This window comes from Carex rostrata, chromosome 13 (assembly GCF_964058835.1).
Source record: "Carex rostrata chromosome 13, lpCarRost1.2, whole genome shotgun sequence".
NCBI classification, from domain to species: domain Eukaryota; kingdom Viridiplantae; phylum Streptophyta; class Magnoliopsida; order Poales; family Cyperaceae; genus Carex; species Carex rostrata.
Window position 1 is genome coordinate 5,232,568 of NC_135930.1, and position 109,246 is coordinate 5,341,813.

At 33.9% G+C, this 109,246-nt stretch overlaps 7 protein-coding genes and 4 long non-coding RNA genes across 15 annotated transcripts; 3 read left to right on the forward strand and 8 right to left on the reverse strand.

Annotated features, from left to right (window-relative positions):
* Positions 1-7,057: 7,057 nt before the first annotated feature.
* On the forward strand, positions 7,058-9,386 carry MEE40 (Pentatricopeptide repeat (PPR) superfamily protein). Its single transcript, XM_078313912.1, has one exon. The coding sequence runs from the start codon at positions 7,125-7,127 to the stop codon at positions 9,381-9,383; it is 2,259 nt and encodes a 752-aa protein (XP_078170038.1). The 5' UTR covers positions 7,058-7,124; the 3' UTR covers positions 9,384-9,386.
* Positions 9,387-12,200: 2,814 nt separating this feature from the next.
* Positions 12,201-53,895, forward strand: AAE16 (AMP-dependent synthetase and ligase family protein). 4 transcript variants are annotated; one of them, XM_078313512.1, is made up of 18 exons: positions 12,201-12,498; positions 12,893-13,093; positions 13,653-13,767; positions 13,851-13,938; positions 14,187-14,401; positions 14,492-14,610; positions 14,846-14,995; positions 15,096-15,163; positions 15,252-15,357; positions 15,467-15,625; positions 15,783-15,836; positions 15,941-16,021; positions 16,151-16,288; positions 16,959-17,118; positions 18,103-18,182; positions 18,360-18,487; positions 18,589-18,646; positions 18,763-18,932. In XM_078313512.1, the coding sequence occupies exons 1-18, from the start codon at positions 12,337-12,339 to the stop codon at positions 18,853-18,855; spliced, it is 2,175 nt and encodes a 724-aa protein (XP_078169638.1). In that variant the 5' UTR covers positions 12,201-12,336; the 3' UTR covers positions 18,856-18,932. The 4 variants fall into 4 exon arrangements, with proteins under 4 accessions (XP_078169638.1, XP_078169640.1, XP_078169639.1 ...); XM_078313513.1 differs by lacking the exons at positions 12,893-13,093; positions 13,653-13,767; positions 13,851-13,938; ... (12 more) ...; positions 18,589-18,646; positions 18,763-18,932 and adding exons at positions 46,689-46,889; positions 47,949-48,063; positions 48,145-48,232; ... (12 more) ...; positions 53,583-53,640; positions 53,782-53,895 and having other exon boundaries at positions 12,245-12,498; XM_078313515.1 differs by lacking the exons at positions 12,201-12,498; positions 12,893-13,093 and having other exon boundaries at positions 13,647-13,767; positions 13,843-13,938.
* On the reverse strand, positions 19,057-21,768 carry TIC22-III (Tic22-like family protein). Its single transcript, XM_078313516.1, has 8 exons — positions 21,446-21,768; positions 20,928-21,168; positions 20,367-20,441; positions 20,207-20,266; positions 19,994-20,053; positions 19,812-19,892; positions 19,446-19,481; positions 19,057-19,331 (listed from the first exon to the last, which is right to left on the reverse strand). Exons 1-8 carry the CDS (start codon positions 21,706-21,708, stop codon positions 19,257-19,259), a joined length of 891 nt encoding a protein of 296 aa, XP_078169642.1. The 5' UTR covers positions 21,709-21,768; the 3' UTR covers positions 19,057-19,256.
* On the reverse strand, positions 23,413-25,775 carry LOC144564637 (UPF0481 protein At3g47200-like). 2 transcript variants are annotated; one of them, XM_078314239.1, is made up of 3 exons: positions 25,447-25,775; positions 24,180-25,056; positions 23,413-24,149 (listed from the first exon to the last, which is right to left on the reverse strand). In XM_078314239.1, exons 2-3 carry the CDS (start codon positions 24,966-24,968, stop codon positions 23,553-23,555), a joined length of 1,386 nt encoding a protein of 461 aa, XP_078170365.1. In that variant the 5' UTR covers positions 24,969-25,056; positions 25,447-25,775; the 3' UTR covers positions 23,413-23,552. The 2 variants fall into 2 exon arrangements, with proteins under 2 accessions (XP_078170365.1, XP_078170364.1); XM_078314238.1 differs by having other exon boundaries at positions 23,413-25,056; positions 25,447-25,771.
* LOC144563797 (uncharacterized) lies at positions 32,825-33,902 on the reverse strand. Its single transcript, XR_013514438.1, has 4 exons — positions 33,780-33,902; positions 33,470-33,610; positions 33,238-33,302; positions 32,825-32,874 (listed from the first exon to the last, which is right to left on the reverse strand). It is a non-coding gene; the product is annotated as an uncharacterized LOC144563797 (long non-coding RNA).
* Positions 34,188-35,020, reverse strand: LOC144564863 (uncharacterized). The gene is made up of 3 exons (XR_013514763.1): positions 34,743-35,020; positions 34,508-34,597; positions 34,188-34,410 (listed from the first exon to the last, which is right to left on the reverse strand). It is a non-coding gene; the product is annotated as an uncharacterized LOC144564863 (long non-coding RNA).
* On the reverse strand, positions 40,072-44,003 carry LOC144564837 (putative F-box/LRR-repeat protein 23). Its single transcript, XM_078314451.1, has 3 exons — positions 43,608-44,003; positions 41,855-42,166; positions 40,072-40,382 (listed from the first exon to the last, which is right to left on the reverse strand). Exons 1-3 carry the CDS (start codon positions 43,928-43,930, stop codon positions 40,172-40,174), a joined length of 846 nt encoding a protein of 281 aa, XP_078170577.1. The 5' UTR covers positions 43,931-44,003; the 3' UTR covers positions 40,072-40,171.
* Positions 53,896-61,513: 7,618 nt separating the features above from the next.
* On the reverse strand, positions 61,514-62,259 carry LOC144564646 (uncharacterized). Its single transcript, XR_013514686.1, has 2 exons — positions 62,167-62,259; positions 61,514-61,848 (listed from the first exon to the last, which is right to left on the reverse strand). It is a non-coding gene; the product is annotated as an uncharacterized LOC144564646 (long non-coding RNA).
* Positions 62,260-62,271: 12 nt separating this feature from the next.
* LOC144563864 (uncharacterized) lies at positions 62,272-63,219 on the reverse strand. The gene has a single exon (XM_078313331.1). It carries the CDS (start codon positions 63,217-63,219, stop codon positions 62,272-62,274), a length of 948 nt encoding a protein of 315 aa, XP_078169457.1.
* Positions 63,220-66,418: 3,199 nt separating this feature from the next.
* LOC144564844 (uncharacterized) lies at positions 66,419-67,222 on the reverse strand. The gene is made up of 2 exons (XR_013514757.1): positions 66,895-67,222; positions 66,419-66,538 (listed from the first exon to the last, which is right to left on the reverse strand). It is a non-coding gene; the product is annotated as an uncharacterized LOC144564844 (long non-coding RNA).
* Positions 67,223-73,478: 6,256 nt separating this feature from the next.
* LOC144563865 (protein neprosin-like) lies at positions 73,479-74,198 on the forward strand. Its single transcript, XM_078313332.1, has 2 exons — positions 73,479-73,511; positions 73,824-74,198. Exons 1-2 carry the CDS (start codon positions 73,479-73,481, stop codon positions 74,196-74,198), a joined length of 408 nt encoding a protein of 135 aa, XP_078169458.1.
* The last annotated feature ends 35,048 nt before the right edge of the window (positions 74,199-109,246 follow it).

The following is a 109,246-nucleotide window of genomic DNA, read 5'->3' on the forward strand; positions in this document are numbered from 1 at the left end:
TTTACAAGTACATACCTATTATGGAAACTATGTTGAACGGTTCAAATCGACCATTAGAATTTTGAAAATAAAATTATAGATCCATAATACAGACGAATCCGCACTATGCATAATTCATAGCCTCACTCAATATTAAAATTTAAAAGATTAAGACTCTTATCTTTCTCTCAAAAAAAATATCTTTTAGAATTGTTATATTTTATTCAATTACAATATTTTTGTTGGCATGGTATTCTGTCTTTACAATATTTTTGACAAAACAACTCAGAAATACTTTTAGAGTGGTTTTTTCTTTGATGAAAAAAAAGTGCTCGAAATTTAAGCACAATAATTTACTAAATATAAAAAATATATATATATTTTTTCACAATTTGAACAATATAAATTTGGAGGTCATCTGAATACTATAAATTTGGAGGTCATCTGAATCTATTAATAACCAAAATATCAAACTAAGAATCATAATATTAAACTCAATCAATATAAATTTAATCTAAAAATCAGTTATGGTAAGTGATAAGTGATATTGAAAAACTAAAATTCAAACCATAAAAAGGAGAGAAATATTATTCTTCTCTCCAGTTACATACAATAGAAGTCTGGTGTCTGGTTCATCAAAGTTTTAGGATTTGAAATTCTAAATTTTCTTTACTTCATAGCTTGAGGATTTTCACTCTTTAATTTCCAAAAGTAAATTAGTTTAAAACATAACTTAAAATAAACTTTTGAAAATTTCATCTAACAATTTCCAAACTATTTTTTTATTTAAAAAAAACTCCATATCTTAAATTCCATGTTCATAAAAACTAAACTTTTCTCATTCTCTTGTCATGAACCGGAATTGAATCTCGAAGAACTATCTTGTATTATAAACTTTGAACTTAGTGATAACCTACTGGTTTTACACTATTAAAGGAAATAGGATATTTTTTTTAGAAAGGCTATGGTACTATGCATATTGTAAATTGGTATGTACTATGAATCAATATCTTTTATCTTTTAAAGTACAAATAGATTATCTGAATCGTTCAACATAATCTTCATATATAGATTAGGAAAAAAAAATAGTGATTTTCTACATTTAAAAATATAAAAAAAAAATTTACAAATGTCAAATTTGATCTTTCATATGGAGATCAATGAAATAGTTCAGATTATGTTTTGAACTTTAAAATTGAAAATATCAAATGTGATCTGTACAAATTTGCTAAGATATCCCTATTATATTTCATATAAATAAATAATCCTTGCGCGTGGCTAATTTAAATCAAAATATCCAAAACAGATCAATCAAATCTTGCGCAAATTCTTCTTGCACTTGATGTCCAATACATGATTAATCTTCTCCATTTCCTCTTAATTTGGCTTTTCATTTATGATCTTCCGTGCATATGTTCTTGCAATGTCGTATAAACAGGATGCATAGTATCTCGTTTTCTTACCAATATTAAGTAAAAATAAGTATAAAGTAAATAATAATGTAATGAAACACGATAGGAGTCGATGATTAAAAAACATGTTTGAAATTAAAGAATATGGGGATCAATTAAAAAGAAATTTGAAGATCAATTTTAAAATATCTATATCATGTATGCTTACATAATAAATACATGCAATAATATATAGTATATAACTATATAATTGGAGAAAAATAATGAAGGTAAATATGAAGGATCCGCCAATGTCAAGGTCCAATTTTTCACCCCCTCCAGTTCTTGCCTAAACTTCAGTACCGATTTTTTTATTAATAGAAAATAAATTAAAAATATATCGAAATAGGGGATCGTTTCTCAATTTTATCGAGATATAGGTAGATCGGGATCTTTTATTCTGTCCAAGGGACGGGACCAATTATCCCGTCCGATTTATCCAGCTGCTAATCTTACACTAACGTTAATTAAACGGGACGGTAGGAATTATCCTGTCCGCAGCTTAGAAAAAAGAAAAGAAAAGGAAAACGCAGGAAGGTAAGGAAAATCTCGTCCGCGACTCAATGAGTCAAATAGAGGATCTTATATATATTGGCATTATGCATGTTGATCCCTATTTATATGCCAATATATATGCTTATATGCTCACAGATGTTAAAAAAAATAAAGAAGTGGTAACGACAAAACATACGTTGATCCAAGTGCAGGTGTTAGTTCCAAATTTGTTGTCTTTGCATTTTTATAAGAAGCGGTGGAAATAGAATATGGGCACCGGACGGTATAACAAACCTGTCCTCAAATTTTTTTTTTTTTTTAACTCCGAATGGGAATAATTGTACCGTTCCCCCTTTTTTTTTTCTCTTTGCTAGACTTAGCAGGTGGTTAAGATGTATTAAGCCAGATGTGATAATTAGTCCTGTTCCTTGAACGAGATAATTGAACCTGATCTACCTATATCTCCAAAAAAAATCTAAAAACAATCCTCTATTCCGATAACTTTTAAATTTATTTTCCATTAATAAAAAAATCGGAACTTCAGTAGGACCGGACAGGCAGTACAAAGTACAAACATCAATTGAAGTTTTAACTGGATTCGTCAAGTATTTAAAAATGGACGATATGTTTTCTCGAAGAACCGCAGTCCGCCGTTTTGGATAAGATCGTGAAACGGAAGGGGTATTGTTGTAAAACCACACTTTTAGCGGCGTCGATTCGCCTCAAATAGTATCTTTAACGGCGTCGGTTCGCTTAGATCTGACAAATGAATCTCGCACCACGGTAGCAAAATTGATATCGGGCTTCAACAAATGAAGCCCAAAAGCCCACTTATGTTAAGAAAGCATATTATGCGATTGAATTTCAATTTTGAATGCTTTATTACTGTTAAGAGATCATAGCCTACTTTCATAGATCCTCTGTTTAGTATTCCCAATATTAAGATATGAGAAATTTTTTTCCTATATCTCCATTTTTATATTATGCACGTAATTATCCTAATCCGTCAACGACTGAGATTGAAATATGAATTTCCGAATTGAATATCAGCCCTCCAATCACATAATTTGTATTCTTTTGATTAAATACATCTATTTTATATGTAGAAGTTTAAATTTAGTTAAAAACATATTCGCCACACAGACTGCTACATGGTTTGTCACAATTAAAATTAAATGAATCCCGAGTGATATGTTTCCTTACACTTATCTCTGATTTTTGCAGTTAAATTATTTCCTTATTTATTTGTTTTCTTCCATTTCATATCTTCTCTTCCTCTATAGCTTCCACAATAAAAATGAAAATAATCATATCTTTTCAAATTTTGTTTAGGACTACTATATCTTTGTGAATTGATGAATAACAGATCTTGTGCTGATAGAAACATTTATATACTTCCGATCTGGAGAGAAAATGAAGAATATCTAGAACATTTGTGTAGAGAAATTTCAATTGTTAAAATAATTTTCATTAAGAATATATATGTAGAAAAATTTATTATTTTAATCATTTAATCATATCTTTCTCAATGTTATTTCTTTACATATCATTTCTCCTCTAAATCATTTAATGACCTTTCTTGCTTATGAAGAATATTAGATATTAAATAGTAATGATACTTTGATCCTTTTTTTCATGTTATATTTGATCATTTTTTTTGTTGTTATTGTTTCTTTTATTATTTTTTATTATTTGGATTTCCTATTTTTTTTCATTTGTCTTTTATTTTTATTTAAATATATTTGTCTCTTCATACTCTATTCAATCATATAATATATTCCCGTTGTAACGCACGATACTAGTATTAATTATACCGTCTATATATATAAAGTGAATCTTTGTCTGATTATATCTTCTAATTTAATTTAAAAAATAAAAAATAAAGCTCACTATTTGATCATATTAATCGTCTCAAGACCAAAGTTATAATTTTACGTCACCTCTCCAATAATTAAACTAACAAAAAAAAACGGTTAGGATTTCTAAGGAAAGGCCAAAAAAAAAAATAATAAGAGACATAATTTTATGAGAAAACTTAAATGTATTTCTTAACTTTATAATTACATGAAATACAAATGATTTATTTATAATAATATAATCTCTAAAACAAGAAACGTATATATAATTATTCATAAAATACTTTACATACGAAATACTTAAGCCCACCAATAATAACATAAATTTGACTTCACCATCGTTATTTCGTTAGACAACGATCGAATGACGTATGTTTTAACAATGCTAACTGTCCAAATGGTAGAAACACAATTGTACTTATTATCTCTTTAATTCTATATTGTACAGGGAATGATGATGAAGGGATTCTGAATGAACTGTAAACTTGGATGCCAGAAGACTTGGAGAGCATTCCTTTGCAAATCTATGAACATGCTGAAGATGAACTGGTACCAGCAGCTCTGGAGAGGGGTGAAACACTTCTAAATGAAGATTACCGTATGTTTACCTTTAGTTAACTATAGCTTAGATGCTAACTTTTGGCTGGTTACGAATAGTAAAACTATGATGTTTTTTTGGTTTTGTTTTACTGCTTTTTGGCTGCTTTTCATTACAGTTATATATACTTGTATTATGCTCTAGGTGCTTAGGGAGAATGCTGAGGTGTCGTAACGATATTGATTAGGAAAATCTAGATTTCTTCATGTTTTTAGCAATTATTGTTTTTTTTTCACAATAATATAAATATATATTTATTTATTATATTTTTTCTGAAGATTGTTTTTGCAAGCAGTCATTTTAACTGACTTGTGTAAAGGGAGAATGTTTTTATTTTATTTTATTTTTTTGGGTGGAGGGGACTCTTATTTCTGAGTGATTGCAAAGACAGTTTTGAACTAATTATAGCGAAAGAGTTTAATTAGATCTGTTCTGCCATTTGTTTCATTTGATTGATAAGTATGGTAATGTGTTTATGCAAATATTTGTTAGCCTTTAAAGCTTTGTTTGAAATAAATTAAGATCAAGTTGCACAAAACTGAATTGATTCCAATCAACATTGAAACTAAATGTGCATATTGGAGATATTAGTATAAAAAATTATAAAATTGAATAAAATGAAACAAGAATAGTATCTTATTTCCTGATTGTTGGCTCCCCTTTTCCTTTTGTTTTATTTTTTTTATTTGACATACTGCTACTCTCTTTTTCCTCTCGATCGTTTTTCTGAATTTCATAGATTACTAAGTTTGATTGATCAAATATTTTTTTGAAAAACCGACAGAAGCTATCAAGGTATATACAACTGACAACTGGTACCGGTACCATACCAGTTCGCCTTTACCAGTACCTATACAGCATCAAAATTAGAAGTGCAACAATTACAAAAACACCCCCAAGAACTCCAAAATTACAAGAAAATAACATCAACAATATTTCATCCAAAGTTCTGCTTCTCTTCTGGCCTGGTGTGCCATCCAATCCGGGTCAACTACGCAATCTTCAAAAATTTTCTGATTTCTACCCCTCCACAGGTACCAGCAAATTTAGAAGTACGAACCCCATTTATTCCTTGAGTATCTGTTCTTACATCGGCTCCATGAGTTATCTACTGTTGCTTGAACTGAATCTCCAAAGTGGATGATGCTAATGCCAATCAAACAATTCAACCTTGTCCAGACTCTCCTGGAAAATATGCACCTAAAAAAAAGGTGTAAAGATGTTTCCATGGAGCAATTCTGACAAACCTCACACCTTGATTCGCAATGAATTCCTCTATGAAGCATGACATCATGAGTTAGTAATCTTCCTTGGAGCAACAAGAAGGCAAAAACTCTAACAGTTGGCGGGATCTTAAGCTGCCAAATGAACCGGTAAGGCCACTTTGTTTTACCGGCTGATATAACTATTTATAAAAGGAATTAGCTGAATATTCCTTGTCTTTGGTCCATAACCACAGAATTTGATCTTCTAAATGGCCTTGTGTTAGACTATTCTGACAAACGCCACTGTTTATTGCCCTTTGTAAAGAAAATTTTCTAGTGGATCGATCTGGTATCATTTGAGAGGCCTTCGGAGGGTATGTCCACGAATCAAACCAATAAGATATCAAAGATCCATTAGCAATATTCCATGTAACACTCCAATCAAAATTGGGTCTGAGTTTCAACAGTTGTAACCAAAAGAAAGACCCTTTTCTCATCCAAATTGTGTGTTTGTGTAGCAGTTGTCAAATTATACAACTGACTCACAGTTTGGGTCCATAGAGAATTTGAAACCCGATACAAACGCCACCACCATCTAAGTAATAATGATTGGTTTCGAACAACCAGATTAGCCCCTCCTATACCTCCATATTCTCTAGGTAAACAAACCATTTCCCAATTAATTAGAGAAATACCCTTTCTTTTTTCAGATTTACCCCATAGAAAATCTCTTCGAATTTTGTCAATTCTTTTGATTACCCAAACCGGTAATAGAAAAGAAGACATAAAATATATGGGCACTGAGCTTAATACCGAATTCATAAGTTGCAAACGGCCTCCTCTAGAAATGAGTCGCCCTTTCCATCCTTCCAACTTAGATTCTATTTTCTCAATCAAAGGCATGAACAAGTTTGATCGATCAAATAAGGAGAGATCAAGATAGTAAGTAAAGAGTTATTAATGAACAGTTGCCTTTCATATTTTACACTTTAATTTTTAAAAATTCTCAACAAATTTACGTGTCTTTTTTTTTTATTCTCATGTCTTATTTTGGTTCAACCGAACAAATCAAAATTTAATTTGGTTTGTTCGATTCGATTTTGTTTTATTTTTGAAAATCGAAATAAAGTTTGATTTGACATTTAAACTTCGGTTCCAAGTTCCAACCGAACCAACCATTGAAACACCCCTATTCGTACAAACATTTTACTTCACAAATACATCCAAGTGAATCAGCCACAAAAAATCTCTCTCAGTTTTCTTCGCTCCCTCTCTCCCATAAGGTAACAGAATATTTACCTTTTGATCGAGCCCGTCCGATCAAATACCGCACGCATATTAAAGGAACCCTTGCAGTCCAATCAGGTCAGGATTCTGATCGGACTGTTCGGATCTATACAGAAATACTCTGTTACTTTATAGTATATGGACTCTTATCTAGAACTAGAAGGAAAGAAAAAATCATCACTTGGGGAGACTCCACTCTCCAAACCTTAAACCTCTTGTCTAGTGCACTGTAGGTGTTCGTGGAATTGCTTCAATGGCTGTCTCCACAGCTTTAACAATCCATCCTTTGTTTTTCTTCTCTCTCAAATCCAAAAACCCACCAAGCCGTGTGGTCTCTTTTGCATCCCTAAATGGCGCATCAGTTTCAAATCCAACCGAAATGTCTCTGCAACGCAAATCAAGTTCGAACAGCCTCTTAACCCTAATCCGTAAACAAAACGACCCCATATTGTCATTCCGACTATTCAATTCAGCATTGGAAAAGAACGAGTCGGATGTATCTTATCCGGTTTATGAAGAAATGGTCTCACAATTGGGGAAGACGGGGTCTTTTGGTGAATTAAATTTCGTTCTTAAACAGATGAGTCTGAAAGGAATCCGAATCAACAGTAATACCTTCTTATTTGTCATAGAATGCTATGCTAAATTCTCTTTATTTGATGAGGCTGTTGATTTTGTACTAAATCAAATGGAACAAGAATTTGGGGTGAGACCAGACATAGTGTTGTACAATCACCTCCTTAATTTTCTATTAGATGGAAGCAAAATGAAGCTTATGGAATTGGTTTTTACTGAAATGGTAACAAGAGGATGTGAACCCAGCATAGAGACCTTTACTGCATTAATCACGGCCTTTTGCAAAATCCATCAGACTCAAGCTGCACTGTTAGTGCTCGATGATATGTCTAAGAGAAATTTATCTCCCAATGAGAAAATACTTACAGCATTAATGAAGGGGTTTATTGAAGAAGAGAACATTGATGCTGCTTTGAGAATAAAAGATATAATGGTACAAGAAGGGATTAAATTGACAGATGTAACAGTAAGTCTACTGGTACAGGGGTTTTGTCAGAAAGGCCTCATTCAAGAAGCCATGAGTCTCATCCAAGAGGAGTCGGGTAACAGGTTGATAACCGACAAGTTCATGTTCACTTCATTGTTGAATGGCATGTGCCAGGCTGGATATGTCAGACAAGCAGTTGGTGTCCTAGATGACATGATTAGTGCCGGTTTAGATCCAGATGAGACCGCGTACAATACCCTAATCAGCCATTTATGTAAAACAAATTGTACTGAAGAGGCCATGACAGTACTTGATAAAATGGTTGAGAAAGGCTATTCACCTAATTTGGCCACTTATAATATCCTAATAAATTCCTTATGCATGTCCGATCGTGTCGATGAGGCCATAGACATTGCACACGACCTCACTCGTAACGATCTTGCACCAGATGCCTATACCTTTAATTCATTGATAAATGGTCTTCTCAAATCAGGTGAATTTAAGCTTGCTTATCAGATGTTTGAGGAAATGAGAGATAGCGGGTGTACACCCGATGATGTCACATATAACACCTTCCTTAAGCAACTATGCTCCGAGGGGCGGTTAGATAAGGCTTTAAAGTTGTTTAAAGAAATGAAACTCAATGGGTACTCAATACCTTCTGTGACTTACAATATATTAATAGACGGGCTTTGCAAAGAGAAAAGGATAGAGGATGCACTAGACTTGTTCGATGAAATGGAGATAAATGGGATCCCTAAAGACCTAGTCACGTACAACTCCCTTATTGACGGGCTTTGTAAAAGTAACCGAATAAATGAGGCAAAGGATCTACTGGATCAAATGGTTGTTAACGGGCTCAAACCCGATAAGTACACATACAACTCCATCTTGACACACTATTGCCAGGAAGGTAACGTAAAGGAGGCAGGTGAGTTAGTGGAAAGCATGACCCAAAACGGGTTTGAACCCGACAAATTTGTTTATGGAAACCTAATTAACTGCTTTTGCAAGGCACGGCGGACCCGATATGCATGCAAACTGCTTAGGGGTATGCGCATAAAGGGTTTGAAACCGGGTCCAAGAGAGTACAACCCGGTGGTATCTGCTCTTTTTAAGGCACGTCGGAATAAAGAAGCAATGGGGCTATTTAGAGAAATGCAAGAAACTGGAGAGGATCCAGATGCTATTAGTTACAAAATAGTCATGCGGGGCCTCTGCCATGGTGGGGGACCGATAATGGAAGCCGCTGATTTCTTGGTGGAGATGGTAGAGAAGGGATTTGTGCCCGAGTTTTCGTCGTTTTTGAACTTGGCGGAGGGTTTGTTGGCATTGAGAATGGAGAAAAAACTTGTAGATTTGATTGAGTTGGTCATGGACAGAGTTCGTTTTGCTTCAAATGAGGTATCTGCTGTTAATGGGTTTCTGAAAGCAAGAATGTATGAGGAGGGGATACGTACATTTGGTCGGTTTCTAGATGGAAGAAGATCGAGAAGAGGCCGTTACTAGCAACATATAGACTTAATTTGCTTTATTTTATCTAGGTATCTTCATATCACACATGTTTGTGTTGGAATTTGTGGGCGGGATAGAGCACTCGTAATTTTTAATTTAGCAAAAGCAAAGAATAGGAATGTAAGTTGATCATTTTTAGGTTGTTGTAACAACAAATGAGTTTGTAAACTAGTTTGTGCCTTTTTAACTCGATGTATAATCTTTATTATCGTTAAATCATATTACATTAAAATGCAGCATAAGTTGATTAAAAAGTTGGTTAAAGGCCTTCTGATACTGGTATAAGTAACAGTTTTTGGGAAGCTTATCCTCTGAGATAACTAAACTTTTGAGTTGATGGAAATGTGCTGCTTTAAGATTTGTGTTGAACGGTTCAGATTTTACTCTTATCAACTCAAAAGTTGAGTATCTCAGGGGATGCGGATTCCAGTTTTTGTAGTGCCTTCTGATGCAGACTGGTGTACATGAGGAACAGTTTTTTTTGTTGTTTTGTACTGACTAAATTTTAGAGGTTTATTTTACTGAGGATTGAAATTAATTTAATCATAATTTTTTTGCTGCTGTTTGTCTTCTTTCTCTTGTACATGATTCAATGCAGCACAGTATATAATTTCGGTAATATTATTGTTTGGAAGTTGGAACTATAAAGCTTCCGAACTTTTGAGGCATATTTAGTGAAATTAAAATTAGTTGTTTTTATGATATAGACATACTGGTACAAGGAACTTGTACTGGTGAAGGAACAGTTTTTGTAGTACTGGTATATATAAGGAACAGACATTTTTGTTGTTTTGTCCTGACTAAAATGTAGAAGTTTATTTACTGAGGATTGAAATAAATTTAATCATAAATTTTCTACTGGTATATATAAGGAACAGTCTTTCTTTCTCTTGTACATAATTCAATGCAGGACAGTATATTTTTGGTAACATTGTTGCGTGGAAGTTGGACTTGGAACTACTACTCAGTAATTTAAGGCTTCCTAACTTCTGAGGTGTATTTAGTGGTGTTAGAATTAATTGTTTTTGTGATGTATGGCATTTTGCCTAATGCACAGCATAGTGATAAGATATTCGAATTATATCCGAATTATACCTGTTTAATTTTTTTTTGGGGTGATGTCGAACCGAACATTGACCGAATTAAACCCGAATAATTACCGAATTTTACAAACTTTTTCCGAATTTTACGAATTATTCACGAATTATTCACGAATTTTTCCTGAATTTTTCCAAGAACAATTATTTTTTTGGTTTTTTATTTTTTGCTCCCTTGCAGGACTGAGATTTCTAATCTGGATAATTCCGAATCATTCTCGAATCATACCCGAATTATACCCGAATCACGAATTTTTGATCTCGCCGAACCGAATCCGAATAATTCATTTGTCACTATGATGCACGGTAGTAGATGAAATTCAATTGGTACATTGGCACATGATTGGAATGATGGTTTGTGCCGCAATAGATCATGACCACGAATGTGGGCCCTGAAATGGATTAATTATTCATTTCCTTGGCATGAATGTGGGCTCGTGAATACCGAATCAATTAAATATTCAGATATCATTAATTGTACGGCATCCACGTATGATGAAAGTATTCAAATTTGCTCATTGATTGGATGGCGGGCATGAAAATACCATACTGCAAGATACAATATTTGCATCTTGCACATTGATAACATTTTTTATTTCTACCATGATTCATGAGCATAGTAATTAATGAAGCACGTTTAATTTTAATAAATTTTATTGCACTACTTGCGAAGTGCTAGACATGCGGATTTTCTAATGTAAATTTAAATTATTTTGGAAAAAAAAAATTCTTCAACTTATCTGCCCACAAAAAAAACTCAGTCAACAAATTGATATAATTTAGTATTGAAAATATTTTTATATATTTCGGCATTTTGTTTAATAAATAGCAATTGATACATGCCTATTATCTATTTTGTAGTCTGATTTGTTTTAAATTTTGAAATGCTTATTTTTTGTTGTTGAATATTTGTTGACATCCTCCAATAATTATCCATTACAAATTGGTATATGAATCCATCATCCTTCATTATCTCTCTTCATCCATATCTATTTAAGTGCATATTTGATTTTGAAATTTGACATTCATTTATGTTATTCAAACATGAAATTGTAGGATCAGATGGCTCGGATTCTAGTTGGATGGTCAGGCCCATTTTTTAAATAAAAAAAAATAACCTACTCGCTGAATTATTCAACGGTTGATATTCAGTGTGAAACTCCGAAATGCCGGAACGTCTGATCAACGGTTCTGATATAAATAGTAAAATATGTTACCTTAGGTGATAACTGGGAATATGCTATCATGCTATGAATAGCATAGAGTCCTTTCATGCAACGTCTTGGATTTCGACTTTTCAAAATCCTAACGGTCGATCCGAACCGTTCATCTTGTTCTCCATATTAATTTGTGTTTGGGGACCAAATTTTACATTTTTTGAAATTTTTTTATTATTTCTTTAGATTTATTGAAAATCATTTTTTTCAACAAATCTGAACCATAAAAAAACAGCGATTTTCAATAAATCTAAAATAATAATAAACAAATTCCAAAAAATATAAAATTTGGTCTTCAAATACATATTAATATGAAAAACAAAATAAACGATTCAGATCAACCGTTAAGATTTTAAAAAGTTAAAATTCAAGACGTTACATGGAGGAGCTCTGTGCTATGCATAAGATGCTAACCTATTCCGTGATAACTGATATGAGATCAATAAAGAGCCCGTAAATAGAAGTCAAGAGTCTCCAGAGACCTCGTGATTTGTCTGATATGTACATTAATTTTTTTCTCAATGACAGACTTTCATTTCATTTCTAAACGACATTTTTTCTCTCTCATCTGCGTACAGACTTTTATGCTAAAACGACAAAAATCTCTCTCCCACACACTTGATCAGCAAAAAAATGGCGATGCGAATCAGCTCCAGCTCAGGCGGGCACCTCATGCGCCGACGTGGACCGGCCGGTCTCCTGCTCAGCTCCCGCCATGGACCGCCGTGGACCGCATCCAAGCCATGCTTCTCGATCAGGCGCCGTCGATCTGGTGTAGCTCTTTGTTGCTCGGAGGTTGGAATGTGTCCTCTTTATGAACCTTTATTGCTTAATTTTTTTTTGTAAAAATGCAATCACACTGAGTACTGCAGTGGCGTTTAGCTATATCAGTTGGTCTATTTCCATGTTCGATTTTCCACCTTTTTAATGTAATTATGCACTTGTCAATTTGATTGGAAAGGGAAAAAGTAAGGATAATCAAAGCACCTTTCCTCACAATTCTTTTTATTAAAAACTGTACAATCATGGACAGAAATGGGGCGCCTCAGTTACACTTTTGAGACGAATCATTAGCGATCTTTTTTTAAAAATTATAAAATTTTCGCAATAGACCCTTGTATATTAAAATATCTTTTTAATAACATTTGACTTTGTAAATTACAATACATTCATTTATTCATATATGTAGGTTGGATTTAAAATTAAAAGGAAAGGCTCTAAATTTCTAGAAGAGGGAGAAATTGCAGGCCCGACCACTGACAGTCACTCTGGCTCCCATGATTGGAAAGCAGTTCCGGAAATTTGGAGGACTAATGCACAAAAATTTGGCGACCTGGTTGCCTTGGTGGATCCATATCACGATCCTCCTTCAAATTTGACCTACAAACAAGTAATAGAAATTTCTCATTGTTTCAATACCATAGAGAAATAAGAGTGTTCAAACGGTCGGTTCGGTTCAACCGAATTAAAATAACCAAACCAAAATTTTATTCTGTTTTCAAAAATCTAACCGAACCAAACGAATTAAACTTGTCAACCAAATAACAACTGAACCAAAAAAACCGAAGTACATTTTGGTTTGATTGGTTGAACTGAAATAAGAGAGATTAAATTTCAAAAGGTCAAAACTCAATTATACAAATACATTTAATAATGATAGAAATAAATATCAAGATATATACCAGCCGAACCGAAATAAGAGAGATTAAACCGAACCAAATATAAAAAACCAAAGTAATTAAAAAATTCAACTGAACCGAACCATTTAATCCAAAATTTGTCGGTTCAGTTGAAAACCAAATAAACCAGATCGATGAACACTCCTAATGAGAAACATTTCACAAAACAAATTCAAATGGGACCAGCACAAAATTTCCTGCTGCCTAAACTTTGCAAACCTATATGTTTTGTTTTTTCAATATTTTTTAAGAGATTCCAGTTAATTTCAGCTTGAGCAAGAAATTTTGAATTTTGCCGAAGGATTGAGGCAGATAGGATCACTCCCAGAGGAAAAGATATCTCTCTTTGCTGACAACTCATCTAGGTGGCTAATTGCTGATCAAGGTGTGTGTTATTTTCCTGAATTAAGTATTACCTTTTTCTTTTAGGGTTGAAGTTGTAAAATTACATGGGTGATAGTATTGCAGGTATCATGGCCACAGGCGCTATAAATGTTGTACGAGGCACGAGATCGACTGATGAAGAGTTATTTCAAATCTATACCCATTCAGAAAGGTACACATTTTTTTATTGTAAGATATTGCTACATAGAAACTAGGTCAATTATGTATCCATTCATTTTGTTTATGTTTAGTTGTTTTTGTCAAGAGAGGGGATTTGATGTGGTCAAGGTACTTTTTCCTGACTATTTTTTCATTTGCTTTTAAGATTTAATTATTGAAAGTATTTTTTTTTTATTTAGACAAAAAAAACTTTTTTTTTGTATTATGTTGCCTATTTATTGTTTTTGTCTATAATTACAGTGTAGGTCTTGTAGTGGACGACCCAAAATTTCTTAAAAGGCTAGTCGATTCACTTGTTCCAAGAGTAAAGGTTAGATTTGTAATTTTGCTTTGGGGCGACAAACTGGACCCAAACAAAAATGTTCCCATGGCGAATATACCTTTGTATATGTACAATGAAATCACTGAACTAGGAAAAAAGAAACGCCATTTGTTGGTAGAATCTTTAAAAGAAGGTACTACATCTTTAGCATTGCTTGTTTTTCTTTTCTTATTAACTATTGGACCATTTTTAATTTAATATGTATAATGTCCTTTTTTACCAGGTGAAAAGATAGAATTTGAGGCCATAAAACCTGATGATGTAGCAACTCTGATGTACACCAGTGGTACGAGTGGTACGCCAAAGGGTGTTATGCTGACTCATCAGAACATCTTGCACCAGGTTGGTTACTCTTTTCAAAGAGTAATTACGTTTTGATTTCTTGAAACTTAAATACAACAATATTCAGTGTTGTGGTAATTGCAAATAAGACAAAACTCTTAAGGTTTGGTCAAATGTAATGATTTATGAACACTGAGAATTTTACTACTAACTAAAAAATATATTCAGATAATGTGTTATTTGCAGAATACAGAAAATTTCCCATTTTTTAGTGGCATTGTGTTAATAATTTCAGATAAATAATTTGTGGGACATAGTACCATGCCAAGTAGGAGATAGATTTCTTAGTATGCTTCCATCATGGCATGCATATGAGCGTGCTGCTGAGTATTTCATCTTCACACATGGAACAGAACAAGTCTACACCAATGTCAATTTTCTGAAGGTATAAAAATGATTTCACAATTTTAATATCTATAAATTAATTTTGGTATGCATTTTTAAAAACAATGACACATCTTTTTTGTGTGGTTGTTAATTGCTAGCAAGATTTGAAGCAGTACCAACCCCAGTATGTTGTTTCAGTGCCACTAGTATATGAAACACTTTACAAGTAGGTATTAAAGTCCATCAAATGTTACTTCTATTTTATTTATTTCTCTTGAATGAAGCTATGAGTTGTGTATTGTCATTATGTGCAGTTCAATCCAAAAGCAGATCTCAGCTAGTTCAACTGCTAGGAAGTTAGTTGCACTTATGCTAATTAACATTAGCATGCTTTATACAGAGGCTAGGAGAATTTATGAGGTTTGAATTTTTTTTTTTCTCGAGTTCTTTATATCATGCATGATCTTATAAATTCTGACCTTTTCTTCTCTCTCTCATTTTCTTTTCTTTATGGAAATAATTACAAAAGGGAAAAGCACTTTCTAAGAATCCAAGGCAACCGTCGTTATTTATTTGTATCCTTGATTGGTTGTGGGCACGATTTGTGGCTGCCATTCTATTTCCTTTGCATATTCTCGCAAAAATGCTGCTCTACTCTAAAATTCACTCTTCAATCGGTATATCAAAGGTGTGCTCCTTCATCATAATTCTTGGATATCACAGAGCTACGTTTTTAAAAGAGACAGTATTCATATATCTTTTAAAAAAGCTAGATACCTAAAATACTAGAAATGTAGCATTTGCTAAATGATAATATATGTGCAACTTCTCTATCAAACATGCAGGCTGGTATTAGTGGAGGTGGAAGTCTACCAATGCATATTGATAAATTTTTTGAGGTTAAAACTCTAGATTAGCTTTTCATTCATTATCTCTTTTTTTTCTTTGATTTTGTTTATTTCTAGAATCAAATTTGATGTTGAACTTGCATTTGTTGATTTAGGCAATTGGGGTTAAAGTACAAAATGGGTATGGTTTGACAGAGACCTCCCCTGTTGTCGCTGCCAGAAGGCCTGATTGTAATGTAAAATATCTAAAACTTCCTTTGTTACTCTTCAAGATTATTAAAAATGAATTTTTTTATTTTTTTTTTCCGAAAGTAGCTCCAGTTGAACTTGACCAAATTAGTATGATACTTTGTTAATCTGTGAAGGTTCTAGGCACAGTGGGACATCCGATAAAGCACACAGAAATCAAGATCGTTGATATGGAAACAGGTCAATTGGTACCAAATGGGTCGAAAGGTATTGTCAAGATTAGAGGGCCTCAAGTCATGAAAGGCTATTACAAGGTACAGAAATCTAATGGTCATCTTACATTGAATTTTGCATTATGGTCAGATCTGATAACATAACTGTTGATTGCGGAGTTCCTTCTGATGAGGCAAATACTATGCATCTAATAGCCTTCCATTATGCTTAAAAATGGGCTATATTTACATTATTCTCTGCACAAGAAACGAAAATCGATGTAAGCCAAGGGCTCCACAAAATGTGGTGAAACTATAATTTTGCTTAAATTTGATTGATGGATAATTAATTGGATAATATTTTTGAACTGTGTAACACTTTTGGGAATTGACAAATATATCCCTACCTGAGTTGGGTGCTGGTTTTCTTTAGTCTTTTAACTAAACTGTTATGTTTTGAAGTTTTTATTGTAAATGGTTTGCTAGCAGTAAGCAAACAATGTGTGCTTAGGGTGTTTTGTTGTGATGTAGTTATTTTTGTGGTAGTCTGTGATGATGGATGTAATAGAACTACTAGGGTCAGTATGTACTCTAGGGATTGGTTAATAGTTACCCTTATGGTTTTTGTGGTTTCAGTAGTAATGAAATCAGTGGGTTGTACCCACTTTTATAAAAAAAGATAAAAATATCCCTGCCTGAGTTTAATATCTGTTGATGTATATGTTGTTTCTCTAATTGCGTTTTTTTATTATTTAATTCTTTTCTTAAACAGAATAAATCTTCCACAGAAGCAGCACTAGACAGGGATGGTTGGATCGACACTGGAGATATAGGATGGATTGCTCCAAAGCATGACATTGGTCGGAGCCGCCTTTGCAGAGGCATGCTTGTTCTAGAAGGCCGTGCCAAGGATACCATTGTTCTCACCACAGGTATCTCAAAATCAAATGATAGATTAACTAAGTTATATCCTTAATGCATGCACATGTCTTGCACCATAGGAATAGCATGCCGTGGTACAATAATGTACATCGCATTGAGTGAGTCTATGTACTATGCATAGTGCGGATTGATCCATGCTATGGATCAATATCTTTGTTTTCAAAGTTTAAATAGTCAACATAAACAGTTCAACATGATCTCCATACGAAAATGTATTTGCAAACTAAAATTTACATTTTTTAGAATTCTTTTACTATATTTTTTTATTTTTAGATAGGTAGAAAATAACAAATTTGAAATGGTCTAGAATCTATAGATCAAGTGATTTTCTACCTATCTAAAAAAATAGTAAAAAAATTTGACAAAAATGTAAAATTTATCTGCAAGTGCATTTTCACATGGAGATTATGTTGAATGGTTAAGATCAACTGTTTGAAATTTGAAAACGGTGATATTGATCCATAGTACAGACCAATATGTGCTATGGATAGTACTGTAGCCTCTCTCCATTGCATTTATGTACTGAATTCTGGGAAGAATTCATCTATCTTTGAAAGGTTGTAAAGTATACCTATGCAAAGTGAAAAGAATATCATGAGCACCTTAAAGTATCCAATTATTGTTGAAAAATTACATATACTCGTGCAAAGCAAAAATTATAATGAAATACCTTAACAAACATGGGTATAAAGTATGACGTCGCAAAAGCATACCCCATGACCCATGTACACGTTACTCTCCTCACGTACAAGATATGAAAGCAACATCTTCATCTTAGCTTCTATCTCTACATAAATAGGGAAGAAATTTGGGGTAGATTTAGGAATTTCTGAAGTAACAAGATGGGGAGGATTTATATTTTGTACTATCCATGTTAGAGGGGTATGTGAGGAATTCTTCTTTTGCAGGGGTATAGGTAGCATTCTGATGTACTATCGCTATGGAAATAACTTTTGAGTAATATGATTTTCTAGGTGAAAATGTGGAGCCGACAGAGATAGAGGAAGCAGCCATGCGTAGTAGTCTGATCCATCAAATAGTTGTCATTGGCCAGGTAAAATTTAAAGAAAAGAAGCAATAAACAATCAGAAATGATCCTTGCTCTGCATACATGTCACTAGAAAAGCAAAATCTTACAATTGTGTCATGCTAACAATCCATGTGGGAAAGAAAAAGAGACTGATTATTCTGCTTGACAAACTCAAAATATCATTATTAAATACTTTTGTAGGATCAACGGCGTCTGGGTGCAATCATTGTTCCAAATAATGATGAAGTCAGATCAGTTTTGCTTGAGAAAAAAGAGGAACCAACCAAAGAAAATGTGCGAAATCTTTTATATGGTGAAGTCAGAACTTGGTGAGTATCATTCTGCAAATTCCATTATATGATGAATTATCTAATATTTTGACTTTGAGAAATGAATCATTCTATAAATACTTTTTACTGTACAATTGTAGGACTGCTGGTTGTGCTTTTCAAATCGGCCCAATATTAATTATAGATGAATCTTTCACGGTAAGTCTTACGAACTTTTTTTTTTTTTTTTCAATTTTCATTGGTAAATTAGAAGATTGTGTGTTTATCAGATTCATATTAACTATTTTATTACTAAATTGTTTCGTCAATTTCAGGTGGATAATGGTTTGATGACACCAACTATGAAAGTTAGGAGAGACAAAGTGACTGCCAAATATAGCAATGAAATCACTAACTTGTATAAATAAAGGAAATTTGATCTAATCTAGAAGCTGTTGTAGATAAAATTTGCTCAAACATGCATAGTAGTCTTACAAGTCTTTTCATATTATTTCTCGTCTCGAGAATTTTATCTTAATTTAATCTTTCACAAGCGCCTGAGATGCTGGACATAGAATTTCTTTTGCTAGGAACTTTGTTTACAGTAATTGAGTAATTATGAAAAATAGTAAAAGAAGAAACTACACAGAGACTGCATTACATTGAATTGAGCAAAATGAACCCCACTAAAAGTTCAGTTATATATGAAGTTATTTTTGTATAATAACAAGAAGCTACAGCATTAAAATAGACAAAGCTATCTTTCTTATCCTAAAAATTTGGGAAAATAAAAACCAACGTCTAAAGAAACTACTATTAGGTCATGGCATTAGTTTTGATAAGCTGGCATCTTGAAACCAGGTGGTACAAAAACCACATCATCCCATTTTGATGTAGATCCCTCCTACAAATATAATAGTGGAATTATGTTATTAACATGCATTAATACACCATTAATGAACTTGAAAAAAATCAGAAAGATAAAGAAATTTAAAAAAAAAAAAGATATAGCACAAACCACCATAGTTTTCAGAATTTCTTCAAACACTCCAACCTACAAAAAGAGAAAAATGAAATAGAAGTAACCAAGTAGCTACACCAATTATTCACGACAAATTAGAATTATGGATTCTCACAAATTTTAATGTAATCAACATGTTTTCCTTTTTTATTTATTTTTTAAAATATATACCAGAAAAAAAAACCCTCATTTCATCTTAATGCCATACCCTCATTAAGATATAGCAAAACACATATATGGTATTTATTTTCATGTTTAGGCCTTTTTCATACAGACCAAAGTAAAGAATTCAAGTTTAGTGGACCATTATGAAATTTTATTGGGGAGCATCAAGGAATTTTCGACTAACTATTAATAATTTACCTGTATATCACCAACCCTCATGGTTGGATTGACTCGCCTCTGCTCTTTTGATACTCTGGCAAGTGAATCATCAAGATCCTCCTATTTGTATCATTCAATTGAGCAAGTATTTTAAATAATAAAAAAAGTAAAATAAGTAAGGCTATAAAGGTAAAAAAGACTTTTTTTTTATTAGCTCTAACCTTTCTGAAGAAAACTGGGCGGTATTTCTTGTTTCCACTTTTCACAAACAAACTCCTAGACTGAAAATACAGGTAAATATATTGAAACAAGCATGATTTGAGAAATATAACAGATAAGATAAGAAGCACAAAGGAGAAAATAAGTCTTCTTGCTACCCAATTGGTACAAGTTTTGTATCAAATTTAACAGAAGATCATATCAAAGCCCCTCACCTGAAAAACTGGTACACCATTGAAACCCCCTCCAGCATTCTCACCGGCCTTCGCCTTTTCCTATAAAATTATATAATTAAAATAAAGTAAAATAAAATGCAAAAAAATATAGAAAAAATAATATAAAGTAATATATTTACTAGGAAAAAATAATACTTGCCTTAAGAGCCTTCACCACCTGAGAAGATTCTGGAATAAATCTAAAAGAAATCCCATCTGCCTTCAGTTGAAAAATCTAAATACAATGAAAGTAATACATTACTGCGAATATTTACTTAAACAAAGTCATATAAAATAAATATACATAGAAGATGCTATATACTTACTGCTAAAAATTTAAATTCATTGTTTTAAAATAAAACTCCATTTGTTTCCCTAAAAAAAAACTTATAAATTCATACATGAAAAAAAGGAGAACACATATACTTCAATGAAACATTTAAAAAATTCACTATACACTCCACCATCTCTCTCAAAAAAAAAAAAAAAACTCCAAGAATGAAAATATATAATTATATATATATATGAAAATTCCAGATGAATTTATCAAATGAAACAAATATATCATACAAGATACCATATACTTACTGACGCCCTTTAAACAAATAAAGATAAAAACTGACTTTTATATTGCTGCAAATGTAAGCATATAACATAAGGTTGTACTTGTACACCAAATTGTACCTTTCATAACATCCATATTATCAGTAACAACATGTACCTTGTTCAATGCAACTGGCACGACCCTTGACCCTTCATGTCTCATTTCTTTATCCATCTCTCTCATTTCTTTTAATATGGCCTCAGCATCTTCTTTCTTGAAACAAAACAACCCCAGAGATTTACCAGAATCTGGAGCAGATACCAGTACAATCTCATCTTGCCCGTTGCTCAGAGCATATACTGGTATACCATCCAACCGAGACGCAATACTAGCTTCATTGTACCCCACAGTGGTACTCCTATGTAAATTTGAAAAATATTGAAGGCCTTCGCAACTTTAGGATGAATCTAGTGCAATTTAAAGATAAATTTGGAAAATTAAAAAAAAAGAAAGAGATAATAACACTTAGTAATCACATTAGTAATGCTCTATCTTCATAAAATTGACAATAATGTTACTTTACTTCAACAGTTAGAAAAAAAAAATGCAAGGGCATTTTGCAAATAAACCAGAGTCTAAAAAACATATGCAGAAATAACTTGACAATAATCAATATACAAAAGGGAGCTTTGTACATTGGCAAGCTAGCTGCTGGCTGAGAGGAAGGACTGGAGGAGGATGTGTTGCGCGTCGCCCTGGAGGGGATGCGAGCGAAAGAAGGGGGGATGGCAGGGGAGGGAGGCTTTGGGATGGGACCCACAGGGCAGATGTGGGAGAGAACGGCATGGGCGGACGACTGGACACTGGAGAGGAAGGAGTTGATGTTGAACTGGAGAGAATTTGGCGGGGGGTTTTGGTCTTGGTTGGTAGGGTTTTGGGAGACGAAAGGGAAAGGCATTTTCGTTATTTTTGCTTTTTTTGTGAGGAAGAAAGAAAAGAAAAGAAAAGGGTTCTCGACTTCTCATCCTTTACTCTGGCAAGTGAGAGTCAGCATCCTTACCTACGGGTTTTTCCTCAAAAAAAAAAAGAAGATCCGCACTGTCTGATCATAATCTGAGCCAATCCGGTGGAGGTGAAATGCACAGGGTCCTTTAATACTCGTGTCAGAGCAGATCGGACGGTGTTGATCTAAATTCAAAATTTCTGTTACCTCAGGTGATATTAATTCAGTAAGGTTGACTGAATGAGCGATAAAGCATCAAATTACCAAATGGTTGTTTTGCTCAAAGGCCCAGGAAAAAATATTTTATTTACTTTCGTTAGAAATAAATGGTAAGGTAGAATATGAAGCAATAGTTTTGAAACAAAAAGGGGAGGCTATGGTACTGGGCATAACGCATATTAATCCGTACTATGGATCAATATCTCCAATTTCAAAAAATTTAAACATTTGATCTGAATCTTTCAAAATAATATTTATATAAAAATGTACTTATAGATCAAAATTTATATTTTTTTTTATGTTTGTACTAATTATTGGATAGGTAGATATCACTTGATCTAAAAATTCAAGATCATTCAAACGCAGCGATTTAGTTTTCTATCAATACAAAATAAATTGGTAAAAAAGTTATAAAAAATATATAAAATTTAGTTTGCAAATAAATTTTGATATAGAGATAATGTTGAATGGTTCAGTTTGATTAATTGAACCTTGAAAACGAATTAGACATTGATTCATAGCCTCACTTATGGAAAAACATGTTAATAAATAGATAATGAATTGGATTATCTTCAGATCTCTGTTATAAGTAGCCCCCAATTTATGGTCAAAACAAGATAAACTTACTTCGAAACCGAATTATTTTAGGAAAACCATTTTCTTTGGAATAGATAAAAACTGTAATCTTTGCATGTAACCGTTGTCCATATATTTTTCCTTTTTAGTTCTATCAATCTTTATGGGACTTGGTTTCAATTTTGTCAATTCTATTTTAGTTTCGTTTTAATTCTTCATGGGTAATACTCAATTGAAACTGAATTAACTGCGGACCAACAATTCGAATCAGATTTTGGAGACTGGTACAGACCTCGATTGAGATGCTTTTGTGAGCCACAAACGGTACTGAACCAGATGCAACGGCACATAGGCTGGGAAGGATCATAAAATTGTTAAATGTAATCGAGTAAATGACAAGCTTTAAATGAATCAAATATCTTATTTCAACTCAGATGTCTTCCTCTTAGTAACAGATTAACATATCAGTATGGTTTTCATAGACATGTGCTTTGTGTAGAAAATTACAGATCCAATCCATTAATCCAGATCAGTATCTGATCCTAGGGTGCAAGAGAAGCAACTTAATTCTCTGCATCTTTTTGAGAAGGTTACTTTATATCTACAATTAGTAACAAGTAAGGTATGATCATGAAAAATTACCAATATGCCCCTCAACTAATGGTTTATTCCTGTCATATATACAACCACCATCTAACTGGTGCAGTATGGTGGGTTCAGTAATTAGTAGATATATCGAAATGAAGATACTGATATTATATCCAGTTGAGTCTAACACAGTAACAGTACGTAGTGATATATCACTACTTAATTTACAAATTTGAAACATTCGTGCTACAATATTGTTTGGCCAAAGAGTATAAATTTTCTTACAAAATCACACCAAACTATGTAGCAAATACATAGCACACTCAATGGTTCTACACTTCTACTCTTGACAAAAGAAAAAAAAAATTATATATCATATATTAAATTCCTACATAATACACACAGAAACTAAGAGCCTAAGACTTCCCACGGTAGTAAGAAAGGATAGTATACAAAGTCTGTAGGACAGCGAGTGCCAAAAGAGCAAAAGCAGCTATAACTGATATAATCGACCATGGATTACTGAAATAATTTCTCTTGAGTGTTGCCCTCCACCTATGCCAATCAGAAATGTAATACCTGTTCACATCTATAAACAGGTCCTTGAGGTAGTGTTTATCGTAGTCCAAATAGGAGCACTCGGTTAGCCAGTTGAAAAACGTAACCAGTTCATCATTTGTAGCCAGTAGATTATCCACAATTCCCATCTTTTGAAGTAGGGTGACATCTCTTTCATTTTTAAATAGACCACCCATGAAGCACGCATAGCTCGTCAGATCCATGTCGAGTGTGCTATAGCACTGCTCAAAACACACAAGGTTCAACAGGCGAGATCTCCGTGTCTCTTCTATCGAAATAAAGGGGATCTCAAGGGTGCCATTTTGAAACTTGATATCCAATATATTTTCTGATTTCTTGCACTTAAAGGTTACACCGGCTTCTTTGAGCTCAGTAGCAGATGGAATTTTTCGAGGAAACCTTCCATTAGTTGACTTGGTTTTCCTGAAGCACAACTTCAGAAAAAAAGTGAGGAAAACAAACACAAGCTTTATCGGGTTCAACCATTGTTGTATGCCATATGTTTTTGCAGAGACTTTATTAAGTCTTTGTGAGGGCACGAAACAGAGGTGGTATAGGTGTAAAATGTGTTTAATCTCGACGAGTATAAGGACAGGACGCCCTTCCTTCTTCTTTTCTGATAAGTATTCTAAAAGCATTTCAACAAGAGGTGCTATTCTGTGAACAACTGGAGTATTCTCTTGGGTTGGAGAAGGACCAGAGGATGTAAGGAGGCAGAACAATTTCTGAATCACAAAGAAAGGAATCTGATTTTCCATCATGAGAAGGTCGCTCCGTATTATCGGCAAAATCCAACCAACGTCAAATATCGCATCTGAAATTCCGGAATACCATTTTATAAGGAATTCAATTATGAAGCAACCATCAAGGAGCATCATCTTGAGAAATTGATCGCTCGGGAGTTTCACTTCTTCAAAATAACATCTGCGTGCCTGAGATTCTAATCCTTGTAATTCATTAACACAGTTGTCAAAGCTGTTTCCAGTATTTCGAGAGAGGTAGTCTCGGAAATAACGCCATTTATGCTTTTCCATAGCTTGAAAAGCATCATTACCATTGTAATATGGGCCAATCGAAATCATCCTTGGCTCATAGAGCTCCTTGTTCTTATGCCTGATATGTGCAGGCACTCGAAAAATAGTGAACTTCTCTGACTCCATTGAATTTCCAGGCAAGTCCTGGAGATTTTTCTTGATTTCATCTTTCAAGTTATTGATGATGTCTATGGACAGAGTTCCATCATGACCGCTCATTTTCAACCCGAACTCTCAATAAGCAAGTTGCAATATATATATTTGTAGTTGATCTCCCAACTTCAGAAATTACTTTCGTAGAAATTTCCTGACAATAAAAAATATTAATATCGGTAAGAAATTGTTGGAAATACATAACAAAATCTACACAGTGGAGATTCTGAATATAGCTAGCATATCCTTGAGCTGAAGATGCTCTTTTACAAAATTCACCTTTTGTTTTTTTCTGCTTGTGGCAATAACGGCACTATTCTTATTTTCCATTCTTAGGCAAATTCTCAACAGCTCTTTAAGCCTTGTAGGCTTGTACAGTATATAAACCTAGTTACATTCAATTATTATATGAACAATTAATCAACACAAAGGTTTAAAAATCAAATCAATTCCGTAAATATAAGATGGTACCAGAACAATCCTGAATCAGATCAAATTAGCTGAAAAATCTCAAATTAACTGAAATGGTGAACCAGATCAGTACCTGGTCAGAGATGGAGATGCTGAATTGCTTAATCTAATCCGAGATGCTGAATTGCTTAATCTAATCCGTCCATTTCTCTCACTAAGGAAGCTTGGAATTGGAGTAGAAGTAGAAGGGAATCGATGAGATGCACCCACTGCAATCGAAATGGACAGGACAAGAGAGACGCTGGTTCTTGTATCCTTGTCTCAGATCAGCTCGTGGGAAACGTAAATGGTGGAAACGAAGGTAGCCAAACTAGCGCCAACGGAGGGGATCGGGACTGAAATCGAAGCAGGAAACTTACTTCGACACACAGGAGAGAGGAATTGAGGGTGATGCAATGCTAGGCTTACTGAATTTGGAACTTTATAATCGTTTTTGTGTGTTCTGTATTTGCCTCATGCTTGTACTTAAGAAGTTAAGAACTGTAGGATGTAATTGTTATGCAGTGCTATTGGTATTAATACAACAGTAACAACACTGGCAGCTTCTGCCACGTTTCCTCAAAAAAAAAAAAAAAGGGAAGAATTTCATATATACCACTCAAAAACTATAAAATTACGTATTTACCATCAAAATTTCTATAATTACATATTTACCATCTAAAAATCTGACAACTCACATAATTACCCAATTAATCAAAAAATTAGATTAATTAAGTTTAAGATTATATAAAATATAATTAATAAGTTATTTAGTCTCTTCTCATTCTTTGCCCCTTCCTCTTTTGTGCACAGATTTCTCTTCTGTTTTATTTGACGTAACTCCCTATTTTCGCTTAAACTCTCCTCATCTCATTTCTCCCACTTAAACTCTGAGAAAATGGGTAGAAGACTCAGATTTAAGGATTCAAACTCCAGCTTGATAGTCTAAAAATAAGGTAACCACTCCAACTTTTCTAACTAAATAACTCATATTGAATTCGACGATCATATCGCAATCTGTTATCGAAGTAGTAACTGAGTTTGAGAATCTGTGTTATGTTACTGGCTTAGTTTGGAATGAGAATCTGTGTTATGTTACTGGCTTAGTTTGGAATATCTGTTTTTAATATTTTATATTGGGTATAAAGGAGAGCGGTTCTAAGGAAAGAAAGAGATGATACTAACTGCTAAGTTAATTCTTGATTAATTATAGTTTTACTAAAATTAAACATAATTAATCTGATTTTTGGGTATATTTGATATATATTAAGTAAATATGTGAGTTATTAGATTTTTAGATGGTAAATATGTAATTATAAAAATTTGGATGATAAATATGTAATTTTACAGTTTTTGAGTGGTATATATGAAATTTTCCAAGAAAAAAAAAGACAGAGGAGAGAAAGAGAAAGAGAAAGAGAAAGATAGTCAAAGTAGACAAATTGATTGAATGCCACATTCAATTTAAAAAAAATAAGATTGAAAGCCACATTCTAGGATGATATATCTATATCTATTACTAAAGCGGGTCACCGCCTTATATGTTAAATTACTCGCTACATGGTGATGTATAAATTAAATGGTGCGTTTCGAAGTGAATGCCCTGATTCCGATTGGGCCGGCCCAGTTTCTGCAAATTTATTTTATTCTGTTGTAACGAGTAATTGATTGACATGTTGTATATTGCATGTCAGGAAATTTAAAATTGTTATAAAATTTATTCAAAGAAAAAAAAATTAACAAATCACTTCGGACCGTGACAGATGATTATACTTCCAATTAATAATATAGAACGAACCAAATTTTCACAAAAAAAAGTTTTAAATATTCTATACATGTCTCTCTTTTACTTATAATTTATTATTAGTGAGCAGAATTACATAGGAATGAAAATAGTGTTCTCGGTAATATATATATATATATATATATATATATATAAATATATACACTACAGATTGGAGAAAGCACTTTCATGGAAATTTCCTGTCCAGAAAAATATTCATGTCGTTTACAATGAAAATTGAGTACATCTAAAGGCTATGTTAGATTAATACTTTGTTTATAAATCATGACTAAATTAATATGTTTTGACCTAATAACTTTTGTGTCACCCTTGCCATTCTTAAGTTTCTCAAAAATAGAAAAGAAAATTGTGTCAAGGAAATAAATAAAAGATATTATTTTGAATTCAGAATCATATAGGGCTCTTCGATCTTCCGTGCAACAGTGTTGTGTGGTTTATGTTGTAGTGCACTTCGTACCGTAGTGACAACTTAATAGTTCAGGAAAGGTTCGGCAGAGTCAAAAATTCTTGATTCGGGTATAATTCGGAAATAATTTGTTTTTGTAAACACCAAATCAGTATAATTCGGGTATAATTCAGGTATAATTCGGCAATTATTTGGTTTTATAAGGAAGCAAAAAAAAAAAATATATATATACACTTTAATTTTTGTAATTAATGGTGACATAGCACATTTGACGAAAATGACAAGGAAATAGATATGATAATCTGTGATTGCCTTGCTATTACGATTCCATAATTTATAGTTATTACGCTACCTATAATAAAGATGAAAATTTTTCTATTCCCGCTTGACGGAAATCACTTTTTTTGAAAATAATTTTCTTTTTGATAATAAAAGTTATCATTGATTTTTTTTTGTATACCGATAGCCATTGCAATTTATATCAAATCAAACACTGTAAACATGCATTCTCTGGAATGATAAAAGTGATAGTCAATTAAAATCAAATATAATAATAAGACGTTAATTACAAGGAATGACAATCCTTAATATTATAATATTCTCTGAAATTCTAATATTCCGTAAAATAATTTATATCTAGAACCAAAACACCTTCACCAGATTAATATTAGAATAATTATTTCAATCCCCACACTCCAGTACCCGCATTATATCCCCATCTCTTAAACAGATTTTAACTTTCCATAAACTAACTTAACTAACTAATTTAATTAAATTTATTCAAAACACTAGTATAAATACTTGGAAGATAATAAATTAATGCTTGCAAATTAAGATATTAATACTTGCATGTATAACTATATGGAGAGACCACTCAAACTACATGGGGAGAAGACTCATACACGTTTTTAGAGGTGGTTTTTTTTTTTCAATATCTTCCACATTTCTCACGTTATATGAGGAATTTTGCGAATCTAAAACCACGAATGTATTCTACGCAATTTTATCTTTCAAATGAGATCCATGATAACGTACTTTCGGATTCATCGTCACACAAGTATTTATACCTCGTTGTGTAAGTATTTATACCGCATCGTACAAGTATTTATATCTATACTTGTAAGTATTTATCCCTAATCGTGAACCCTGCATCTCCGCATCACATTTCCCTAATCGTCCCTGCGTCAACCTTTCTCTAACAAAAATAGTTGACCACATAGGTATAAATACTTCAGTGCATAGATATAAATAATTGTAATACTTTATATTAATACTTTTAAATGTCAGCAGTGTCATATGTGAAAAATACTATGTATAAATACTTAAATGACGAGGTATAAATACTTGTGTGATGACGACCTCGAAAGTATGTCATCATGGATCTCATTTGAAAGATAAAATTGTGTAGAAGACGTTCGTGATTTTAGATTCGCAAAATTCCTTATAGATCATGAGAAATGTGGACGAGATTGAACAAATAAAATTGGGAGAATAATGGAGAGATGAGAGTGCGGGTACTCATATCATCTCCCTTAATATTATAATATTCTCTGAAATTTTAATATTCCGTAAAATAATTTACATCTAGAACCAAACACCTCCAACGGTTTAATCTCGTGATTGTAAACAGAGGCAAGGAATATTGTGGTTAATGGTTTGGTTTAGATTTTCGTGGAAATTTCCAGTCAATAATCGTGTGTATGTGAACACAGGCAAGCGATATCGTGAATGTCAAAATCGGGAACAAAGGCAGGCAAGCACTTTTCTGGAAATTTCCAGTCAATAGTGTCGGTTCGGGAAATTTCAAGCTTTAATTCGTGGAAATTTCAAGGAACGCTAATTGGAGTGTTGTCTATATGCTAATTGTTCTGGGGATGCTTTAAAAATTCACTATAAATCATAGAAAATTCCAAAAATGTAATTTTTTGTTCTGGGGATGCTAATTGGAGTGTTGTCTATATGCATATATAATGGCTTGGCTTATTTCAACTTGGAACCATAATTTCTATCTCAAAAAAGTTTGCAGCTTACAAATAAGCCCCACTTTATCCCAACTTACAAATTTTACACTCAAGTCACTTTACCCCAACTTACAAATTTCTATCCCATGCCAGCTGATAACAGAACAATGAAAAAATTATAAAAAATAATATAGTCTCACTGCTAAGAACTTTTTACCCCAATCTAAAATTCAGTCAACAAAAGCAATCAAGCAATTAACTAGTTCAATCCTTATTTATAGGGACCTAGTAATTCAATTTATGTACCTTGCAGCTTTTAGCTTATAATAAGCTTATTGGATGGAGCTCTTGATCAACGAAATTGGATCAGATGGAACCTGCCATGGAAAAATAGAGATTCGGCAAGAACAATGTAGTAAAATTAGGTAATGAGAAAAAGTATAATTTTAAGGAGAATTAATGATCATATTACTGGTAGCAAAATGAAAAAATAATTAGAAAACTAACCTTTTGTTGAATATGGACACCAATATCAAAAAGAACGGGATTTCCTGAAGCATCAGTTGCATTTGACTTTTGCAACCAGTCCTGAAAAGAAGGAAAAAAAAACACCAAAGTTTTGTGGATTAACATGTAATTAGCACATTTGCACAATTAATTTGCAAAATTACATACCTGTCCAGCACCTTCAGCAATGCAAATCATTTGGGTACCAAGTGAGATGTGGATATTATGTGTGCTTCTCACGCAACAGATCCAATATGAAAAAGAAATGTTATTTAATAGGATTGGCTATACAAATAAACAGTACATGCATAGGGCACTGGTACCGACTGGGACCAGTGTCGCAAGAGTACCATAACCCTTCTCAGACCAATAAAATTCAAGAGGGGACATGCAATAATTAGATTTTACAAATCAATAAAATTCATCACTAAATTACAAATCTAAGCAAGGTACTGTTTTCATCCATGAATAAAATCTACTAAGAGAATTACCAGTACATGTTTTCATCCATGAATAAAATTTACCAAGAGAATTACTAATGTTTATCGATTTTTTTTTCTGTTGAACTAATTTGAGTGGTATTATGAAGTATAGTATCCATGAAAAGCCATGGTTCGTCGTCGTCATAAAGATGTAATAGGTCATTGAATGTAAATCCATCCATAGTATATGATCTACAATTTCTTTTCATAAAAAGTATATTCAAATACATATACATACAACCTAACTTAGTATAGTGGTACAAACTGTTCGGTTTCAAGTATGAATCTTAATTGAACTTGGATCAAATAATACTGATTCAGAAATAATTTCTGAGTTCGATTTCAGGTATACAACCCAACTTAATACTTGCTTACCAGTAGGTTGCAACATGTAAAAGCACACTTAGGTGCAATCTGAAAATTTAATATAAATTTCAGTAATTGAAAATTCCACCTACAAAATTGACCTTTCAATTGTGCGATTGAGCACAAATATAGTTCCTGACCCAAGGCAAGAAGCAATTCAAGCAAGAATAATGAGTCAATCGGATCAATAAGTTCAAGGCATTACATAGCCAAGTGAGACACACATTTCAATTCTCAAGTAACACAATAAGTCAAAGGTGCTCAATTCAATAATCAATGTCAGAAACAAAAGAGTCAAAACAAGCGCAAAGAAAAAATCAGCACATGTTGTCAAAAGCGACACAAATTGAAACAAACCTCTAGCTCTCTTACCGATTTATGAGTAGAAACCACACAAAACCCACAAAAATTCACTTGCCGATCTCATGCGAGAGACAGAGAGCCAGAGAGCCAGAGAGCCAGAGAGGGAGAGAGTTTACTCGCTCCAGCCAGCCGCGAGGTGAGAAAGAACTGAGCGAGAGAGCGAGAGACGGAGAGAGCCAGAGAGGGAGAGTGGCGGGATGAACGGCGGAGGGTTCGGCGGCGGGAGGGATGAGCGGCAGGAGAGGCGCTGTTTTGAAAAACCCTAGAGATGCGCGAGAGAGAGAGAGATGAGCGGGAGAGAGAGAGATGCGCAGGTTTTGATGAGAGGTGGGACTGAAAATGAAAATGGTGCGTGGGTATATTTTTCAGTTTTAGTGTCATTAGTGTCGGCTGTTAATAAAAGTCCGACACTAAAGTATTAGTCTCGGCTATATATAAAAATCCGATACTAATTCTTGGTTATTAGTGTCAGCTAATTATAAATAGCCGACACTAATGTTATTAGTGTCGACTTTCTGTAATCAACCGATACTAATGTATTAGTGTCAGCTTTTTGAGGCGACACTAATTGTACATTCTCTATTAGTGAAGCAAAAGTGCATCCTATAGTGGATTTTCCACCTGATCAACAAAGGCTTCAGTTTGATGGCAAAAAATTGCAAGACGACCTCACGTTGGCTTACTACGGCATCCAGGAAGGATCCTTGTTATTTATCATTCCTAGGATGCGCGGTGGTGGTTCAGGAAAGTATGTTATTCTTCCCTGTATAAGCTCAATTACTTGCATCCTTGTAAGGTATATATGCTGCATTTGAAATGAAAGAGCATATATATTAATTCTTTTTTTTTTCTAAACAAAAGTTAGTATGTACCCACTGATTTCATTAAGGTACCGAAAGTTATGTGGTACCAAGTGTCTGGTACCACTACAAAACAATTACAGATCAATAAGCAAAATACAAGCATTCATCTGAAAAAATTTCAACTACAAAAACAAACAAAATGGATGTCTATCTATTCCATCTAGGGATGGCAATGGGCTGAGCCCACGGGTATTTTTCCAAGCCCAAGCCTGGCCTGCCTGTTAAAAATCAATGGCCCACCTGTCCGGCCCAAACTGACGGGCTTGAAAATTTAGGCCCGACCTGCCCATGGGCTTTTTCTCCAGGCCCAAGCCTGCCCGTGCCTGCCTGCTTGTGCCCATGGGCAGCCTTACCTGGCCCGGCCCGGTGGCCCATCCATTCCAACCCCATTAAATAGACAGCACGCGAGACAACAAAATTATATAAAAATTTACTTAATTTATATAGTACACATCAACAAGCAGAACAATAAATAATGATAATTAACAACAAAATAATTCATAGTGTGGATTTTTGCTACTGTAATAACAAAACAATATATAGTTTAACAACAAACAACAACAAAATAATAAATGGATTACATAGTTCAATAATAACAAACTACAACTTACATTGTTTAACAACAAAATAATAAATGGATTACACAGCAAACAACAAAAAATGACTAATCACTGATATAGAGTGATTGCTCTAATTACCTCATACATTTGAATATTTACATCGCCTTCGAATTTATCCAGAAAAGAAAGGCTTCAAGATTTTATAATTCTCTGTCAACAGAGACATGAAGACTATTAAAATTATTAAAATTTAATAGATCTAAGATTTCAATAATCTCTACAAGATTATGCTAATCATATACATCCAACAAGTGTTTTGAATTAATAGTTCATTTACAATCTATTGATCAGACTTGCTGCCTTTTTTTTATTTTCGTAACTTGTAATCTCTAATTTCATGATATTGGACTTTGAAATCTCAGAACTACTAAAATTGCACAATTCTTTAAATTTGCATGTCAAAAAATGATATAAATGAAAAGAGCTTGCATTAGTAATTTCATGATATATTAGACTTAGCAAAAAGGATATAAATTTCCATGTGAAAAAATGATTAAAAAAAAAAAGAGTTACCTTGACATCATTAGTAATAACAAAGCAATAAACCACTACTCTTCTAATTCTTCTATTGCACTAACCTGCATAATTTGTTCAATTATGTTGTTTAATATGAATTGATTTTAATATAAACTAATCAATCTTAATCAAATTTATGCATATCAGCCCCTAATAATTACTTGGAACAGGATTTAAAATTTATGCATACTTAGAACTTCACTATAAAAAAGGAAAAAATAAGAGTTACCTCAACATCAGGTTGTAGCAGCACCTTATGCCGGTGTCGCATTTGCAGCATCACTTGTTGTCGGTGTTGGAGCAGAGCCCTCTCTAGGGGTAGAGGTTGCTTCTGCTTGATTAGTCGGTTCTTGCGGGGTTGCCATTTTGCCTATTAAAGAGAGAGTATTAGACCAAATTGAAAAGTAATAAACTCGATAGTAGATGACCTTCCAGCTAAAGCAACCTAAAACCAAACCAATTCCTAAAATATGTAAACAGAAAAATTAATTAGAAAAAACAATCAAACTGAGACACATAAATTCAAAATTACTACAAACATAGAGGGTTTTGCTGTTATTTTCTCCGTATGAAGCTGCTCCTGCCTAGTTAACTCACATAACAAGGTTACTTCCCTGTCAGCTGATTCCCTAAACAATCTATCCACCTGGTGATAAAGTAAAAAAATAAATAATTAAATCAACTAAGATAATTCTTAATAGTTACGAAAGATGCATTAATAAATGATCATCAGTATCAGAGTACAGACTTTAATGCCTTGATTATTTGAGCACAATCTTACCCAATTTTATCCCTAAATCACCAATTTATTTATTTTATTGTCAAGCAGCAAGGACTGACCAGCAGTCAACAAAGCATCTGTTAGTTAGATTATAGAAAGCAGGGTTTCACAGGTACCTCCTAAATGTATCAAAAACTACCATGTATGCAACACCTAATGTGAAAAATAGGACATTTCTTTTGTTCTCGATTTCTTTGAAGTTTGAGAAGGTGCACAATAGGACTAAACAGCCCGTTCATTATTCCCTCTGCATGACCTAGGGAGACTGAAGAGCTAATTTAGATAAATTTTGATGAAACAAGAAAAGCAGATGTATCAGGTATTCTCATCTGTTGATTTCTCTTCAAAAGCCTTTTGTCTCTCCCTTAGATGTCTAGTCAACTCATTCCCTGAAATATTTATACAGAAAAAATAAAAGATACAAAATTTTCAACAATATAATCCAAAGCTGGTTTTTCATGACAAGAAAAAAAGAAAAGCAAGTACCAGTTAGACTAGTGATTCGTTCTGGAATCCTTGAACTCCCTGATTCTACCCCAGACAAGAACACTAGATCAACTTTGGCTGGAATCTCAACTGAAATTAGATAATTTATAATAAATAAAATTGATCGATCACATCCAGAAGCAAATAACAGAAGAGAGAAAGAGAGAGATCAAGCTTCATAATAATTAGCACTAGTAAGAATGAAAGAAAAACTGAGTTAAAGAGATCAAATTACCGTAACCGGAGGAGTAGTGACACCGTGGCGGAGGAGTAGTGGCACCGGCGGCCTTGGCGGAGGACTGGTGGCGGAGAAGTGAAAGAGACGGAGAGAGAGCGATCGGGTGGCGGAGCAGTGAGATGGAGTGAAGGAGAGAGATCGCAACTATGGTGGCGGAGGCAGCGATCTGGTGGCGGAGGTTAGTGGCGGAGTGAAGGAGAGAGATAGCGATATAGAGAGGAGAGACCGAGAGAGACAGAGAGACGCGAGAGCAAGAGAGAAATGAGACGCAGGGAGCGGCTGCTCTGGCTACAAAAGTAACAAAACCCTAGATTCAAATTGTTGTATTAAAATATAAGCCCAACGGGCTGCCTGTGGGCTTGGAGTTAAGCCCAGGCCTGTCCTGTCCCGTCTTTAGGCCCGGCCTTACCTGGCCCATCACAGCTCCGGGCCGACCGGGTAAAGGGCGGGCCGGGCGGATATTAACGGGCCTCCGGGCCAATCGGGCTTTTTTGCCATCCCTAAATTTCCATCAAGCATTATGAATCTCCCGCATGCCGTGGCTTTAAGAATTATTTAAATTTACTTTGAAGTGCCCGTTGGAGTCAGATGACAATATATATATATAGAGTTAGGCTGGGGTGCTATGGATAGCATAGAGGCCTCTATGCTACGGCTCAATATTTGAGTTTTCAAAATCCAAACGGTCGATCCGAACCGTTCATCTTATTCTCCATATTAATATCTGCTTGGAGACCAAATTTTACATTTTTCTGAATTTTTTTTACTATTTATTAAGTATTTTACAAAATTGTTGATCCAACGGTGGCTGCACAAAACAGTAAAACCGTTGGATTAGCGATTTTCAAAGTGGCTTAATAAATAGTAAAAAAATTCAGAAAATTATAAAATTTGGTCTCCAAGCAGATATTAATATGGAGAATAAGATGAACGGTTCGGATCGACCGTTTGGATTTTGAAAACTCGAATATTGAGCCGTAGCATAGAGGCCACTATGCTATCCATAGGCCATAGCACCCCAGCCTAACTCATATATATATATATATATATATGAGGTTGACTTAGGTGAGCCATGAAGTAAAACACGTTTGTACTCCCCGCTATATTTTCATTTTGAAAATTCAAACAACTGATTCGAATCTTCTAACATGTTCTCTATATTGAAATGTGCTTGGAGACTAAATTTTACATTTTTTGAAATTTTTTTACTATTTATCAAGCCACTTTGAAAATTGCTGTTTTACTGTGAACAGTAAAAAAACAGTAAAAGTTTCTGGACTATCGGATTAGCGATTTTCAAAGTGGCTTAATGAATAGTAAAAAAATTTCAAAAAATGTAAAATTTGGTCTCCAAGCACATTTAAATATGGAGATCGTGTTGAGCGGTTCGGATCAGTTATTTGAATTTTTAAAATGGAAATATAGTACCATGGAGTAAAAACTTGTTTTACTCCATGGCTCATTTTAGCTCATCTCTTTCTCTCTCTCTCTTTCTTTATATATATATACTAGTATTATACCCGTGCGTTGCAACGAGGACATACTATAAGAAAAAAAATATCAATAAAAATAATAATAATTATCCAAAAATTAAGACACATGTTAATAGCTCGATTCGAATCTAATATCAAATATCGTACAACAATTCAATATCGACATATAATATGATATCAAAAAACATAAATAAAAAGTGTTATCGTGTGTATGTATAGGATATATACATACACACATATTATAAGAGAAATATATATTTACACACACGTTCCAATTTATATTTTTCTTTGTTTCCAATTTAGAATACACACACACATTGATATGTTATATATTGGAAATATATTCTAAACTGCCCACAACAATATGTATAGAAACAAAGAAAAAGAAATAAGGAAATAAAAAAAAAAAATTTCATTGTGATCCGTATAGAAACGAAGAAGAAGTAAAGAAACAAAGAAATAATAAAATAGAAGGTGGAGTCTTCTCAATTAAAGATGAGAAATATGGAAACAAAGAAATAAGGAAACGGATGAATATATAGCTAAATTTCAAAATTTGTTCAATTTTAATTGTAACGTATCGTGTAGTAGTACATGTAGTGAGTATGTTTTTAACTAAATTTAAACTTCTATACATAAAACTGATGCATTTAATCAAAAGAAGACCAATTATGTAATTGGAGGATTGAGATCAAATCCGAAGTTTTATCTTTCAATCGTAGCCATTGGCGGATCGGACACCCAACGTGCTTAATAATAGAATGGATATATATATATATTTATATATATATATATATATATATATATATATATATGATGGTCAAATATATCTGTTCTGAGTAACAACACATACGTCACATTTATATCATTTATATAGTTGAAAATTATGATGAAATAATTGCAATCATAATTTTGCATTACCAAAATTAATTGTAAATACAAGATCATTATTTGGTTTATTTTTATGAATATCTGAATGTCCTGTCTAATTTCTATACATGCCTGAAGTATTGAAAGGCCGCGAAGTCCTAAAATTGGTGACCTTTATTATGGTGTTGCATTCGAATCTGGATGGAGTGATGAGCATGGGAAAGAATTACTACATTTGTTGCTCAAGCTTTGTCAAGATGGTACTATTTCTGAAGGCAACATAACAAAGGAGGCATGGCATTGTATCCAGAATGACCTAAAAAGTTCAAAGAACTGCAACTTTCAAATTGATTTCTTGAAGGAACGCTTACGTGATTACAAGCAATTGTATTCATTACTTGCAAATACAACATCTCCAGATTTTCATTGGAATCGTGAAAAGAAAGCTATCCACATCAAACGGCCGGTACACACTGTATTCATTCTCTATGATAGTTTCATCCTTATCTCCAAATTATTTTTTTATATTGAAACATATAAGGCTAGATACAACAATAATAACAAAAAAAGGGCTCAAACATCCTGTAAAAGAGCTAAAGATGGATAATAAAATTCAAGAAATCTAATGCCCATTATTAATTTGCAGCACCATCATTAATTATTATAATTATTATTATTATTGTGCATAGTGCATGTTAAGATGGTAACAAAAAATTCAAGGAAACTAATGCTCATTATTAATTTTCAGTACCCTTGTGAACTGTTATTATTGTCCGGAGCGCATATAACATATTTGGACACATTGGAAGAGGTATGCTTATTACTAAATACCGGACGATCTCTAGACCAAGAAGTTTCTGAAACTTCTACTAATTAATATCAACAATGTGAGAAGCTCGTTGGTCAAGACATCCATCGACATTCTAATACTACTATACTAGGACTATGTTTCACAATTTTTGACAAAGGTTAAAACGATTGCTTATTACGTGTATGATATAAAACTAATTTACTTGCTTTTTTTTTTTTAATCCCAAACTGGGTTTTATATTGAATGTTTGTGGTTGCCCCTCGATTGTAAGACTCATTCATAATTGCATTTTACTTTGAATGAAACTCTTGGCAAGATATTATTATTTTTGGTCAGGAAATTCATTTTGTGCAGCTTAGGTGTGTTCTCAAATTCAAAAGAGTGAGTTTCACTACAAAAGAAAGAGTAGTGATACAATATTATCGCCAGCTATGCCCCCCCTATTTCGAAAACTATATTAAAAACATATTTGTGTAAATGTGGACCACTTACAAAGTACATGCAGCAAGTAGGTGAAAGTTAATTAGCTAGAGATATCTATTTCTTTTAATTAATTTATTGTAAGTACATAACATTAATTCACAAATAATATATCATTGCTGTGGTAGATAATAATAGCATCATAAGAGCCTACGGGCTTTACTAAAAAAAAAATAAATAATAATAGCATCATAATTTCTATCTGGCCATTTTTAATCTAAATAAAATAAGCCATTCACATGCACTATCTATAGTTTCACTCTTTTAAAGAAACAGGCCTGTATGCAAACCTTTCCTTGTTTGACCTGTTATGTAGCCCAATCATAGAATTCGCCGGACTCAAATTCCTTTTCGATCTGCCTACATGCTTGAATTTATTTATATTTCATCCGACTTTAATTTTATAGAAATTAGTATTGTACTTCGTATTCAGCATTTCTTTTCCATTTCATAATAAAAAATTATAATTATATCTTACGTTAAGATTGTTCATATTTTGAATTAACAAGTGTTTGTACCTAGTTTACCACGTATTCATCATATTACATTTTCCGGAACAGAAAGGAGGGCAGGAAAGAGATGGGATCGGGATACTCCGTTCAACAATATATCAACAATATATGCAGAAATTCAGTTATCAATTTTGATAACTAGATTTCTGCATTTCTTCTTGATCTTAAGAGTTCACCCGGCAATTTGGATTCTGAATAATATCTTGCACTACTGGAGATCTCTCACGCATCAAACTGGAGAATCGGTTTAGCAACTTTAAGGGCGTGTTCGGATGTTACGGGATTACGGAATGGGAACATGAATTCACTTTTCAAAAAGTAGGAACCCACGGGTATGAAATGCACGGGATTAATTATGGGAATATGAGAAAATGAGTGTTCGTTTGTATCGTGGGATTAATTGTGGGAAATATTTATTTATTTAAAATATATATATTTATTTGTTTTAGTTTAGTTTAGTTATTAATGATTTTTATTAATAAATTACAATAATGTAATTAAATAAAATTAATTAAATATTTAATATTACTAAAATGGGTACAAATAAAATAAGAAAATATTTATAAATAAATAAATCAATAAAATGAGAAAACAATAACTAAAAACATTTTACAAAATAAACATTTAAAAACATTTACACAAATAAACATTTTAAAACATTCACAAAAATAAACATTTATAAATAAACAAATATTTAAAATATGTAATTACAAAAAAGAAAGAAAACAAACAAATATATAAAATATGTAATTTAAAAAATAAGAAAACAACAGTTAAAAACATTTTAAAAAGATGAAATTAAAAAAAATCCGGATCAAAACAAAAGTTAGTCCCACAACTAGCAATCAAATATATCTAAGTTCCTTTTATATAAGAGGATCAGGATCAGCGTACTACTGGTAGACGAGTCAGGAGGTGCTCTTACACCTTTGGTGGCAGAAGAGCACACTATACTTGTAAAATTAATATACTAGCAAATGATGATATACAATCTACACCAGGTATGAAGATAGGAATGCAATTAAGAGTTCCTTGAACTCTGCACCGTTTAACTTTTACATGCTTCTTTAACAATGACTAAACTGCAAAGTAAATTCTAGTTATAAAATAAAGCTTTGAACTCCACTAAATAAGTAAAGCTTTTTTTTAGCATCTTCACAAGTAAAGCTTTAAACTCCACTAAAGAAAAGCTTTAAACTCCACTAAAAAAAGCAAAAGAATATAACAAAAAAGCGAGGGAAATTTAAGAAAAAGGTAATTCTAGTTATAAAATAAAGCTAGACCGCTTTCATCCACTTCGGCTTCAAACTCATAATCATCCACAGAATCACCTGGCAACCTTATGGATTTGAGCCTAGCACAGCGGGCCCGCATGTCAGCATCCATGTTCACATTGTAGCACCGGCGTATGTCGAGTGTCTCCAGATGCGGGCACCCATCAAGGATTGCTTTGAGACCCCCATTTGTCAGCCTAATTCGCAAAACAACAAAGTAAATATAGAAAATTTTACTGTTGCGGGATCAAAGAAATTAGAGAGAGAGAGAGAGAGAGAATATTACAAAATGATAACATGCTCCATTATAACTGAAATGAGGGTGAGAACCAATCTTTTTTCTTTAGAAAACACACACGCAACAATTTATATATTTGCAAACAAGACTCAATCATTCAATTGCTAAGATTCAAACATCAAATTACTTCTGAACTATTGGTGAAGAGGAGGCTTCAATTTCCCCCACATCATACCTTCCTCATTTTTGGACCTTAAAAGTTTTGAAGTTCCAATTTTGGTCCCTAGAGTAATAAATCTGCACCAAATTGGTACCATCTTTCATATGTGTCTAATAAAGAGATGCATATCGGTACCATCATGATGTCACAGCAAGCTAAAGTGCATAAAGGAGAAAATAAAGCCAACTCAATTTAACATAATTCCATTTTTCAAGAATTACAGCTATTTCAAAATGAGGCATCCACCATTTTAAGGAACACATCACGACAATACTGTTTGTAGCATAAATAATTTAATTAGGATTTCAAATGACAAAAATAAACCATTGATCTTGTCCTATATCTCGATTCTCAAGCAACGAATATGCATAAATATTAATTAAATTTAGAGTTCATTTAGTACAAGATCAAGGAACCAAAAAAATCAATGGCCAGTTGCAGTTAATATTACAAGTTGATTCTTTAATCTCTAGATATATTGCACTGAATTAAATCCAAATTTTACAATTTTCTGTGGCCAAATACTCTTTGTGACATAAAACAACATCAACAATTTGGGCTAATTTTTTAAAATTTAAAATTAATTTTATTTATAAAAATAAAAAAAAATTGTTTTCATGATGAGTTGAAAAAAAAATAGTTGTAACTTGATCCGTTTTCTTAGAAAACATTACTTACTATATATTTATTCGAATAAAAAAATCAGTCTTACCTGATTATTTTTACAAAAATAGTTGTAACTTGATCCGTTTACAAAACACACCACAAGATTTCCTGAACTGTTCCACAAAATAAAAAAGGGGAATTTCACGTATACCCCTCAAAAACTTCAAAATTACGTATTTCTCCCTCTAACTCCTAAAATTCACAAATTTACCCATTTTATTTTCTTTTACATTAAAACTCATTTTAATTTATAAAATACCCGTTTAACCCTTTATTAGAAGCATAAAATTTATAGTTTGTTTTAGAAAAATGTCGCTCTTATACTTGATCAGTTTTCGAGGCAAACTGGGTATTTTATAAAGCGTGAAAGGTACAATGGGTATCCGAATTTAGGGTACAATACGTAAATTTGAAGTTTTCGAGGGGTATATATGAAATTCCCCCAAATAAAAATAAGAACAATTGCATACGAACAAATTAGAAAACAAACACAGACAAAGATGAAATGGTGAAGGTAAACAGATAACCCTAGTGAAATAAATCACCTGTTACCAATAAGCTGGAGATGGCGAAGCTGATGCATTGTCTTGGCAATCCCTAAGGCCTCATCATCATCAAATACCTCCTCATCAACGTCATCTGGGTGAGCAGGGGGCATGTTGAACCATGAATTATTGAATTTGAACCTTTTCAGCTGGGGGCACTCTTTCCCAATAATCTCAGTAACTTTTTCCTCGAAAGATCCAAATGTGATTTGGATCTCTTCAAGTAGGGGCTGTTGTTTTGCTGTCTCTGCTATTGCCTCTTCAGACACTTGGTAGCATGATATCAAACAAAGCTTCTTAAGAACACTAGTTCTGTAACAATAATTAATAAAATGATTATTTTTCTTATTACATCTTAGAAATGCATTAATTAGAAGGGAAAATTTCTAGTGTGCCCATATAAATAGCCAATTTCCTCGTAAATTCATCATAATATCTAATATCCTCATCAAAACATAAAATTATTTCTTCAATACCCTTTTAATTATCTAACATTTTATTTTATTATTTTAAAAATAAAATGACTAATGTACCCATAATTTTAAATGGAGTTGTCCTTTATTTCTAGTTTTCTTCTTCCTCCCCTCTCCTTCTTCTCCTGTGTACTTCATATTTGAGTGATTCAAGCAATAAATTTTACTTTAAAAAAAAAAGAAAAAGAAAAGAAAAACAAACTTAACATATTTTTGAGAGACTCAAGCGACAACTTTTGGATTGGGAAGCGAAAATGGGTGTGGTGAGAGTGACGAAGGTAGGGTATTACGAGGTAGGGAGAACGATCGGCAAAGGAACAATTGCCAAGGTGAAATTCACGCAAAATACAGAAAAGGAATGAGCATCGGATTAAGGTTCTAGATGGTTATACTATTGTCAAGTATTGGGTTTGATTTTGAATTTTATTTCTTGAGATTTAAAATGAGACACGTGGATGGAAGAACATTTCTTGGTGCCTAGTTACAGATGTGATAAAGGATTTAGAGAAATGTTTGAATGAAATGTTTTCTATTTAATCAATTGAGTTTACAATTAGCCTCTATATATAGGCTTGACATTTCTGTTACAAGTGTTTCCGTTATGCCAAACTGACAGCCCACTAATCCTCTAACCAATTGACTAACGGTTCACTAATCCTCTAACTTAATGTGTCAGAGTATTTTGTTATCTCTAACTAATTGCCTTAATGCCTCCATTATTTGATATTTTCATTGCATTTTGCTACAATTATTGTAAATACCAGTAGAATACATCCAAACATTACTTTGCAATTTTTTAAATTTCATTTACCTTAGTATAACAGGGTTTTGGTTGCTTTGCTATTTGAAATCAGCTGATATTTAATAACTAAAACATGAACAAAAAGGAATTGTCATTTCAATAAAAAGAAGAAGAAGGAATTCACTGACAACCCCGCTAGAGCAGAACTAAATCGGATGCTTGTCCGTAACTGGTAGTATAATAACTGCCACAGTGTGATGAGATTGTGATTGTAATTAACAGACTATTATTTAAAATTAAGGGACATATTAGTCATTTCAATTATTTAAAAAATTAAATTAAATGTTATATTATTAATAGGGGATAGAAGAAATACTTTTATGCTATTATAAGGATATTGGATATTTTGATGTTTTTATGGAGAAATTGGCTATTTCAAAAATTTACATGGGCACACTAGAAATTTTCCCCAATTAGAAATGGCTCATTTTTCGGAAAGATAAATAGAACATCATAAAAACGGAAATGGAGATATGACCTATCACAGAGATACTGGAGAAGATGATCATCCCCGAGGTACTCCAACGAAAATTCCTCCAGTAGGTGACTACTCCGATCAATAGCAAGCCGGGTCGGAGCCGTCAGTATGAAAGCATCAGAACCATAACCGTGGTTCGTCATGTCGATACTTCGCCAGATATCTGGCTCCTCTTTCGCAACCTTCCGCCATGAACGACACACACATCCAGCGCCTCTAAGCAAATCCATTACCCCCATCTTTAGGAAAATCACCATTAGCACATCTCTCTGAAGCTCCTCCCAGTTGCGGTCGCAAGCACGAGTTCTTCTTCTTCCTCTCATTTGAGGTTTCTGCTAGGGTTTAGGGTTTGGAAAGCGAGAGAGGAACTCTCGAGTCTCGACTCGTGTCTACCACTGTACCACAGAGAAAAGGGTTTAAGGGTCAAAGATTTTAACAGAGTAGTATTGGCTTGATACAGCGCAGAAACTATAGAATCAAAACAGCGAGGTATATGGTTTGTTCGCTGCATGAAGCTAAAACTGATTTGTTAAACTGTATACCCGGTTTTGTTGGAATATTGAGTTTAGATCAGAACCGTTGATAGGAATTCTGGAATTCGTATCCTCTGAGATATCTCAAACTTTGCGTGACTTTATGGAAAATCCCAACCGTTTAATTACGTTCTGCACGAATCTCAAAGCACACATAATATTGACCCCTACATCACCTCCGAATAGGCACCGGACTTCTGGACGGATGTAAGGCACCAATTCAGATCCAGTGAAGTGACCCAATCTTTGAGTTTTAAATCGGGACCGTCCAATTCGAAATCCAAATAATTTATCCAAAATGCAGCGCAAACATCTCAAAGATGAATTCGAATCGTAAAGCAATATTAAATGATGGATTTGAATCGGACGGTCTCGATCCAAAACTCAAACATTGAGTTACTTTAGGTGATCCGAAGGCACTTGTTCAAAACAGATCGGACAGTTATGACATAAACTCAAAATTTGGGTTACTTTAGGGATTCTGAATTCGTGTGTCCGCTGGGCAATTTTCTACCTTTAATTGAGAGCAGGACGTGTCCATTTCCTATTTAACGGACGAAATTTTATTATTAAATTGGAAGCGTCATTTTTTAATATCATCTTCCCGAATTTTTTTTATTAATATCCTCCATTTAAAAAATTACACAAAATGCCCAAAATTTTGTTTTCTGAAAAAAATGTCCCAAATGTCAAAATTTCTTACAATTATACTATAGCAAAAAGAACTCCCAGAATTCTTAGCGGTTCTACTATAGCAAGAGAACTGTCAAAATTGCTGACAGTTGCTAGAATATATATATATATATATTTTTAAAGATGTGGCGTCCACTTAAACAATATTTGTTTTGTAATTTATTTAGTAATGTTTGAAGATTTAGTTTGGTGTTCCATTACAACATTTTAGCAATTAACATTCAAGAATTATGACTGTTGGACTATTTTTAAAATAAAAATGAGGGTATTTGTGTAAATATGATTAACTTAATTTATGAAAGTAGTTCTTCAAACAAGGAAGTTAACCAACACACAATATTGGAACAATTGTAGTGAATATTTAATTTTAAATAATGGTTTCAAGGTTACATTAGTTTCTTGACGCGGTTTGAAAAAAAAAATTTCCAGCAACAAAGGGAGAGAGAGCCCCGAAATTATTTATTAATATTCAAAAAATCAATTCTGAAAAAATATTGATTCGAATTATTTGTTATAATTTTTCTAATAAATTCAATTACATAGTATTTTATGGATGAACAGATGAACTTTGCTGGCAAGATTTTTCTGCCCACATATAAATAGAAGATTTAGTTTTCTACAATCTATACGGTCAATATTAAAATTAGAAAGTGTCTTCCATAGCTCAAAATATTTTTTTCATATTTTTATTATTAACGTACTTTTGATTCAATTTTGGTTCCTCGTTGTTGCTTCGAAGTTAGAACTACCCTCAATTTAACGCTTCCTGACTTCTGAAGTGTACTTTAATGATGTTAAAATCACTTGTTTGTGTGATATAGACGCCTTCCATATGGCATTTTGCATAATGCACGACACTTTTACCTCTCACCATCTGTTGACTCGCATCCAAAGAAAAAACCTCCCAGTTGAATTCTTTTACAAAATATCTTTATTGTACTTCAGAGACTATCTGTGGACACGTTTATAGTACGTACGTAGAATTAAGCGAATCCAGCAAATTATAAGCAAATCCCAACAGCAAAATCATTCATAAAAGAATCTCTGTCCACACGCTTGATCACAAAAAAAAGGCAATGCTAATCAGCTCCAGCTCAGGCATGCATCTCATGCACCAACGTGGACCGGGCGGTGTCCTGCTTACGTCCCACCATGGACGACCGTCGTGGACTGCGTCCAAGGCATGCTTCTCGATAAGGCGCCGTCGATCTGGTGTATCTCTTTGTTGCTCGGAGGTTGGAATATGCATGCCCTCTTTTAGAAACTCTATTGATTGAACTTCTGTTAAAATGGAATCATACTGAGTGAAGGGACGTTTAGCTATATCAGTTGGTCTATTTGCATGATTACATTTTTTACTTAAAGTAATTTTGCATTTGTTATTGTTGTTTACAGTGAATCAGTAATCTATTTGATTGGAAAGGGAAAAAGGTAAGGATAATCAAAGCACCTTTTCCCACAATTTACTTTTTGTGTTGTTGCTTTTAGGAGTCCAATGCTTTACAGATTATAACCTAGATGGGGCACCTCAGTTACACTTTTGAGATAAATGATTAGATATTGTTATGTTTAGGCCCGAATTACTATTGGAGGCCTATTGGGCTATGTATCTTTAATAGTTGCTTATGTAAGATAGACAAATGAGTCTCAGGAAATCAATTTGAATTGTTTTTATTGTTTTGCTCTATTCTTTCTCAATCAAACCTTAACATATATCCCTTTCATAAAAAAATTGTAAAATTTTCGCATTAGTCCCTTGTATATTAAAAATCTCTGTTTAAATGTTCATATTTTCTCGGTCCATTTAAACAACATCAGAGTTTGTAAATTAAAAAATTAATCTTATCGTATGTAGGTTGGGTTTAAAATTAAAAGGAGAGGCTCTAAATTTCTAGAAGAGGGAGAAATTACAGGCCTGGCCACTGACAATGACTCTGGATCCCATGACTGGAAAGCAGTTCCAGAAATTTGGAGGACTAATGCACAAAAGTTCGGGGACCGTGTTGCCTTGGTGGATCCATATCACGATCCTCCTTCAAAATTGACCTACAAACAAGTAATATATTTCTCTCATTGTTTTAATACCGTAAGGAAAACTACATGCATATGATCCTCATAATATGGTATAACCTTTCCTTATGAGAACTATGATTGTTCAAATGGTCGGTTCGGTTAAAACCAAATTAAAATAGTTAAACTAAAAATTTATTCTGCTTTCAAAAATCTAACCGAATCATCCGAATTAAACTTGTCAACTGAATAATAACCAAACCAAAAAAACCAAATTAAATTTAATTTGGTTTGTTTGGTTAAACCAAAATAAGAGATTAAATTTCAAGGGAAAATTTCACGTATAGCCCTCAAAAACTTCAAAATTACGTATCCCCCCTCTAAAATTAGAAATTACGTATTCCCCTCTAAACTTCCAAAACTCACAAATTTACCCATTTTTTTATCTTTTATATTAAAACTCATTTAAAACTTATAAAATAGACCCTTTACCCTTCATTAAAAGCATAAAAAAAATATAGCTTATTTAAGAAAAATAAAGCTCTTATAAGATACCCATTATACCATTTACCCTTTATGAAATACCTACTTTTCCCTTGAAAACCAGATAACCATTATATCCTTTACCCTTTATAAAATACTCATTTGCCCTCGGAGACCAATCAAATATAAGACCGACAGTTCTTAAACAAGCTATGAATTTTTTATGCTTTTAATAAAGGGTAATTGGGTATTTTATAAATTTCAAATGAGTTTTAATATAAGAGATGATAAAATGGGTAAATTTGTGAGTTTTGAAAGTTTAGAGGGGAAAATACGTAATTTCAATATATAGAGGGGGAAATACTTAACTTTGAAGTTGTTGAGGGGCATACATGAAATTCCCCCAAATTTTAAAATTTCAAAATTCAATATACACACAAAAGCATTTCATATCATAGCAATAAATATCAAGATGATATCAGTCGAATCAAAACACCTGTAATGTGAAACATCTCACACATGAAATGCAAATGGGGTGAGCACATTCTCCTGCTGCCTGAACTTTTTGAAAGCTTACATGTTTCTTTTCAATCTTTTTTAAGAGATTCCAGTCGATTTTCAGCTCGAGCTAGAAATATTGAATTTTGCTGAAGGATTGAGGCATATAGGATCCCTCCCAGAGGAAAAGATATCTCTCTTTGCGGAGAACTCATCTAGGTGGCTTGTTGCTGATCAAGGTATGTGTTTTTTTCTTGAATAATTATTACTTTTTAATTTTGGATTAAAGTTGTAAAAGTATGCGGGTGATGATATTGCAGGTATCATGGCAACAGGCGCTATAAATGTGGTCAGAGGCACAAAATCGACTGACGAAGAATTATTACAAATCTATACCCACTCAGAGAGGTACTCATTATTGGATTATAAGATATTGCTACATAGAAACTAGGTTGTGTCTAGAGGGGATTTGATGCGGTCAATTTACTTTTACCTGACTATTAATGGGTTTTCACTTGCTTTTAAATTTAAATTATTTTAAGTGGTTTATTTTGGATACTTATTTTTGGTATTATATGTTGCCTATTTATTATTGTTTTATCTTATAATTACAGTGTAGGTCTTGTAGTAGACGACCCAAAATTCCTTAAAAGGCTAGTCGATTCACTTGTTCCAAGAGTTAAGGTTAGATTTGTAATTTTGCTTTGGGGTGACAAACTGGATACAAGCAAAAATGTTGGCATGACGAATGTACCTTTGTATATGTACAATGAAATCACTGAACTAGGGAGAAAGAAACGCCATTTGTTGATAGAGTCTCTGAAAGAAGGTACTATTTCATCTTGAGCATTGTTTGTTTTTCTTTTAAATATTGGGCCATTTTTTATTCAATATATATAAAGTCTCTTTTTAACCAGGTGAAAAGATAGAATATGAGGCCATTAATCCTGATGATGTGGCAACTCTGATGTATACCAGTGGTACGAGTAGTACACCAAAGGGTGTTATGCTGACTCATCAGAACATCCTGCACCAGGTTGGTTACTCTTTTCAAAGAATAATTACGTTCTGACTTATTACTACTTAAATAAGACAACACTCAGTGTTCTGGTAATTGCAATTAACACCAAATTAACACCAAACTCTTAAGGTTTGGTCAAATGAAATGATATATAAACACTAAGTTACATGTGTCAAGTTTTTTTTGAGAAAAAATAAGGGTCTTGGCCCATATTTGATTCATGTAAATGATTACATAGATTGTAACCTAGAGTAAAAGTTTAAAATTTAAATTATGCTCAAAACATTTGAGCTTGCTGATAAATAAATTGGAAAGCAACTAAAATCTAACTTAACCAAAACTAACACAATCTAAAGAGTAAACAGTAGCGCTTGACAGCATAGATTGGCTTTACCCCTCGCTTTGCTTGTCAGTATCCTTGATCCTACTCTCCCCAATTGTTGTCCTCTTGACGAGTCAGAGCCCCGTTCGCAGTTATACTTTCCTGGTACCCCACTATATGTAACTGTTGCAGCACATCCTGTAGCAATTCCTCTGTTGTTCTCATTTTTTCCGTAAATGTTCTTGCACACCTTTCCCTCCAAACTACAAACTGCATAATTAGTATCATTGATCCTTGATTCCCCGTTAGTCTCTTTCTCGTTGGTTTGCTGAGTAAGTTGAATATCAAGTTTGGTGGCAATGCATATGATGATCTACTTGCTTTCAACTTCTCATATACCTTTTTTGTATATGGGCAGTCCTTTAGTAGGTGTTTCGCTGTCTCTGCACTGTTGTGACACAGTGTGCATCTAGTAACTATTGTGAGTCCCTTTTTTTTTTTTTAAATTGTCATGCGTCAATATCTTGTTTCTCCATGCTAACCATCCAAATATGAGCATCCGTGGTGGCACCTTGAGCGCCCATATATGTTTGACATCTGTATCTATGCAAGGCCCCATTTTGAGTGCTTTGTATGCAGATTGAACTGTGAAATGCCCCGTTTGAGTCCACCTCCATATTACTGCATCTTTCCTTTCTGAGTGTACCGTTATTGTAGATATCCATTGTTGTATTAGGACCAATTCTTCCTGTGCCTCTGGTGATAGATTTTATCTGAAGGTGAGGTTCATTCCATTTGCTGTGATGAAGTGGTTTAGTGTTGAGTCGGGTGTGAAGGCATAAGAATAAATGATGGGTAATCTGTCTTTGAGGATGCCAATACCCCAATTGTGTTCCCAGAATATTATCGTTTTACCATCCCCCGGTATAAATTCTGTGGAGTTGATAAAGAAGGCCATGATCTCCTTCTTAACCGCTTGAAAGATAGGTGCTGCCGGCAATTGGTTTTGTCTGAGCTGTGCTAATTCCATCGGAGGCCTCCACATTTTCCTTTCCTGTTGGAACCACCACCATACCCATTTAAGCAACATTGCATGATTGAAAATTTGCAAATCCAAGATCCCCAGTCCTCCAATTGTTTTTGGCTTGCACACCATTTGCCAGTTGACAAGGTGGTATCCCGTCCCTTGCTCTGATGCCCCTTTCCACAGAAATCTCCTTCAAATTTTATCTATTTTATTCAAAACCCACTGTGGCAATCTTAGCACTGACATATAATGCACCGGTATAGATGACAGTACCGAATTTAGCAATACCAAATGACCCGCTATCGAAAGAAATTTTGCCGCCCAAGCGGCTAGCCTCTTGTTTAGCTTTTCAATTACCGGAATGTAAGCCGTCCTTGGTAATTTCTTGTCAGACAATGGGATACCCAAGTAGTTCAGTGGAAATGTCTTCCTCTGACATCCCAGAATGTGCTCCAGCTGCCCTATTTGTTCTTGATGTACATTTGTCAGTAATAATTCTGATTTGTCAAGGTTGATTGCAAGCCCCGAAATGTGTTGGAATACTGAAAGTGCCAATTTGACCGCCCTAGCTGGAATACATGTGTCAAGTTGTATTCATAAATGTGTTGGAATACATGTGTCAAGTTGTATTCATAAATTCAGAGAATATGTGTTATTTTCACAATACAAATTTGTTTACCCAATTTTAATTTCTTGACAATATGTTAATAATTTCAGATAAATAATTTGTGGGAAATAGTACCATGTCAAGTAGGAGATAGATTTCTTAGTATGCTTCCATCATGGCATGCATATGAGCGTGCTTCTGAGTATTTCATCTTCACCCATGGCATAGAACAAGTTTACACCAATGTCAATTTTCTCAAGGTATAAAAATGATTTCACAATTTTAATATCTATGAATTAATTTTGGTATGCATTTTTTTTTTTAAAAAAAATGACATTTTGTTTTTGTTTTTGTTTGGTTGTTAATTCCTAGCGAGATTTGAAGCAGTACCAACCCCAGTATATCATTTCCGTGCCACTAGTATATGAAACACTTTACAAGTTGGTATTAATTAAATTCCATCAAATGTTACTTCTCTTTTATTTTTTCTCTTGAATAAAGCTATCAGTTAGTATGTATTCTCATTATGCGCAGGTCAATCCAAAAACAAATCTCAGCTAGTTCAACCGCTCCAAAGTTAGTTGCACTTATGCTAATTAACATAAGCTTGCTTTATACAGAGGCTAGGAGAATTTACGAGGTTTGTAAATATTTATTTTGTTTTCAAGTTCTTTCGATCATGCATGACCATATAACTAGTGTCTGACTTCTTCTCTCTCTCTCTCATTTTCTTTTCTATCGTTCTGGAAATAATTACATAGGGTAAAGCACTTTCTAAGAATCCAAAGCAACCTCCGTTGTTTATTTGCATTCTCGATTGGTTGAGGGCACGATTTGTAGCTGCCATTCTTTTTCCTTTGCATATTCTCGCAAAAAAGCTGCTCTACTCTAAAATTCACTCTGCAATTGGTATATCGAAGGTGTGCTCTTTTCATAATTCTTGGATATCACAGAGCTACGTTGACATATTTCATTCCTTGAAGGGCTTTTAAAAGATAGATACCCAAAGTACTGTACTTGAAATGTAGCATTTGAAAAATGATAATATATGTGAAACTTCTCTATCAAAACTGCAGGCTGGTAGTAGTGGAGGTGGAAGTCTACCTATGCATATTGATAAATTTTTTGAGGTTAAAACTCTAGATTAGCTGTTCATTGAGTATCTTTTATTTTTTCCTTTTATTTTGTTTATTTCTAGATTCATATTGTTGAACTTGAATCTGTTGTTTCAGGCAATTGGGGTCAAACTACAAAATGGGTATGGTTTGACAGAGACATCCCCTGTTGTTGCTATTAGAAGGCCTGATTGTAATGTAAAATATATATCTAAATTTCATTTTCATCCTTCACTAATAGTTTTTGAATCTGTTACAGATTATTAAAAATGGAGCAAAAAAGAATTTTCTGAAAGTTGCTTCAGTTGAACTTCATCATATTAATATGACATTTTGTTAATTTGTGAAGGTTCCAGGCACAGTGGGGCATCCGATAAAGCACACAGAAATCAAGATTGTGGATATGGAAACAGGTCAATTGGTCCCAAATGGGTCGACCGGTATTGTCAAGATTAGAGGGCCACAGGTCATGAAAGGCTATTACAAGGTACAAAATCTAACGGTCATCTTACATTGAATTTTGCAAATATATGATCAGATCTTATAACAAAACTGTTGATTGCGGAAATCCTTTTCTGAAACAGAATAAATCTTCCACAGAAGCAGCACTAGACAGGGATGGCTGGTTCAACAGTGGAGATATAGGATGGATTGCTCCACAACATGACATTGGTCGGAGCCGCCATTGTGGAGGCATGCTTGTTCTAGAAGGCCGTGCCAAGGATACCATTGTTCTCACCACAGGTTATCCCAAAATGAAATTATAAATTAACTCCTATTCCTTAATGCATGCCTTGGTACAATAATGTACATCGCATTTTCATACTAAAAGCATGCTGGGAACAATTCATCTATCTTTGAGAGGTTGTAAAGTATACCCATGCAAAGTGCAAAAAAATATCATGGGCACCTTAAAATATCTGAACAATGTTGAAATATCACATATACTCGTGCAAAGTAGAAGATATCACGAAAACCTCAACAAACATGGGTATCTAGCTAGTATGTCATGCAAAACTACCCCATGTAATCATTAATTACTCCCCTCATCTAAAAGATTTGAATATAACATTTTCAGCTTACCTTTTACCTCTACATAAATAGGGATTTATATTATGTTATCCATATAATGTCTCTATAATATTCTAGGTGAAAATGTCGAACCAACAGAGATAGAGAAAGCAGCCATGCGAAGTACTCTGATCCATCAAATAATTGTCATTGGCCAGGTACACTTTTTATGAAGAAAAAAGCCCAAAAACAATAAGTTTCATAATTGATCGTTCTCCACATACATGTCACTAGTCTCATAGAATAAAATATGGTTGCCATAATTATTGCAGAGTTGTAATTTTACAATTGTCATGTTAAATCCATGCGGGAAAGAAAAAGAGACTGACTATGTTCTGCTTGACAAACTCAAAATATTGTTATTAAATTCATCTCTAGGACCAACGGCGTCTTGGTGCAATCATTGTGCCGAATAAAGATGAAGTCATATCAGTTTTGCATGAGAAAAAGGAGGAACTAACCAAAGAAAAAATGCGAAATCTTTTATATGACGAAGTCAGAACTTGGTATCTTTCTGCAAATTCCATTATATATTTTGATTTTAGGAAAGAAATCATTCTATAAAGTATAAACACTTTTTATTGTACAATTGTAGGACTGCTGGTTGTGCTTTTCAAATTGGCCCAATATTATTTGTAGATGAACCTTTGACGGTAAGTACGTCTTAGTGTCTTACATACCTCTCTCTCTCTCTCTCTCTCTCTTTGTTTTTTTTCAATTTCCATTGGTGAATTGGAAGATTTTGTTGATCAGATCATATTAATTATTTTATCACCAACTTTCGTAAATTTCAGGTGGATAATGGTTTGATGACACCAACCATGAAAATTAGGAGAGACAAAGTGACTGCCAAATATATCAATGAAATTGCTAACTTGTATAAATAAAGGAATTTTGATTTGATCTTATGTTGTTTTTCTTTAGCATACAACCAGTACTAGAAGTAGTTGTTGTAGATAAAACTTGCTCAAACATGCATAGTAGTTGTTGAAGATTAATATTGTTAGCATATCCCATTCCTTCACTCTTTCTCTGCACAGTTACGGAAATAGCTTAAAATGGAAATATAATTAGTGAAAGTTATCCACATCTATAGCCTTAATTTTAACGGCTTTTGTGTACAGTTTATATATAGCAGCAATGTATACAGTGCATAATATAACAATTATCAATATATTCAAAATTAAATTTATTATGGTATCATAGCGGTGAGGAAACAAAATTCACGTTCTCCGTTGATCAAGTTGCTAAAAAACAGTTAACATGGCTTAACAGCCCTCTCCGACTAATACTGATGATGAATCACCGGTAAACGCAAGTGGTGATCTCAACTCATCAACCAAATTCATAACAATTCTACTAAATGGAGAAAATTATCAAGCATGGGCAAGGTCAGCCTACATCTCTTGTATACAGAGGAAAGGTAGGCTATACATGTAAATGGTGAGATCCAATCCCCCTAAAGAACAAACCGGTACCAAATACAAAGAATGGGAAATGCAAGATAAATTGGTACTGTCTTTAATTGTTGCATAATTCACTTGAACCACCAGTTTATAATATGTATATATACTCTGAAAATGCAAAATAACTATGGGATTCATAAAAGAAATATTTGGTTAATAAAAATAATTACTCACACATATTCAAATTGAAGCAAGAAATAAATAAATCAAATCACACAAAAAGGCGAATCTTTGATAGACATAGCTGGTCAATTGAAAAGAAATTGGGATGAACTCAATATTTACCAGCCTCCAACTGTTGTAGTTTGGTCCCTGTATCAATCCATACTTGCTGATTTACTAGCAAGTGTCAAATTTAATGTTTTTAGTGCATTGCACTATACCAGTGGCTTTGCCTAGTGCTTAGCTGCTGAGTTTGGACTTGGTACCATACCAGAGGTCAGTCTAGGGTGCTTGTGCATGGACAGAGATCTAATTTGAGGTTTGAACATATTTTAGTAGCTCTAAACTACTGCTTTAGTACCAGAAATAAAGAGAAGAAGATCAACAAGCTGTCAGAGCTTGAAAATTTTGTAAGCAAGGCCAAGTTTTTAATTAATGTTATATTTAGACTTGTGATATCCAACTGATAAATTAAATCAAAGTTATGAAGAGTTATGACATCACTTCATAAATATATCAAATGTCTTATTTTTTGGCATACAAGAAAACTTTTTCTTCACAAAATTATTTAAATCAAAATATTAAATCTCTAAAAAAAAAAAATAGTGAACTGCCCAGCCCCCAGGTGGTTTGGTATCTAGCGGACCGCTGGCTTGGCGGTCTGCTAGAGGATCTGCTAGAGGACAATGGAAGGCTTCTAGATGCATAGTATTTACCTCGATGGTCTGAAAGATTTCCGCAATCAACAGTTTTGTTATTAGTTCTGATCATATATTGCCAAATTCAATGTAAGATGACCGTTAGATTTTGTACCTTGTAATAGCTTTTCATGACCTGCGGCCCTCTAATCTTGACAATACTGGTCGACCCATTTGGGACCAATTGACCTGTTTCCATATCCACAATCTTGATTTCAGTGTGCTTTATCGGATGCCCCACTGTGTCTGGAACCTTCACAAATTAACAACATGTCATACTAATTAATATGATGAAGTTCAACTGAAACAACTTTCAGAAAATTCTTTTTTGCTCCATTTTTAACAATCTGTAACAGATTCAAAAAACACTAGTGAAGGGTGAAAATGAAATTTAGATATATATTTTACATTACAATCAGGCCTTCTAATAGCAACAACAGGGGAGAGGTCTCTGTTAAACCATACCCATTTTGTATTTTGACCCCAATTGCCTGAAACAACAACAGATTCAAGTTCAACAATGTGATTCTAGAAATAAACAAAATAAAACAAACAAGAAAAGATACTCAATGAAAAGCTAATCAAGAGTTTCAACCTCAAAAAAATTATCAATATGAATAGGTAAACTTCCACCTCCACTCCTACCAGCCTGCATTTTTGATAGAGAAATTTTACATATATTATCATTTTTCAAATGCTAGATTTCAAGTACAGTACTTTGGGTATCTATCGTAAAAGATATATACATCTAAAAGCTCTTCAAGGCTTGTAGACGTACTAACTTTCAATTGGCAGTATTTTATTTGTAGAAAACTACACTGAAACCTTATTTTGTGTTCTGCTCTACCAGCTCAGTACCTGGATCCTTTACAATTGAACAAAACTTTGTCCGGAATTCAGATCCAATGCAGTAACCGACCGTGTAAAATGAGATCTGAGTCATCTGTTTTATTCTGGCATGAATCGCAAAGTGAATCTCTCTATATTCCCAATAAACATGGAAGTGATTTCGGCTAGCTGGGAATTTTCCATGCAGTCCAGTACTGTTGGGAAGCAAATCTTCCTACAGGATCGCAGGGTCCTGCGATTTCAATGTCAACCCTTCATTTATTACAATGTGCAAATCTTTAAAATAGATAGTTTTTGTGCACGAATCTCAAAATATATAAACAGTTGAGATTAGAATTGCAGGGATCCTGTAATCCTATAGGATCGCTGATATTTTTAGTAATATGAGACAGTAGAGAAATTGAGGAAAATATATTTCATATATTGATTTGTTTGTACAGTGGGCATTATATAGCCAAAGGAAGAAAAGAGCTGTTGGAAAATAAACGGTAACTTTCTATAAAAGGAAAAGAGTGAGTCTATGGTACTATGCATATCACGGGTTGTTACCGTGCTACGGCTCTATATTAGAGTTTTCAAATCCTAACGGTCGATCTGAACCGTTCATCTTGTTCTCCATATTAATATGTGTTTGGAGACCAAATTTTACATTTTTTGAAAATTTTTTACTATTTTTTTTAGATATTTAGAAAATCACTTGATCTGAAAATTCTGGATCATCCAAAAACAATGATTTTCAATAAATCTAAAAAAATAGTAAAAAAATTTCAAAAAATGTAAAATTTGGTCTCCAAACACATATTAATATGGAGAACAAGATGAACGGTTCGGATCGACCGTTAGGATTTGAAAACTCGAATATAGAGCCGTAGCACGGTAACAAATCGTAATATGCATAGTACCATAGACTCACTCAAAGGAAAAAGGTTGAGTAACTGTATATACTAATTTAGTTGCTCCCTTTATTTCCTTAACTTAGCCTATGATGAACTATACCCAAAGAGGGTCCTCTGAGGCTAATACGAATCTCTAATCCTATTTATTTTTAACACTCCCCCTCAAGTTAGGCGTGTAAATATCAATTAACCCTAACTTGCCTACATTTTGTTGAAATGGTTTTGGATCTAAACCCTTTGTAAAGATATCTGCTAGTTGGTCTCCACTTCTTACAAACGGAGTCTCAATTTCTTTCGATTGAATCTTCTCTCTAATGAAATGGCAATCAACCTCGATGTGTTTAGTTCTCTCATGAAACACTGGGTTAGATGCTATATGCCGTGTGTTACGTTACAAAATTTTTACAATTAAATTCAAATGAATTAAAAGCAAGACTCAAGTTAATTGTGCTAACAAAATGGAAGTTAAAACCTTAATTTAGGTTCCTCTAATTAAGTTAAGTGTGAATCGAAACCGCGTCGAAATTTTGAGAATTTGAGACTTTACAGGCTCACTGCGTCCGCATTGGTGGTGACTGCGGGTGACTGACCCGCACTGACTTCTGTTTTCCTTAAAATTGCCTTTGAAATTTCTGTGAGTGCGGGTGAGGCCACCCGCACTCATGAAATTTCTGTGTTGAAATGAAATTCCTGAAATTGGCTAAGTACTGAGTGCGGGTGAGGCCACCCGCACTGCGGGTGGGTGCGTCCGCATTACGCTCTGACTTTTTCTGAAATTCTGTCGAAAATTTTCTAAGTTCTGACTGCGGGTGAAGTGACCCACACTGCGGGTGAAGCCACCCGCACTGCGGGTGATTTCTGTGTTAAAATTCATTTATGAAAACTGACTAAGTGCTGAGTGCGGGTGAAGCCACCCGCATTGCGGGTGATTTCTGTGTTAAATTTCATCTCTGAAAAATGACTAAGTGCCGAGTGCGGGTGAAGCCACCCGCACTGCGGATGAGTGCGTCCGCACTCAGGGTAATTTTAACCCTAAAACTCAAATCCAACTTCTCTCTCTCTCCCACTTCATTCTTTTCCCCATTTTCAAGTGATTTTTGGCCAAGAGAGAAGAAAAAGAGCGTGTGAGATTCCGTTCCTTTCAAACCCTCGATTGTTGCGAGAAATCGACTTTGGAACCGAGTAAGCTGCCGAGGATCTCTCCCAGCTCTCCTATTTGGTATTTCTTTCTCTTTCTATTTCTCTCGAAAAACTCAGATTTTCTCGATTTCTCAGATTTCCGTTTTAAACTCGAGATTTATGTTCGAATTGCTCGAGGACTAGTTCCTCTACACTCCTTGCTTGTTTATTTTCAATCTTTTTCCCGATTCCCTTCCGATTTGTGGATTTTGATTTCTTGGGTTTCGTGCCAAAACCCAAACCGAGTATAATCGTGAATTGACTAGTTTAATCCAACTGATTAGACTTATAATTGGTAAGGTTACCTCCTGATCTTGAATTTCTAGAACATTTAACGACTGATTTGAGATTTGACCAAATTAGGGTTTAACCAAACGGTAAATCGAACTGTTACGAGAACCAAAATAGAGAATTGGTACCTAAATTGTTACCAAATGGAGAGTTTGTATGGTCCAGAGGACCTAGATGAGATTATGTGCGGTTTTAAAGGATTTTGGTAAGAAATAATGAACCGAACGAATTGACACCAAAAGCATAGAAATTGATTAAAGAAGGTATAAGCCCTAGAAGTAACTCGAGTAAACCTCTCGATCGTGAACCAATGTTAAACCTAGTATACGTGTAATATAGGTGTAGGCTCGGTCGAGCAAGACGTTGCGAGGCATTTCGAGACGCCTGAACCATAATTTAAGCGGTACGTTCGTCGTATTCAGGTGCGGGATTCTTGGACTTGTTTGATACTTTATTTTCAGGAATTAAACTGTGTATTCGTTTGTCATGTTGAATATCATTGATTGCATCATTGAATTGTGTAAAGCATTTGCATAGCCCAATCAAATTAAACTCGAATTGATGTGACTTGAGTGCTTTGCATGCTGGTATGGTTGTAGGTTGTGTCGATCTATTATGATCTGATTTGATTGAAAGTCACCACGATTTGGATATGTATGTGAATGAATTTACGAAGTTAAGCACTTGGATCCAATAAATTTGCCAAGTCGGGCTGTATGCTGACTTGGATTCCCAGGATCCTAATGGCCTTAGGTGAACGGCCCTCAATGTTTCCCAGTATCGGTTGGGACGAGGGAGGGTGATTATGTTATGATGTGTGAATTGGAATCGTGGGTGACTAGTGTGTAACGTCTCTGGCTCGGTGGCATTCTCCTACGTGTTAATGCATTTGGACGGTCAATTGAATATGACGAATATTGGAAACGATTCTAAAAAGGATTTTCTTTATGTGACTTGAACCAGACCTTAATAACTGTTAAGCCAAGCGATTGCAGATGGGTGTCAGATAAAGGGTCCAGCTCGGTTGGCCATCTGTAGGTGTCAGTAACCCTACAGATGTGGGTTTGATAAAGGGTCCAGCTCGAAAGAACATCTGTAATTGCTACAAGCCCTAATGAATTGAGTTAAGCCAAAATATCTGTTGTGTTTGAAATTCATCTTGGAAATTCCGTAAACTGTGATTCATCTGATTAATTGTTGTCGAGCATTGGCATTCTGTTATTTATGAATATATATCTGTTTGAACTGTTTTGGTTTGGGTTTCATTGTTGAATATAGAGTTTGATTGCAAGTCCAATAATCTAAACTGTGACAAATTTCGCACTGGGAATTTATTCTCACCCCCACCATTCGGGTTATATTACAGGTACTGGTGCGACTGATTCTGGAGAGGCACGCGAGTAGTAGGCCCTAGTAGTTTACCATTACATGACCTTAGATTCGTTTTGTTGTATAGATTTAGGGTAGGCCTCATGGTTAGTATTCGGATGAGATACTTTGTTGTATTATTTACTGTCCAGACTGTGTACTCTGATTTTATACTATAAACTTGGTTTTATATTTAATTGTTTGGATTGAATTGTTAATTGCCTTGTAAGCATACACGGTGTTGTATGCTTACGGCGGGGGACTGTTACGACCCGTGGCCGCGGGGTGTGACACTGTGCCGATTGATTGTCGCAAAACATTTACATTGACAATTGAATTTGAATTCCAAAATCTGAAAGGAGTTGCTTAATCCATGTTAACTCACTTGCGGTAGATGCCATGGCACGATATTCCGCTTCGGCGCTTGATCGTGCCACGACATTTTGTTTCTTGCTTTTTCATGTGACTAAATTTCCGCCTACAAAGGTGCAAAAGCCGAAAGCCGGTTGTCGATTTTCTATCGAAGATTCCAGCTCAATCTGCATTGGAATAGCCACACACTTCATTAGAATTATTGCATTTCATAAAAATTCCCTTGCCGGGGTTCCTTTTAAAAATTTTAATATTCTATTAACGGATTGTTAATGGCGTCAAGATAATTGTTTGGTTCTTGTTCTTTCTCAATTCAAGTCAAAAACACTCTATGATTGGAAGAGATGCTACCATATGAAATAAAATCTTGTATAGGATATTGTACCTTATAAGTTATAAAATCCCTTAGCCTTGTTGAAGGATTCTTTGTCCTAACCGACCTTCTCAATGGTGTTTCTTCTATGTTTTGATCTTCTTCATTTGAGGAAATTTCTTCTATTTTCTCCTCATTTTCACTTTCATTTTCATTTTCGGTTGTAATTCCAATTTCTATGGATTGGATTGGGGTAATATGATCTCTTTGAAAGACCCTCTAATAGGCTCTTCATGAATTTTTTCTTTGTAATATGGCTCATTTTCTAAGAAGGTTACATCTCTTGAAATGTATAATTTTTTGTTCTTAGGGTCATAGCATTTATATCCCTTTTTTTGTGATGAATAACCCAAAAAATAGCCTTAATTGAGGTATAATCCAACTTGTCTTGTTTATTATTCTTGTGTACATAACATGTACAACCAAAAATTTTCAAATGCTCAATATTGATATTGAGTTTTCTTTGATAAAGAATTTCTAATGGGCTTTTGTATTCTAAATTAACACTTGGCAATCTATTTATCAAATATGTAGCGGTGAGAACGACATCCGACCAATAAGTTTTTGAAACATTATTTTGAAATAAAAGTACTCGAGTTATTTCAAGTAAATGCCTATTTTTTCTCTCAAAAACACTATTTTGTTGAGGTGTATAGACACATGTTGTTTGATGTAGAATTCTTTTTTCTTTAAAAAAATGTGAGAAATTTTGATTTACAAATTCTGTTCCATTATCGGATCTAAAAATTTTAATTTTTGCCTCATATTGATTTTCTATGAAGTAATAAAAATTTAGGAATTGTGAGAACACTTCACTTTTATCTTTTAATAAATATAACCAAGTTGTTTTAGAGAAATCATCAATAAATATAACAAAATATTTGTATCCATTAAAAGAGTTAATTGGGGCGGGTCCCCACACATCCGAGTGAACTAAATCAAACGGTTTTTTACTTTTACAACTTGATAATTTGAAAGGTAATCTAGTATGCTTTCCTAGCTTACAAGTTTCACAACTACTATTATCTATTTTTGAAAAATTAAAAACGCTCTTTAAAATCTTGTCAGAAGGATGTCCAATTCTTCTATGCCAAAGTATGCTTAAATCTTCATTTTTGGTAGTATTGAGATTGAATTTTTCTTCATTCAAATAATAAAGCCCATTTTCTAGAAATCCTTCACCAATCATAATCTTGGTTATTCGATCCTGAAAAATCACATTTTTTGTCAAAAAAAATGAGTTTACAATTCAACTCATTTGTGATTTTACTAATGGATAATAAATTAGATGAGCAATTTTTTAAATACAAGACATTTGAAATTATTTTTTAGAAAATAATTATTGAGCCTTCTCCAATGATTTCCATTTTATCACCGTTTGCCACAGTGACAATTTTTTTTGTTTCGTATTTTCTAAAAGAGGTTAATAAACTTCTATTTCCGGTCATATGATCAGTGGCACCCGAATCCAATATCCATCTAGAATTATTTGAAAAACAAGATAAATTTGTAATACAAATCATACCAGATGTCTTCTGATTTTCCTGTTTTTGGTCTAGCATCACGGTAAGTTGTTGGAGAAGCTGCCGCACAGGATCCAGCGAATTGGTTGATGAGGAGGCCCCAACATTCATTTTAACGGACAGCTCTGATTGAGTCTGATGCCCTTCTTCTCTTCCATCCGCCAAAAGGCCCCTTTTCTCATTTTCGCTCTGTCTCGTTCCCAGCCGCCTCTCTCTCCCTTTCGATCACTGGCTCCGCCTTTCTTCTGCCATTTGGGTCGGAGGTGACGATGGAAGAACCAGCACTGGTCCTTGCGATGCCCCTCTCTCCTACAGTGATTGCATTTGACACCGGCTTGGTCTCCTCTCACCTTCGTCCTGTAGCTAGGGTTAGGCCTCGCCATGGCTGCGAATGCTTTTGTTTCTAAATTTTCGAGAGGTTGTGCCACCATGATAGTTCTTCTTGTCTCTTCCCTGTCTATCATGGCTGCCACCTCGTCTGGGGTTGGTAATTCGGCAAGCAACAATATCTGGGATCTCACGGCCTCATAGGTGGAATCGAGACTTGCTAAGAACTGAAAAATATCATATTGTTCTTCTCGCTTTTGGATTTCAGCAAGGTCAGTGGTGGGGGGCCGATATATCCTAAGTTCATCTTTCTTCTTTTGAAGGTAACCGTATAATTCCATTGTTGGTTGCCCTTGTTTCTGTTTTGCTTGTTGGTAATCTCTTTGGATTTGGTAAATATGTGAGTAATTTTTTCTATGGCCATACAATTGTTCAGCTCTTTGCCATATCTCTAATGCGGTATTTTTATAAGAAAGTAAGTCAAATACCTTTGGTTCCATTGTTGTAAGTAACCAGGTGATAACGGTATGATCGCTTACATTCCATCTTGTTAATGCTCTTTTTTCTGGATCAGTTGGGGGATCTGACTGTTTGGGAGCCTTGTTCTCAGGATTGATATGGTCACTCTTTTCTCGGTCGCTTAAGGCAAAGGTGACTTGTCTTGCCCACACGTGGTAGTTTCTCCCATTCAGCATTACCTCTGTGAGTTTTTCGTGATTTTGTGACATCGTGATTTTTCTGTTGCAGCTGCTAGTGCTGTTGCTGATTTGATTTACAGCTGCTTGTGCTGTTGCTGATTTTTCTCTCTTGAGTCGAGATTTTTAATCCTGCTCTGATACCATGATATTTTTAGTAATATGAGACAGTAGAGAAATTGAGGGAAATATATTTCATATATTGATTTGTTTGTACAGTGGGTATTATATAGCCAAAGGAAGAAAAGAGCTGTTGGAAAATAAACGGTAACTTTCTATAAAAAGAAAAAAGGTTGAGTAACTTTATATACTAATTTAGTTGCTCCCTTTATTTCTTCAACTTAGCCTATGATGAACTATACCCAAAGAGGGTCCTCTGAGGCTAATACGAATCTCTAATCCTATTTATTTTTAACAATCGCAGCAGATTTATTTCCGTACCGTTGAGGATACTGGTGACTCCTTTCTCCGATATGTACAGTGGTGTCCCTGGTACAGTAGCCAGACGCAGTTCGCATAAACCCAAAAGGCTAAATATATGCTTCATAAATGCAGAAAATTTGTACTAGACAAAATAATTAATTACTATGTCTGAGAATATACAAAAATATAGTCATAATGGAATTAATAAATGAAACAACTAGTGATCTTTAAATAAGCAGAGGGAGCACGATATCAAATCATCTATAGTATTACTCCGCCCACTCTCCCTCTCTAGTAAATTAGTAAACATCTTTTAAGCATTCAATTAATTATTTGCTTCTATTTCTTTACTTAGTAAATTATATTATTCTAAGAAACTTGAACAAAATGCCCCCAAAAGAGTAACTGTCATCTCCACTCTCTCTTTATTAGATAATGCGTACGTAATAAATAGTATATAAAGACTATATATTTGTGTAGGTATACTTCTCCATATATTAGTCATCGACATATAGTCCATAGAGATCTTCCTTTTGCTCAAACATGGCCTATTACAAGCAAATTCAAGCGTTGCTTTTCATATGCCTCTCTCTTTTGTACAATAATCGCATTGAAGGAACGAAATTTGTAGAAATTGTTAACGAACAAGCTGAAGCTAAGGTATGTAGTACTTATTTTGGATATGTTATTCGGAAAACTGAGTTGTACAAAATTGACACATTTAGATTAATATAACTTTTTTTCATAGGAAGGAAGATCTATTGAAGCCCCACGCTCGGGAATTATTTGGAATTTGTTTTCCGATGTTTCTATTGAGCAGTCATCAGATTATCACGTACATGTAATTACTTCAAAAAACATAAGATTTTAAATTCACGTATATGTGATTTACATCGTTAAAATTATATCAAGTTTTATGTGTTGGTTTTCTAAGCATGCTGGCTTCCTTACTCCAAGCCCCATGCTCCTGGGTACACGAGCTAGAATATCTGTCTGGGGCATACCGAATGTCAATTACAATTCAGAAAGTGCGGTTTTCATAGCTGTTTTGAATGAAAATGGAAGGCGATATTCTATGGTTGCTGGATTTCATGTACGTATTTAATTCTCCCTAATTTTCAATAGCATATGCTCTTTTTTTTTTCTACTATCAGAGAATTCTAAATGATTTTCCAAAAATATATTAGTGATTTGACTCAGAATTTTATTTCCACAGTATATTAATTATATGATTTCTATATGCAGAGATTGATTTAATAAATTAGAGCATCTTATTTACTGGTTCCTCAATGCTTGTTTTCTTAACAAATTAAGAAAAAAGAAATAAGAAAATCCATTTAATCCTATTCTAATTAAGTTTCTAACTAAAAGGCTTCATTCTATGAGGCACACCAAAATTGATCATGTGTAAGTACGATAAAGTGTCTTTTGCATGTAACTCGTTTAATGTTTGATTTTGTATATATGATTTATATATTAATAATATTAAAATTTATAATGAATCACAGGTATATCCAAAATTATATTCTGGTAGCACAAATTTGCGATTTTTTGCTGGATGGACTGTACGTATACACATGAAAACTATACTGTGTATTTCAAATATAATATATTACAAAACACTATGCATAGCAACATACTAATTGTTATTTATATAGACAGGAAATAATGGTAAGATGTGCTTTAGCCCCCTGTGCCAAGGATTTATTGTTTCAAATGTTTCTGGGGCACCTGTTTCAGGAGGAACGGTTGCACCACTCTCACTACTAGAATCTCGGTTTGTTGCATGGATAAAAATATTTGTTGCATGGTTAAATAGTGTCCATGCAACAAATATTGGCATTTCTGACACAATTAAATCTGTTGCATGGATAGTCCCATGCAACTGTTACTCATGCAACAAATGTGATAGTTAACCATGCAACTGTCTCTTATTTATCCATGCAACAAATATTTGATGACCCATGACCCATCAGCAAAAATAGAAAGTATATTTTAATGAATGTCCATGCAACAACTCATTTCATATCCATGCAACAAGTCTCCCAAATTTAGACTAAACTGTTGCATGGGTAACCCATGCAACAAGTATTGAATACCTAAACAGTGACTTTTCTTTATATATTTGATCTCTCCCTTCAAATTGAATATATTTTTTTAAATTACAGCAGTATATTAATTTGTTTACATCCTACTTAATATTATTGAAATTTAGAAGGAAATTTGATCTCTCCCTTCAAATTGAATATGTTTTTTAAATCACAGCAATAAGAATTAGAATATGAGAATTTTGGTCTTAAGAATAAGCATTAGAAAGTTATTTAGATGCACACTACTAGAATAAGCATTAGAAAGTAATGCCAAAAAGTAGATCAGGGGGTATTCGTTTAATTAATTTACAAAAGATCGCCACTAATTTACAAAAAACCGCCATTGATTAATTTACGGTTCTTCCTCAGCCACATCAATGATCTCAATGCGGCTAGCAACAATGTCATGACCTTGTTCACATTAAAAACATACACACATCAGAACAACTAAATCAATTAATCAATATGGCATAGACAATAGAAAAAATAGAAAGGAATCTGACTTCTAAAGAATCATCACTTTATTTTGAATATCCCAACAAAAATAAATTGCCTTATTAATAATTAGACTTGTAAAAAAATCAAACTTAGGAAATAAATGTCAAGTCATTATCAGGTTACTAAAGATTAAATTGCCTTCAATTATTGCAAACTTAGAATTATCATGGAATTGAAAAAAATATAAGGTACCTTTGTATATCCTGTATGACAGAATCAGCTTAAATAAACAACTTAATAACAAGTAATGTTTACTACCAGACACTTCATCTTGTCTCTCTTGCCACTTCTTTAATTTTTTTCCTTGTTTCATGTATCTGAAATCAAGTGAGGCGCCATCCCTGCCAAAATAAACTTTATCTGAGATGATAATATGAACATCTTCATAATCGAATAAAAACAAAAAAATTACAAGTGCATACATAAAATTTACGTAGTAAATAATAATTCTGTGTACAAGTACCAACTGGTACAGACTAAACTCTTAGTCAAAAGTATTTGCCATGTTTGTGTTGCCGCTATATCGAAATACAAACCACAAATTCCAGACTGTAACCAGATGAGACCAATCCTAATTCATCATTTTTTGTGAAATCTTGTCAGCAATAAAAGCACATTATAATAATCCAAGGGAATTTTGTCTAATACTCTGTAGAGACCAGTAAAAAATTCAGAAAAATGTAAGTGAAGTAATTACCTTGTAGAGATCCAAGAGGATGTTGTCAAGGGATTCTTGGGCCTGATTAGAGCAGTGATTTATGAGAGACTTGATGGCATCGATTGCTTCTACAGCTCGATTCTGCTGCTTCATCACTATTGCCACATCTTTTAACGCACTGTCGACCCAATCTCCTTCATTTATTGCCGACCAAAATAGCATTATTGCTCGGTTTGGTCCTTGTCTACCAGCTTTAAAATTGAAATTAAGAATTTGTTATAACTGAATTTTTTTATTAATGAATACAAAAAAACTTAAGTAGGAGAATCATACCACAAATTATTCAATAAACACCATATAAGCCACTCAATCAACAAAATTCTGCAATTAGCATCAACTGTTAGTTCTGAAAATTTTCAGAATTTTAACCTGTACCGTACTTACTACAGAATTTGGCAAGTTAGTTGGCAAATAAACAATGTATTTATTCCTTTTGCACCAGTTTCTAGGTCAGAAAGTCTTCCATAAAATTGAGCACGAAATTACAAGTATACAAAAAGATATAGACCTTTATTTATTTGCACTAACTTCACACCACAAATTATTCAGATAGCTTGTAATTAGACTTTTTTTTAAAAACACTGACACAAATTGCATGAATTAAGACCACATTTAAAACCTAAAATGACTAATATTTGTAAAATTCTTCCTAGGTGCCACAAATTGAAGGCTTCAAACCGTTTGATTTGGGTGTGTAAAGAGCCCCAATTTTAGACATTTTTGCCAAGACCCAGTTTATCAAAAAAATCAGCCTCAAGTAAAATAGATATCTTAAAATTAAGCACAAATTGATAAAAACAAACTACCTCAGCAGCAAGATACTCGAGAACAATAGCGAGATAGACAGGCGCACCAGCATCGACGCGCTCAAAGCCCTAGTCGGGGCGGCGGAAAACCAATCGAGAGGGAGTGGAAAGGGTGGAGATTTTGGAGAGGCGGCGGCACCAGATCGCCTTTGCGCTTTGTGCGTATTTCTAGGGAGAGGAAAGGTAAAGGAGAAGAGTTTTTCCAAAACGCTCAAGTCCAATACAGAGATCCTTCTCTGTATCTCATTTAACATATTTACTCTCCTCCATCGATTTATATTAAATAATTTAACTAAGGTAATGTAAAATTATCTATGCAGGTCATTGCCGCTTGATCCATACAACACGAATCTTGAAGGATATAGAGTCTTCCACCTGGGGCGGATACAAACCTGATGGATGGTATTACCTAAGAAAACATTATCCCCACACAATTCATTTACTAAAATGGAGGCCTCCTTTTAAATCAGAACAGTTCATCACACATCAGAGGACTCTGATTAATCCAGTAGTCGATTAGATAATAATTGCACAACAAATTATATGTACAAAATTCCAAAAAATAAAACTCTGCATTTTAGCATATTGGATAAATAAATTATACTTACAAATGTCGACTTTATACAATTTCATTATTATTTGCCTCTTAAAATAGTGTCATTAAATGTGGACCGTTCATTTTCACGTTATAAATCGACGGTTAATCTTTCATAAAATGATTCAAAGTTAATATTTAAATGATCAAGTGAGAACTCTTAACATATACAACATAAATGATTTTGAATCTGATTATGTCTAAGTTTTGATCCGACATGATGTGATTATAGCCATTCGATGGTTTGATATTCCGTAAGCTGGATGGATGAAAAAATCAACGTAAATTTGGACAAATTTTTCACACAAACAAATTAAGCTAGTAATCTTTAATTGTAACGGTTCCGATCGACCAATGCACGACATTTTTGTTTGTTCCTTCATTAGCTTCCACGACTATTGTTGTTGTTGCATGACAAGTGTATAGCATATGAGTTGTTAAGACAACATGCATGTACTAACAAGCTATTTTATGTGTCTAAATCATTTACTAAGACACAAAAAAATGTCTTAACATTTATTATCTTGTAAATTTTACTAATAATAATTTTCAATATTTTTTTAACAAAAAAATTGCCAAATTTGTTCATTAATTAGTAAATTTCACAGCTTATGCAAAAATTTAATAACACATAATAAAATTGAATTTGTTCATCAAATATTCATGACACATACAAATTTAATTAAAATAAGAAAATATAATTGTTAAAACTTTTACAAAATTTATATCAAATGTACAATATATATTCTTATAAATCCACATGTAACTATACTAAATTTGCACTTCTTTTAATCAGTTAGCCTATCTCACTGAATCAGATTTCGCACGAATATCGAAGGATCCATTGCATTTTACTTATGATAGATCTTAACATAAATATTATGTTAATCATTTTAATATTATTTGTTGCACATATGTAAATTACAAAATATATTTTGTTTCACTTTTAATTTTATAAAAGGCCACTCAACTATTTAAATAAAAATAAAAAATATTTCTCAAACAAAAATAAAAAATATTTTAGAAATAAAAATATTTCTTAAAATTTGATTTTATATAAATGTTACAGTGAAAGAAATATTTCTCAAATAAAAAATATTAACCTCTCAAAATTTGATTTTATATAAAAAATATTTCTCAAAATTTGATTTTCACTAAAAATTTGATTCCCTCAATTTTCACTCCCGCCTCTCCGATATTTCGTTCCCCGCCTCAATTTTCATTTTTCCCTCTGATATTTCTCGAATTCGCATCCTCTGAGATATCTCATTTTTTGCGTGACTTTCTGGAAAATCTCAACCGTTTAAATAAGTTGTGCACGAATTTCAAAGCTCTAATAATAGGCCCCCCCTGCGCTATCCTGAATAGGCACCGGACACGTCGGTCACGCAAAATATGAGGTATCTCATAGTGGATGCGCACTCATATTCCTCTCCCCGCCAAACCCTCAAATCCCCACTAATTTCTTATCCCTCCCAAATTGATAATTTGCCTCTCAAATTTTCGTCACAAAAATTTTCCCCCCGACCCTAAATCCTTACTCCATCCCCCGCCCAACCATTTCCTCTCAGGTCCCCATTCAACGGCTTGGTCAGCACGGCCTTCTCCACCCTCGTCAAAACTGCGATTTGAAATTTGACAGGCGGGTCAGTACCAAGGCTTGGTCGGCACGACCTTCTCCACCCTCGTCAAAACTGCGATCCGAAAGCACTTACAGTAAATCTGCCTAACCGTTTTGTTTTTCCTTGCCTCAGTGATACTCATGGTGATAGTGGGTTGAGCCTTCGTGTTTAAACCGTTTAGTTTGGTCTAGTTGTTTAGTAATCTTACAAAGGCATTATAAATTATGAAATGTCAAAAGATTCATACATATATCCTTCTTGCTTACAAGGTGTTCGACGAATTGCCTTAATGAAATTATTTTTACAAAATATTTTCTTTACTTGCTGTTAAATTTCTGTTATGATGCACTTGTCATAAAATAAGTACTGGTATAGGGTTGATACCAGTCTTGTAGGCCACTTGGTACTGATTTGAGAATAGGTACAAGTAAAGATATGGTACTGGTACATTGCTGAGAATAAGCTCCCTAATGTAGGTTTTAGTAATTTCGCATTTGTTTGTTTTTTTTATTTTCAAAATATTGTATGTCGTTTGTTTCATTAATTGTTTCATTAATGAAACAGGTAGCTGTTGACCCAACTTGAAAAAACTGTAACATACCGCACGATTAAGTTAATTTCCAATATCAATTTCTAAATAACAGGTCCATTCCAAGAATTAACTTGTAATGAAATGCAGGGTCTTGTCACAATTAACAATTTAATTGTTTTTTTTTTATGAACAGCTATTGTTCTACCAGAACAGACCTTGGTAGCAGACAGAACTGACATGGCGGTCAATAGAAAGGGCCTTGCTTCGATCCACACAACTTCACCCAACTCGAACCCACCGTTCAGGCTCAGCCCTCCGTTTAAGCCTTCTCTCTTTCTCTTTCTCTCCCCCCTTCTACTTTTCTTCACTTTCTACTTGTTCGTATGACTTTAATTAATTATGTCCAATCTTTTATTTTCTGTAGAAATTGACACCTGTAACATAGCATCAAACACGCAATAGGACACTTCACCTCCCATACAAGGTAAATTTTTCATTTTTATCACTTGTTCTTAAGTTATTTTTATCTTTGATGGCTGATTGTATATGTACTTAGTTTTGTGAGAAATTTCAGTATTATATATGTTTTTAAGGGTTTCATAGAGGCTTTAGGCTTAGGAAACCAGTTCTTAGAAGTTATCACAAATTTGTGCCTCCTAGCATATATCAACCCTTGGAGAACACTAGTCAGCCTCAACAGGTCCATTAGTTGTATTCTTATTCAATACATTGTCAATTGGTAGTTGGTACCATTAATTAGCAGAGTGTGATTTTGTGTTGTCAATTGTGCCATCAACCTTTCTTCTAATACTACTGTTACTCCCTTTGTACAAAATTTGGTAATCTATTGTTTACTCCTTCGGGTTGTATCATTTATTGTCTAAAGGTGATAACATGCTAATGCACACTGGTATAAAAATCAAAATGTGCAGGCATCAAGAGAAACTCTTTCCACAGGAAACCATTGCACTGGTGGAAAGCAACACCAATGGTTGGTAAATACCATTATCCATAAATGTTTCTAGGTTTCTGTTTTAGTTTTTTTTTTTTTTTTTAAAAAAAAGTGGAGCATCATTTACCAGAAACCTAACATGCTGTTTCTAGAACAAAAAAAATGTCTCACCCAATTTTTTTAGTATGGTGTTCATGATTTAAGCATTGCCAATTTGGATGTTGTTTTCGCGGTAATCATAGCACATATATTTTGTCTATTCTGACAGCCTATTTTGTGAATTTTTCACAGGCCAATCTATAAGGCCAAAATTTATGTTCTTGGTGTCGAAATTCTTAGGAGAGTGTAAACTTTGATCCTAGAAAATTTCAAATTTTTCTGAGACTTCTAGCTATATCAGATGTTTGATTTTATGAGAGGCCGTGCGTGTACTAGACTGGTACAGTACCAGTTTTTTTTTTTTTCAGAATCTGAATTTTAAAATGCTCTTAGAAATTATAGAAAAATCATAAAAATATGAAATTTATTTCTGTTTGTCCATGAAGATGTCCTTTATTAGCTCATAAAACAGTTTGATCAAATTCAAAGTGTAGATATGGTTTTAATTTTGATTTCTATAGAGTGCTGTTTCGGGACTGTTTGGTACCAGCAGTTTGCCACTTTGTTAAATCTTATTTGGTTGCCTGGTACATCACTTGGGATGTACTTAGGAATTGGTCTAGGGCATTTTAACACTAAAAATTTCAGGCCTAGGTGGATCCTTTGCATTCAATTTTGCAATCATATTGAGCTAATATTCTTTTCTCTTGTTTTTATTTAACTTGCAGGAAATGGCAAGGCTTTGATGGCATCGCTGGAAAGACATGGACAACCTAAAAGACCTTTTAGCCCCTGCTAAAAAGTCAAATTTTCAGAAACCACCCAGGTAACTGTTTGTATAATTTTTAAACTTTAAACAAGGCCAAGCCAAAACAAAGTTCTTGTAACTCTTTTCCCCTTTATTTCAGTCTATTAAGTAAGACAGATTCAGATGGAGACAGACATAGAGAACCTGGTTGCAATTTAAGTGAATAATTTTGGTCAAGTCAAGAAATTGTACAATATCGGGACCCGCTTAAGGTCAACAGGCTCCACCATGGCCAATTCCACCTCTATCAAAATTTTCCTTCAAGGAATCAAGGACTAATTAATTCAAATACATTGCTGTGATCTTTGTTAATTCTGAATTTAATTTCAGGATAAAGGTAGTGGGATTAGCAAAAGAACAATTTGACTGATATTTGGAGCTTAGAAGACATGGTACTGTTAAGCATGTTGGTTTTCAAATCAATTTTGATAAACTCGCTATGTTCTTAACGGGTTTTGGTTATAGAAACAAGTTATTTATAGTACTTTGGTTGCAATCCTTTTTGGTTTGATGTTTCAAGTAAAACTTGAATTTACTATAATGATTAATGATAATTAAAATGTGACTTTCCATGTTTTATTGTGTTGTTCTTATTATGTTTCAATGTGTAATGTAAAAGATTTCTTGGTTGTTTATGGGTTGGTACCAAATCGGTACAGGTACCAAATTGGTACGAGGTGAATTATAGAATTGGACCTGAATTTTTTTTTTTGGAACGACAATTTTTTGCATCGTAAAATCTATACAAATATGGGGACCGGACAATATCTTAGCAAATAACTTGGTGGGGCCCACCTTCTTTGTCCATGCAACTAATAGGTTAATTACCCATGCAACTACTCACTCCCCTATCGTTGCAACTAATCCATGGGACCCACACACTTTATCCATGCAACAACTCACTCCCCTATCGTTGCAACTAATCCATGGGACCCACACATTTCATCCATGCAACTAATCAATGCTATTTCGTTGCAACTACTTCCTGCATCTGATTTGTTGCATGGGTACTTATTGCATGGACACACCGTTGCAACAAGTATTCCAGAAGTTATTGCATGGTAAACCCATGCAACAAGTCCGAAATTGAGTAGTTGCAACGGGGGTTGTTGCAACGGTATTTTTTGGGGCTTGTTGCATGGGTAATCCATGCAACTGACATTTTTAGGGATTGTTGCAACGGTAAGCCGATGCAACAAGCCAAATTTTATCCATGCAACAAACCGAGATTCTAGTAGTGTCTCCACATATAATAGAGATGATTACTTTGTTACACTGAGCATAAAGAAGGTTCTATTTTTATTTATTTATTTATTTATATTTTGTTATTAGAGATCTTGCCAGCTTTTCATTCCTAGGTGGTAGTAGTCATGAAATTTAGGCCGGTTGAGGATATCTTGACAAACAAGGCCGAATCCTCGTCCGACAGTAATGATGGATTTAATTAAACAAGTAGCTCGTTTGTTATGTCTTTCTTTTAATATAATTTTACAGGATCGGAAAACTCAAGACTGGTCTCTATACCGCGATGATGACGACAATCCCATATTGATCGGGTGGTGGCCAAAAACTCTTTTTAACAACACATTTGACTATGCAACTACGATTGTATGGGCAGGCGGTGTTTTGTATCCAAAAAATGAAACGAGTCCACCGATGGGTAGTGGACACGTTGGTTGTGAAGGTGCAAAGAAGGCAGCATATATCAGCAACATTAAGATCTTTGATAAATATGGTCAACCTGGACCTCCATACGAGGAAAATGAATTTACAGATAGAAGCGACTGCTTCACAACAGGTGGTTTTAAATATTCTTACGGAAAGGGTTATAATTTCTTTTATGGTGGACATGCCGGATGTAATAATTGATAGAATTATATATATTTTGTCGGCCAATAAAATTTGAAAACTAGAATAAATTAGTAAGTGAATTGTAGGGATATTTTCCAATTTTGCATGTGTTTTTCTATTTTTCATGGGTTCTTCCTCTCTCCATTAACCTACCCATCACTATCTTCCTAGTCATGTCGTTAATTCTGAAAAGTTTATTTTCAAAAAATTTAAATTGGATAATGTATTATTTTTATTAAAAAAATAAAAATAAAAACCAGCATAAGCAGACTCAAATTCTTTGCAGTAATGACGACCAAAAAGTGAAAAAACTGCAAATTCTGCTACACTGATAAGTTCATTAAGAAATATAAATTAATGGCATGGAGCTCTCCCGATTGTTGGTGATGCGCTAGGAAATGAAATGTTTATGTTGGGAATCATAGAGGTCAAACAATTACGCTTCTAGAGATCAAATACTTACATCTCATTTAGAGGTCAAAAACTTACACTCCGGAGAAGATGAAACAATCTCCACCTTAACCTAAGGACCGTCCTATGCCAAAAAAACTCAAAGCATGATCTTTAATGCGGAATTCAATACCTGATTCCATGCCGTTTGCCATTGAATATCCAAAGCCTATGGTGGAGCAACAACCGTCTCTGTGAGAGCGAGACAACACTCTTGATGCCAAGATTTTCCTCTCGCCCTTTTGGTTGAATCGTGGATTAAGTCTTCCAAAGCAATAAGATTTTCCCTTGAGAAATCCTCTCTAAATTTCTAATGAATTTCTTCTCTCAATTCTTTGATAGTGGAAGAAGGGAGAAGACACTCAAAATTCTATATAAAAATAACTACTCTTCAGAATTCTGAGTTGAGTTGTTTATCTTGTACCTTGGGGACCCATCCTTATATAGTTTTACACATCTGGCACCGCGAGTGTGTCTGCACTGGGCCGCACTGGGTTGAGACGCGTCCAAATAACTGTTTTTCTTTCAGTCCCGAATTTTGCCTAAGTCCTGAGTGCATCCGCACTAGGGTTCCCAGTGCATCTGCACTAGGCTCGGACTTTTCTGCACTAAACTTCAGAAAATCACTTAAGTCCTGAGTGCGTCGGCACTGGGGTCCAGTGCGGCCGCACTAGGCTAGGATTTTTTTTTCTGTGTTGTCCTAAAGTTCCCAAAAATTGGCTAAGTACTGACTGCGTCTGCACTTAGGGTTCTAAAAGCAGTTTTCTATATTTGCAAGTCTTAGAATCAATCCATCAATGATTTGATCTTTGCCTAAATTGTTCTACACATTTATGGACCACATCCTATTGAATACATAAATTGTCTGATATCTTAATTCCGTATTAGATCACTTTAATTGTGACAACCATATATGACAGTAAACAATTCATAATTATATTACATATATGTTCAACGTTGGATTAAAATCCAACAATCTCCCACTTCAGCAATATGTTATACTCTCTTAATTATGCATTGCCAACCTTATATGCGCACATACTTTTCTGTCATCCTTATGTATTCTCAAACCAATTCTGTCCATCAATTGCATTAGCAAAGGACTAAAGCAACTTTCGTCACATTTATTTTAGTCATGACTAAACCATCAATAATCACAATACTAACATAACCAAATGACATGAATCATGATGTGGATGTGTAGCATAGAAATTACACGTAATTGTGATCTTCTGTGCCAATTTCTAACTAGGTCCTCCCACTAAAAACTTGAAACCGAATTTCATAAATTTATTGTAAAATGTAAAAATTCAAATAGACAATTCGCAAATCACATACTCAAATATAAGGTCAAAAAACAAAATTAGAGACATAATGCATAAAACAATCATTTTGCAATACCATTCATTAAAATGAGTTCAATATCCACAAAACTCTCAACACCTGTGGAATATTTGTGATAGCCCCTTGATTGCTCGGGATACCCAATAAAATAACAATTAACAGTCTTTTCATCCAGTTTCTTTTCGTGTGGCCTATAAGGCTTTGCTTCAGTTAGACATCCCTACACACACAAATGTTTCAAATTAGGCTTTCGCCCATTCCACATCTTATATGGGGTTTTGTTAGTTGCTTTAGTGGGAACTCTATTTAGGATATATGATGTTGTTTTTAAGGCTTCACCCCATAGATTCTTTGGTAAAGTAGTGCGACTTATCATACTTCTTACCACATCCTTAGGCGTTCTGTACAAACCTTTGGTAAAGTGGATACAAAATATAAATTAACTTCCATACAAACCATAACAAGTGATTTACCTTTCTTAGCATGCCAAGTGTGATAATTCTGGCAATGAATTTTCTTGTGTTCAACTGCACTACAGAAGTAATGGGTATTTTCTGACTTGGCAACTGATTTGCCCTTATCCTGTTTCTTATTGGTGTTCACTACAGCATCCTTATTATCCTTAGTCTGATCAGATTTCTTACGCTTAGCTGAAGCCTTAAATTTGAAAGTACTAACAACATGGGCACTTTTTGTCTTATCCTGTTTCAGTCTTTCCTCTTCTTGCACACAATGGGAGATGAGCTCATTAAGAGTCCATTTGTCCTTTTGATAATTATAGCTCACCTTAAACTGTCCAAAGTGTAAAGGAATGGATATCAATGCTAAGTGCACTCTTGATCATCAGAAATCTCCAACTTTAGTGCCTTTAGTTTTGAAACAACATTAGACATCTCCATGATGTACTCCCTAATACTTCATTTATCTTTATATTTCATTGAGACAAGTTTTATCAAGAGTATACCAATGTTCGACTTTTCATTCTTGATAAATCTTGTCTCAACTTCAGCTAAATATTCCTTAGCATTAGAAATGCCATCATAAATCAAGCCTCTAAATACTTCCAAAATGAATCTTTTCATAATCATTAGACTCACTCTATTAGATCTATCCCACTTTTTCTCAACCTTCTTTTCATCAGGGGTTGAGGTAGCCGTAATTTTGGGACATTTTATTCTGAATGCTAAGTCTAAATCCATGACACCGAGTGCTATCATAACACTCTCCTGCCAATATTTGAAATTGGTACCATTCAACATCGGAATGTCTTTTAGGCCAGTAGTAATGCTACCTGAAAAATGCAAACAAAAAACACACAAAACAATCACGATTTAGCAAAAAAATTCTGAATTTGTCACGCCCCGGCGGCTGGGCTGGGCACGCGACGAGACAGAACGGCACCCTCGCATCCATCCGTCGTCCTGTCAACCTACGTCGCAATAGAAAGAAAAACAGAAACAATATGGAGTCAGCTACAAAGCCGAGTAACCAGTTATTTAACTACGCAGCTTCTCTATAATTGGCTTAATAACAGTAATCAACCATTTCAATAGGATTGGATTAATCCACACAATTAAATATCAAATTATGTATGCAAATTTAACCCACAATATCAATTGGGTCTAGGTTTTCAGTAAAATCCGTTTCATTTCAGTTGGAATCCCTGAAACAGGCGATTCCCAGTATTTCCAGTCCATTAAAAACAATTTTAGTATTTAGACCCAATATTCCAGTTAAATATGCTATCATAATCCGATTACCCAATTCAATAGCAAATAAACCAAACAAATCGAAAACATAGATTATAGAGAAGTCTGATTACCTGTTAGCGATCAATTCTGAAATCAAATTCGAGTTGCAATGGTTCTTCAGAATCAACGCGACGCAGTCAGAATTCCAATCGGATATCAAATCCATCGGTATCAAAATAATTATCAAATATTTCCTTTGTTATCATTTTTCTAATTTTCCTCTCAATTCACTTTTCTTGTCATTCTCGGATTTCCATTTTTTTTTCTCTCAAGAACAGATCGAATATGGAGAGGAAGATAGAGACTTTAATTAACGGGTCAAATTAGAGGGTAACAATACATGGGAGCCGCGTGGCACAATAAAGCCACCTCATATTTTCATTAATTTAAATTTGTCTATTTTACAATTAAAACCTTCAATATTTTCTAATATATAAATAAGTCCAAAATAATTAAAAATGTATACCGGGGTGTTACAAAAACTTTGTCACACCCCCGATCCAAAGGTGCGACAGTTCCTACCGCGTCTATTTACCATTCAATATATGTAACATAAGGCATGGATCTTTTTATGCATTGCCAATAGCATCTATTATTTTTGCCACATTCCAATTTATTCACAATAATTATCTGACATTTTATAGTGGATGATACTAGAGATATATTCTCTACACCATGTCAGATAAAATAAACCCAAATCTCATACCTTTAGGTTGCCCTGCAGTCAAATATAACCCGAAAGTGTTCTTTATCTTCGTATAATAAACCTGTAACCCACAAGGGGAAACGAGTGAGAAATAATAAATTATTTCTCAGTACTGATTGCCACTCAGATTATTGGATTCGAAGGAAATCCATATTCAGAATGAAATCACTGCACGAGAAACAAACAGTTCATTTCATAATGACGAATGCAAATGCTTAATAATAATATCCAATTGAACAACAAACATCACATAAATAAATCAGAACTCTAAGGATCTTATCAGAATAAATGGTTTAGGTCAAAATCTTTTAAGCCATAAAGTCAGGTAGTATTTGGGACGTAATCTTTAGGACCGCTAAGTCTGGTAATGTTTGGTTTCTTAACTTTACAATTTCTAGTCTGGTAACACTGAAAGATACTATAACATCTATCTATCGTGTCAGGGCTTATACTATTCTAACTATCCTGACACTTGATTAACGGAACCATACGAAATCAATATCACAATACTATCATTATCAGAAAGAAAATCAATGATAAGACAGTTACCACAGTTCATTAGTCTTACAGTCACAATTCACATTTATTCAATATCCCCTATCCAACTGGTACTGGATTCAGTTGGGGCCATTCACCATATGCGCATAAGGGTCCTGGAGTAAAGTCTAGCAGCTAGCTAGACTTTACGATATATTAATCCTTTTTTCTCCACTATATGGAGGTTCAAGGATTACAGTATTTCATATTAATTGCCATTTTATCTCGCCTTCTGCTGACACTACTTGAATGCTCCAAACACCTTCAATCGGATTGTTTTATTAGGGTTGTAAATGCCCTCTTATCTTGCCATATGGAGACACTAAAAGAGTGCTCCATACACCTTCAATTGGAGTGTTGTATTTGGGTTATAAATGCGCTATTATCTTCTCATCTAGAGATATTACTAGAGTGCTCTAAACACCTTCAATTGTATTGTTGTATTATGGCTGTAAATGCCCTTTTATCTTGTCATATAGAGACACTACAAGAGGGCTCCAAACACCAACAATTGGAGTGTTTTATTAGGGTTGTAAATGCCCTATTATCTTGCAATATAGAGACACTAATAGAGTGCTCCAAACACGTTCAAATGGAGTGTTGTATTAGGGATATAAATGCCCTTTTATCGTGCCACATAAAGACACTACATGAGTGCTCAAAACACCTTCATTTTTTAGTTTAGTATTGTGGTTGTAAATGCCCTTTTATCTTGCCATATAGAGACACTAGAAGAATGCTCCAAACACCATCAATTTGAGTATTTTATTAGGATTGTAAATGTCCTATTATTTTGCTATATAGAGACACTACTAGAGTGCTCCAACCACCTTCGATTAGAGTGTTGTATTAGGGTGATAAATTCCCTATTATCTCGCCATCTGTAGGCACTACTAGGGTGCTCAAAACATCATCAATTCGATTATTGTATTAGGGTTGAAAATACCCTATTATCTTGCAATATTGACCAATTATAGGAGTGCTCCCAACACCTTCAATTGGAGTATTGTATTAGAGTTGTAAATGCCCTATTATCTTGTCATTTGGAGATATTACTAGTGTGCTCCAAACACCATCAATTCAAGTATTGTATTAGGGTCGTAAATACCCTATTATCCTGTCATATAGAGCCTCAACGGAAGTTCTCCAAACACCTTCAATTGGAGTGCTGTATTAGTTTTGTAAATGCCCTATTATCTTGTTATTTAGAGATAGTACTGGAGTGCTCCAAACACCTTCAATTGGAGTGTTGTATTAGGGTTGTAAATGCCCTTTTATCTTGCCATATAGAGACACTGCAAGAGGGATCCAAACACCTTCAATTTGAGTGTTGTAATTGGGTCGTAAATACCCTATTACCCTGCCATTTAGAGCCTCAATAGAAGTGCTCCAAACACCTTCAATTGAAGCGGTATATTACTTTTGTATATGCCCTATTATCTTGTCATCTGGAGATAGTACTAGAGTGCTCCAAACACCTTCAATTGGAGTGTTGTATTAGGGTTGTAAATGCCCTTTTATCTTGACATATAGAGACACTGCAAGAGGGCTCAAAACACCTTCAATTTGAGTGTTGTAATTGCGTTGTAAATGCCCTTTTATCTTGCCATATAGACACTACCAGAGAGCTCCAAACACCATCAATTTGAGCATTTTATTAGGGTTGGAAATGCCCTATTATCTTGTCATCTGGAGACCCTACTAGAGTTCTCCAAACACCTTCAATTCGAGTTTGTATTAGGGTTGTAAATGCTCCATTATCTTACCAAATAGAGACACTACTAGAGTGCTCCAAAAACCTTCAATTGGAGTGCTGTATTAGGGTCGTAAATACCCTATTATCTTGTCATCTTGATATATTACTAGAGTGCTCCATACACTTTCAATAGGATGGTTGTATTAGGGTTGTAAATGCCCACTTATCTTGCAATATAGAGTCATTACTAGAGTGCTCCAAACACCTTCATCTGGAGGGTTGTATTAGGGTTGTAAATGCCCTATTATCTTGCCATATAGAGACATTACTTGAGTGTTTCAAACACCTTCAATTGGAGTGTTGTATTCGGGTTGTAAATGCTCTTTTATCTGGCCATATAAAGTACACCTTTAATTTGAGTGTTGTATTAGGGTTATAAATGCACGATTATCTTGCATTATAAAGAAAAAACAAGAGTGCTCAAAACACCATCAATTTTAGTAAGTTATTAGGGTTTTAAATGTCGTATTAGCTTGCCAACTGGAGACAATACTAGAGTGCTCCAAATACCTTCATTTGGAGTGTTGTATTAGGGTTGTAAATTCCCTATTTATCTTGTTATCTGGATACCCAACAAGAGTGCTCCAAACACCTTCAATTGGAGTATTATATTAGGGTTGTAAATGCTCTATTATCTTGCCATATAGAGACACTACTTGAGTGTTCCAAACACCTTCAATTAGAGTGTTGTATTCGGGTTGTAAATGCCCTTTTATCTTGCCATATAAAGACACTACAAGAGTACCCTAAACACCTTCAATTTGAGTGTTGTAATAGGGTTGTAAATGCCCGATTATCTTGCATTATAAAGAAACGAGAAGAGTGCTCAAAACACCATCAATTTGAGTAAGTTATTAGGGTTTTAAATGTCGTATTATCGTGCCAACTGGAGACAATACTAGAGTGCTCCAAATACCTTCATTTGGAGTGTTGTATTAGGGTTGTAAATGCTCTTTTATATTGCCATATAGAGACACTACAAGAGTGCTCCAAGCACCTTCAATTGGTGAGTTTTATTAGGGTTATAAATGCGCTATTATCTTGTCATCTGGAGATATTACTAGGGGGCTCCAAACACATTCAATTATAGTGTTGTATTAGGGTTGCAAAATGACGTATTTTCTTGCCATATAGAGACACTACAAGAGTGCCCCAAACACCTTCAATTTGAGTGCTGTATTAGGGTTGTAAATACCCTTTTAACTTGCCATCTGGAGATACTACTAGAGGGCTCCAAACACCTTCAACTATAGTGTTTTATTAGGGTTGTAAATGCTGTTTTATCTTGCCATATAGTGACACTACAAGAGTGCCCCAAACACCTTCAATTTGGGTATTTTATTAGGGTTGTAAATGCCTTATTATCTTGCCATCTGGAGACCCTAAAAGAGCGCTCAAAACACCTTCAATTGGAATGATTTATTAGGGTTGTAAATGCCCCCATTATCTTGCCATCTAGAGACACTACTTGAGCGCTCCAAATACCTTCAATTTGAGTGTTGTATAAGGGTAGTAAATGCCCTATTATCTTGCCATATAGAGTCACTACTAGAGTGCTCCAAACACCTTGAATTGGACTATTGTATTAGGGTTGTAAATGCCCTTTTATCTTGCCATATAGAGACACTGCAAGAGGGCTCGAAACACCTTTAATTTGAGTGTTGTAATTGGGTTGTAAATGCACTTTTATCTTGCCATATAGAAACACTACCAGAGTGCTCGAAACACCATCAATTTGAGCATTTTATTAGGGTTGTGAATGCCCTATTATCTTGCCATCTGGAGACCCTACTAGAGTTCTCCAAAGACCTTCAATTCGAGTGTGGTATTAGGGTTGTAAATTCTCCATTATCATACCAAATAGAGACACTACTAGAGTGCCTCAAACACCTTCTATTCGAGTCTTGTAAGGGTTGTAAATACCCTATTATATTGCCATATAGATCCACTACTAGAGTTCTCCAGAAACCTTTAATTGGATTGTTGTATTAGGGTCGTAAATGCCCTATTATCTTGTCATCTTGATATATTAATAAAGTGATCCGTACACTTTCAATAGGATGGTTGTATTAAGGTTGTAAATGCCCATTTATCTTGCAATATAGAGTCACTACTAGAGTGCTCCAAACACCTTCAATTGGAGGGTTGTATTAGGGTTCTAAATACCCTATTATTATCTTGCCATATAGAGACACTACTTGAGTGTTCCAAACAACTTCAATTGGAGTGTTGTATTCGGGTAGTAAATGCCCTTTTATCTTGCCATATAAAGACACTACAAGAGTACTCTAAACACCTTCAATTTGAGTGTTGTATTAGGGTTGTAAATGCCCGATTATCTTGAATTATAAAGAAACGACAAGAGTGCCCAAAACAACATCAATTTGAGCAAGTTATTAGGGTTTTAAATGTCGTATTATCTTGCCAACTGGAGACAATACTAGACTGCTCCAAACGCCTTCATTTGGAGTGTTGTATTAGGGCTGTAAACGCCCTTTTATCTTGTTATCTGGATACCCAACAAGAGTGCTCCAAACACCTTCAATTGTAGTATCATATTAGGGTTGTAGGTTGTAAATGCTGTTTTATCTTGCCATATAGAGAAACTACAAGAGTGCACCAAACACCTTCAATTTGAGTATTTTATTAGGGTTGTAAATGCCTTGTTATCACCTTCAATTGGAGTGATTTATTATGGTTGTAAATGTCCTTTTATCCTGCCATCTGGAGACACTACTTGAGCGCTCCAAATACCTTCCTTTTGAGTGTTGTATAACGGTAGTAATTGCCCTATTATCTTGCCATATAGAGTCACTACTAGAGTGCTCCAAACACCTTGAATTTGACTGTTTTGTTAGGGTTGTAAATGCCCTTTTTATCTTGCCATATAGAGACACTGCAAGAGGGCTCCAAACACCTTCAATTTGAGTGTTGTAATTGGGTTGTCAATGCACTTTTATCTTGCCATATAGAAACACTACCAGAGTGCTCCAAACACCATCAATTTGAGCATTTTATTAGTGTTGTAAATGCCCTATTATCTTTCCATCTGGAGACCCTACTAGAGTTCTCCAAAGACCTTCAATTCGAGTGTTGTATTAGGGTTGTAAATGCTCCATTATCATATCAAATAGAGACACTACTAGAGTGCTTCAAACACCTTCAATTCGAGTCTTGTATTAGGGTTGTCAATACCCTATTATATTGCCATATAGATCCACTACTAGAGTGCTCCAAAAACCTTTAATTGGAGTGTTGTATTAGGGTCGTAAATGCCCTATTATCTTGTCATCTTGATATATTAATAGAGTGCTCCGCACACTTTCAATAGGATGGTTGTATTAGGGTTGTAAATGCCCATTTATCTGGCAATATAGAGTCATTACTAGAGTGCTCCAAACACCTTCAATTGGAGGGTTGTATTAGGGTTGTAAATACCCTATTATCTTGCCATATAGAGACACTACTTGAGTGTTCCAAACACCTTCAATTGGAGTGTTGTATTCGGGTTGTAAATGCCTTTTTATCTTGCCATATAAAGACACTACAAGAGTATTCTAAACACCTTCAATTTGAGTGTTGTATTAGGGTTGTAAATGCCCGATTATCTTGCATTATAAAGAAACGACAAGAGTACCCAAAACAACATCAATTTGAGTAAGTTATTAGGGTTTTAAATGTCGTATTATCTTGCCAACTGGAGACAATACTATTGTGCTCTGAATGCCTTTATTTGGAGTGTTGTATTTGGGTTGTAAATGCCCTATTATCTTGTTATCTATATACCCAACAAGAGTGCTCCAAACACGTTCAATTGTAGTGTTGTGTTAGGGTTGTAAATGCTCTATTATCTTGTCATATAGAGACACTACTAGAGTGCTCCAAACACCTTCTATTGGAGTGTTGTATTAGGGTTGTAAATGCTCTATTATCTTGCCATATAGAAACACTACTTTAGTGTTCCAAACACCTTCAATTGGAGTGTTGTATTTGGGTTGTAAATGTCCTATTAACTTGCCACCTGGAGTTACTACTAGAGGGCTCCAAACACCTTCAACTATAGTGTTTTATTAGGGTTGTAAATGCTGTTTTATCTTGTCATATAGTGGCACTACAAGAGTGCCCGAAACACCTTCAATTTGAGTATTTTATTAGGGTTGTAAAAGCCTTATTATCTTGCCATCTGGAGACTCTACAAGAGCGCTCAAAACACCTTCAATTGTAGTGATTTATTAGGGTTGTAAATACCCTATTATCTTGCCATTTGGAGACACTACTTGAGCGCTCCAAATACCTTCAATTTGAGTGTTGTATAAGGGTGGTAAATGCCCTATTATCTGGTCATATAGAGTCACTACTAGAGTGCTCCAAACACCTTGAATTGGACTGTTGTATTAGGGTTGTAAATGCCCTTTTATCTTGCCATATAGAGACACTGCCAGAGGGCTCCAAACACCTTCAATTTGAGTGTTGTATTAGGGTTGTAAATGCTCTATTATCTAGCCATATGGAGACATTACTAGAGTGCTCCAAACACCTTCTATTGTAGGGTTGTATTACGGTTGTAAATTTCCTATTTTCTTGTCATCTGGAGACACTACTAGAATGCTCGAAACACCTTTAATTGGAGTGTTGTATGACGGTTGTAATTTCCATTTTATCTCGCCTTCTGGAGACACTACTTGAATGCTCCAAGCACCTTCAATCGGATTGTTTTATTAGGGTTGTAAATGCTCTCTTATCTTGTCATATGGAGACATTACAAGAGTGCTCAAAACACCTTCAATTGGAGTGTTGTATTAGGGTTATAAGTGCGACTATTATCTTCTCATCTAAAGATATTACTAGAGTGCTCCAAACAACTTGAATTGTATTGTTGTATTAGGGTTGTAAATGCCCTTTTATCTTGTTATATAGAGACACTACAAGAGGGCTCCAAACACCATCAATTGGAGTGTTTTATTAGGGTTGTAAATGCCCTATTATCTTGCCATCTAGAAACACTACTAGACAACTCCAAATACCTTCAATTGGAGTATTGTATAAGGGTTGTAAATGATGTAATATCTTGCTATATAGAGTCAGTTCTAGAGTGCTCCAAACATCTTCAATTGGAGGGTTGCATTAGGGTTGTAAATGCCATTTTATATTGGCATATAGAGACACTACAAGAGTGCTCCAAACAGCTTCAATTTGAGTGTTATATTAGGGTTGTAAATGCCTTATTATCTTGTCATCTAGAGGTATTACTAGAGTGCTCCAAACACCTTCAATTGGAGTGTTGTATTAGGGTTGTAAATGCCCTATTATCTTTCCATCTAGAGACCCTACTATAGTGCTCCAACCACCTTCAATTGGAGTGTTGTATTAGGGTTGTAATTGCTATTTTATATTGCCACATAGAGAAACTACTAGAGTGCTCCAAACACCTTCTATTGGAGTGTTGTATTAAGGTTATCTTGCCATATAGAGACACTACAAAAGTGCTCCAAACACCTTCAATTGGAGTGTTGTATTAGGGTTGTAAATGCCTTTTTTTCTTGCCATATAGAGGCACTACAAGAGTGCTCCAAAGACCTTCTAGTTGTGTTGTATTTGGGTTGTAAATGCCCTTTTATCTTTCCATATACACTACATGGGTGCTCCAAACACCTTCAATTTGAGTATTTTATTAGGGTTGTAAATGTCCTATTATCTTGCCATCTGGAGACAATACTAGAGTGCACCAAACACCTTCATTTGAAGGGTTGTATTAGGGATGTAAATACCCTATTATCTTGCCATCTGGAGACCCTATTAGAGTGCTCGAAACACCATCAATTCGAGTGTTGTATTAGGCTTGTAAATGCTCTATTATCTTACAATATAGAGCCACTACTGGAGTGCTCCAAACACCTTCAATTGGAGTGTTGTATGCGGATTGTAAATGCCCTATTATCTTTTTAAACCGTTGGGTTGACGATCCGACTGCACCTTCCAACTCTCCTCTACACGAATTAGGTAATTCTCTTGTTATTTTTTCAGAAAATAGCACCAAGGAATTGGTATGCGAAACGGGCTCATGAATCTTCTCCCGTGATTGAAAATTGGGAAATAACTAACAAGAACCTGTACTTGTTTAAGAATGAGGATGCCTTCATGAAATATGTTGGTGGGATTGAGGAACGAGAACTGACTGTCTGTTACTATTTTACCAAGGTCCAGGGGTTCACCGAACCTGGGAATGAAAGAATTGATGAGTATATAGATCATTGGTAGTGGAAATCATTAATTGCGTGTTATACCCAGTATAATGAAATGTTTACCAGGCTTTTCTATGCCAATTTTGAACTAGTCGAGTACCCCTTCTTCTGCACCACATACATATGTGGTAAATTAATCAGTTTGTCCCTTAAGAACTTGGCCCTCTGGTTAAACCTTCCCAATTTCGGTACCGAAGAATATGTTCATAAGAAATGGCCATCCCAACCTCCATCCATTGGTACTGAAAGTGATTACTGAAGGTGGTTCAACCAAGACCAACCCTTCGAAAAGCTCTGTGTTACCTTCCTACTATCTATTCACCGCTTGGCCCACATGCTCATAAATAACATTCTCACCCCGAAAGCCATAATTAAGACCAACCTGGAGTACTCCGGTCTATTCTACCTCCATTATCTCATTTGTCGTGATGAGTTAGAACTCCACATTCTATATATCATCATCTGTCACATGAAAACCGCTTACATGATAGCCAGCACAACCTCCCATACGCTCATGTCATTATAATTTTGAAATGCACTCACCCACGAACCTCTGCGAGGAGTTGACTAGTCTGGGATGGGTTGCGAAGGGAGTTAACAAAGTTTCTCACCTGGTCCCAAATGACTGATCAATGAACCAGTGGATTTGGAAAGAAAATGCACTGCCAAATCAGTATTGGGATCCTAATACCACTAATGTAGGAGCCGAGTCTTCGGTTCAAGCTAAATCTTTCCATCATCCGCCATAGGACAGCGACATGGCTTAGTAGATCACATGGATTGCTCGACAAATAGAGAATATGAGCACCATGACGGAACACAGTCAGAAGCTTGCATATGAGTGGTATTCAAAGATGTCGAGCCAGTTGAAAAATGTGGTGGTCATTCAGAAGGGACTGCTTCAGAGGTTCAACAAGTGCTATCCCGAGGAGGAAGAGGACCAGGAGGTAGTCTAGGGGAGGACGTGCAATGTCATATTACAGTTTTTATTTCTTTAATTTCTGGTGAGTTGAGAGTTTTTAAAACTTTAGTCTGTAATAATTTGATTGCTATGCATGGACAAATAGGAACGTAATACGTAGCATAAACAAGTAATTAATGTTGAACTGGTAATTAGGTTATTTTGGATGCTTAGTTTTATGAATTTGCATGTGATCTGAATAATTTAAGTTATAGCTTGGAATGCTAGATATTTCTGAGGTTATACTACGAATTAGGAGGTGATTAAATGGATATAAATATGTACATTGATATACATATATACATATATATAGAGAGAGAGAGAGATGGGCTATGGTGCATTGCAATGCATGGAGGGGTTTGTGCATTAGACCATAAATCTAAAATTCAAAATCCAAATGACCGATCCAAACCATTCATCTTGTTCTCCATATTAATATGTGCTTGGAGACCAAATTTTACATTTTTCTGAATTTTTTTACTATTTATTAAGTATTTTAAAAAATTATTGATCCAACGGTGGCTTAACAAAACAATAAAATCAGCAGCCACCGTTGGATCAACAATTTTGTAAAATACTTAATAAATAGTAAAAAAATTCAGAAAAATGTAAAATTTGGTCTCCAAACACATATTAATATGGAGAACAAGATGAACGGTTTGGATCGGCCATTTGGATTTTGAATTTTAGATTTATGATCCAATGCACAAACCCTTCCATGCATTGCAATGCACCATAGCCCATCTCTCTCTCTCTCTCTCTCTCTCTCTCTCTATATATATATATATATATATATGAGGAGGGTTCAAATGCCTCCATTTTCAAAAACTTAAATAACTCAAAGTTTAAAACTTAAATGTCAAAACAAAACCGTTAGATGTGATCTATGTTGTTTTCTCTATGTACCCATAAAAAATTATCACATTTTGATTTTGCTTTTATATGAATCAATAAGTTGAAAAATCAACATCTAGAAATTTTCCACATTAGTATACATTTTTACAATCTCAAGATGACAACCAAAATAAAGTTGAAATGCCATAATTTTTTACACGTGCATAGATAAAATGATGTCGTTCATATCCAACGATTTTATTTTGAATTTTAACATCTAAATTTTGAGTTATTAAAGTTTTTAAAAATGGAGGCATTTGAACCCTCCTTTATATATATATATATATATATAGAGAGAGAGAGAGAGAGTGGCTAATATCAAAACGTTTGCACCAACCCTCCCGTGCAACCGAGTGGATTTCCGATTTTTAAAGTCCAAATGATAAATCTGAACTGTTAGATGTGTTCTACATATTAAAATCTGCTTGGAGACCAAATTTTACATTTTTTTGAATTTTTTTACTATTTATTAAGCCACTTTGAAAATCACTGATCCAACGGTGGCTGTTTGGAACAGTAAAATCAGAAGCCACCGTTGGATCAGTGATTTTCAAAGTGGCTTAATAAATAGTAAAAAAATTCAAAAAAATGTAAAATTTGGTCTCCAAGCAGATTTTAATATGTAGAACACATCTAACAGTTCAGATTTATCATTTGGACTTTAAAAATTGGAAACCCACTCGGTTGCACGGGAGGGTTGGTGCAAACGTTTTGATATTAGCCACTCTATATATATATATAGAGAGAGAGATAGGCTACGGTGAGTTGCGAAGTAAAACGCGTTTCTACTTCACGCCGTATTTTTATTTTGAATGTTCAAACGACCAATCCGAATCGTTAGATGTTTAATCCATATTGAAATGTGCTTGGAGAACAAATTTTACATTTTTTGGAATTTTTTTACTATTTATTAAGCATTTTTTAAAATTGCTGTTTTGCTGTGAACAGTGAAAAACAGTAAAATTTTCTGAACCATCAGATCAGCGACTTTCAAAATTGCTTAATAAGTAGTAAAAAAATTCCAAAAAATGTAAAATTTGGTCTCCAACCACATTTCAATATGAAGAACAAGATGAACGGTTCGGATCGACATTTTGAACTTTAAAATCAAAAAATATGAGCGTGGAGTAAAATAGTCGCTTTACTTCGCAACTCACCGTAGCCCAGCTCTATATATATATATATATATAGAGGAGGGATTAAGTTTCAACAAGTTACAATAAGCATTTTCTATATTTTCAAAGTCCAAATCGTCGATCCAAACCGTTAGATGTGATCTCTACAATAAAATGTGCTTGGAGACCAAATTTTAAGATGGGTACAAAATTCAATGGTATGAATTTGACTAGTTTTTGTACCCATCTTAATAAATAGTAAAAAAATTCCAAAAAATATAAAATTTGGTCTCCAAGCACATTTTATTGTAGAGATCACATCTAACGGTTTGGATCGGCGATTTGGACTTTGAAAATATAAAAAATACTTGTTGTAACTTGATCCCTCCTCATATATATATATATATATATATATATATATATATATATATATATATATATATATATATAGGCTGTGGCTAATTTGCTGCCGGCAGCATTTCTGCCGGCGGTTCTGCCACTGTTTTTTCTATTTTTTGATGTTCAAACGACAAATCTAAACCGTTAGATGTTTAATCTATATTATAATCTACTTGGAGACCAAATTTTACATTTTTTGGAATTTTTTTACTATATATTAAGCTGGTTTGAAAACCGCTGATTTCAATGCTGCAGAAATTTACTGAAATCAGCGGTTTTCAAACCAGCTTAATATATAGTAAAAAAATTCCAAAAAATGTAAAATTTGGTCTCCAAGTAGATTATAATATAGATTAAACATCTAACGGTTTAGATTTGTCGTTTGAACATCAAAAAATGGAAAAAACAGTGGTAGCACCACCGGTAGAAATGCTGCCGGCAGCAAATTAGCCACAGCCTATATATATATATATATATATATATATATACACACTCCTAACGACTCAGAGTGTTGAGATTGAGTGATATCGACTTAAATACTCTAAAGTTCACAAGCATATATATATACGTATATCTATATATGCAAGTCAAATATATATATCTCACACGTGCCACATGATTGAAATGCATAAAAACAAAGGTCTATATTTTATACGGAGATTTCAAATGATAAATTATAGAACAATAAAAAATAGATCACTGAATTTGAGGAAAAAAAATGCAACTTTCTCTCTCTCTCTATATAATAATAATAATAATAATGCGATTAATTTTCATGCATGAATTTCGTCCACAATTTAGATCATGCGCATTCTTTATATGCATATACAATCCTTTAATTTCATTATTATGTCTATCATAGGGGCACATCTATTTGATCAAATTTTTAAATTTCAATATTTAATTATGACTAGAAGGCTAAAATTGATCAAATAATTGCTATTCATTGATTTCAATATTCCACCTATTTTAGTGGCATAATATGTTTTCTTGATTAAAATAATCATAAATTTTGAATTTAGTGTAGTTTACATATTCCGCCTACTAGAGGCATATGTGATTGATCATTTTTCAAAATTTTAATATATCTTAATTTTTAGACGACTAAAATGATGAAATCAAAATTGTAATCTCAATATTCTCATCTATTTTAGAAGAACATTTATTTGACCATATCCAAAATTATCCAAAATTATCCAAAATTCTCAGCAAATTGCATTTAGGTCTAGGGAGTCCACACTTGTTGAATTATGGAAGAAAAAAGATTTGGATGATAAATGCTAAGTCAAACTTGAACATCTATATCTTTTTATAATAAGAAAGACTAAGGCTAACAACATATTTGAGATTGAAAAAAAAAATTCATAAATGGATTTCTTTAAAATTGTTACATGTGAGAATTTTTATAAAGATAAAAATATTCAAATTACACTCTTTTTAAGTTTTGACCCCGATAATTTGGTGAAGTTTAAGAATAATTCCTAGGTATGAGTATTCAGGAATTGTGTGTATTCATAGTGAACATGACTCAAACTTTGTATTTGTATATATGTTTATTTACTTTTCAAAAATACAAAAAAAATCAGAAAAACAAAAAAATACAAAAAAAAAATTCAGAAAATAGAAAAATAGAAAAATATGAATAAAGGGTGGAGATAGAAAAATGAGTACGGACGCCTACACAAGAATAGTTGTCAATAGGCTCGAAAGATCTCCCATCCACTCGGCTTGATTTAGGGCGTGATGAAATCATTTGGTGCGTTTGGAACGCATAACCTCTCGTTTGTATCTATGCGTTAGAAGGGTAAAACCGTATCAAGTGAGAAGGTGGATTTTACTTGTTTTTACTTTTAATTTCTACATTTTTAATTTTTACCTTTCTTTTAAATTTTCATAATTTGTACCTTTCTTTCAGATCCGAAATAATTTAACAAGTCTTGTAGTATGGTTTAGAGCAATGATTAAAGGTCCGAACCAATGTAGTATGACCCGGGAATGAATTGCTTAGATTTGCTTGGGGACAATCAAATCTATCACATTCGTAAATCTTCATATTTTGTTCAGGGACGAACAAAATTCTCAGATTGTTTGTTCGGGACGAACAAAGGTTTAAGCTTGAGGGTGTGATAGGGGTCAAATAAGTCGTTATTTTCCCTATCACTTAGCCTAAATTATTGCCATTTATCGCATTACAATTACTCATTTTCTATAGAATCAGATTACTTTTGTCATTTTACCCTAATTCTGGAGAATTGCATATTTCTATTATTTTTTGGTCCAAAACAGGGATAAAACGAAGCATTCTGGACAAAGAGTATTTTCCGTACGGTTTAGACGCAAACTGCATGCAAGTGAAGTAAGGAACTGGAGCAAGAATCCGAAGATTCTAGGTAGTACATGGATGAGCCGAACCGCACGCCCAACTGCGCGCTACTAAAGAAGCCATCTGCACAGAAATGACACAGTACACTGACTTTGGATTGCTTTCTGAGACCTGTACATTCTGAATCTGAACTCAAAGCCTTCATGAAAGTTGTAGATATCATTGTCTAGTTTCCAACCCAACTCGAATCAACTCAATCGAAGCTCAGATGACAATTTTACAGCCAAAATACTAAAGATCGATGAGTCTATGCAGTTCAACACATCCGTGCGCATACCAGTATCCGGTAGCATGTGTTTTAGCATGCAATCGCATGCGGTTCAACCAGATCTACACGGACTGCAGTTTCTAGAAGGAATGACGGTTATAGAACAACTTGAACTCAAAGTTACTTGCTCTCCAAGTACCAATAACTCCAAAACACGTCCCCATCTACCCTAATACATCCAGGAAGCCTATAAATACCAATCCCTTTGTATCAATCTCTCATCTTTCAATTTAAAAAAGTTAGGGTTAGTTATAAGGCATATTGGAGCGGGACGATTCTGCCTAAGGGTAGAATTCGGCCAAGGACATAGGCAAGGCAAAGGAGACTCTCAAGCTGTACTCCTTCCATCTCTCTTTCTTCTCTTTTGTTGTATCATGTCTCTTCTATCTATTTTCTTTATGTATTTGCCCGTGAGAGGCTAGATAGAACCTTTCTAGGGTAAAGGCTTATAAACTTGAATTCTTATGAGTTTAATCCAGTTGTTCATTTATTATTATCATTGCACTATAATCTGAATTCTTACTGAGATCTCTATGCCTTATATTCTTGTTTATTGTGTGCTTAAAGTGACCTCGTATGAATAGAATGTACAATCCATTCATACCCTTAACTAGGAGGTTAACCAATATCCGAAGAATATAAGTATCTTAGATATAAGTAGAATAGATCGAAAGGGTGCCCGCTTGTATTTGAACTGCAGTTAAGGAACCTATTAGGATATAGTTTAGCAGACGAATGTCGCATTCTATGACTAATAGTGGAGTAATCTTGATTATTGGTATTGTGAAATATTGGTAATTAGGACTTATCATAAATCTTCATGTAGCTAAACTAAGTACACCGACAGGGGCTTACTCAGTTAGGGTGTTGGTTAGATCGACAAGGCGGTTAACACTATGATAGGATTACCAGCTCTCAGATTGCAATTGATACCAGTGTAGGGCGTGTGCAATTCTGATCAAACCGTGTGCGAATCCGATTGGAGTAGAAACCAGACTTTGTACGGTTTACCCATATGTGTGCGGATGGTGACAGAGCATGCTATTGAGTTACTTTACAACTGACAGGTATTAGCAGTAGCATGCGGTTGGCGATAGACCGTGCGCAATTATTATGACAACCAGAACCTAGATTAAATGAATAGGAATGATAGATAGCCTGATCCCTAGAATCCTTTATTACCTTTAATCCTTTACTTTACTACTTTGATTGATCACCTTAAACACAACATAACTCAACCAAACAACCCTAGAATTAGTGAACAACTTAATCTTAATACACTATCCCTGTGGATCATGCACTTGTGAATCAATAGTAGAGTAGACATTAGGGTTATAAATATTATTAGCACTGATTTCCACCCCATCAGATCGCGAGAAAGCAGCTTGTGTGGCACCCAAGCCCATCACCTCGCGAGAGGACAAGGTATGAATTATAACACTCTACTAGATCATGTGTGTGACATGATCTATAAACTGCGTGTGATTGATTGCATGTTATGGTAAGATCGCATGTGGCGCTTAGTAAAATTTTAAAATGTACCTTCTGACTTACATCGTTACCCAACCGTGGCTGAGTATTAACATGGGCCTCTAGCATAAATAATATAAAAAAAGATCAACAAAACAATTACATGAGCTGCCTTTGCAAATAATAAGTCAGACTAATTTACAACTATTTACATGATAATTCAATAAAATATATTATATGAGGGGGTTGCCTCTCCCAATATTATTTACATGGGTAGATAGCAGACAATAGCATGGTTAAGCACCTTGCATTTACAAGGGTGATGTTTTGCATGAGACATCCTATGTAACAAGGTTTATGAAATCAGAAATGCAAATTCTTTTACATGAGACCTAAATAACCATGCAACTAACTGGTGCTACCCTTGCAACAAACCAAAATTCTAGTAGTGGACTTCGACTGTTTTAAATACTTTAAAGACCTCCCGCTCTACGGTCTGCGCAAATGGCTCGCTAACACGATACTTCACCGATAAGCGAGGCCTGCACCAAGGTGATCCACTATCCCTGATGCTCTTCATTTTTGTTGTAGACTCCCTAAATGCCTTCATTGCCAACTCAAGTAACTTAATGTCAACTCCAGTATTCATGCCACCGCAGTCGATTCAATTCACTGATGACACAATTATCATAGCTGAAGGTCATCTTGTGACACTAAAAATCATTGTGGAAATTCTAAGAATTTAGGATAAGATATTGAGACTTAAGATTAATCCTAACAAGAGTGTGTTCCTCATAATTGCAATCTCGCAAAATTTGGTACCGACAATATCTAACGGGTTGCAAGTTGTGCCCAAATATTTTTTTTGAGAAGGCACACCACTTGTTTTGGAGCTATCCGTTCTCCTCAAGATTTTGGAAGGGTATTGTTGCTCACTGTAACCTCTGCTACCCTTCTACCACAAACAAACACTTACCGCAAATTTGGTGGGAGGGTGGTAGGCCACTACAATGAGAACAAAGAGGTAAGTGGGACACTATATGGGCCGCATGATTTTGGGTCCTATGGAGGGAGAGGAATAGGAGGCATTTCACGAACAAGAGGAAAGTGTTAAATGTGCTCATCTATGAGACAACTATCGACATAAATTTCTGGTCAATCGGCGCATAGGGTACGTTAGCATCTAGATAGGGAAACAAGTAGTTGAGACTTCGTGAGAATCTGTTGTATCTTGTAAATAGATTACTTTTTCTATGGATTAATTGGGGTTAATCCATATACCTCTGGGCTTTGTAAATATTTTTTCTTAATTAAAATTAATCGTTAGTCGGTCTTTGCCGCTAACTTTCAAAAAAAAAAGAATTTACTTGTGAAAACTCAGGAAAATAAAATTGTAAATATTTTGCATCTTGGGTACAAGCACTTGTGAAATTATATATGAATTATATATAATTATTTCAATATCTTTGAAATGCATAATAAAGTATAAGAACAATTTGTTTAAATTAAAAGTCGGATAATTTATGAATAAATTCTGGTATGTCGGCAGAAAACCATAAGCCCAGCAAATTGGAAATGAGAAATGGCGATCTGTAAATTCCCAGCCCAATAAGTTCTGCATACTTGACTGCAGCTTTAAAAGAGCGGAATTGTAGTGTAGGTGATGAGCTTATTTTATTTAGCACGCAAATGACATATTCATTTTTTAATTATTGTTATGTACTTACAATAAATGAATTAATGAAAATTGGGAATATTGTTAGAGAAAGGAAAACAATAGCGCAAGAAGTAAGAAGGAATGTTATCTATCATAGAGCATGAATTCAGGGTATACCTCCATCCACAAATCGAAATAGATGCAGACAGTTTTGTTTTCACGATCTCAGCAGAAAATCAAAGAACTTGTCTCTGTAAGTAATAAATACAATTGCTTCTAATCAAGCAAGCGTTCTTCCAAGTAATCAATTTCAAAGGTGCAATTATTCGTTAAAATATTTAGGCCATTTATGGATCCTATGCCATGCTTACTAAGGGCCTGTTCGGTAGCATGGGAATTTTGTAGGAATAGAAATTTTTAATATGGGAATGAGAATTTTAATTTGTCAAAACCAAAGTTATTTAACCCGTATCAAATTTGTAAATGTAGGTGTTCGGCAAATGCATGAGAAATTTGTTAGGATGTTTGTTTGTTTTTCTTTTTATAGAAGATGTAATACTAATATTAAATAATATTAAGTATATTAATACTAATCACTGATTATGATCAATATAATTATATATAAAGTTTCTCAAAAAATTTATATAAGTGAACATAAATAAAGACATTAATTACGTACAACCACTTAATTTGTCGCATGTTTAAAAGAGAACATATTAATTACAGCCACTTACCATGCATAAAAATAATTTTAAAGGCATTAATATTTTAACTGTATAATTAACTGTATAGGACAAAAGTACTTAAAAACAAGGAATATTCATATTTTGTAAGTACTTAACTATATAAACATTAATTTCACAATTAGGATAAACAATACTTAAAAATTAACTGTATAATGCTCCAATTATTTATTACAATGGTTGAAATCATATTAATCGTAAACTAAATTTTTTTCATTTATGTTCACTTATTTAAATTTTTGGAGAAACTATATACACCAAACTTATTAATTTCCGTTTCCGTTTAATTAATTCTTTTTTTTCTGACATCATTAAAAAATACCAAGCCTATTTAGACGTCAAATATTCATAGTAGCTGGTTTATGTTTGTAAGTTTTTCGAAAAAAATTGAAAAGAAAAGAAGAAGTTGAGCAAGCTCAGCGTTTGGGAAGAAAAACGGAGGTCCAAGAAGAAGTTTTTTTCCCTACAAATTATATGTAAGAGAATGGGAATATAATCTAGTTAGGTGATGAAAATGGGAATAAAAACTGAGGTCCGAACGGTTCATGTGTACAAATACTTATATAGGCATTTTATCTGAGAATTCCCACACCGAACAGGCCCTAAGTCATGTTGCCATGGGAGATATATAGTACCATCTTGACAAAGCTTGAGCAACAAATGCAGATATGAATTCATCACCATTTTCATGTGTTCACACTTCGCAGCCTTTCAATTCTTCAGACATACGTGTTGCTCAAGCTTTGAATTGCCAATTAACAAATAACTTACATTTACAATTACAATTAACTTTTCTAAGAAAAAAATATTATTGCAAATTTTGCATTTACAATTTTTGCATAAAGAAATAACAAATGAGGATCTTACATTTACAATTAACTTTTCTAAAGAAAAAATTATTATGCAATTTTTGCATCAAAATTTTCAATATTAAAAATGACAGAAATTAACGTAACGTACGTGTGTTTTTATTTGATAAAAAAAGCATGATATTATTATTTTTTTAAAGAAATTGTAATATGTGTTGTTATTCTCAAATATATATTTCAACAATTTTTTGTTTATAATAGTGAAGTTACAGCATGCAGAAATTAATTTATGTATATTTTATCTTCATTTAATTGGCGCCATAATCGTCCATGCCAGCTTAATTCGATGTACTTTATCAATTTTAGTAATCAATGCATCTTTTAATTAAACAAAAAAGAATGACATACTCTCTTGAACCACCATCTTAATTTCGTCACAAGAATCAGGAGCGAATCTTATAGTGTATTTCAAAAGCCTGCAATTACTCAACGGGTTCCGGATCAATAAGATTTTGCTGCCAACCAGCTGACTAATTAGGACCCAATAATATTTTAAATTTTAAGGTTCAACTTTATAATATGAAAGTGTTTGTCATTCTAATAATAAAACTGATTGTATGGCCATTTTATATCAGTATATACGTACGTGTTTAGATTGTTATTTATTTTTTATTTTGTACAGAGACATATAAATATATATTGAAAGCTTCATATTAATTAAATCATCAATATATACTATTTTCTATCAAAAAAATAAAATATGTCAACCTAGCATGCTATTAACATGTTCATTTGGATGATCTTGGCATGACGAAACCTAACAAGCAATTTACCTACTATGCTACAAAGTATCAAGGTTGTGACAACAAGAAGTTGAACCGAGCTATATATATAATGTCGAATGTCTTCTGTAGTATAGCTTATTTTCCTCACAACATACTTGTGGCAGTACCAATATACAAAAATCATTTAAAAAAAAAAATGAGATATTGGTGTGAACCAAAGGCCATATATACATGCATCCCATCTCCTAAATTATTGAATCATATATCCAGATCGATCGGGAACTGACATATATACTCCTTATTAATTGTAAGTACCTATTGTTGTTGTTGTTCTTTTATTAACGGGAGCTGGTGCTGGATATATATATATATATATATATATATATATAGAGAGAGAGAGAGAGAGATGGGCTATGGTGCATTACAATGCATAGGCCATGGTGTGCATTGGATCATAAATCACCGATTCAAAGTCCAAATGACCGATCCAAACCGTTCATCTTGTTCTCCATATTAATATGTGCTTGGAGACCAAATTTTACATTTTTTGGAATTTGTTTACTATTTATTAAGCCACTTTGAAAATCGCTGATCCAACGGTGACTGTTTGGAACAGTAAAATCAGAAGCCACCGTTGGATCAGCGATTTTCAAAGTGGCTTAATAAATAGTAAAAAAATTCAAAAAAATGTAAAATTTGATCTCCAAGCACATATTAATATGGAGAACAAGATGAACGGTTTGGATCGGTCATTTGAACTTTGAATCGGTGATTTATGGTCCAATGCACACCATGGCCTATGCATTGCAATGCACCATAGCCCATCTCTCTCTCTCTATATATATATATATATATATATGAGTAGAACTAGGGTGCTCTTAAGCTCACCAAAGTTTTGGTGAGCTTAACTCTAAAACTCATCAAATTAATTTCAAATGACGAATCCGAACCGTTGAAACCCGCTTACCTTATGTGTGATGCATCTACATGTTAAATTTTTAAACATTCGAATTAATTTAGTATAAAGTCAAGAGATCAAAATTAGAAGGTTAATAAATTAATTTTAGTGCATTCATTTTTTGAACGTTTTTTGACCGCTTGACTTTATACTAAATTAATTTGAATGTTTAAAAATTTCACATGTAGATGCATCACACGTAAGGTAGGCGGGTTTCAACGGTTCGGATTCGTCATTTGAAATTAATTTGATGAGTTTTAGAGTTAAGCTCACCAAAACTTTGGTGAGCTTAAGAGCACCCTAGTTCTACTCTATATATATATATATATATATATATATTAATTTGCTTTTGTATGCTGGCAAGCTTTAATTATTGTACCTCTAATTACCAATAAATAGATTAATTACTGTATTTTGGATTAGTTGTATAGCTTTAATTCCAATTAAATATATATATAGAGAGAAAGTATGGCTAATGTCATAACGTTATAATTTCAACCTAAGTTATAACGAGTCAATTTTTTAGATTTCAAAGTCCGAATAACCGATCCGAACCGTTCATCTTGTTCTCCATATTAATATGTTTTTGGAGATCAAATCTTAGATTTTTTTTTAAATTGTTTACTATTTTTTTAGATTTATTGAAAATCGATGTTTTCAGACAAATCTGGACCATAAAAAACAGTGATTTTCAATAAATCTAAAAAAATAGTAAAAATTTTATAAAAATGTAAAATTTGGTCTCCAAATATATATTAATATGAAGAACAATATTAACGGTTTGAATCGGTTATTTGGACTTTGAATTTGGTAATTTATAGTCCAATGTACAAAAGAGGTTATACATTGCAACTCTATTATATATTATACCTCTAATTACCAATATATTAGATGTATTCTTTTGTTTAGTTGTATAGCTTTAATTCCAATTAATTAAAACCATGGTTTTTGCCATTTAATTAATTTTCAGAGAACATGGCGGTGTTGCAGGCTGACGTCGACCATCGGCCTCGATCGATCAAAGAAGGATCATGGATAATTTGGGTATTAATATTGATATTCACAATGCTGGAGAGTAAATTTAATAATTTCATGCATCCTTACATGCATAGAAGCTTTTAAAATTATGTATATATGCTGTACTAATTATTTCAATTATATATCGTTATCTGAATGAACATTCTGCTTATGTACATTTCAGAATTGAAAAGTTAAAACGACGTGAAATTACTGCAAAATCCGAATGTGGCGTACTGATCAACAAAGACATTCCCGGCGTTCTAATAATATTACAACTGTGTTTCTCAAGTTCCGACAAAGTTAAAAAAATATATCGATATTCACTCTGCAGGAGAGTAAGTTTACTAATTACATGCATAGAAACTTTTAAATTATGTATACGCTGCATTAATTATTTTAATAATCTGAATGAATATCCTGCTTATACACTTCAGAATTGAAAGGCCAAAAAGACCTGGAATTACTTCAGTCATCCCGGCATTCTAATATGACAACTATGTTTCTCAGGATCTGGTAAAGTTTAAGAAGATTGCTCAATTGTATGACATAATTAAATTATACATGACTATGAAGCTTTCTCAATAAAAAATGTTCAAAGTTCTGATTAATGGATGCTCACACTATGAAGACAGACAGCCAAAAATTAACATAGGCGGCAAAAGACCGAAATATCAGCTTACTGGCACTCACCAGTATACTGCGACAACCCTTATTGTATCATTTCTACTTTTTTCTACTTAGATTTTTTCCTTTCATAGGCTCATCTTCTGTACTGAACCAATTGTATCTTATTTCAAAATTGAGATACTATTATTTTGTAACTCTATTAGTTGATCAATCAAATGAGGGCTTCACCCTTATATTTTCTCAAAATGTATAGTTCGTGTGGCTCGTTGAAATAAGCACCTGCTGGCTATTGCAGTCCAACTACAAGAGAAGCAAAGCAGATTTTTTTTTTTTTTTTTTTGTTAAATGGATAAAATGTATTAAATCTTTCTTTCCGAATAACTCAGGCCAGGACATAAATTTCATTATATTGTGAATAATTTTTTATTTTCCTTGTACATATTATGTACATAAATATTATCGTATTTTTAATTTTTAACTTTTAATTTTCCTTGTACATATTTTGAAATAAAACATAATGTAAAATATTGTTAATAATTTTCAACTTGTGTAATGTAATTTGTTCAAGAAAATATTTTTTCTCAAAAATAAAATATATTATCTTTTTAATATAAAAATTAGAAATATAATCATATATGTAACTATCGACCATATACTATACTCAATACTCGCAGTGGCGAGGCAAGAATTGAGTCAAGAGTAGGCAAAAATCAAGTCTGGGTTCGAATAAATTGACGAGTTTGGGTTCAAATAACAGACAATTTAAATAAAAGGTAAAAGTTTTGGCTTGTTATTGTTACAAAACTCATACTATATGAGTATGAAGATAAGTAGAGGGAAAATTATGCAAATATGAAATAATCTCATTAAGAAAAGGAACAAGAAAGACATCAGCCTAAACTAGCAAAAATATACTTCCTAATTAATACACCAAGTCGGACAATTGTACAATTGTTCTTTTGTATGTTGGGGATATATATACATTAATATTTATACATTCGGCCGGACATGGTTTATTATGAATCAATTCATATTTTCAGAACAATACACTACACCATACATATACCAGGTCCATTAAATATTTATAATGCTTAAATCTTTTTTCTCTGAGCCATACTATCTTCTTCCCCAAGTTCCTTCCGCTTACTATTTTCACACTTATATTTCCTCCCAAATTCAATCGACTCACCATGAAAAAAGATAGAATTTGCCCAGCCAGAGATAGGAAAGACCATTTTCTAAGGGTAGGCAAGTCTTTAATCATATTCAAATCCACTGAAAAAAAAAAAAATTCCATGGATAGGCAGCTACCTTCCCTTGTAGAAGAGTGGCTTCCTCACTGAATACTCATGTCGGCGTGGACTGCGTCCATACAACATTACTGATCAAACGCAGCCCTGTTTTCATGATTCTACCTTTTCTTAGGGGTGTATATGAAAGGAGGAATTTAATTTTACCCTTTATTTATTATTCAACCTTTTCTCAAGGATGTAAGTAAAAGAATTGTAATATTACTGCGGTACACGTACCGCTTGCATGCATAAACTTCAAACAGTTAATTTATCGCGGAGTACGGAGCAAGCAGATATAAAGCTTGAGAAGAGCTAAGAAACCCATATTTGGTTATCATAATTTGTAAATGAAAGCTAAGAAAGCTAAAGGAAAAGGTATAAGAGCCTTAAACTAAGAAAGCTAAAGGAAAAGGTATAAGAGCCTTAAGTTCTAATCAGAAGATTAAAATTCGAACAAAAGGAGACTAAATGATGTGATCTTAATCTGAGCTAAAGAATCAGTATTCGACAAGATTAAGTAACTAAAGAACCTAAAAAAAATAGGAGACTTAATCATTTTGCCTAACATCTCCATACAAGCTTATGAATACCCCTTCCGTTTTTTTTTTTTATTGGTTCGAAAACAGCCTGGTCGTGCCCTCTTAAGAAATTGAATTATCCCCTTAAATGTTACGCCCGTTTTTCATTTCAAACTTTCATATACACTTTGTGTTAGATTTCATTTGTCTATATATTCTCCTTCATTTTATCGCTCCGATCCAAAAAGTCTTAACCAACCTACTTTCAAATGCTTCTCTTTTTATTCAAATGGAAAATATCACTCTATAAGGAGTAATAAATCAGATCTGACAGAGGAGGAAGACTGTGCTCATTGGCGTTGGGCAGCAGGTGGTAATTCTACGGCATCATCTCTTTATAATGTTATCATCTCTGCTGGTAAGATTGGCTGGAAATTTATATAGCTCTGGATTGCACCTGCGCCTTCTAAGGTGAAGATTTTCACCTATTTTCTGTTACAGGACAGAATTCTTACTCACGAGGAATGCAGAGGAGAGGTATGAAGTATGAACTGTGATATGCAGTGTGTTATGTGTCCCGGCTACACTATTGAATCATCTCAACACCTATTCTTCGAATGTCCTAATGCATTGGAGAGGTGTGGGGTAGGTGTCACAATCTTTACCAACATGCATCAACTGTCACAGAGACATGGTCGGCTTCAATTCAAGTTGTTAGTCATGCAAGAAGGCAAAGTAGGCAGCAATTAATGGGCAACTGCGTTCATGGCAGTTCTATGGTCGTTGTGGAGGCAAAGAAATGAATATATCTTTCGAGGGGCTAAATTAATTACCAGCAGTAGTTGTGGTGAACAGGGCAAGGAAGGATGCGGTATTGTGTAGTCGTTACTGTGGTAAGAGGGGTGTTGGCATGAAGTATGAAGGTTTTGGAAGAACTTCAAGAGCGGATCATGTTGATGCTATAGCAGATCAAAACTTGTAATACATTAGATAACATTTATTAATATAACCTTGGTACCATCTATCAAGTTTTCAAAAAAAAAAAAAAAAAGGAGTAATAACTAATAAATCCATCCAGGAGAAATAAATTCTTAGTATTTTAATATTTTTTGAAATAGGAGGGCATAATAGGGTATTGTCTAACTACTATTTCACTAGTAGTAATACTCACTCATTTCAATTTGAAAACACATTTATGCTGCACAAAAATGAATTTCCTGACCAAAAAATTAACAACACCTCAGCCATGAGTTTCATCCAAAGCTAAATACGTTCATAAAATGCTCTCCCTCAGTCAGAGAGAAGCACCTATACTAATTAAAAAACTAGTTGTCGAGGGGCAATGACAAACTAAAAGCACACCAAAAACATTCACAATACAAAAGGCCATTTTTGGAAACTAAAAGCAAGTAAATTAGGATTAAGCTAGCAAGCTCCTTGCATTACAAAACTACATACCTCTTCAGTCTTTCTTCACCTTGCATATACACATAAACAATCGTTTTAAACTTCCCCAAAATTTAGTTCTAATGTTAGATGGCTGAGGAATGTCTTTATGAAGGAGCTTCTCATTGATATCGGTTGAAGTTTCATAATCCTGTTGCTCTGAGGATCGTCTGGTATATTCTAGTAATGAGCATAGCTCTACCAAAGTATCCAACTTCAGTATAATCAGTCTGAACATTAACAATTCAGGATGGTACTGCAAATTAATAATGGGTATTAGTTTTCATGAATTTTATTGACCATCTTTGTTTCTTTGACATTATTTTCGAGCAATTTCCACTTGTTGTATCTAGCCTTCTATGTTTCAAGATAAAAATATAATTTGGAGAAACGAAAATAATATGTCATAACCAAGAAGTGATTATGAATTGACCTATCATAGAGAAAGAATTCAGTGCATACCTTGCTCCAATCGGAACCGGTGTTGATGATAGTGTTGTTTTCACGATCCCAATAGAAATGTGGAGATCTTGTATGTGCAATTACTGAATAAAATTTCTTGTAATCGCACAAGCGTTCTTTCAAGAAATCAATTTGAAAGCTGCAGTTTGTTGAATTTTGCATAAGCCATACCTCGTCTGTCACATTGTCTTCAGAAAAAGTACCATCTTTGTAAAGTTCGAGCAACAAATGTAAGAATACTTGAGCATGCTCATCTTCCCATCCATATTTGTGTCGTACATCACGATAATGATGGTAATAAGATTCATTTTCACACAGGTTTTCAATTCTTCAGGCATGTACAAGCAGGATATTCAGATTCATAAAGAAATAACAAATCAAGATTTGACATTTACATTTATTTTTGGTAATGCAAAATTACGATTGCATTTCTTGCATAATTTTTTTTAATTATATAACGCGTCTATTGCTGTCTGACTCCACCCAAGTACCCAACATTAAATTCAACAAAAATATAGATAATTCTTAAAGTTATGCATGGAGGAGATTCTATTTAATTATGTTTTCTTCATATATATAATTGGTGCTGGCTATATATATATGTGTGTGTGTGTGTGTGTGTGTGTGTGTGTGTGTGTGTGTGTAATAGATTCTATGGCAGCTTCTCTGTACTTTATCATTTTTAACAATTAACACGCGTTTCCATTTCAAATGCAGCTAGCTAGCATATATATATCATTTTGAGTTGCAAGAAGAAGTATGTAATTGGGCATAAACAAGAAAGGATGACTTGCTCTCCAGCCGGCATTTTTCTTCTACTTTGCATTGGATATCTCTAATAATAAGTTCAAGATAGAAAAATATGTCAGTTTACTGTTTTTAATTGAAAAGCCAGAAGCTAATTAAAGACAACATACCAGAAACCATGCTTTTATTAATGGGAAAGCTACAGCTAAATTTAGAACAGTACATTAATTATGGGTGGTGCTATTTGGAGAATTCACATCCCCTCAGGTTACCTGACTGAGTACAATTAAATTTTCAGTTGATACCACTAACAAATACTTTCTGAACTGATCATCTGTAGGTGGTTGTGATGCATATGTCATGTCATTTCACGACCGCCATAGTGCCCATGCAGTTGCGCCAAACTGCTGCCACTGCTCCTGTGATGCTGTTTGAGATATGCTCAATTGGATTTCCTCAAAAGGTTGAGTAAAATTGTGTGACCTGATGGGCATAGATGACCCAAACCAACATCTTCTCGCAAACGGACATTGAAACATCATATGATTGAGATCCTCAAGCTCTACACCACAAACCGCACAAACTCCATCTATTCTGATCCTTCTTCATTGAAATCAAAAAATATTGTGCTAATGAATGAACAACATGATACGGAATTTGAGCTGACATGCTATGTTGATGGATCATATGTGAATGAATGGATGAGAGGAATGGGTTACGTTCTCAACAGAAGCTCTGAGTTGGTATGTTATCATTCGGCAAGAGTAAATGTGAGTGGTTCCCTACATGCGGAAGTATGGCACTACGGCGGGCAATACAGGAGGTGCAGAGGATAGGTGGTAACAAGTTCATGTTCTATACTGATTGTGAGACTCTGGCAAAAGCAGTTACTAATTTAAGTCCACCAGTACATGTTGAGTGGAGGGCTTATGCTGAGATCTTTGAGTGTTGGAAAGTGATGAAGATGATGAATGGGAAATACACCTGTAGATACATAAGTAGAGGTCACAACGAGTTGGCCAATTATCTAGCAATTAAAGGCAGGATGAAGGATGGGAATGCACGGGTTATGTACATACTCTCTCTGGAGTGATAAGGAATAGAATTACTTCTAAAAGCTATCTCTTTATAGAAATAACAAATGTAATATAAATGTGAGAAGGAAGAGATGTAATGTCTACGGGCTTAACCTGCACACACACAAAAAAAAAATGTACAATTAAATTGGACAGTCCAAGATTGGAATTTTTAACTTCACATGAATCTCAAAGCACAAATAATACTGCCCCCTCTGTCATCCCGAATAGGCACTGGCTGATATTAAATCTGACAAAAGTGGATCTTTTTACAAGTTATGGGAAAATTTAGATTTTAACAGATTAATTCGGACTTAGTCTACGTATTACTTAAGCGATATAATTATGAGTGATGCGCAGACTTAATCTATGTTAAGAATCGAGATTAACAGTAAATGTGTTACTTTTGTATTTTTATTTTTATAAAATTGTTACAAATAAAAAATTCGGAAAAGCGGTGTTGGACATCAGCGAGCTTTAATGATATTCTGGTGATGTTCATATGTATAGTTCATGTTGCTGATCGAAATAAGAATGTGTTGGTTGTTGTCTGCATAGTCACAAGATTCGCGAATTAAATCCGAATAATTCAATTTTTTTTTGTTATATTGAATCAAACGCCAAATTATTTGGTTGAATGAACTTGAACCGAATTAAACTCCAATAATTCATGAATTTTACAAATTTATTCCTGATTTTTTCCAAGAACATTTTTTTTTGTTTTTCTTTTTTTTTTGCTCTCTTACATGACTGAGATCTCCAGTCCAAATAATTCCAAATCATTTCCGAATTATATTTGAATTATTCCCGAATCATGAATTTTTTACCTCGTCAAATCGAACTCCAATAATTCATTTATCACTGTAGTTGCCTGTTGGCTGTTGCGGTCCGAATGCATGAAACACGAGTTACTACAAGAGAAGAAAACTAACAAAGCAGAATATTTTCAAGACTGTGTTTTCAGATGTTCCGGCTCTCTGAGTTAAGGGAATGGACCATGCTTCTTTCAGTGGCTTTACGTTGATTTGAGGCTGGTTCATAGATTTTAAATAATGCTCCAGGTTCAATCTGACGAAAGGACGCTTTCCTCCATTATGCTTTCAGTCCGGAGTGAACCTTGTTACTATTTTAATAAATATAAAACTTTTGATGTTATAAGATTAATTTTTGTGTTACAAAAATATGGGCCATATTTTAAAAATAGTTGCCGTTTTCGATAGTGAAAATGAATTAAATCTTTCTTTCCGAATACCCAGGGCATAAATATCATTATATTATGAATAATTTTTAGTTTCCTTTTAATTTTCCTTGTACATGTTTTGTTACAAAAAATAAATTACAATATTGTGAATAAATTTAACCTAGTGTATTCTAATTTGTTAAATAAAATATTTATTTTAAAAAAATATATATATATATATACTATTTTTAATACTAAAATTGAAAATATAAACATAATGTAAAGGATGTCCTAAAATCTAGGAAAAGTCTGTATGGCCATAAAACATTACTAGTCAAACGCAGCCCTTCTTTCATGATTCTACCTTTTCTTAGGGGTGTAAGTGAAAAGAGGAATTTTAATTTTAGCCTGGATTTATTATTGGACTTTTTTCTCAAATGGTACGAGTTACAGAGATTTTTTTTTAAAAAACAATAAATAAAAATAATAATATTCTACCAAACCAATTTGATTGTTTTGGTTTTTTAAACCATAAGAACTTAATGTCATTTCGATCCAAAATTTTTTTTTTTTGTGGGATCGAAATGGCATTTCAGTCCTAGCCATTTTCACATATTTCGATAAAAAAAATGATACTAAAACTTGTGAAAACACCTCCAACCGAAATGACCTGAAAAAAAAAATTAGGACCGAAATGTCATTTCAGTTCTTATGATTTTTGTAAAAAAGAAAATAATAGTAATCAAGTTAGTTTGGTAAAATATTGTTTCTTATTTATGGTTTTTAAAAAAAATTCAGTTACAGAATTACAATTTTTACTGCCATAAATTTTAGTTTATCGCGGCGTACGGAGCAAGCAGTTATTATTAGAACAGATTTCTTGACAGTCAATAATTTCCAAATTAGTCCAATAAAAAAAATTAGGAAGCTAATATGAGTACCCGCGCTACAGTACCCGCACAATACCCGCACCTAAACTGCCATAACTGTTTGTGGGGACCAAACTGCCATAACTGCACTTCAGATCTATAACTTTTTTTTTAATATTAATAGTCAAATTTTGAAGTATGTAGTCCAAAGAACACAAGTATTTATATCTATATAGTAAACAATGTAAATGATAAATTAATTATTTTTAAATAATCCTACCCGCACTTTTTTTTGAAATTTATGACATCGTACCCGCACCTAAACTGCCATAATTGCTTGTGAGGACTGCAATTGTTCTAGATCTGTAACTTATTTTTAAAATATTAATAGTCAAATCCTGAAGTATATAGTTCAAAAAACACAAGTATTTATATCTATATAGTAAACAATGTTGTAATTTTTACATAACTGCTTGTGGGGACCTAAACTGTCATAATGTTGTAATTAGATCCCTCCTCTTTTTACATATGACACTGAAAGTATTAATATCTAAGTATTGAAAGTATTTATATTTATGCACTGAAGTATTTATTTTTATGA

Excerpts from the sequence above, each read along its gene's own strand:
- TIC22-III (XM_078313516.1), bottom strand. The coding sequence starts at position 21,708 with ATGCCTTTCCCTTTCGTCTCCCAAAACCCTACCAACCAAGACCAAAAC. Across the intron at positions 20,267-20,366 it reads AGGTGGTGAAGGCTCTTAAG|GAAAAGGCGAAGGCCGGTGA; the intron begins GCAAGTATTATT and ends ATAATTTTATAG. Across the intron at positions 20,054-20,206 it reads ATGGTGTACCAGTTTTTCAG|TCTAGGAGTTTGTTTGTGAA; the intron begins GTGAGGGGCTTT and ends CTGTATTTTCAG.
- LOC144564637 (XM_078314238.1), bottom strand. The coding sequence starts at position 24,968 with ATGAGCGGTCATGATGGAACTCTGTCCATAGACATCATCAATAACTTG.
- LOC144564837 (XM_078314451.1), bottom strand. The coding sequence starts at position 43,930 with ATGAGAGGAAGAAGAAGAACTCGTGCTTGCGACCGCAACTGGGAGGAG. Across the intron at positions 42,167-43,607 it reads CTCCAGTATCTCTGTGATAG|AACTAGTGTTCTTAAGAAGC; the intron begins GTCATATCTCCA and ends TTATTGTTACAG. Across the intron at positions 40,383-41,854 it reads CTCCAGCTTATTGGTAACAG|GCTGACAAATGGGGGTCTCA; the intron begins GTGATTTATTTC and ends TTTGCGAATTAG.
- MEE40 (XM_078313912.1), top strand. The coding sequence starts at position 7,125 with ATGGCTGTCTCCACAGCTTTAACAATCCATCCTTTGTTTTTCTTCTCT.
- LOC144563865 (XM_078313332.1), top strand. The coding sequence starts at position 73,479 with ATGCAACTGACATTTTTAGGGATTGTTGCAACG. Across the intron at positions 73,512-73,823 it reads TTTTAGGGATTGTTGCAACG|GATCGGAAAACTCAAGACTG; the intron begins GTAAGCCGATGC and ends ATAATTTTACAG.
- AAE16 (XM_078313512.1), top strand. The coding sequence starts at position 12,337 with ATGGCGATGCGAATCAGCTCCAGCTCAGGCGGGCACCTCATGCGCCGA. Across the intron at positions 14,611-14,845 it reads ATCAGAACATCTTGCACCAG|ATAAATAATTTGTGGGACAT; the intron begins GTTGGTTACTCT and ends TAATAATTTCAG. Across the intron at positions 17,119-18,102 it reads TACCATTGTTCTCACCACAG|GTGAAAATGTGGAGCCGACA; the intron begins GTATCTCAAAAT and ends ATGATTTTCTAG.
- LOC144563864 (XM_078313331.1), bottom strand. The coding sequence starts at position 63,219 with ATGTCACAAAATCACGAAAAACTCACAGAGGTAATGCTGAATGGGAGA.